This window comes from Ascidiella aspersa, chromosome 3 (assembly GCF_963924565.1).
Source record: "Ascidiella aspersa chromosome 3, kaAscAspe10.2, whole genome shotgun sequence".
NCBI lineage: Eukaryota > Metazoa > Chordata > Ascidiacea > Phlebobranchia > Ascidiidae > Ascidiella > Ascidiella aspersa.
In genome coordinates this window covers 11,244,551-11,348,273 of record NC_139449.1, presented here as the reverse complement: position 1 = coordinate 11,348,273, position 103,723 = coordinate 11,244,551, and the positions used below count along the sequence as shown (strand labels likewise).

The following is a 103,723-nucleotide window of genomic DNA, read 5'->3' as shown; positions in this document are numbered from 1 at the left end:
ACACACAAATCAATAAAGTTCAAATGCAATTTAATTTGTTTGCAAGTGGTCTTACGTTTAATGTTGAATATTTCTATCATCTGAGATGTATAGGAAACACGGTTCGATTAGTAAACCATACAATTGTTAACAAAAATATGGATAGAGTTGATATGATATATTAATTTGTAAATGTGACATTCCAAATCTCAGAAGCTTTTTTTTTCTTTCTTATTATTCAAAACGCGAAATAACACCAGCCAATATAGGTATGCTACCCTGTCACGTCTTCCTCGTTAGTATAGTGGTCAGTATCCCCGCCTGTCACGCGGGAGACCGGGGTTCGATTTCCCGACGGGGAGATCTTTTTCAAAGGCTGAAGTTATTCATTTGCTTTTTCTACTCTTATGTTATTTCGATTCCGCTCAAATTGTAAACCTTAACATAATTCTAGATATAACTGATTGGAAGTTGGTAGTTGAAACATGAATGAAATACACGAACTTTGCTGTATATTTGGAACCATGAAATTACATGAATAACATTTGAAAACTGAAACATAACAGAGTAATACGTGCGCATATATAAAGACAAAACAATAAAGAAAAGCTGAATAATATTTTTTTTAATACAAAAGGTTGGAACAAACATATACTTAATATAGAAAATGAAAATAATAAAATGATGCAACATTTTATGCAACAGCACACGTGCGCAAGTTTTGCTGACAACGCCGACCATGTTGACCTCGCAGAACACTGGTAACCAACGAAGAGCATGACAGGTTCGGGAAAGATGGACCAACATCAGATATTTTACTGAAATTGATTCTTCTTCCAATTGGCACTGTAGTTGTTTGGTGAGCGTAAGAAGGATTTTTGCAAGCAGTGATATCTGACACGTGTCTAAAACGTTTCGCTTGCTGTCGATAGTCTTTGAAAAGGCATTCTGGTTGGCATTGCAAACGATCGTTTACATGTTCATTTTCTTCGCTTCGAGCTCGTTTCCTTGTTGTACTAGTCGTTGCAGATTTGTTAATGCAAGTGGGTTTACTGTTGGTTGATTGTCTCTTCATTCTACGTCTTGGTTTCGCTGTATGAAATCGTTCAATCTTTGGAGACACGTGAAGCGTTTCACAGAAACTCATGCTCAGGAGTCCGATTGCATTGCAGTTCTCAACAGCATTGGGTGACATTTTATTACTAAAGTCGTCTTGCGATAAATTGAACTCGCTTTTATAATTGTGTCAAACGAAGTATAAGCCAAGTAGTTGATTCCGTATTTATATAGGCAGCAAAGCTGATTTTGATAATTACAAAGAAAAAAGGAGAACTGTCTAATGAAGCGCTGCTGAAATTTTCTGTTAACCTTATCAGTGTTGTTTTTTCAAATTCATTGACCACCCGCTTGCAGAACGGCTGTCCCTTTGATGTACTAATCACAATCTGTTTTACCTCTTTAATCAGTTTATCAAGTATTTTTCAGTTTCAATCTCATCAAAGCAAACGATGCACTAAAGACAAATATACAAAATAAGTTTTTCAGTACCTTGAATAAGTACTCAACTGAATATAAATCTTCACTTAGTTAAACTAGAGATATCTAAAGCTTGTTGATAAATATACACGTATAATGACGAGCCAATTAAAATAATATTTCCAATTATCACTGATGGTTTTACAACTTTACAGTATTCAACAAAAATGTGTTTAGCTATTATTTTGAAATCACCAATTCTTGTTCTTTTTGAAAGACACACAAATCAATAAAGTTCAAATGCAATTTAATTTGTTTGCAAGTGGTCTTACGTTTAATGTTGAATATTTCTATCATCTGAGATGTATAGGAAACACGGTTCGATTAGTAAACCATACAATTGTTAACAAAAATATGGATAGAGTTGATATGATATATTAATTTGTAAATGTGACATTCCAAATCTCAGAAGCTTTTTTTTTCTTTCTTATTATTCAAAACGCGAAATAACACCAGCCAATATAGGTATGCTACCCTGTCACGTCTTCCTCGTTAGTATAGTGGTCAGTATCCCCGCCTGTCACGCGGGAGACCGGTGTTCGATTCCCCGACGGGGAGATCTTTTTCAAAGGCTGAAGTTATTCATTTGCTTTTTCTACTCTTATGTTATTTCGATTCCGCTCAAATTGTAAATCTTAACATAATTCTAGATATAACTGATTGGAAGTTGGTAGTTGAAACATGAATGAAATACACGAACTTTGCTGTATATTTGGAACCATGAAATTACATGAATAACATTTGAAAACTGAAACATAACAGATAAATACGTGCGCATATATAAAGACAAAACAATAAAGAAAAGCTGAATAATATTTTTTTTAATACAAAAGGTTGGAACAAACATATACTTAATATAGAAAATGAAAATAATAAAATGATGCAACATTTTATGCAACAGCACACGTGCGCAAGTTTTGCTGACAACGCCGACCATGTTGACCTCGCAGAACACTGGTAACCAACGAAGAGCATGACAGGTTCGGGAAAGATGGACCAACATCAGATATTTTACTGAAATTGATTCTTCTTCCAATTGGCACTGTAGTTGTTTGGTGAGCGTAAGAAGCATTTTTGCAAGCAGTGATATCTGACACGTGTCTAAAACGTTTCGCTTGCTGTCGATAGTCTTTGAAAAGGCATTCTGGTTGGCATTGCAAACGATCGTTTACATGTTCATTTTCTTCGCTTCGAGCTCGTTTCCTTGTTGTACTAGTCGTTGCAGATTTGTTAATGCAAGTGGGTTTACTGTTGGTTGATTGTCTCTTCATTCTACGTCTTGGTTTCGCTGTATGAAATATTTCAATCTTTGGAGACACGTGAAGCGTTTCACAGAAACTCATGCTCAGGAGTCCGATTGCATTGCAGTTCTCAACAGCATTGGGTGACATTTTATTACTAAAGTCGTCTTGCGATAAATTGAACTCGCTTTTATAATTTTGTCAAACGAAGTATAAGCCAAGTAGTTGATTCCGTATTTATATAGGCAGCAAAGCTGATTTTGATAATTACAAAGGAAAAAGGAGAACTGTCTAATGAAGCGCTGCTGAAATTTTCTGTTAACCTTATCAGTGTTGTTTTTTCAAATTCATTGACCACCCGCTTGCAGAACGGCTGTCCCTTTGATGTACTAATCACAATCTGTATTACCTCTTTAATCAGTTTATCAAGTATTTTTCGGTTTCAATCTCATCAAAGCAAACGATGCACTAAAGACAAATATACAAAATAAGTTTTTCAGTACCTTGAATAAGTACTCAACTGAATATAAATCTTCACTTAGTTAAACTAGAGATATCTAAAGCTTGTTGATAAATATACACGTATAATGACCAGCCAATTAAAATAATATTTCCAATTATCACTGATGGTTTTACAACTTTACAGTATTCAACAAAAATGTGTTTAGCTATTATTTTGAAATCACCAAATTCTTGTTCTTTTTGAAAGACACACAAATCAATAAAGTTCAAATGCAATTTAATTTGTTTGCAAGTGGTCTTACGTTTAATGTTGAATATTTCTATCATCTGAGATGTATAGGAAACACGGTTCGATTAGTAAACCATACAATTGTTAACAAAAATATGGATAGAGTTGATATGATATATTAATTTGTAAATGTGACATTCCAAATCTCAGAAGCTTTTTTTTTCTTTCTTATTATTCAAAACGCGAAATAACACCAGCCAATATAGGTATGCTACCCTGTCACGTCTTCCTCGTTAGTATAGTGGTCAGTATCCCCGCCTGTCACGCGGGAGACCGGGGTTCGATTTCCCGACGGGGAGATCTTTTTCAAAGGCTGAAGTTATTCATTTGCTTTTTCTACTCTTATGTTATTTCGATTCCGCTCAAATTGTAAACCTTAACATAATTCTAGATATAACTGATTGGAAGTTGGTAGTTGAAACATGAATGAAATACACGAACTTTGCTGTATATTTGGAACCATGAAATTACATGAATAACATTTGAAAACTGAAACATAACAGATAAATACGTGCGCATATATAAAGACAAAACAATAAAGAAAAGCTGAATAATATTTTTTTTAATACAAAAGGTTGGAACAAACATATACTTAATATAGAAAATGAAAATAATAAAATGATGCAACATTTTATGCAACAGCACACGTGCGCAAGTTTTGCTGACAACGCCGACCATGTTGACCTCGCAGAACACTGGTAACCAACGAAGAGCATGACAGGTTCGGGAAAGATGGACCAACATCAGATATTTTACTGAAATTGATTCTTCTTCCAATTGGCACTGTAGTTGTTTGGTGAGCGTAAGAAGGATTTTTGCAAGCAGTGATATCTGACACGTGTCTAAAACGTTTCGCTTGCTGTCGATAGTCTTTGAAAAGGCATTCTGGTTGGCATTGCAAACGATCGTTTACATGTTCATTTTCTTCGCTTCGAGCTCGTTTCCTTGTTGTACTAGTCGTTGCAGATTTGTTAATGCAAGTGGGTTTACTGTTGGTTGATTGTCTCTTCATTCTACGTCTTGGTTTCGCTGTATGAAATCGTTCAATCTTTGGAGACACGTGAAGCGTTTCACAGAAACTCATGCTCAGGAGTCCGATTGCATTGCAGTTCTCAACAGCATTGGGTGACATTTTATTACTAAAGTCGTCTTGCGATAAATTGAACTCGCTTTTATAATTGTGTCAAACGAAGTATAAGCCAAGTAGTTGATTCCGTATTTATATAGGCAGCAAAGCTGATTTTGATAATTACAAAGAAAAAAGGAGAACTGTCTAATGAAGCGCTGCTGAAATTTTCTGTTAACCTTATCAGTGTTGTTTTTTCAAATTCATTGACCACCCGCTTGCAGAACGGCTGTCCCTTTGATGTACTAATCACAATCTGTATTACCTCTTTAATCAGTTTATCAAGTATTTTTCGGTTTCAATCTCATCAAAGCAAACGATGCACTAAAGACAAATATACAAAATAAGTTTTTCAGTACCTTGAATAAGTACTCAACTGAATATAAATCTTCACTTAGTTAAACTAGAGATATCTAAAGCTTGTTGATAAATATACACGTATAATGACCAGCCAATTAAAATAATATTTCCAATTATCACTGATGGTTTTACAACTTTACAGTATTCAACAAAAATGTGTTTAGCTATTATTTTGAAATCACCAAATTCTTGTTCTTTCTGAAAGACACACAAATCAATAAAGTTCAAATGCAATTTAATTTGTTTGCAAGTGGTCTTACGTTTAATGTTGAATATTTCTATCATCTGAGATGTATAGGAAACACGGTTCGATTAGTAAACCATACAATTGTTAACAAAAATATGGATAGAGTTGATATGATATATTAATTTGTAAATGTGACATTCCAAATCTCAGAAGCTTTTTTTTTCTTTCTTATTATTCAAAACGCGAAATAACACCAGCCAATATAGGTATGCTACCCTGTCACGTCTTCCTCGTTAGTATAGTGGTCAGTATCCCCGCCTGTCACGCGGGAGACCGGGGTTCGATTTCCCGACGGGGAGATCTTTTTCAAAGGCTGAAGTTATTCATTTGCTTTTTCTACTCTTATGTTATTTCGATTCCGCTCAAATTGTAAACCTTAACATAATTCTAGATATAACTGATTGGAAGTTGGTAGTTGAAACATGAATGAAATACACGAACTTTGCTGTATATTTGGAACCATGAAATTACATGAATAACATTTGAAAACTGAAACATAACAGAGTAATACGTGCGCATATATAAAGACAAAACAATAAAGAAAAGCTGAATAATATTTTTTTTAATACAAAAGGTTGGAACAAACATATACTTAATATAGAAAATGAAAATAATAAAATGATGCAACATTTTATGCAACAGCACACGTGCGCAAGTTTTGCTGACAACGCCGACCATGTTGACCTCGCAGAACACTGGTAACCAACGAAGAGCATGACAGGTTCGGGAAAGATGGACCAACATCAGATATTTTACTGAAATTGATTCTTCTTCCAATTGGCACTGTAGTTGTTTGGTGAGCGTAAGAAGGATTTTTGCAAGCAGTGATATCTGACACGTGTCTAAAACGTTTCGCTTGCTGTCGATAGTCTTTGAAAAGGCATTCTGGTTGGCATTGCAAACGATCGTTTACATGTTCATTTTCTTCGCTTCGAGCTCGTTTCCTTGTTGTACTAGTCGTTGCAGATTTGTTAATGCAAGTGGGTTTACTGTTGGTTGATTGTCTCTTCATTCTACGTCTTGGTTTCGCTGTATGAAATCGTTCAATCTTTGGAGACACGTGAAGCGTTTCACAGAAACTCATGCTCAGGAGTCCGATTGCATTGCAGTTCTCAACAGCATTGGGTGACATTTTATTACTAAAGTCGTCTTGCGATAAATTGAACTCGCTTTTATAATTGTGTCAAACGAAGTATAAGCCAAGTAGTTGATTCCGTATTTATATAGGCAGCAAAGCTGATTTTGATAATTACAAAGAAAAAAGGAGAACTGTCTAATGAAGCGCTGCTGAAATTTTCTGTTAACCTTATCAGTGTTGTTTTTTCAAATTCATTGACCACCCGCTTGCAGAACGGCTGTCCCTTTGATGTACTAATCACAATCTGTTTTACCTCTTTAATCAGTTTATCAAGTATTTTTCGGTTTCAATCTCATCAAAGCAAACGATGCACTAAAGACAAATATACAAAATAAGTTTTTCAGTACCTTGAATAAGTACTCAACTGAATATAAATCTTCACTTAGTTAAACTAGAGATATCTAAAGCTTGTTGATAAATATACACGTATAATGACGAGCCAATTAAAATAATATTTCCAATTACCACTGATGGTTTTACAACTTTACAGTATTCAACAAAAATGTGTTTAGCTATTATTTTGAAATCACCAATTCTTGTTCTTTTTGAAAGACACACAAATCAATAAAGTTCAAATGCAATTTAATTTGTTTGCAAGTGGTCTTACGTTTAATGTTGAATATTTCTATCATCTGAGATGTATAGGAAACACGGTTCGATTAGTAAACCATACAATTGTTAACAAAAATATGGATAGAGTTGATATGATATATTAATTTGTAAATGTGACATTCCAAATCTCAGAAGCTTTTTTTTTCTTTCTTATTATTCAAAACGCGAAATAACACCAGCCAATATAGGTATGCTACCCTGTCACGTCTTCCTCGTTAGTATAGTGGTCAGTATCCCCGCCTGTCACGCGGGAGACCGGTGTTCGATTCCCCGACGGGGAGATCTTTTTCAAAGGCTGAAGTTATTCATTTGCTTTTTCTACTCTTATGTTATTTCGATTCCGCTCAAATTGTAAACCTTAACATAATTCTAGATATAACTGATTGGAAGTTGGTAGTTGAAACATGAATGAAATACACGAACTTTGCTGTATATTTGGAACCATGAAATTACATGAATAACATTTGAAAACTGAAACATAACAGATAAATACGTGCGCATATATAAAGACAAAACAATAAAGAAAAGCTGAATAATATTTTTTTTAATACAAAAGGTTGGAACAAACATATACTTAATATAGAAAATGAAAATAATAAAATGATGCAACATTTTATGCAACAGCACACGTGCGCAAGTTTTGCTGACAACGCCGACCATGTTGACCTCGCAGAACACTGGTAACCAACGAAGAGCATGACAGGTTCGGGAAAGATGGACCAACATCAGATATTTCACTGAAATTGATTCTTCTTCCAATTGGCACTGTAGTTTTTTGGTGAGCGTAAGAAGCATTTTTGCAAGCAGTGATATCTGACACGTGTCTAAAACGTTTCGCTTGCTGTCGATAGTCTTTGAAAAGGCATTCTGGTTGGCATTGCAAACGATCGTTTACATGTTCATTTTCTTCGCTTCGAGCTCGTTTCCTTGTTGTACTAGTCGTTGCAGATTTGTTAATGCAAGTGGGTTTACTGTTGGTTGATTGTCTCTTCATTCTACGTCTTGGTTTCGCTGTATGAAATATTTCAATCTTTGGAGACACGTGAAGCGTTTCACAGAAACTCATGCTCAGGAGTCCGATTGCATTGCAGTTCTCAACAGCATTGGGTGACATTTTATTACTAAAGTCGTCTTGCGATAAATCGAACTCGCTTTTATAATTGTGTCAAACGAAGTATAAGCCAAGTAGTTGATTCCGTATTTATATAGGCAGCAAAGCTGATTTTGATAATTACAAAGAAAAAAGGAGAACTGTCTAATGAAGCGCTGCTGAAATTTTCTGTTAACCTTATCAGTGTTGTTTTTTCAAATTCATTGACCACCCGCTTGCAGAACGGCTGTCCCTTTGATGTACTAATCACAATCTGTATTACCTCTTTAATCAGTTATCAAGTATTTTTCGGTTTCAATCTCATCAAAGCAAACGATGCACTAAAGACAAATATACAAAATAAGTTTTTCAGTACCTTGAATAAGTACTCAACTGAATATAAATCTTCACTTAGTTAAACTAGAGATATCTAAAGCTTGTTGATAAATATACACGTATAATGACCAGCCAATTAAAATAATATTTCCAATTATCACTGATGGTTTTACAACTTTACAGTATTCAACAAAAATGTGTTTAGCTATTATTTTGAAATCACCAAATTCTTGTTCTTTTTGAAAGACACACAAATCAATAAAGTTCAAATGCAATTTAATTTGTTTGCAAGTGGTCTTACGTTTAATGTTGAATATTTCTATCATCTGAGATGTATAGGAAACACGGTTCGATTAGTAAACCATACAATTGTTAACAAAAATATGGATAGAGTTGATATGATATATTAATTTGTAAATGTGACATTCCAAATCTCAGAAGCTTTTTTTTTCTTTCTTATTATTCAAAACGCGAAATAACACCAGCCAATATAGGTATGCTACCCTGTCACGTCTTCCTCGTTAGTATAGTGGTCAGTATCCCCGCCTGTCACGCGGGAGACCGGGGTTCGATTTCCCGACGGGGAGATCTTTTTCAAAGGCTGAAGTTATTCATTTGCTTTTTCTACTCTTATGTTATTTCGATTCCGCTCAAATTGTAAACCTTAACATAATTCTAGATATAACTGATTGGAAGTTGGTAGTTGAAACATGAATGAAATACACGAACTTTGCTGTATATTTGGAACCATGAAATTACATGAATAACATTTGAAAACTGAAACATAACAGATAAATACGTGCGCATATATAAAGACAAAACAATAAAGAAAAGCTGAATAATATTTTTTTTAATACAAAAGGTTGGAACAAACATATACTTAATATAGAAAATGAAAATAATAAAATGATGCAACATTTTATGCAACAGCACACGTGCGCAAGTTTTGCTGACAACGCCGACCATGTTGACCTCGCAGAACACTGGTAACCAACGAAGAGCATGACAGGTTCGGGAAAGATGGACCAACATCAGATATTTTACTGAAATTGATTCTTCTTCCAATTGGCACTGTAGTTGTTTGGTGAGCGTAAGAAGGATTTTTGCAAGCAGTGATATCTGACACGTGTCTAAAACGTGTCGCTTGCTGTCGATAGTCTTTGAAAAGGCATTCTGGTTGGCATTGCAAACGATCGTTTACATGTTCATTTTCTTCGCTTCGAGCTCGTTTCCTTGTTGTACTAGTCGTTGCAGATTTGTTAATGCAAGTGGGTTTACTGTTGGTTGATTGTCTCTTCATTCTACGTCTTGGTTTCGCTGTATGAAATCGTTCAATCTTTGGAGACACGTGAAGCGTTTCACAGAAACTCATGCTCAGGAGTCCGATTGCATTGCAGTTCTCAACAGCATTGGGTGACATTTTATTACTAAAGTCGTCTTGCGATAAATTGAACTCGCTTTTATAATTGTGTCAAACGAAGTATAAGCCAAGTAGTTGATTCCGTATTTATATAGGCAGCAAAGCTGATTTTGATAATTACAAAGAAAAAAGGAGAACTGTCTAATGAAGCGCTGCTGAAATTTTCTGTTAACCTTATCAGTGTTGTTTTTTCAAATTCATTGACCACCCGCTTGCAGAACGGCTGTCCCTTTGATGTACTAATCACAATCTGTATTACCTCTTTAATCAGTTTATCAAGTATTTTTCGGTTTCAATCTCATCAAAGCAAACGATGCACTAAAGACAAATATACAAAATAAGTTTTTCAGTACCTTGAATAAGTACTCAACTGAATATAAATCTTCACTTAGTTAAACTAGAGATATCTAAAGCTTGTTGATAAATATACACGTATAATGACGAGCCAATTAAAATAATATTTCCAATTATCACTGATGGTTTTACAACTTTACAGTATTCAACAAAAATGTGTTTAGCTATTATTTTGAAATCACAAATTCTTGTTCTTTTTGAAAGACACACAAATCAATAAAGTTCAAATGCAATTTAATTTGTTTGCAAGTGGTCTTACGTTTAATGTTGAATATTTCTATCATCTGAGATGTATAGGAAACACGGTTCGATTAGTAAACCATACAATTGTTAACAAAAATATGGATAGAGTTGATATGATATATTAATTTGTAAATGTGACATTCCAAATCTCAGAAGCTTTTTTTTTCTTTCTTATTATTCAAAACGCGAAATAACACCAGCCAATATAGGTATGCTACCCTGTCACGTCTTCCTCGTTAGTATAGTGGTCAGTATCCCCGCCTGTCACGCGGGACACCGGGGTTCGATTCCCCGACGGGGAGATCTTTTTCAAAGGCTGAAGTTATTCATTTGCTTTTTCTACTCTTATGTTATTTCGATTCCGCTCAAATTGTAAACCTTAACATAATTCTAGATATAACTGATTGGAAGTTGGTAGTTGAAACATGAATGAAATACACGAACTTTGCTGTATATTTGGAACCATGAAATTACATGAATAACATTTGAAAACTGAAACATAACAGATAAATACGTGCGCATATATAAAGACAAAACAATAAAGAAAAGCTGAATAATATTTTTTTTAATACAAAAGGTTGGAACAAACATATACTTAATATAGAAAATGAAAATAATAAAATGATGCAACATTTTATGCAACAGCACACGTGCGCAAGTTTTGCTGACAACGCCGACCATGTTGACCTCGCAGAACACTGGTAACCAACGAAGAGCATGACAGGTTCGGGAAAGATGGACCAACATCAGATATTTTACTGAAATTGATTCTTCTTCCAATTGGCACTGTAGTTGTTTGGTGAGCGTAAGAAGGATTTTTGCAAGCAGTGATATCTGACACGTGTCTAAAACGTTTCGCTTGCTGTCGATAGTCTTTGAAAAGGCATTCTGGTTGGCATTGCAAACGATCGTTTACATGTTCATTTTCTTCGCTTCGAGCTCTTTCCTTGTTGTACTAGTCGTTGCATATTTGTTAATGCAAGTGGGTTTACTGTTGGTTGATTGTCTCTTCATTCTACGTCTTGGTTTCGCTGTATGAAATCTTTCAATCTTTGGAGACACGTGAAGCGTTTCACAGAAACTCATGCTCAGGAGTCCGATTGCATTGCAGTTCTCAACAGCATTGGGTGACATTTTATTACTAAAGTCGTCTTGCGATAAATTGAACTCGCTTTTATAATTGTGTCAAACGAAGTATAAGCCAAGTAGTTGATTCCGTATTTATATAGGCAGCAAAGCTGATTTTGATAATTACAAAGAAAAAAGGAGAACTGTCTAATGAAGCGCTGCTGAAATTTTCTGTTAACCTTATCAGTGTTGTTTTTTCAAATTCATTGACCACCCGCTTGCAGAACGGCTGTCCCTTTGATGTACTAATCACAATTTGTATTACCTCTTTAATCAGTTTATCAAGTATTTTTCGGTTTCAATCTCATCAAAGCAAACGATGCACTAAAGACAAATATACAAAATAAGTTTTTCAGTACCTTGAATAAGTACTCAACTGAATATAAATCTTCACTTAGTTAAACTAGAGATATCTAAAGCTTGTTGATAAATATACACGTATAATGACGAGCCAATTAAAATAATATTTCCAATTATCACTGATGGTTTTACAACTTTACAGTATTCAACAAAAATGTGTTTAGCTATTATTTTGAAATCACCAATTCTTGTTCTTTTTGAAAGACACACAAATCAATAAAGTTCAAATGCAATTTAATTTGTTTGCAAGTGGTCTTACGTTTAATGTTGAATATTTCTATCATCTGAGATGTATAGGAAACACGGTTCGATTAGTAAACCATACAATTGTTAACAAAAATATGGATAGAGTTGATATGATATATTAATTTGTAAATGTGACATTCCAAATCTCAGAAGCTTTTTTTTTCTTTCTTATTATTCAAAACGCGAAATAACACCAGCCAATATAGGTATGCTACCCTGTCACGTCTTCCTCGTTAGTATAGTGGTCAGTATCCCCGCCTGTCACGCGGGAGACCGGTGTTCGATTCCCCGACGGGGAGATCTTTTTCAAAGCCTGAAGTTATTCATTTGCTTTTTCTACTCTTATGTTATTTCGATTCCGCTCAAATTGTAATCCTTAACATAATTCTAGATATAACTGATTGGAAGTTGGTAGTTGAAACATGAATGAAATACACGAACTTTGCTGTATATTTGGAACCATGAAATTACATGAATAACATTTGAAAACTGAAACATAACAGATAAATACGTGCGCATATATAAAGACAAAACAATAAAGAAAAGCTGAATAATATTTTTTTTAATACAAAAGGTTGGAACAAACATATACTTAATATAGAAAATGAAAATAATAAAATGATGCAACATTTTATGCAACAGCACACGTGCGCAAGTTTTGCTGACAACGCCGACCATGTTGACCTCGCAGAACACTGGTAACCAACGAAGAGCATGACAGGTTCGGGAAAGATGGACCAACATCAGATATTTCACTGAAATTGATTCTTCTTCCAATTGGCACTGTAGTTGTTTGGTGAGCGTAAGAAGCATTTTTGCAAGCAGTGATATCTGACACGTGTCTAAAACGTTTCGCTTGCTGTCGATAGTCTTTGAAAAGGCATTCTGGTTGGCATTGCAAACGATCGTTTACATGTTCATTTTCTTCGCTTCGAGCTCGTTTCCTTGTTGTACTAGTCGTTGCAGATTTGTTAATGCAAGTGGGTTTACTGTTGGTTGATTGTCTCTTCATTCTACGTCTTGGTTTCGCTGTATGAAATATTTCAATCTTTGGAGACACGTGAAGCGTTTCACAGAAACTCATGCTCAGGAGTCCGATTGCATTGCAGTTCTCAACAGCATTGGGTGACATTTTATTACTAAAGTCGTCATGCGATAAATTGAACTCGCTTTTATAATTGTGTCAAACGAAGTATAAGCCAAGTAGTTGATTCCGTATTTATATAGGCAGCAAAGCTGATTTTGATAATTACAAAGGAAAAAGGAGAACTGTCTAATCAAGCGCTGCTGAAATTTTCTGTTAACCTTATCAGTGTTGTTTTTTCAAATTCATTGACCACCCGCTTGCAGAACGGCTGTCCCTTTGATGTACTAATCACAATCTGTATTACCTCTTTAATCAGTTTATCAAGTATTTTTCGGTTTCAATCTCATCAAAGCAAACGATGCACTAAAGACAAATATACAAAATAAGTTTTTCAGTACCTTGAATAAGTACTCAACTGAATATAAATCTTCACTTAGTTAAACTAGAGATATCTAAAGCTTGTTGATAAATATACACGTATAATGACCAGCCAATTAAAATAATATTTCCAATTATCACTGATGGTTTTACAACTTTACAGTATTCAACAAAAATGTGTTTAGCTATTATTTTGAAATCACAAATTCTTGTTCTTTTTGAAAGACACACAAATCAATAAAGTTCAAATGCAATTTAATTTGTTTGCAAGTGGTCTTACGTTTAATGTTGAATATTTCTATCATCTGAGATGTATAGGAAACACGGTTCGATTAGTAAACCATACAATTGTTAACAAAAATATGGATAGAGTTGATATGATATATTAATTTGTAAATGTGACATTCCAAATCTCAGAAGCTTTTTTTTTCTTTCTTATTATTCAAAACGCGAAATAACACCAGCCAATATAGGTATGCTACCCTGTCACGTCTTCCTCGTTAGTATAGTGGTCAGTATCCCCGCCTGTCACGCGGGACACCGGGGTTCGATTCCCCGACGGGGAGATCTTTTTCAAAGGCTGAAGTTATTCATTTGCTTTTTCTACTCTTATGTTATTTCGATTCCGCTCAAATTGTAAACCTTAACATAATTCTAGATATAACTGATTGGAAGTTGGTAGTTGAAACATGAATGAAATACACGAACTTTGCTGTATATTTGGAACCATGAAATTACATGAATAACATTTGAAAACTGAAACATAACAGATAAATACGTGCGCATATATAAAGACAAAACAATAAAGAAAAGCTGAATAATATTTTTTTTAATACAAAAGGTTGGAACAAACATATACTTAATATAGAAAATGAAAATAATAAAATGATGCAACATTTTATGCAACAGCACACGTGCGCAAGTTTTGCTGACAACGCCGACCATGTTGACCTCGCAGAACACTGGTAACCAACGAAGAGCATGACAGGTTCGGGAAAGATGGACCAACATCAGATATTTTACTGAAATTGATTCTTCTTCCAATTGGCACTGTAGTTGTTTGGTGAGCGTAAGAAGGATTTTTGCAAGCAGTGATATCTGACACGTGTCTAAAACGTTTCGCTTGCTGTCGATAGTCTTTGAAAAGGCATTCTGGTTGGCATTGCAAACGATCGTTTACATGTTCATTTTCTTCGCTTCGAGCTCTTTCCTTGTTGTACTAGTCGTTGCATATTTGTTAATGCAAGTGGGTTTACTGTTGGTTGATTGTCTCTTCATTCTACGTCTTGGTTTCGCTGTATGAAATCTTTCAATCTTTGGAGACACGTGAAGCGTTTCACAGAAACTCATGCTCAGGAGTCCGATTGCATTGCAGTTCTCAACAGCATTGGGTGACATTTTATTACTAAAGTCGTCTTGCGATAAATTGAACTCGCTTTTATAATTGTGTCAAACGAAGTATAAGCCAAGTAGTTGATTCCGTATTTATATAGGCAGCAAAGCTGATTTTGATAATTACAAAGAAAAAAAGAGAACTGTCTAATGAAGCGCTGCTGAAATTTTCTGTTAACCTTATCAGTGTTGTTTTTTCAAATTCATTGACCACCCGCTTGCAGAACGGCTGTCCCTTTGATGTACTAATCACAATTTGTATTACCTCTTTAATCAGTTTATCAAGTATTTTTCGGTTTCAATCTCATCAAAGCAAACGATGCACTAAAGACAAATATACAAAATAAGTTTTTCAGTACCTTGAATAAGTACTCAACTGAATATAAATCTTCACTTAGTTAAACTAGAGATATCTAAAGCTTGTTGATAAATATACACGTATAATGACGAGCCAATTAAAATAATATTTCCAATTATCACTGATGGTTTTACAACTTTACAGTATTCAACAAAAATGTGTTTAGCTATTATTTTGAAATCACCAATTCTTGTTCTTTTTGAAAGACACACAAATCAATAAAGTTCAAATGCAATTTAATTTGTTTGCAAGTGGTCTTACGTTTAATGTTGAATATTTCTATCATCTGAGATGTATAGGAAACACGGTTCGATTAGTAAACCATACAATTGTTAACAAAAATATGGATAGAGTTGATATGATATATTAATTTGTAAATGTGACATTCCAAATCTCAGAAGCTTTTTTTTTCTTTCTTATTATTCAAAACGCGAAATAACACCAGCCAATATAGGTATGCTACCCTGTCACGTCTTCCTCGTTAGTATAGTGGTCAGTATCCCCGCCTGTCACGCGGGAGACCGGGGTTCGATTCCCCGACGGGGAGATCTTTTTCAAAGGCTGAAGTTATTCATTTGCTTTTTCTACTCTTATGTTATTTCGATTCCGCTCAAATTGTAAACCTTAACATAATTCTAGAGATAACTGATTGGAAGTTGGTAGTTGAAACATGAATGAAATACACGAACTTTGCTGTATATTTGGAACCATGAAATTACATGAATAACATTTGAAAACTGAAACATAACAGATAAATACGTGCGCATATATAAAGACAAAACAATAAAGAAAAGCTGAATAATATTTTTTTTAATACAAAAGGTTGGAACAAACATATACTTAATATAGAAAATGAAAATAATAAAATGATGCAACATTTTATGCAACAGCACACGTGCGCAAGTTTTGCTGACAACGCCGACCATGTTGACCTCGCAGAACACTGGTAACCAACGAAGAGCATGACAGGTTCGGGAAAGATGGACCAACATCAGATGTTTTACTGAAATTGATTCTTCTTCCAATTGGCTCTGTAGTTGTTTGGTGAGCGTAAGAAGGATTTTTGCAAGCAGTGATATCTGACACGTGTCTAAAACGTTTCGCTTGCTGTCGATAGTCTTTGAAAAGGCATTCTGGTTGGCATTGCAAACGATCGTTTACATGTTCATTTTCTTCGCTTCGAGCTCGTTTCCTTGTTGTACTAGTCGTTGCAGATTTGTTAATGCAAGTGGGTTTACTGTTGGTTGATTGTCTCTTCATTCTACGTCTTGGTTTCGCTGTATGAAATCTTTCAATCTTTGGAGACACGTGAAGCGTTTCACAGAAACTCATGCTCAGGAGTCCGATTGCATTGCAGTTCTCAACAGCATTGGGTGACATTTTATTACTAAAGTCGTCTTGCGATAAATTGAACTCGCTTTTATAATTGTGTCAAACGAAGTATAAGCCAAGTAGTTGATTCCATATTTTTATAGGCAGCAAAGTTGATTTTGATAATTACAAACAAAAAAGGAGAACTGTCTAATAAAGCGCTGCTGAAATTTTCTGTTAACCTTATCAGTGTTGTTTTTTCAAATTCATTGACCACCCGCTTGCAGAACGGCTGTCCCTTTGATGTACTAATCACAATCTGTATTACCTTTTTGATCAGTTTATCAAGTATTTTTCGGTTTCAATCTCATCAAAGCAAACGATGCACTAAAGACAAATATACAAAATAAGTTTTTCAGTACCTTGAATAAGTACTCAACTGAATATAAATCTTCACTTAGTTAAACTAGAGATATCTAAAGCTTGTTGATAAATATACACGTATAATGACGAGCCAATTAAAATAATATTTCCAATTATCACTGATGGTTTTACAACTTTACAGTATTCAACAAAAATGTGTTTAGCTATTATTTTGAAATCACCAATTCTTGTTCTTTTTGAAAGACACACAAATCAATAAAGTTCAAATGCAATTTAATTTGTTTGCAAGTGGTCTTACGTTTAATGTTGAATATTTTCATCATCTGAGATGTATAGGAAACACGGTTCGATTAGTAAACCATACAATTGTTAACAAAAATATGGATAGAGTTGATATGATATATTAATTTGTAAATGTGACATTCCAAATCTCAGAAGCTTTTTTTTTCTTTTTTATTATTCAAAACGCGAAATAACACCAGCCAATATAGGTATGCTACCCTGTCACGTCTTCCTCGTTAGTATAGTGGTCAGTATCCCCGCCTGTCACGCGGGAGACCGGGGTTCGATTCCCCGACGGGGAGATCTTTTTCAAAGGCTGAAGTTATTCATTTGCTTTTTCTACTCTTATGTTATTTCGATTCCGCTCAAATTGTAAACCTTAACATAATTCTAGATATAACTGATTGGAAGTTGGTAGTTGAAACATGAATAAAATACACGAACTTTGCTGTATATTTGGAACCATGAAATTACATGAATAACATTTGAAAACTGAAACATAACAGATTAATACGTGCGCATATATAAAGACAAAACAATAAAGAAAAGCTGAATAATATTTTTTTTAATACAAAAGGTTGGAACAAACATATACTTAATATAGAAAATGAAAATAATAAAATGATGCAACATTTTATGCAACAGCACACGTGCGCAAGTTTTGCTGACAACGCCGACCATGTTGACCTCGCAGAACACTGGTAACCAACGAAGAGCATGACAGGTTCGGGAAAGATGGACCAACATCAGATATTTTACTGAAATTGATTCTTCTTCCAATTGACACTGTAGTTGTTTGGTGAGCGTAAGAAGGATTTTTGCAAGCAGTGATATCTGACACGTGTCTAAAACGTTTCGCTTGCTGTCGATAGTCTTTGAAAAGGCATTCTGGTTGGCATTGCAAACGATCGTTTACATGTTAATAGTCCTCGCTTCGAGCTCGTTTCCTTGTTGTACTAGTCGTTGCAGATTTGTTAATGCAAGTGGGTTTACTGTTGGTTGATTGTCTCTTCATTCTACGTCTTGGTTTCGCTGTATGAAATCTTTCAATCTTTGGAGACACGTGAAGCGTTTCACAGAAACTCATGCTCAGGAGTCCGATTGCATTGCAGTTCTCAACAGCATTGGGTGACATTTTATTACTAAAGTCGTCTTGCGATAAATTGAACTCGCTTTTATAATTGTGTCAAACGAAGTATAAGCCAAGTAGTTGATTCCGTATTTATATAGGCAGCAAAGCTGATTTTGATAATTACAAAGAAAAAAAGAGAACTGTCTAATGAAGCGCTGCTGAAATTTTCTGTTAACCTTATCAGTGTTGTTTTTTCAAATTCATTGACCACCCGCTTGCAGAACGGCTGTCCCTTTGATGTACTAATCACAATTTGTATTACCTCTTTAATCAGTTTATCAAGTATTTTTCGGTTTCAATCTCATCAAAGCAAACGATGCACTAAAGACAAATATACAAAATAAGTTTTTCAGTACCTTGAATAAGTACTCAACTGAATATAAATCTTCACTTAGTTAAACTAGAGATATCTAAAGCTTGTTGATAAATATACACGTATAATGACGAGCCAATTAAAATAATATTTCCAATTATCACTGATGGTTTTACAACTTTACAGTATTCAACAAAAATGTGTTTAGCTATTATTTTGAAATCACCAATTCTTGTTCTTTTTGAAAGACACACAAATCAATAAAGTTCAAATGCAATTTAATTTGTTTGCAAGTGGTCTTACGTTTAATGTTGAATATTTCTATCATCTGAGATGTATAGGAAACACGGTTCGATTAGTAAACCATACAATTGTTAACAAAAATATGGATAGAGTTGATATGATATATTAATTTGTAAATGTGACATTCCAAATCTCAGAAGCTTTTTTTTTCTTTCTTATTATTCAAAACGCGAAATAACACCAGCCAATATAGGTATGCTACCCTGTCACGTCTTCCTCGTTAGTATAGTGGTCAGTATCCCCGCCTGTCACGCGGGAGACCGGGGTTCGATTCCCCGACGGGGAGATCTTTTTCAAAGGCTGAAGTTATTCATTTGCTTTTTCTACTCTTATGTTATTTCGATTCCGCTCAAATTGTAAACCTTAACATAATTCTAGATATAACTGATTGGAAGTTGGTAGTTGAAACATGAATGAAATACACGAACTTTGCTGTATATTTGGAACCATGAAATTACATGAATAACATTTGAAAACTGAAACATAACAGATAAATACGTGCGCATATATAAAGACAAAACAATAAAGAAAAGCTGAATAATATTTTTTTTAATACAAAAGGTTGGAACAAACATATACTTAATATAGAAAATGAAAATAATAAAATGATGCAACATTTTATGCAACAGCACACGTGCGCAAGTTTTGCTGACAACGCCGACCATGTTGACCTCGCAGAACACTGGTAACCAACGAAGAGCATGACAGGTTCGGGAAAGATGGACCAACATCAGATGTTTTACTGAAATTGATTCTTCTTCCAATTGGCTCTGTAGTTGTTTGGTGAGCGTAAGAAGGATTTTTGCAAGCAGTGATATCTGACACGTGTCTAAAACGTTTCGCTTGCTGTCGATAGTCTTTGAAAAGGCATTCTGGTTGGCATTGCAAACGATCGTTTACATGTTCATTTTCTTCGCTTCGAGCTCGTTTCCTTGTTGTACTAGTCGTTGCAGATTTGTTAATGCAAGTGGGTTTACTGTTGGTTGATTGTCTCTTCATTCTACGTCTTGGTTTCGCTGTATGAAATCTTTCAATCTTTGGAGACACGTGAAGCGTTTCACAGAAACTCATGCTCAGGAGTCCGATTGCATTGCAGTTCTCAACAGCATTGGGTGACATTTTATTACTAAAGTCGTCTTGCGATAAATTGAACTCGCTTTTATAATTGTGTCAAACGAAGTATAAGCCAAGTAGTTGATTCCATATTTTTATAGGCAGCAAAGTTGATTTTGATAATTACAAACAAAAAAGGAGAACTGTCTAATAAAGCGCTGCTGAAATTTTCTGTTAACCTTATCAGTGTTGTTTTTTCAAATTCATTGACCACCCGCTTGCAGAACGGCTGTCCCTTTGATGTACTAATCACAATCTGTATTACCTTTTTGATCAGTTTATCAAGTATTTTTCGGTTTCAATCTCATCAAAGCAAACGATGCACTAAAGACAAATATACAAAATAAGTTTTTCAGTACCTTGAATAAGTACTCAACTGAATATAAATCTTCACTTAGTTAAACTAGAGATATCTAAAGCTTGTTGATAAATATACACGTATAATGACGAGCCAATTAAAATAATATTTCCAATTATCACTGATGGTTTTACAACTTTACAGTATTCAACAAAAATGTGTTTAGCTATTATTTTGAAATCACCAATTCTTGTTCTTTTTGAAAGACACACCAATCAATAAAGTTCAAATGCAATTTAATTTGTTTGCAAGTGGTCTTACGTTTAATGTTGAATATTTTCATCATCTGAGATGTATAGGAAACACGGTTCGATTAGTAAACCATACAATTGTTAACAAAAATATGGATAGAGTTGATATGATATATTAATTTGTAAATGTGACATTCCAAATCTCAGAAGCTTTTTTTTTCTTTTTTATTATTCAAAACGCGAAATAACACCAGCCAATATAGGTATGCTACCCTGTCACGTCTTCCTCGTTAGTATAGTGGTCAGTATCCCCGCCTGTCACGCGGGAGACCGGGGTTCGATTCCCCGACGGGGAGATCTTTTTCAAAGGCTGAAGTTATTCATTTGCTTTTTCTACTCTTATGTTATTTCGATTCCGCTCAAATTGTAAACCTTAACATAATTCTAGATATAACTGATTGGAAGTTGGTAGTTGAAACATGAATGAAATACACGAACTTTGCTGTATATTTGGAACCATGAAATTACATGAATAACATTTGAAAACTGAAACATAACAGATTAATACGTGCGCATATATAAAGACAAAACAATAAAGAAAAGCTGAATAATATTTTTTTTAATACAAAAGGTTGGAACAAACATATACTTAATATAGAAAATGAAAATAATAAAATGATGCAACATTTTATGCAACAGCACACGTGCGCAAGTTTTGCTGACAACGCCGACCATGTTGACCTCGCAGAACACTGGTAACCAACGAAGAGCATGACAGGTTCGGGAAAGATGGACCAACATCAGATATTTTACTGAAATTGATTCTTCTTCCAATTGACACTGTAGTTGTTTGGTGAGCGTAAGAAGGATTTTTGCAAGCAGTGATATCTGACACGTGTCTAAAACGTTTCGCTTGCTGTCGATAGTCTTTGAAAAGGCATTCTGGTTGGCATTGCAAACGATCGTTTACATGTTCATTTTCTTCGCTTCGAGCTCGTTTCCTTGTTGTACTAGTCGTTGCAGATTTGTTAATGCAAGTGGGTTTACTGTTGGTTGATTGTCTCTTCATTCTACGTCTTGGTTTCGCTGTATGAAATCTTTCAATCTTTGGAGACACGTGAAGCGTTTCACAGAAACTCATGCTCAGGAGTCCGATTGCATTGCAGTTCTCAACAGCATTGGGTGACATTTTATTACTAAAGTCGTCTTGCGATAAATTGAACTCGCTTTTATAATTGTGTCAAACGAAGTATAAGCCAAGTAGTTGATTCCGTATTTATATAGGCAGCAAAGCTGATTTTGATAATTACAAAGAAAAAAGGAGAACTGTCTAATGAAGCGCTGCTGAAATTTTCTGTTAACCTTATCAGTGTTGTTTTTTCAAATTCATTGACCACCCGCTTGCAGAACGGCTGTCCCTTTGATGTACTAATCACAATCTGTATTACCTCTTTAATCAGTTTATCAAGTATTTTTCGGTTTCAATCTCATCAAAGCAAACGATGCACTAAAGACAAATATACAAAATAAGTTTTTCAGTACCTTGAATAAGTACTCAACTGAATATAAATCTTCACTTAGTTAAACTAGAGATATCTAAAGCTTGTTGATAAATATACACGTATAATGACCAGCCAATTAAAATAATATTTCCAATTATCACTGATGGTTTTACAACTTTACAGTATTCAACAAAAATGTGTTTAGCTATTATTTTGAAATCACAAATTCTTGTTCTTTTTGAAAGACACACAAATCAATAAAGTTCAAATGCAATTTAATTTGTTTGCAAGTGGTCTTACGTTTAATGTTGAATATTTCTATCATCTGAGATGTATAGGAAACACGGTTCGATTAGTAAACCATACAATTGTTAACAAAAATATGGATAGAGTTGATATGATATATTAATTTGTAAATGTGACATTCCAAATCTCAGAAGCTTTTTTTTTCTTTCTTATTATTCAAAACGCGAAATAACACCAGCCAATATAGGTATGCTACCCTGTAACGTCTTCCTCGTTAGTATAGTGGCCAGTATCCCCGTCTGTCACGCGGGAGACCGGGGTTCGATTCCCCGACGGGGAGATCTTTTTCAAAGGCTGAAGTTATTCATTTGCTTTTTCTACTCTTATGTTATTTCGATTCCGCTCAAATTGTAAACCTTAACATAATTCTAGATATAACTGATTGGAAGTTGGTAGTTGAAACATGAATGAAATACACGAACTTTGCTGTATATTTGGAACCATGAAATTACATGAATAACATTTGAAAACTGAAACATAACAGATAAATACGTGCGCATATATAAAGACAAAACAATAAAGAAAAGCTGAATAATATTTTTTTTAATACAAAAGGTTGGAACAAACATATACTTAATATAGAAAATGAAAATAATAAAATGATGCAACATTTTATGCAACAGCACACGTGCGCAAGTTTTGCTGACAACGCCGACCATGTTGACCTCGCAGAACACTGGTAACCAACGAAGAGCATGACAGGTTCGGGAAAGATGGACCAACATCAGATATTTTACTGAAATTGATTCTTCTTCCAATTGGCACTGTAGTTGTTTGGTGAGCGTAAGAAGGATTTTTGCAAGCAGTGATATCTGACACGTGTCTAAAACGTTTCGCTTGCTGTCGATAGTCTTTGAAAAGGCATTCTGGTTGGCATTGCAAACGATCGTTTACATGTTCATTTTCTTCGCTTCGAGCTCGTTTCCTTGTTGTACTAGTCGTTGCAGATTTGTTAATGCAAGTGGGTTTACTGTTGGTTGATTGTCTCTTCATTCTACGTCTTGGTTTCGCTGTATGAAATCGTTCAATCTTTGGAGACACGTGAAGCGTTTCACAGAAACTCATGCTCAGGAGTCCGATTGCATTGCAGTTCTCAACAGCATTGGGTGACATTTTATTACTAAAGTCGTCTTGCGATAAATTGAACTCGCTTTTATAATTGTGTCAAACGAAGTATAAGCCAAGTAGTTGATTCCGTATTTATATAGGCAGCAAAGCTGATTTTGATAATTACAAAGAAAAAAGGAGAACTGTCTAATGAAGCGCTGCTGAAATTTTCTGTTAACCTTATCAGTGTTGTTTTTTCAAATTCATTGACCACCCGCTTGCAGAACGGCTGTCCCTTTGATGTACTAATCACAATCTGTATTACCTCTTTAATCAGTTTATCAAGTATTTTTCGGTTTCAATCTCATCAAAGCAAACGATGCACTAAAGACAAATATACAAAATAAGTTTTTCATTACCTTGAATAAGTACTCAACTGAATATAAATCTTCACTTAGTTAAACTAGAGATATCTAAAGCTTGTTGATAAATATACACGTATAATGACGAGCCAATTAAAATAATATTTCCAATTATCACTGATGGTTTTACAACTTTACAGTATTCAACAAAAATGTGTTTAGCTATTATTTTGAAATCACAAATTCTTGTTCTTTTTGAAAGACACACAAATCAATAAAGTTCAAATGCAATTTAATTTGTTTGCAAGTGGTCTTACGTTTAATGTTGAATATTTCTATCATCTGAGATGTATAGGAAACACGGTTCGATTAGTAAACCATACAATTGTTAACAAAAATATGGATAGAGTTGATATGATATACTAATTTGTAAATGTGACATTCCAAATCTCAGAAGCTTTTTTTTTCTTTCTTATTATTCAAAACGCGAAATAACACCAGCCAATATAGGTATGCTACCCTGTAACGTCTTCCTCGTTAGTATAGTGGTCAGTATCCCCGCCTGTCACGCGGGAGACCGGGGTTCGATTCCCCGACGGGGAGATCTTTTTCAAAGGCTGAAGTTATTCATTTGCTTTTTCTACTCTTATGTTATTTCGATTCCGCTCAAATTGTAAACCTTAACATAATTCTAGATATAACTGATTGGAAGTTGGTAGTTGAAACATGAATGAAATACACGAACTTTGCTGTATATTTGGAACCATGAAATTACATGAATAACATTTGAAAACTGAAACATAACAGATAAATACGTGCGCATATATAAAGACAAAACAATAAAGAAAAGCTGAATAATATTTTTTTTAATACAAAAGGTTGGAACAAACATATACTTAATATAGAAAATGAAAATAATAAAATGATGCAACATTTTATGCAACAGCACACGTGCGCAAGTTTTGCTGACAACGCCGACCATGTTGACCTCGCAGAACACTGGTAACCAACGAAGAGCATGACAGGTTCGGGAAAGATGGACCAACATCAGATATTTTACTGAAATTGATTCTTCTTCCAATTGGCACTGTAGTTGTTTGGTGAGCGTAAGAAGGATTTTTGCAAGCAGTGATATCTGACACGTGTCTAAAACGTTGCGCTTGCTGTCGATAGTCTTTGAAAAGGCATTCTGGTTGGCATTGCAAACGATCGTTTACATGTTCATTTTCTTCGCTTCGAGCTCGTTTCCTTGTTGTACTAGTCGTTGCAGATTTGTTAATGCAAGTGGGTTTACTGTTGGTTGATTGTCTCTTCATTCTACGTCTTGGTTTCGCTGTATGAAATCGTTCAATCTTTGGAGACACGTGAAGCGTTTCACAGAAACTCATGCTCAGGAGTCCGATTGCATTGCAGTTCTCAACAGCATTGGGTGACATTTTATTACTAAAGTCGTCTTGCGATAAATTGAACTCGCTTTTATAATTGTGTCAAACGAAGTATAAGCCAAGTAGTTGATTCCGTATTTATATAGGCAGCAAAGCTGATTTTGATAATTACAAAGAAAAAAGGAGAACTGTCTAATGAAGCGCTGCTGAAATTTTCTGTTAACCTTATCAGTGTTGTTTTTTCAAATTCATTGACCACCCGCTTGCAGAACGGCTGTCCCTTTGATGTGCTAATCACAATCTGTATTACCTCTTTAATCAGTTTATCAAGTATTTTTCGGTTTCAATCTCATCAAAGCAAACGATGCACTAAAGACAAATATACAAAATAAGTTTTTCAGTACCTTGAATAAGTACTCAACTGAATATAAATCTTCACTTAGTTAAACTAGAGATATCTAAAGCTTGTTGATAAATATACACGTATAATGACGAGCCAATTAAAATAATATTTCCAATTATCACTGATGGTTTTACAACTTTACAGTATTCAACAAAAATGTGTTTAGCTATTATTTTGAAATCACAAATTCTTGTTCTTTTTGAAAGACACACAAATCAATAAAGTTCAAATGCAATTTAATTTGTTTGCAAGTGGTCTTACGTTTAATGTTGAATATGTCTATCATCTGAGATGTATAGGAAACACGGTTCGATTAGTAAACCATACAATTGTTAACAAAAATATGGATAGAGTTGATATGATATACTAATTTGTAAATGTGACATTCCAAATCTCAGAAGCTTTTTTTTTCTTTCTTATTATTCAAAACGCGAAATAACACCAGCCAATATAGGTATGCTACCCTGTAACGTCTTCCTCGTTAGTATAGTGGTCAGTATCCCCGCCTGTCACGCGGGATACCGGGGTTCGATTCCCCGACGGGGAGATCTTTTTCAAAGGCTGAAGTTATTCATTTGCTTTTTCTACTCTTATGTTATTTCGATTCCGCTCAAATTGTAAACCTTAACATAATTCTAGATATAACTGATTGGAAGTTGGTAGTTGAAACATGAATGAAATACACGAACTTTGCTGTATATTTGGAACTATGAAATTACATGAATAACATTTGAAAACTGAAACATAACAGATAAATACGTGCGCATATATAAAGACAAAACAATAAAGAAAAGCTGAATAATATTTTTTTTAATACAAAAGGTTGGAACAAACATATACTTAATATAGAAAATGAAAATAATAAAATGATGCAACATTTTATGCAACAGCACACGTGCGCAAGTTTTGCTGACAACGCCGACCATGTTGACCTCGCAGAACACTGGTAACCAACGAAGAGCATGACAGGTTCGGGAAAGATGGACCAACATCAGATATTTTACTGAAATTGATTCTTCTTCCAATTGGCACTGTAGTTGTTTGGTGAGCGTAAGAAGGATTTTTGCAAGCAGTGATATCTGACACGTGTCTAAAACGTTTCGCTTGCTGTCGATAGTCTTTGAAAAGGCATTCTGGTTGGCATTGCAAACGATCGTTTACATGTTCATTTTCTTCGCTTCGAGCTCGTTTCCTTGTTGTACTAGTCGTTGCAGATTTGTTAATGCAAGTGGGTTTACTGTTGGTTGATTGTCTCTTCATTCTACGTCTTGGTTTCGCTGTATGAAATCGTTCAATCTTTGGAGACACGTGAAGCGTTTCACAGAAACTCATGCTCAGGAGTCCGATTGCATTGCAGTTCTCAACAGCATTGGGTGACATTTTATTACTAAAGTCGTCTTGCGATAAATTGAACTCGCTTTTATAATTGTGTCAAACGAAGTATAAGCCAAGTAGTTGATTCCGTATTTATATAGGCAGCAAAGCTGATTTTGATAATTACAAAGAAAAAAGGAGAACTGTCTAATGAAGCGCTGCTGAAATTTTCTGTTAACCTTATCAGTGTTGTTTTTTCAAATTCATTGACCACCCGCTTGCAGAACGGCTGTCCCTTTGATGTACTAATCACAATCTGTATTACCTCTTTAATCAGTTTATCAAGTATTTTTCGGTTTCAATCTCATCAAAGCAAACGATGCACTAAAGACAAATATACAAAATAAGTTTTTCAGTACCTTGAATAAGTACTCAACTGAATATAAATCTTCAATTAGTTAAACTAGAGATATCTAAAGCTTGTTGATAAATATACACGTATAATGACGAGCCAATTAAAATAATATTTCCAATTATCACTGATGGTTTTACAACTTTACAGTGTTCAACAAAAATGTGTTTAGCTATTATTTTGAAATCACAAATTCTTGTTCTTTTTGAAAGACACACAAATCAATAAAGTTCAAATGCAATTTAATTTGTTTGCAAGTGGTCTTACGTTTAATGTTGAATATTTCTATCATCTGAGATGTATAGGAAACACGGTTCGATTAGTAAACCATACAATTGTTAACAAAAATATGGATAGAGTTGATATGATATACTAATTTGTAAATGTGACATTCCAAATCTCAGAAGCTTTTTTTTTCTTTCTTATTATTCAAAACGCGAAATAACACCAGCCAATATAGGTATGCTACCCTGTAACGTCTTCCTCGTTAGTATAGTGGTCAGTATCCCCGCCTGTCACGCGGGAGACCGGGGTTCGATTCCCCGACGGGGAGATCTTTTTCAAAGGCTGAAGTTATTCATTTGCTTTTTCTACTCTTATGTTATTTCGATTCCGCTCAAATTGTAAACCTTAACATAATTCTAGATATAACTGATTGGAAGTTGGTAGTTGAAACATGAATGAAATACACGAACTTTGCTGTATATTTGGAACCATGAAATTACATGAATAACATTTGAAAACTGAAACATAACAGATAAATACGTGCGCATATATAAAGACAAAACAATAAAGAAAAGCTGAATAATATTTTTTTTAATACAAAAGGTTGGAACAAACATATACTTAATATAGAAAATGAAAATAATAAAATGATGCAACATTTTATGCAACAGCACACGTGCGCAAGTTTTGCTGACAACGCCGACCATGTTGACCTCGCAGAACACTGGTAACCAACGAAGAGCATGACAGGTTCGGGAAAGATGGACCAACATCAGATATTTTACTGAAATTGATTCTTCTTCCAATTGGCACTGTAGTTGTTTGGTGAGCGTAAGAAGGATTTTTGCAAGCAGTGATATCTGACACGTGTCTAAAACGTTTCGCTTGCTGTCGATAGTCTTTGAAAAGGCATTCTGGTTGGCATTGCAAACGATCGTTTACATTTTCATTTTCTTCGCTTCGAGCTCGTTTCCTTGTTGTACTAGTCGTTGCAGATTTGTTAATGCAAGTGGGTTTACTGTTGGTTGATTGTCTCTTCATTCTACGTCTTGGTTTCGCTGTATGAAATATTTCAATCTTTGGAGACACGTGAAGCGTTTCACAGAAACTCATGCTCAGGAGTCCGATTGCATTGCAGTTCTCAACAGCATTGGGTGACATTTTATTACTAAAGTCGTCTTGCGATAAATTGAACTCGCTTTTATAATTGTGTCAAACGAAGTATAAGCCAAGTAGTTGATTCCGTATTTATATAGGCAGCAAAGCTGATTTTGATAATTACAAAGAAAAAAGGAGAACTGTCTAATGAAGCGCTGCTGAAATTTTCTGTTAACCTTATCAGTGTTGTTTTTTCAAATTCATTGACCACCCGCTTGCAGAACGGCTGTCCCTTTGATGTACTAATCACAATCTGTATTACCTCTTTAATCAGTTTATCAAGTATTTTTCGGTTTCAATCTCATCAAAGCAAACGATGCACTAAAGACAAATATACAAAATAAGTTTTTCAGTACCTTGAATAAGTACTCAACTGAATATAAATCTTCACTTAGTTAAACTAGAGATATCTAAAGCTTGTTGATAAATATACACGTATAATGACGAGCCAATTAAAATAATATTTCCAATTATCACTGATGGTTTTACAACTTTACAGTATTCAACAAAAATGTGTTTAGCTATTATTTTGAAATCACAAATTCTTGTTCTTTTTGAAAGACACACAAATCAATAAAGTTCAAATGCAATTTAATTTGTTTGCAAGTGGTCTTACGTTTAATGTTGAATATTTCTATCATCTGAGATGTATAGGAAACACGGTTCGATTAGTAAACCATACAATTGTTAACAAAAATATGGATAGAGTTGATATGATATACTAATTTGTAAATGTGACATTCCAAATCTCAGAAGCTTTTTTTTTCTTTCTTATTATTCAAAACGCGAAATAACACCAGCCAATATAGGTATGCTACCCTGTAACGTCTTCCTCGTTAGTATAGTGGTCAGTATCCCCGCCTGTCACGCGGGAGACCGGGGATCGATTCCCCGACGGGGAGATCTTTTTCAAAGGCTGAAGTTATTCATTTGCTTTTTCTACTCTTATGTTATTTCGATTCCGCTCAAATTGTAAACCTTAACATAATTCTAGATATAACTGATTGGAAGTTGGTAGTTGAAACATGAATGAAATACACGAACTTTGCTGTATATTTGGAACCATGAAATTACATGAATAACATTTGAAAACTGAAACATAACAGATAAATACGTGCGCATATATAAAGACAAAACAATAAAGAAAAGCTGAATAATATTTTTTTTAATACAAAAGGTTGGAACAAACATATACTTAATATAGAAAATGAAAATAATAAAATGATGCAACATTTTATGCAACAGCACACGTGCGCAAGTTTTGCTGACAACGCCGACCATGTTGACCTCGCAGAACACTGGTAACCAACGAAGAGCATGACAGGTTCGGGAAAGATGGACCAACATCAGATATTTTACTGAAATTGATTCTTCTTCCAATTGGCACTGTAGTTGTTTGGTGAGCGTAAGAAGGATTTTTGCAAGCAGTGATATCTGACACGTGTCTAAAACGTTTCGCTTGCTGTCGATAGTCTTTGAAAAGGCATTCTGGTTGGCATTGCAAACGATCGTTTACATGTTCATTTTCTTCGCTTCGAGCTCGTTTCCTTGTTGTACTAGTCGTTGCAGATTTGTTAATGCAAGTGGTTTACTGTTGGTTGATTGTCTCTTCATTCTACGTCTTGGTTTCGCTGTATGAAATATTTCAATCTTTGGAGACACGTGAAGCGTTTCACAGAAACTCATGCTCAGGAGTCCGATTGCATTGCAGTTCTCAACAGCATTGGGTGACATTTTATTACTAAAGTCGTCTTGCGATAAATTGAACTCGCTTTTATAATTGTGTCAAACGAAGTATAAGCCAAGTAGTTGATTCCGTATTTATATAGGCAGCAAAGCTGATTTTGATAATTACAAAGAAAAAAGGAGAACTGTCTAATGAAGCGCTGCTGAAATTTTCTGTTAACCTTATCAGTGTTGTTTTTTCAAATTCATTGACCACCCGCTTGCAGAACGGCTGTCCATTTGATGTACTAATCACAATCTGTATTACCTCTTTAATCAGTTTATCAAGTACTTTTCGGTTTCAATCTCATCAAAGCAAACGATGCACTAAAGACAAATATACAAAATAAGTTTTTCAGTACCTTGAATAAGTACTCAACTGAATATAAATCTTCACTTAGTTAAACTAGAGATATCTAAAGCTTGTTGATAAATATACACGTATAATGACGAGCCAATTAAAATAATATTTCCAATTATCACTGATGGTTTTACAACTTTACAGTATTCAACAAAAATGTGTTTAGCTATTATTTTGAAATCACAAATTCTTGTTCTTTTTGAAAGACACACAAATCAATAAAGTTCAAATGCAATTTAATTTGTTTGCAAGTGGTCTTACGTTTAATGTTGAATATTTCTATCATCTGAGATGTATAGGAAACACGGTTCGATTAGTAAACCATACAATTGTTAACAAAAATATGGATAGAGTTGATATGATATACTAATTTGTAAATGTGACATTCCAAATCTCAGAAGCTTTTTTTTTCTTTCTTATTATTCAAAACGCGAAATAACACTAGCCAATATAGGTATGCTACCCTGTAACGTCTTCCTCGTTAGTATAGTGGTCAGTATCCCCGCCTGTCACGCGGGAGACCGGGGATCGATTCCCCGACGGGGAGATCTTTTTCAAAGGCTGAAGTTATTCATTTGCTTTTTCTACTCTTATGTTATTTCGATTCCGCTCAAATTGTAAACCTTAACATAATTCTAGATATAACTGATTGGAAGTTGGTAGTTGAAACATGAATGAAATACACGAACTTTGCTGTATATTTGGAACCATGAAATTACATGAATAACATTTGAAAACTGAAACATAACAGATAAATACGTGCGCATATATAAAGACAAAACAATAAAGAAAAGCTGAATAATATTTTTTTTAATACAAAAGGTTGGAACAAACATATACTTAATATAGAAAATGAAAATAATAAAATGATGCAACATTTTATGCAACAGCACACGTGCGCAAGTTTTGCTGACAACGCCGACCATGTTGACCTCGCAGAACACTGGTAACCAACGAAGAGCATGACAGGTTCGGAAAAGATGGACCAACATCAGATATTTTACTGAAATTGATTCTTCTTCCAATTGGCACTGTAGTTGTTTGGTGAGCGTAAGAAGAATTTTTGCAAGCAGTGATATCTGACACGTGTCTAAAACGTTTCGCTTGCTGTCGATAGTCTTTGAAAAGGCATTCTGGTTGGCATTGCAAACGATCGTTTACATGTTCATTTTCTTCGCTTCGAGCTCGTTTCCTTGTTGTACTAGTCGTTGCAGATTTGTTAATGCAAGTGGGTTTACTGTTGGTTGATTGTCTCTTCATTCTACGTCTTGGTTTCGCTGTATGAAATCGTTCAATCTTTGGAGACACGTGAAGCGTTTCACAGAAACTCATGCTCAGGAGTCCGATTGCATTGCAGTTCTCAACAGCATTGGGTGACATTTTTTTACTAAAGTCGTCTTGCGATAAATTGAACTCGCTTTTATAATTGTGTCAAACGAAGTATAAGCCAAGTAGTTGATTCCGTATTTATATAGGCAGCAAAGCTGATTTTGATAATTACAAACAAAAAAGGAGAACTGTCTAATGAAGCGGTGCTGAAATTTTCTGTTAACCTTATCAGTGTTGTTTTTTCAAATTCATTGACCACCCGCTTGCAGAACGGCTGTCCCTTTGATGTACTAATCACAATCTGTATTACCTCTTTAATCAGTTTATCAAGTATTTTTCGGTTTCAATCTCATCAAAGCAAACGATGCACTAAAGACAAATATACAAAATAAGTTTTTCAGTACCTTGAATAAGTACTCAACTGAATATAAATCTTCACTTAGTTAAACTAGAGATATCTAAAGCTTGTTGATAAATATACACGTATAATGACGAGCCAATTAAAATAATATTTCCAATTATCACTGATGGTTTTACAACTTTACAGTATTCAACAAAAATGTGTTTAGCTATTATTTTGAAATCACAAATTCTTGTTCTTTTTGAAAGACACACAAATCAATAAAGTTCAAATGCAATTTAATTTGTTTGCAAGTGGTCTTACGTTTAATGTTGAATATTTCTATCATCTGAGATGTATAGGAAACACGGTTCGATTAGTAAACCATACAATTGTTAACAAAAATATGGATAGAGTTGATATGATATATTAATTTGTAAATGTGACATTCCAAATCTCAGAAGCTTTTTTTTTCTTTCTTATTATTCAAAACGCGAAATAACACCAGCCAATATAGGTATGCTACCCTGTCACGTCTTCCTCGTTAGTATAGTGGTCAGTATCCCCGCCTGTCACGCGGGAGACCGGGGTTCGATTCCCCGACGGGGAGATCTTTTTCAAAGGCTGAAGTTATTCATTTGCTTTTTCTACTCTTATGTTATTTCGATTCCGCTCAAATTGTAAACCTTAACATAATTCTAGATATAACTGATTGGAAGTTGGTAGTTGAAACATGAATGAAATACACGAACTTTGCTGTATATTTGGAACCATGAAATTACATGAATAACATTTGAAAACTGAAACATAACAGATAAATACGTGCGCATATATAAAGACAAAACAATAAAGAAAAGCTGAATAATATTTTTTTTAATACAAAAGGTTGGAACAAACATATACTTAATATAGAAAATGAAAATAATAAAATGATGCAACATTTTATGCAACAGCACACGTGCGCAAGTTTTGCTGACAACGCCGACCATGTTGACCTCGCAGAACACTGGTAACCAACGAAGAGCATGACAGGTTCGGGAAAGATGGACCAACATCAGATATTTTACTGAAATTGATTCTTCTTCCAATTGGCACTGTAGTTGTTTGGTGAGCGTAAGAAGGATTTTTGCAAGCAGTGATATCTGACACGTGTCTAAAACGTTTCGCTTGCTGTCGATAGTCTTTGAAAAGGCATTCTGGTTGGCATTGCAAACGATCGTTTACATGTTCATTTTCTTCGCTTCGAGCTCGTTTCCTTGTTGTACTAGTCGTTGCAGATTTGTTAATGCAAGTGGTTTACTGTTGGTTGATTGTCTCTTCATTCTACGTCTTGGTTTCGCTGTATGAAATATTTCAATCTTTGGAGACACGTGAAGCGTTTCACAGAAACTCATGCTCAGGAGTCCGATTGCATTGCAGTTCTCAACAGCATTGGGTGACATTTTATTACTAAAGTCGTCTTGCGATAAATTGAACTCGCTTTTATAATTGTGTCAAACGAAGTATAAGCCAAGTAGTTGATTCCGTATTTATATAGGCAGCAAAGCTGATTTTGATAATTACAAAGAAAAAAGGAGAACTGTCTAATGAAGCGCTGCTGAAATTTTCTGTTAACCTTATCAGTGTTGTTTTTTCAAATTCATTGACCACCCGCTTGCAGAACGGCTGTCCATTTGATGTACTAATCACAATCTGTATTACCTCTTTAATCAGTTTATCAAGTATTTTTCGGTTTCAATCTCATCAAAGCAAACGATGCACTAAAGACAAATATACAAAATAAGTTTTTCAGTACCTTGAATAAGTACTCAACTGAATATAAATCTTCACTTAGTTAAACTAGAGATATCTAAAGCTTGTTGATAAATATACACGTATAATGACGAGCCAATTAAAATAATATTTCCAATTATCACTGATGGTTTTACAACTTTACAGTATTCAACAAAAATGTGTTTAGCTATTATTTTGAAATCACAAATTCTTGTTCTTTTTGAAAGACACACAAATCAATAAAGTTCAAATGCAATTTAATTTGTTTGCAAGTGGTCTTACGTTTAATGTTGAATATTTCTATCATCTGAGATGTATAGGAAACACGGTTCGATTAGTAAACCATACAATTGTTAACAAAAATATGGATAGAATTGATATGATACACTAATTTGTAAATGTGACATTCCAAATCTCAGAAGCATTTTTTTTCTTTCTTATTATTCAAAACGCGAAATAACACCAGCCAATATAGGTATGCTACCCTGTAACGTCTTCCTCGTTAGTATAGTGGTCAGTATCCCCGCCTGTCACGCGGGAGACCGGGGATCGATTCCCCGACGGGGAGATCTTTTTCAAAGGCTGAAGTTATTCATTTGCTTTTTCTACTCTTATGTTATTTCGATTCCGCTCAAATTGTAAACCTTAACATAATTCTAGATATAACTGATTGGAAGTTGGTAGTTGAAACATGAATGAAATACACGAACTTTGCTGTATATTTGGAACCATGAAATTACATGAATAACATTTGAAAACTGAAACATAACAGATAAATACGTGCGCATATATAAAGACAAAACAATAAAGAAAAGCTGAATAATATTTTTTTTAATACAAAAGGTTGGAACAAACATATACTTAATATAGAAAATGAAAATAATAAAATGATGCAACATTTTATGCAACAGCACACGTGCGCAAGTTTTGCTGACAACGCCGACCATGTTGACCTCGCAGAACACTGGTAACCAACGAAGAGCATGACAGGTTCGGGAAAGATGGACCAACATCAGATATTTTACTGAAATTGATTCTTCTTCCAATTGGCACTGTAGTTGTTTGGTGAGCGTAAGAAGAATTTTTGCAAGCAGTGATATCTGACACGTGTCTAAAACGTTTCGCTTGCTGTCGATAGTCTTTGAAAAGGCATTCTGGTTGGCATTGCAAACGATCGTTTACATGTTCATTTTCTTCGCTTCGAGCTCGTTTCCTTGTTGTACTAGTCGTTGCAGATTTGTTAATGCAAGTGGGTTTACTGTTGGTTGATTGTCTCTTCATTCTACGTCTTGGTTTCGCTGTATGAAATATTTCAATCTTTGGAGACACGTGAAGCGTTTCACAGAAACTCATGCTCAGGAGTCCGATTGCATTGCAGTTCTCAACAGCATTGGGTGACATTTTATTACTAAAGTCGTCTTGCGATAAATTGAACTCGCTTTTATAATTGTGTCAAACGAAGTATAAGCCAAGTAGTTGATTCCGTATTTATATAGGCAGCAAAGCTGATTTTGATAATTACAAAGAAAAAAGGAGAACTGTCTAATGAAGCGCTGCTGAAATTTTCTGTTAACCTTATCAGTGTTGTTTTTTCAAATTCATTGACCACCCGCTTGCAGAACGGCTGTCCCTTTGATGTACTAATCACAATCTGTATTACCTCTTTAATCAGTTTATCAAGTATTTTTCGGTTTCAATCTCATCAAAGCAAACGATGCACTAAAGACAAATATACAAAATAAGTTTTTCAGTACCTTGAATAAGTACTCAACTGAATATAAATCTTCACTTAGTTAAACTAGAGATATCTAAAGCTTGTTGATAAATATACACGTATAATGACGAGCCAATTAAAATAATATTTCCAATTATCACTGATGGTTTTACAACTTTACAGTATTCAACAAAAATGTGTTTAGCTATTATTTTGAAATCACAAATTCTTGTTCTTTTTGAAAGACACACAAATCAATAAAGTTCAAATGCAATTTAATTTGTTTGCAAGTGGTCTTACGTTTAATGTTGAATATTTCTATCATCTGAGATGTATAGGAAACACGGTTCGATTAGTAAACCATACAATTGTTAACAAAAATATGGATAGAGTTGATATGATATACTAATTTGTAAATGTGACATTCCAAATCTCAGAAGCTTTTTTTTTCTTTCTTATTATTCAAAACGCGAAATAACACCAGCCAATATAGGTATGCTACCCTGTAACGTCTTCCTCGTTAGTATAGTGGTCAGTATCCCCGCCTGTCACGCGGGAGACCGGGGATCGATTCCCCGACGGGGAGATCTTTTTCAAAGGCTGAAGTTATTCATTTGCTTTTTCTACTCTTATGTTATTTCGATTCCGCTCAAATTGTAAACCTTAACATAATTCTAGATATAACTGATTGGAAGTTGGTAGTTGAAACATGAATGAAATACACGAACTTTGCTGTATATTTGGAACCATGAAATTACATGAATAACATTTGAAAACTGAAACATAACAGATAAATACGTGCGCATATATAAAGACAAAACAATAAAGAAAAGCTGAATAATATTTTTTTTAATACAAAAGGTTGGAACAAACATATACTTAATATAGAAAATGAAAATAATAAAATGATGCAACATTTTATGCAACAGCACACGTGCGCAAGTTTTGCTGACAACGCCGACCATGTTGACCTCGCAGAACACTGGTAACCAACGAAGAGCATGACAGGTTCGGAAAAGATGGACCAACATCAGATATTTTACTGAAATTGATTCTTCTTCCAATTGGCACTGTAGTTGTTTGGTGAGCGTAAGAAGAATTTTTGCAAGCAGTGATATCTGACACGTGTCTAAAACGTTTCGCTTGCTGTCGATAGTCTTTGAAAAGGCATTCTGGTTGGCATTGCAAACGATCGTTTACATGTTCATTTTCTTCGCTTCGAGCTCGTTTCCTTGTTGTACTAGTCGTTGCAGATTTGTTAATGCAAGTGGGTTTACTGTTGGTTGATTGTCTCTTCATTCTACGTCTTGGTTTCGCTGTATGAAATCGTTCAATCTTTGGAGACACGTGAAGCGTTTCACAGAAACTCATGCTCAGGAGTCCGATTGCATTGCAGTTCTCAACAGCATTGGGTGACATTTTTTTACTAAAGTCGTCTTGCGATAAATTGAACTCGCTTTTATAATTGTGTCAAACGAAGTATAAGCCAAGTAGTTGATTCCGTATTTATATAGGCAGCAAAGCTGATTTTGATAATTACAAACAAAAAAGGAGAACTGTCTAATGAAGCGGTGCTGAAATTTTCTGTTAACCTTATCAGTGTTGTTTTTTCAAATTCATTGACCACCCGCTTGCAGAACGGCTGTCCCTTTGATGTACTAATCACAATCTGTATTACCTCTTTAATCAGTTTATCAAGTATTTTTCGGTTTCAATCTCATCAAAGCAAACGATGCACTAAAGACAAATATACAAAATAAGTTTTTCAGTACCTTGAATAAGTACTCAACTGAATATAAATCTTCACTTAGTTAAACTAGAGATATCTAAAGCTTGTTGATAAATATACACGTATAATGACGAGCCAATTAAAATAATATTTCCAATTATCACTGATGGTTTTACAACTTTACAGTATTCAACAAAAATGTGTTTAGCTATTATTTTGAAATCACAAATTCTTGTTCTTTTTGAAAGACACACAAATCAATAAAGTTCAAATGCAATTTAATTTGTTTGCAAGTGGTCTTACGTTTAATGTTGAATATTTCTATCATCTGAGATGTATAGGAAACACGGTTCGATTAGTAAACCATACAATTGTTAACAAAAATATGGATAGAGTTGATATGATATATTAATTTGTAAATGTGACATTCCAAATCTCAGAAGCTTTTTTTTTCTTTCTTATTATTCAAAACGCGAAATAACACCAGCCAATATAGGTATGCTACCCTGTCACGTCTTCCTCGTTAGTATAGTGGTCAGTATCCCCGCCTGTCACGCGGGAGACCGGGGTTCGATTCCCCGACGGGGAGATCTTTTTCAAAGGCTGAAGTTATTCATTTGCTTTTTCTACTCTTATGTTATTTCGATTCCGCTCAAATTGTAAACCTTAACATAATTCTAGATATAACTGATTGGAAGTTGGTAGTTGAAACATGAATGAAATACACGAACTTTGCTGTATATTTGGAACCATGAAATTACATGAATAACATTTGAAAACTGAAACATAACAGATAAATACGTGCGCATATATAAAGACAAAACAATAAAGAAAAGCTGAATAATATTTTTTTTAATACAAAAGGTTGGAACAAACATATACTTAATATAGAAAATGAAAATAATAAAATGATGCAACATTTTATGCAACAGCACACGTGCGCAAGTTTTGCTGACAACGCCGACCATGTTGACCTCGCAGAACACTGGTAACCAACGAAGAGCATGACAGGTTCGGGAAAGATGGACCAACATCAGATATTTTACTGAAATTGATTCTTCTTCCAATTGGCACTGTAGTTGTTTGGTGAGCGTAAGAAGGATTTTTGCAAGCAGTGATATCTGACACGTGTCTAAAACGTTTCGCTTGCTGTCGATAGTCTTTGAAAAGGCATTCTGGTTGGCATTGCAAACGATCGTTTACATGTTCATTTTCTTCGCTTCGAGCTCGTTTCCTTGTTGTACTAGTCGTTGCAGATTTGTTAATGCAAGTGGGTTTACTGTTGGTTGATTGTCTCTTCATTCTACGTCTTGGTTTCGCTGTATGAAATCGTTCAATCTTTGGAGACACGTGAAGCGTTTCACAGAAACTCATGCTCAGGAGTCCGATTGCATTGCAGTTCTCAACAGCATTGGGTGACATTTTTTTACTAAAGTCGTCTTGCGATAAATTGAACTCGCTTTTATAATTGTGTCAAACGAAGTATAAGCCAAGTAGTTGATTCCGTATTTATATAGGCAGCAAAGCTGATTTTGATAATTACAAACAAAAAAGGAGAACTGTCTAATGAAGCGCTGCTGAAATTTTCTGTTAACCTTATCAGTGTTGTTTTTTCAAATTCATTGACCACCCGCTTGCAGAACGGCTGTCCCTTTGATGTACTAATCACAATCTGTATTACCTCTTTAATCAGTTTATCAAGTATTTTTCGGTTTCAATCTCATCAAAGCAAACGATGCACTAAAGACAAATATACAAAATAAGTTTTTCAGTACCTTGAATAAGTACTCAACTGAATATAAATCTTCACTTAGTTAAACTAGAGATATCTAAAGCTTGTTGATAAATATACACGTATAATGACCAGCCAATTAAAATAATATTTCCAATTATCACTGATGGTTTTACAACTTTACAGTATTCAACAAAAATGTGTTTAGTTATTATTTTGAAATCACAAATTCTTGTTCTTTTTGAAAGACACACAAATCAATAAAGTTCAAATGCAATTTAATTTGTTTGCAAGTGGTCTTACGTTTAATGTTGAATATTTCTATCATCTGAGATGTATAGGAAACACGGTTCGATTAGTAAACCATACAATTGTTAACAAAAATATGGATAGAGTTGATATGATATATTAATTTGTAAATGTGACATTCCAAATCTCAGAAGCTTTTTTTTTCTTTCTTATTATTCAAAACGCGAAATAACACCAGCCAATATAGGTATGCTACCCTGTAACGTCTTCCTCGTTAGTATAGTGGTCAGTATCCCCGCCTGTCACGCGGGAGACCGGGGTTCGATTCCCCGACGGGGAGATCTTTTTCAAAGGCTGAAGTTATTCATTTGCTTTTTCTACTCTTATGTTATTTCGATTCCGCTCAAATTGTAAACCTTAACATAATTCTAGATATAACTGATTGGAAGTTGGTAGTTGAAACATGAATGAAATACACGAACTTTGCTGTATATTTGGAACCATGAAATTACATGAATAACATTTGAAAACTGAAACATAACAGATAAATACGTGCGCATATATAAAGACAAAACAATAAAGAAAAGCTGAATAATATTTTTTTTAATACAAAAGGTTGGAACAAACATATACTTAATATAGAAAATGAAAATAATAAAATGATGCAACATTTTATGCAACAGCACACGTGCGCAAGTTTTGCTGACAACGCCGACCATGTTGACCTCGCAGAACACTGGTAACCAACGAAGAGCATGACAGGTTCGGGAAAGATGGACCAACATCAGATATTTTACTGAAATTGATTCTTCTTCCAATTGGCACTGTAGTTGTTTGGTGAGCGTAAGAAGAATTTTTGCAAGCAGTGATATCTGACACGTGTCTAAAACGTTTCGCTTGCTGTCGATAGTCTTTGAAAAGGCATTCTGGTTGGCATTGCAAACGATCGTTTACATGTTCATTTTCTTCGCTTCGAGCTCGTTTCCTTGTTGTACTAGTCGTTGCAGATTTGTTAATGCAAGTGGGTTTACTGTTGGTTGATTGTCTCTTCATTCTACGTCTTGGTTTCGCTGTATGAAATATTTCAATCTTTGGAGACACGTGAAGCGTTTCACAGAAACTCATGCTCAGGAGTCCGATTGCATTGCAGTTCTCAACAGCATTGGGTGACATTTTATTACTAAAGTCGTCTTGCGATAAATTGAACTCGCTTTTATAATTGTGTCAAACGAAGTATAAGCCAAGTAGTTGATTCCGTATTTATATAGGCAGCAAAGCTGATTTTGATAATTACAAAGAAAAAAGGAGAACTGTCTAATGAAGCGCTGCTGAAATTTTCTGTTAACCTTATCAGTGTTGTTTTTTCAAATTCATTGACCACCCGCTTGCAGAACGGCTGTCCCTTTGATGTACTAATCACAATCTGTATTACCTCTTTAATCAGTTTATCAAGTATTTTTCGGTTTCAATCTCATCAAAGCAAACGATGCACTAAAGACAAATATACAAAATAAGTTTTTCAGTACCTTGAATAAGTACTCAACTGAATATAAATCTTCACTTAGTTAAACTAGAGATATCTAAAGCTTGTTGATAAATATACACGTATAATGACGAGCCAATTAAAATAATATTTCCAATTATCACTGATGGTTTTACAACTTTACAGTATTCAACAAAAATGTGTTTAGCTATTATTTTGAAATCACAAATTCTTGTTCTTTTTGAAAGACACACAAATCAATAAAGTTCAAATGCAATTTAATTTGTTTGCAAGTGGTCTTACGTTTAATGTTGAATATTTCTATCATCTGAGATGTATAGGAAACACGGTTCGATTAGTAAACCATACAATTGTTAACAAAAATATGGATAGAGTTGATATGATATACTAATTTGTAAATGTGACATTCCAAATCTCAGAAGCTTTTTTTTTCTTTCTTATTATTCAAAACGCGAAATAACACCAGCCAATATAGGTATGCTACCCTGTAACGTCTTCCTCGTTAGTATAGTGGTCAGTATCCCCGCCTGTCACGCGGGAGACCGGGGATCGATTCCCCGACGGGGAGATCTTTTTCAAAGGCTGAAGTTATTCATTTGCTTTTTCTACTCTTATGTTATTTCGATTCCGCTCAAATTGTAAACCTTAACATAATTCTAGATATAACTGATTGGAAGTTGGTAGTTGAAACATGAATGAAATACACGAACTTTGCTGTATATTTGGAACCATAAAATTACATGAATAACATTTGAAAACTGAAACATAACAGATAAATACGTGCGCATATATAAAGACAAAACAATAAAGAAAAGCTGAATAATATTTTTTTTAATACAAAAGGTTGGAACAAACATATACTTAATATAGAAAATGAAAATAATAAAATGATGCAACATTTTATGCAACAGCACACGTGCGCAAGTTTTGCTGACAACGCCGACCATGTTGACCTCGCAGAACACTGGTAACCAACGAAGAGCATGACAGGTTCGGAAAAGATGGACCAACATCAGATATTTTACTGAAATTGATTCTTCTTCCAATTGGCACTGTAGTTGTTTGGTGAGCGTAAGAAGAATTTTTGCAAGCAGTGATATCTGACACGTGTCTAAAACGTTTCGCTTGCTGTCGATAGTCTTTGAAAAGGCATTCTGGTTGGCATTGCAAACGATCGTTTACATGTTCATTTTCTTCGCTTCGAGCTCGTTTCCTTGTTGTACTAGTCGTTGCAGATTTGTTAATGCAAGTGGGTTTACTGTTGGTTGATTGTCTCTTCATTCTACGTCTTGGTTTCGCTGTATGAAATCGTTCAATCTTTGGAGACACGTGAAGCGTTTCACAGAAACTCATGCTCAGGAGTCCGATTGCATTGCAGTTCTCAACAGCATTGGGTGACATTTTTTTACTAAAGTCGTCTTGCGATAAATTGAACTCGCTTTTATAATTGTGTCAAACGAAGTATAAGCCAAGTAGTTGATTCCGTATTTATATAGGCAGCAAAGCTGATTTTGATAATTACAAACAAAAAAGGAGAACTGTCTAATGAAGCGGTGCTGAAATTTTCTGTTAACCTTATCAGTGTTGTTTTTTCAAATTCATTGACCACCCGCTTGCAGAACGGCTGTCCCTTTGATGTACTAATCACAATCTGTATTACCTCTTTAATCAGTTTATCAAGTATTTTTCGGTTTCAATCTCATCAAAGCAAACGATGCACTAAAGACAAATATACAAAATAAGTTTTTCAGTACCTTGAATAAGTACTCAACTGAATATAAATCTTCACTTAGTTAAACTAGAGATATCTAAAGCTTGTTGATAAATATACACGTATAATGACGAGCCAATTAAAATAATATTTCCAATTATCACTGATGGTTTTACAACTTTACAGTATTCAACAAAAATGTGTTTAGCTATTATTTTGAAATCACAAATTCTTGTTCTTTTTGAAAGACACACAAATCAATAAAGTTCAAATGCAATTTAATTTGTTTGCAAGTGGTCTTACGTTTAATGTTGAATATTTCTATCATCTGAGATGTATAGGAAACACGGTTCGATTAGTAAACCATACAATTGTTAACAAAAATATGGATAGAGTTGATATGATATATTAATTTGTAAATGTGACATTCCAAATCTCAGAAGCTTTTTTTTTCTTTCTTATTATTCAAAACGCGAAATAACACCAGCCAATATAGGTATGCTACCCTGTCACGTCTTCCTCGTTAGTATAGTGGTCAGTATCCCCGCCTGTCACGCGGGAGACCGGGGTTCGATTCCCCGACGGGGAGATCTTTTTCAAAGGCTGAAGTTATTCATTTGCTTTTTCTACTCTTATGTTATTTCGATTCCGCTCAAATTGTAAACCTTAACATAATTCTAGATATAACTGATTGGAAGTTGGTAGTTGAAACATGAATGAAATACACGAACTTTGCTGTATATTTGGAACCATGAAATTACATGAATAACATTTGAAAACTGAAACATAACAGATAAATACGTGCGCATATATAAAGACAAAACAATAAAGAAAAGCTGAATAATATTTTTTTTAATACAAAAGGTTGGAACAAACATATACTTAATATAGAAAATGAAAATAATAAAATGATGCAACATTTTATGCAACAGCACACGTGCGCAAGTTTTGCTGACAACGCCGACCATGTTGACCTCGCAGAACACTGGTAACCAACGAAGAGCATGACAGGTTCGGGAAAGATGGACCAACATCAGATATTTTACTGAAATTGATTCTTCTTCCAATTGGCACTGTAGTTGTTTGGTGAGCGTAAGAAGGATTTTTGCAAGCAGTGATATCTGACACGTGTCTAAAACGTTTCGCTTGCTGTCGATAGTCTTTGAAAAGGCATTCTGGTTGGCATTGCAAACGATCGTTTACATGTTCATTTTCTTCGCTTCGAGCTCGTTTCCTTGTTGTACTAGTCGTTGCAGATTTGTTAATGCAAGTGGGTTTACTGTTGGTTGATTGTCTCTTCATTCTACGTCTTGGTTTCGCTGTATGAAATCGTTCAATCTTTGGAGACACGTGAAGCGTTTCACAGAAACTCATGCTCAGGAGTCCGATTGCATTGCAGTTCTCAACAGCATTGGGTGACATTTTTTTACTAAAGTCGTCTTGCGATAAATTGAACTCGCTTTTATAATTGTGTCAAACGAAGTATAAGCCAAGTAGTTGATTCCGTATTTATATAGGCAGCAAAGCTGATTTTGATAATTACAAACAAAAAAGGAGAACTGTCTAATGAAGCGCTGCTGAAATTTTCTGTTAACCTTATCAGTGTTGTTTTTTCAAATTCATTGACCACCCGCTTGCAGAACGGCTGTCCCTTTGATGTACTAATCACAATCTGTATTACCTCTTTAATCAGTTTATCAAGTATTTTTCGGTTTCAATCTCATCAAAGCAAACGATGCACTAAAGACAAATATACAAAATAAGTTTTTCAGTACCTTGAATAAGTACTCAACTGAATATAAATCTTCACTTAGTTAAACTAGAGATATCTAAAGCTTGTTGATAAATATACACGTATAATGACCAGCCAATTAAAATAATATTTCCAATTATCACTGATGGTTTTACAACTTTACAGTATTCAACAAAAATGTGTTTAGCTATTATTTTGAAATCACAAATTCTTGTTCTTTTTGAAAGACACACAAATCAATAAAGTTCAAATGCAATTTAATTTGTTTGCAAGTGGTCTTACGTTTAATGTTGAATATTTCTATCATCTGAGATGTATAGGAAACACGGTTCGATTAGTAAACCATACAATTGTTAACAAAAATATGGATAGAGTTGATATGATATATTAATTGGTAAATGTGACATTCCAAATCTCAGAAGCTTTTTTTTTCTTTCTTATTATTCAAAACGCGAAATAACACCAGCCAATATAGGTATGCTACCCTGTAACGTCTTCCTCGTTAGTATAGTGGTCAGTATCCCCGCCTGTCACGCGGGAGACCGGGGTTCGATTCCCCGACGGGGAGATCTTTTTCAAAGGCTGAAGTTATTCATTTGCTTTTTCTACTCTTATGTTATTTCGATTCCGCTCAAATTGTAAACCTTAACATAATTCTAGATATAACTGATTGGAAGTTGGTAGTTGAAACATGAATGAAATACACGAACTTTGCTGTATATTTGGAACCATGAAATTACATGAATAACATTTGAAAACTGAAACATAACAGATAAATACGTGCGCATATATAAAGACAAAACAATAAAGAAAAGCTGAATAATATTTTTTTTAATACAAAAGGTTGGAACAAACATATACTTAATATAGAAAATGAAAATAATAAAATGATGCAACATTTTATGCAACAGCACACGTGCGCAAGTTTTGCTGACAACGCCGACCATGTTGACCTCGCAGAACACTGGTAACCAACGAAGAGCATGACAGGTTCGGGAAAGATGGACCAACATCAGATATTTTACTGAAATTGATTCTTCTTCCAATTGGCACTGTAGTTGTTTGGTGAGCGTAAGAAGGATTTTTGCAAGCAGTGATATCTGACACGTGTCTAAAACGTTTCGCTTGCTGTCGATAGTCTTTGAAAAGGCATTCTGGTTGGCATTGCAAACGATCGTTTACATGTTCATTTTCTTCGCTTCGAGCTCGTTTCCTTGTTGTACTAGTCGTTGCAGATTTGTTAATGCAAGTGGGTTTACTGTTGGTTGATTGTCTCTTCATTCTACGTCTTGGTTTCGCTGTATGAAATCTTTCAATCTTTGGAGACACGTGAAGCGTTTCACAGAAACTCATGCTCAGGAGTCCGATTGCATTGCAGTTCTCAACAGCATTGGGTGACATTTTATTACTAAAGTCGTCTTGCGATAAATTGAACTCGCTTTTATAATTGTGTCAAACGAAGTATAAGCCAAGTAGTTGATTCCGTATTTATATAGGCAGCAAAGCTGATTTTGATAATTACAAAGAAAAAAGGAGAACTGTCTAATGAAGCGCTGCTGAAATTTTCTGTTAACCTTATCAGTGTTGTTTTTTCAAATTCATTGACCACCCGCTTGCAGAACGGCTGTCCCTTTGATGTACTAATCACAATCTGTATTACCTCTTTAATCAGTTTATCAAGTATTTTTCGGTTTCAATCTCATCAAAGCAAACGATGAACTAAAGACAAATATACAAAATAAGTTTTTCAGTACCTTGAATAAGTACTCAACTGAATATAAATCTTCACTTAGTTAAACTAGAGATATCTAAAGCTTGTTGATAAATATACACGTATAATGACGAGCCAATTAAAATAATATTTCCAATTATCACTGATGGTTTTACAACTTTGCAGTATTCAACAAAAATGTGTTTTGCTATTATTTTGAAATCACCAATTCTTGTTCTTTTTGAAAGACACACAAATCAATAAAGTTCAAATGCAATTTAATTTGTTTGCAAGTGGTCTTACGTTTAATGTTGAATATTTCTATCATCTGAGATGTATAGGAAACACGGTTCGATTAGTAAACCATACAATTGTTAACAAAAATATGGATAGAGTTGATATGATATATTAATTTGTAAATGTGACATTCCAAATCTCAGAAGCTTTTTTTTTCTTTCTTATTATTCAAAACGCGAAATAACACCAGCCAATATAGGTATGCTACCCTGTCACGTCTTCCTCGTTAGTATAGTGGTCAGTATCCCCGCCTGTCACGCGGGAGACCGGTGTTCGATTCCCCGACGGGGAGATCTTTTTCAAAGGCTGAAGTTATTCATTTGCTTTTTCTACTCTTATGTTATTTCGATTCCGCTCAAATTGTAAACCTTAACATAATTCTAGATATAACTGATTGGAAGTTGGTAGTTGAAACATGAATGAAATACACGAACTTTGCTGTATATTTGGAACCATGAAATTACATGAATAACATTTGAAAACTGAAACATAACAGATAAATACGTGCGCATATATAAAGACAAAACAATAAAGAAAAGCTGAATAATATTTTTTTTAATACAAAAGGTTGGAACAAACATATACTTAATATAGAAAATGAAAATAATAAAATGATGCAACATTTTATGCAACAGCACACGTGCGCAAGTTTTGCTGACAACGCCGACCATGTTGACCTCGCAGAACACTGGTAACCAACGAAGAGCATGACAGGTTCGGGAAAGATGGACCAACATCAGATATTTTACTGAAATTGATTCTTCTTCCAATTGGCACTGTAGTTGTTTGGTGAGCGTAAGAAGGATTTTTGCAAGCAGTGATATCTGACACGTGTCTGAAACGTTTCGCTTGCTGTCGATAGTCTTTGAAAAGGCATTCTGGTTGGCATTGCAAACGATCGTTTACATGTTCATTTTCTTCGCTTCGAGCTCGTTTCCTTGTTGTACTAGTCGTTGCAGATTTGTTAATGCAAGTGGGTTTACTGTTGGTTGATTGTCTCTTCATTCTACGTCTTGGTTTCGCTGTATGAAATATTTCAATCTTTGGAGACACGTGAAGCGTTTCACAGAAACTCATGCTCAGGAGTCCGATTGCATTGCAGTTCTCAACAGCATTGGGTGACATTTTATTACTAAAGTCGTCTTGCGATAAATTGAACTCGCTTTTATAATTGTGTCAAACGAAGTATAAGCCAAGTAGTTGATTCCGTATTTATATAGGCAGCAAAGCTGATTTTGATAATTACAAAGAAAAAAGGAGAACTGTCTAATGAAGCGCTGCTGAAATTTTCTGTTAACCTTATCAGTGTTGTTTTTTCAAATTCATTGACCACCCGCTTGCAGAACGGCTGTCCCTTTGATGTACTAATCACAATCTGTATTACCTCTTTAATCAGTTTATCAAGTATTTTTCGGTTTCAATCTCATCAAAGCAAACGATGCACTAAAGACAAATATACAAAATAAGTTTTTCAGTACCTTGAATAAGTACTCAACTGAATATAAATCTTCACTTAGTTAAACTAGAGATATCTAAAGCTTGTTGATAAATATACACGTATAATGACGAGCCAATTAAAATAATATTTCCAATTATCACTGATGGTTTTACAACTTTACAGTATTCAACAAAAATGTGTTTAGCTATTATTTTGAAATCACAAATTCTTGTTCTTTTTGAAAGACACACAAATCAATAAAGTTCAAATGCAATTTAATTTGTTTGCAAGTGGTCTTACGTTTAATGTTGAATATTTCTATCATCTGAGATGTATAGGAAACACGGTTCGATTAGTAAACCATACAATTGTTAACAAAAATATGGATAGAGTTGATATGATATATTAATTTGTAAATGTGACATTCCAAATCTCAGAAGCTTTTTTTTTCTTTCTTATTATTCAAAACGCGAAATAACACCAGCCAATATAGGTATGCTACCCTGTCACGTCTTCCTCGTTAGTATAGTGGTCAGTATCCCCGCCTGTCACGCGGGAGACCGGGGTTCGATTCCCCGACGGGGAGATCTTTTTCAAAGGCTGAAGTTATTCATTTGCTTTTTCTACTCTTATGTTATTTCGATTCCGCTCAAATTGTAAACCTTAACATAATTCTAGATATAACTGATTGGAAGTTGGTAGTTGAAACATGAATGAAATACACGAACTTTGCTGTATATTTGGAACCATGAAATTACATGAATAACATTTGAAAACTGAAACATAACAGATAAATACGTGCGCATATATAAAGACAAAACAATAAAGAAAAGCTGAATAATATTTTTTTTAATACAAAAGGTTGGAACAAACATATACTTAATATAGAAAATGAAAATAATAAAATGATGCAACATTTTATGCAACAGCACACGTGCGCAAGTTTTGCTGACAACGCCGACCATGTTGACCTCGCAGAACACTGGTAACCAACGAAGAGCATGACAGGTTCGGGAAAGATGGACCAACATCAGATATTTTACTGAAATTGATTCTTCTTCCAATTGGCACTGTAGTTGTTTGGTGAGCGTAAGAAGGATTTTTGCAAGCAGTGATATCTGACACGTGTCTAAAACGTTTCGCTTGCTGTCGATAGTCTTTGAAAAGGCATTCTGGTTGGCATTGCAAACGATCGTTTACATGTTCATTTTCTTCGCTTCGAGCTCGTTTCCTTGTTGTACTAGTCGTTGCAGATTTGTTAATGCAAGTGGGTTTACTGTTGGTTGATTGTCTCTTCATTCTACGTCTTGGTTTCGCTGTATGAAATCGTTCAATCTTTGGAGACACGTGAAGCGTTTCACAGAAACTCATGCTCAGGAGTCCGATTGCATTGCAGTTCTCAACAGCATTGGGTGACATTTTTTTACTAAAGTCGTCTTGCGATAAATTGAACTCGCTTTTATAATTGTGTCAAACGAAGTATAAGCCAAGTAGTTGATTCCGTATTTATATAGGCAGCAAAGCTGATTTTGATAATTACAAACAAAAAAGGAGAACTGTCTAATGAAGCGCTGCTGAAATTTTCTGTTAACCTTATCAGTGTTGTTTTTTCAAATTCATTGACCACCCGCTTGCAGAACGGCTGTCCCTTTGATGTACTAATCACAATCTGTATTACCTCTTTAATCAGTTTATCAAGTATTTTTCGGTTTCAATCTCATCAAAGCAAACGATGCACTAAAGACAAATATACAAAATAAGTTTTTCAGTACCTTGAATAAGTACTCAACTGAATATAAATCTTCACTTAGTTAAACTAGAGATATCTAAAGCTTGTTGATAAATATACACGTATAATGACCAGCCAATTAAAATAATATTTCCAATTATCACTGATGGTTTTACAACTTTACAGTATTCAACAAAAATGTGTTTAGCTATTATTTTGAAATCACAAATTCTTGTTCTTTTTGAAAGACACACAAATCAATAAAGTTCAAATGCAATTTAATTTGTTTGCAAGTGGTCTTACGTTTAATGTTGAATATTTCTATCATCTGAGATGTATAGGAAACACGGTTCGATTAGTAAACCATACAATTGTTAACAAAAATATGGATAGAGTTGATATGATATATTAATTGGTAAATGTGACATTCCAAATCTCAGAAGCTTTTTTTTTCTTTCTTATTATTCAAAACGCGAAATAACACCAGCCAATATAGGTATGCTACCCTGTAACGTCTTCCTCGTTAGTATAGTGGTCAGTATCCCCGCCTGTCACGCGGGAGACCGGGGTTCGATTCCCCGACGGGGAGATCTTTTTCAAAGGCTGAAGTTATTCATTTGCTTTTTCTACTCTTATGTTATTTCGATTCCGCTCAAATTGTAAACCTTAACATAATTCTAGATATAACTGATTGGAAGTTGGTAGTTGAAACATGAATGAAATACACGAACTTTGCTGTATATTTGGAACCATGAAATTACATGAATAACATTTGAAAACTGAAACATAACAGATAAATACGTGCGCATATATAAAGACAAAACAATAAAGAAAAGCTGAATAATATTTTTTTTAATACAAAAGGTTGGAACAAACATATACTTAATATAGAAAATGAAAATAATAAAATGATGCAACATTTTATGCAACAGCACACGTGCGCAAGTTTTGCTGACAACGCCGACCATGTTGACCTCGCAGAACACTGGTAACCAACGAAGAGCATGACAGGTTCGGGAAAGATGGACCAACATCAGATATTTTACTGAAATTGATTCTTCTTCCAATTGGCACTGTAGTTGTTTGGTGAGCGTAAGAAGGATTTTTGCAAGCAGTGATATCTGACACGTGTCTAAAACGTTTCGCTTGCTGTCGATAGTCTTTGAAAAGGCATTCTGGTTGGCATTGCAAACGATCGTTTACATGTTCATTTTCTTCGCTTCGAGCTCGTTTCCTTGTTGTACTAGTCGTTGCAGATTTGTTAATGCAAGTGGGTTTACTGTTGGTTGATTGTCTCTTCATTCTACGTCTTGGTTTCGCTGTATGAAATCTTTCAATCTTTGGAGACACGTGAAGCGTTTCACAGAAACTCATGCTCAGGAGTCCGATTGCATTGCAGTTCTCAACAGCATTGGGTGACATTTTATTACTAAAGTCGTCTTGCGATAAATTGAACTCGCTTTTATAATTGTGTCAAACGAAGTATAAGCCAAGTAGTTGATTCCGTATTTATATAGGCAGCAAAGCTGATTTTGATAATTACAAAGAAAAAAGGAGAACTGTCTAATGAAGCGCTGCTGAAATTTTCTGTTAACCTTATCAGTGTTGTTTTTTCAAATTCATTGACCACCCGCTTGCAGAACGGCTGTCCCTTTGATGTACTAATCACAATCTGTATTACCTCTTTAATCAGTTTATCAAGTATTTTTCGGTTTCAATCTCATCAAAGCAAACGATGAACTAAAGACAAATATACAAAATAAGTTTTTCAGTACCTTGAATAAGTACTCAACTGAATATAAATCTTCACTTAGTTAAACTAGAGATATCTAAAGCTTGTTGATAAATATACACGTATAATGACGAGCCAATTAAAATAATATTTCCAATTATCACTGATGGTTTTACAACTTTGCAGTATTCAACAAAAATGTGTTTTGCTATTATTTTGAAATCACCAATTCTTGTTCTTTTTGAAAGACACACAAATCAATAAAGTTCAAATGCAATTTAATTTGTTTGCAAGTGGTCTTACGTTTAATGTTGAATATTTCTATCATCTGAGATGTATAGGAAACACGGTTCGATTAGTAAACCATACAATTGTTAACAAAAATATGGATAGAGTTGATATGATATATTAATTTGTAAATGTGACATTCCAAATCTCAGAAGCTTTTTTTTTCTTTCTTATTATTCAAAACGCGAAATAACACCAGCCAATATAGGTATGCTACCCTGTCACGTCTTCCTCGTTAGTATAGTGGTCAGTATCCCCGCCTGTCACGCGGGAGACCGGTGTTCGATTCCCCGACGGGGAGATCTTTTTCAAAGGCTGAAGTTATTCATTTGCTTTTTCTACTCTTATGTTATTTCGATTCCGCTCAAATTGTAAACCTTAACATAATTCTAGATATAACTGATTGGAAGTTGGTAGTTGAAACATGAATGAAATACACGAACTTTGCTGTATATTTGGAACCATGAAATTACATGAATAACATTTGAAAACTGAAACATAACAGATAAATACGTGCGCATATATAAAGACAAAACAATAAAGAAAAGCTGAATAATATTTTTTTTAATACAAAAGGTTGGAACAAACATATACTTAATATAGAAAATGAAAATAATAAAATGATGCAACATTTTATGCAACAGCACACGTGCGCAAGTTTTGCTGACAACGCCGACCATGTTGACCTCGCAGAACACTGGTAACCAACGAAGAGCATGACAGGTTCGGGAAAGATGGACCAACATCAGATATTTTACTGAAATTGATTCTTCTTCCAATTGGCACTGTAGTTGTTTGGTGAGCGTAAGAAGGATTTTTGCAAGCAGTGATATCTGACACGTGTCTGAAACGTTTCGCTTGCTGTCGATAGTCTTTGAAAAGGCATTCTGGTTGGCATTGCAAACGATCGTTTACATGTTCATTTTCTTCGCTTCGAGCTCGTTTCCTTGTTGTACTAGTCGTTGCAGATTTGTTAATGCAAGTGGGTTTACTGTTGGTTGATTGTCTCTTCATTCTACGTCTTGGTTTCGCTGTATGAAATATTTCAATCTTTGGAGACACGTGAAGCGTTTCACAGAAACTCATGCTCAGGAGTCCGATTGCATTGCAGTTCTCAACAGCATTGGGTGACATTTTATTACTAAAGTCGTCTTGCGATAAATTGAACTCGCTTTTATAATTGTGTCAAACGAAGTATAAGCCAAGTAGTTGATTCCGTATTTATATAGGCAGCAAAGCTGATTTTGATAATTACAAACAAAAAAGGAGAACTGTCTAATGAAGCGCTGCTGAAATTTTCTGTTAACCTTATCAGTGTTGTTTTTTCAAATTCATTGACCACCCGCTTGCAGAACGGCTGTCCCTTTGATGTACTAATCACAATCTGTATTACCTCTTTAATCAGTTTATCAAGTATTTTTCGGTTTCAATCTCATCAAAGCAAACGATGCACTAAAGACAAATATACAAAATAAGTTTTTCAGTACCTTGAATAAGTACTCAACTGAATATAAATCTTCACTTAGTTAAACTAGAGATATCTAAAGCTTGTTGATAAATATACACGTATAATGACCAGCCAATTAAAATAATATTTCCAATTATCACTGATGGTTTTACAACTTTACAGTATTCAACAAAAATGTGTTTAGCTATTATTTTGAAATCACAAATTCTTGTTCTTTTTGAAAGACACACAAATCAATAAAGTTCAAATGCAATTTAATTTGTTTGCAAGTGGTCTTACGTTTAATGTTGAATATTTCTATCATCTGAGATGTATAGGAAACACGGTTCGATTAGTAAACCATACAATTGTTAACAAAAATATGGATAGAGTTGATATGATATATTAATTGGTAAATGTGACATTCCAAATCTCAGAAGCTTTTTTTTTCTTTCTTATTATTCAAAACGCGAAATAACACCAGCCAATATAGGTATGCTACCCTGTAACGTCTTCCTCGTTAGTATAGTGGTCAGTATCCCCGCCTGTCACGCGGGAGACCGGGGTTCGATTCCCCGACGGGGAGATCTTTTTCAAAGGCTGAAGTTATTCATTTGCTTTTTCTACTCTTATGTTATTTCGATTCCGCTCAAATTGTAAACCTTAACATAATTCTAGATATAACTGATTGGAAGTTGGTAGTTGAAACATGAATGAAATACACGAACTTTGCTGTATATTTGGAACCATGAAATTACATGAATAACATTTGAAAACTGAAACATAACAGATAAATACGTGCGCATATATAAAGACAAAACAATAAAGAAAAGCTGAATAATATTTTTTTTAATACAAAAGGTTGGAACAAACATATACTTAATATAGAAAATGAAAATAATAAAATGATGCAACATTTTATGCAACAGCACACGTGCGCAAGTTTTGCTGACAACGCCGACCATGTTGACCTCGCAGAACACTGGTAACCAACGAAGAGCATGACAGGTTCGGGAAAGATGGACCAACATCAGATATTTTACTGAAATTGATTCTTCTTCCAATTGGCACTGTAGTTGTTTGGTGAGCGTAAGAAGGATTTTTGCAAGCAGTGATATCTGACACGTGTCTAAAACGTTTCGCTTGCTGTCGATAGTCTTTGAAAAGGCATTCTGGTTGGCATTGCAAACGATCGTTTACATGTTCATTTTCTTCGCTTCGAGCTCGTTTCCTTGTTGTACTAGTCGTTGCAGATTTGTTAATGCAAGTGGGTTTACTGTTGGTTGATTGTCTCTTCATTCTACGTCTTGGTTTCGCTGTATGAAATCTTTCAATCTTTGGAGACACGTGAAGCGTTTCACAGAAACTCATGCTCAGGAGTCCGATTGCATTGCAGTTCTCAACAGCATTGGGTGACATTTTATTACTAAAGTCGTCTTGCGATAAATTGAACTCGCTTTTATAATTGTGTCAAACGAAGTATAAGCCAAGTAGTTGATTCCGTATTTATATAGGCAGCAAAGCTGATTTTGATAATTACAAAGAAAAAAGGAGAACTGTCTAATGAAGCGCTGCTGAAATTTTCTGTTAACCTTATCAGTGTTGTTTTTTCAAATTCATTGACCACCCGCTTGCAGAACGGCTGTCCCTTTGATGTACTAATCACAATCTGTATTACCTCTTTAATCAGTTTATCAAGTATTTTTCGGTTTCAATCTCATCAAAGCAAACGATGAACTAAAGACAAATATACAAAATAAGTTTTTCAGTACCTTGAATAAGTACTCAACTGAATATAAATCTTCACTTAGTTAAACTAGAGATATCTAAAGCTTGTTGATAAATATACACGTATAATGACGAGCCAATTAAAATAATATTTCCAATTATCACTGATGGTTTTACAACTTTGCAGTATTCAACAAAAATGTGTTTTGCTATTATTTTGAAATCACCAATTCTTGTTCTTTTTGAAAGACACACAAATCAATAAAGTTCAAATGCAATTTAATTTGTTTGCAAGTGGTCTTACGTTTAATGTTGAATATTTCTATCATCTGAGATGTATAGGAAACACGGTTCGATTAGTAAACCATACAATTGTTAACAAAAATATGGATAGAGTTGATATGATATATTAATTTGTAAATGTGACATTCCAAATCTCAGAAGCTTTTTTTTTCTTTCTTATTATTCAAAACGCGAAATAACACCAGCCAATATAGGTATGCTACCCTGTCACGTCTTCCTCGTTAGTATAGTGGTCAGTATCCCCGCCTGTCACGCGGGAGACCGGTGTTCGATTCCCCGACGGGGAGATCTTTTTCAAAGGCTGAAGTTATTCATTTGCTTTTTCTACTCTTATGTTATTTCGATTCCGCTCAAATTGTAAACCTTAACATAATTCTAGATATAACTGATTGGAAGTTGGTAGTTGAAACATGAATGAAATACACGAACTTTGCTGTATATTTGGAACCATGAAATTACATGAATAACATTTGAAAACTGAAACATAACAGATAAATACGTGCGCATATATAAAGACAAAACAATAAAGAAAAGCTGAATAATATTTTTTTTAATACAAAAGGTTGGAACAAACATATACTTAATATAGAAAATGAAAATAATAAAATGATGCAACATTTTATGCAACAGCACACGTGCGCAAGTTTTGCTGACAACGCCGACCATGTTGACCTCGCAGAACACTGGTAACCAACGAAGAGCATGACAGGTTCGGGAAAGATGGACCAACATCAGATATTTTACTGAAATTGATTCTTCTTCCAATTGGCACTGTAGTTGTTTGGTGAGCGTAAGAAGGATTTTTGCAAGCAGTGATATCTGACACGTGTCTGAAACGTTTCGCTTGCTGTCGATAGTCTTTGAAAAGGCATTCTGGTTGGCATTGCAAACGATCGTTTACATGTTCATTTTCTTCGCTTCGAGCTCGTTTCCTTGTTGTACTAGTCGTTGCAGATTTGTTAATGCAAGTGGGTTTACTGTTGGTTGATTGTCTCTTCATTCTACGTCTTGGTTTCGCTGTATGAAATATTTCAATCTTTGGAGACACGTGAAGCGTTTCACAGAAACTCATGCTCAGGAGTCCGATTGCATTGCAGTTCTCAACAGCATTGGGTGACATTTTATTACTAAAGTCGTCTTGCGATAAATTGAACTCGCTTTTATAATTGTGTCAAACGAAGTATAAGCCAAGTAGTTGATTCCGTATTTATATAGGCAGCAAAGCTGATTTTGATAATTACAAAGAAAAAAGGAGAACTGTCTAATGAAGCGCTGCTGAAATTTTCTGTTAACCTTATCAGTGTTGTTTTTTCAAATTCATTGACCACCCGCTTGCAGAACGGCTGTCCCTTTGATGTACTAATCACAATCTGTATTACCTCTTTAATCAGTTTATCAAGTATTTTTCGGTTTCAATCTCATCAAAGCAAACGATGCACTAAAGACAAATATACAAAATAAGTTTTTCAGTACCTTGAATAAGTGCTCAACTGAATATAAATCTTCACTTAGTTAAACTAGAGATATCTAAAGCTTGTTGATAAATATACACGTATAATGACCAGCCAATTAAAATAATATTTCCAATTATCACTGATGGTTTTACAACTTTACAGTGTTCAACAAAAATGTGTTTAGCTATTATTTTGAAATCACAAATTCTTGTTCTTTTTGAAAGACACACAAATCAATAAAGTTCAAATGCAATTTAATTTGTTTGCAAGTGGTCTTACGTTTAATGTTGAATATTTCTATCATCTGAGATGTATAGGAAACACGGTTCGATTAGTAAACCATACAATTGTTAACAAAAATATGGATAGAGTTGATATGATATATTAATTTGTAAATGTGACATTCCAAATCTCAGAAGCTTTTTTTTTCTTTCTTATTATTCAAAACGCGAAATAACACCAGCCAATATAGGTATGCTACCCTGTAACGTCTTCCTCGTTAGTATAGTGGTCAGTATCCCCGCCTGTCACGCGGGAGACCGGGGTTCGATTCCCCGACGGGGAGATCTTTTTCAAAGGCTGAAGTTATTCATTTGCTTTTTCTACTCTTATGTTATTTCGATTCCGCTCAAATTGTAAACCTTAACATAATTCTAGATATAACTGATTGGAAGTTGGTAGTTGAAACATGAATGAAATACACGAACTTTGCTGTATATTTGGAACCATGAAATTACATGAATAACATTTGAAAACTGAAACATAACAGATAAATACGTGCGCATATATAAAGACAAAACAATAAAGAAAAGCTGAATAATATTTTTTTTAATACAAAAGGTTGGAACAAACATATACTTAATATAGAAAATGAAAATAATAAAATGATGCAACATTTTATGCAACAGCACACGTGCGCAAGTTTTGCTGACAACGCCGACCATGTTGACCTCGCAGAACACTGGTAACCAACGAAGAGCATGACAGGTTCGGGAAAGATGGACCAACATCAGATATTTTACTGAAATTGATTCTTCTTCCAATTGGCACTGTAGTTGTTTGGTGAGCGTAAGAAGGATTTTTGCAAGCAGTGATATCTGACACGTGTCTAAAACGTTTCGCTTGCTGTCGATAGTCTTTGAAAAGGCATTCTGGTTGGCATTGCAAACGATCGTTTACATGTTCATTTTCTTCGCTTCGAGCTCGTTTCCTTGTTGTACTAGTCGTTGCAGATTTGTTAATGCAAGTGGGTTTACTGTTGGTTGATTGTCTCTTCATTCTACGTCTTGGTTTCGCTGTATGAAATCTTTCAATCTTTGGAGACACGTGAAGCGTTTCACAGAAACTCATGCTCAGGAGTCCGATTGCATTGCAGTTCTCAACAGCATTGGGTGACATTTTATTACTAAAGTCGTCTTGCGATAAATTGAACTCGCTTTTATAATTGTGTCAAACGAAGTATAAGCCAAGTAGTTGATTCCGTATTTATATAGGCAGCAAAGCTGATTTTGATAATTACAAAGAAAAAAGGAGAACTGTCTAATGAAGCGCTGCTGAAATTTTCTGTTAACCTTATCAGTGTTGTTTTTTCAAATTCATTGACCACCCGCTTGCAGAACGGCTGTCCCTTTGATGTACTAATCACAATCTGTATTACCTCTTTAATCAGTTTATCAAGTATTTTTCGGTTTCAATCTCATCAAAGCAAACGATGCACTAAAGACAAATATACAAAATAAGTTTTTCAGTACCTTGAATAAGTACTCAACTGAATATAAATCTTCACTTAGTTAAACTAGAGATATCTAAAGCTTGTTGATAAATATACACGTATAATGACGAGCCAATTAAAATAATATTTCCAATTATCACTGATGGTTTTACAACTTTACAGTATTCAACAAAAATGTGTTTAGCTATTATTTTGAAATCACAAATTCTTGTTCTTTTTGAAAGACACACAAATCAATAAAGTTCAAATGCAATTTAATTTGTTTGCAAGTGGTCTTACGTTTAATGTTGAATATTTCTATCATCTGAGATGTATAGGAAACACGGTTCGATTAGTAAACCATACAATTGTTAACAAAAATATGGATAGAGTTGATATGATATACTAATTTGTAAATCTGACATTCCAAATCTCAGAAGCTTTTTTTTTCTTTCTTATTATTCAAAACGCGAAATAACACCAGCCAATATAGGTATGCTACCCTGTAACGTCTTCCTCGTTAGTATAGTGGTCAGTATCCCCGCCTGTCACGCGGGAGACCGGGGATCGATTCCCCGACGGGGAGATCTTTTTCAAAGGCTGAAGTTATTCATTTGCTTTTTCTACTCTTATGTTATTTCGATTCCGCTCAAATTGTAAACCTTAACATAATTCTAGATATAACTGATTGGAAGTTGGTAGTTGAAACATGAATGAAATACACGAACTTTGCTGTATATTTGGAACCATGAAATTACATGAATAACATTTGAAAACTGAAACATAACAGATAAATACGTGCGCATATATAAAGACAAAACAATAAAGAAAAGCTGAATAATATTTTTTTTAATACAAAAGGTTGGAACAAACATATACTTAATATAGAAAATGAAAATAATAAAATGATGCAACATTTTATGCAACAGCACACGTGCGCAAGTTTTGCTGACAACGCCGACCATGTTGACCTCGCAGAACACTGGTAACCAACGAAGAGCATGACAGGTTCGGGAAAGATGGACCAACATCAGATATTTTACTGAAATTGATTCTTCTTCCAATTGGCACTGTAGTTGTTTGGTGAGCGTAAGAAGAATTTTTGCAAGCAGTGATATCTGACACGTGTCTAAAACGTTTCGCTTGCTGTCGATAGTCTTTGAAAAGGCATTCTGGTTGGCATTGCAAACGATCGTTTACATGTTCATTTTCTTCGCTTCGAGCTCGTTTCCTTGTTGTACTAGTCGTTGCAGATTTGTTAATGCAAGTGGGTTTACTGTTGGTTGATTGTCTCTTCATTCTACGTCTTGGTTTCGCTGTATGAAATCTTTCAATCTTTGGAGACACGTGAAGCGTTTCACAGAAACTCATGCTCAGGAGTCCGATTGCATTGCAGTTCTCAACAGCATTGGGTGACATTTTATTACTAAAGTCGTCTTGCGATAAATTGAACTCGCTTTTATAATTGTGTCAAACGAAGTATAAGCCAAGTAGTTGATTCCGTATTTATATAGGCAGCAAAGCTGATTTTGATAATTACAAAGAAAAAAGGAGAACTGTCTAATGAAGCGCTGCTGAAATTTTCTGTTAACCTTATCAGTGTTGTTTTTTCAAATTCATTGACCACCCGCTTGCAGAACGGCTGTCCCTTTGATGTACTAATCACAATCTGTATTACCTCTTTAATCAGTTTATCAAGTATTTTTCGGTTTCAATCTCATCAAAGCAAACGATGCACTAAAGACAAATATACACAATAAGTTTTTCAGTACCTTGAATAAGTACTCAACTGAATATAAATCTTCACTTAGTTAAACTAGAGATATCTAAAGCTTGTTGATAAATATACACGTATAATGACCAGCCAATTAAAATAATATTTCCAATTATCACTGATGGTTTTACAACTTTACAGTATTCAACAAAAATGTGTTTAGCTATTATTTTGAAATCACAAATTCTTGTTCTTTTTGAAAGACACACAAATCAATAAAGTTCAAATGCAATTTAATTTGTTTGCAAGTGGTCTTACGTTTAATGTTGAATATTTCTATCATCTGAGATGTATAGGAAACACGGTTCGATTAGTAAACCATACAATTGTTAACAAAAATATGGATAGAGTTGATATGATATACTAATTTGTAAATGTGACATTCCAAATCTCAGAAGCTTTTTTTTTCTTTCTTATTATTCAAAACGCGAAATAACACCAGCCAATATAGGTATGCTACCCTGTAACGTCTTCCTCGTTAGTATAGTGGTCAGTATCCCCGCCTGTCACGCGGGAGACCGGGGATCGATTCCCCGACGGGGAGATCTTTTTCAAAGGCTGAAGTTATTCATTTGCTTTTTCTACTCTTATGTTATTTCGATTCCGCTCAAATTGTAAACCTTAACATAATTCTAGATATAACTGATTGGAAGTTGGTAGTTGAAACATGAATGAAATACACGAACTTTGCTGTATATTTGGAACCATGAAATTACATGAATAACATTTGAAAACTGAAACATAACAGATAAATACGTGCGCATATATAAAGACAAAACAATAAAGAAAAGCTGAATAATATTTTTTTTAATACAAAAGGTTGGAACAAACATATACTTAATATAGAAAATGAAAATAATAAAATGATGCAACATTTTATGCAACAGCACACGTGCGCAAGTTTTGCTGACAACGCCGACCATGTTGACCTCGCAGAACACTGGTAACCAACGAAGAGCATGACAGGTTCGGAAAAGATGGACCAACATCAGATATTTTACTGAAATTGATTCTTCTTCCAATTGGCACTGTAGTTGTTTGGTGAGCGTAAGAAGGATTTTTGCAAGCAGTGATATCTGACACGTGTCTAAAACGTTTCGCTTGCTGTCGATAGTCTTTGAAAAGGCATTCTGGTTGGCATTGCAAACGATCGTTTACATGTTCATTTTCTTCGCTTCGAGCTCGTTTCCTTGTTGTACTAGTCGTTGCAGATTTGTTAATGCAAGTGGGTTTACTGTTGGTTGATTGTCTCTTCATTCTACGTCTTGGTTTCGCTGTATGAAATCTTTCAATCTTTGGAGACACGTGAAGCGTTTCACAGAAACTCATGCTCAGGAGTCCGATTGCATTGCAGTTCTCAACAGCATTGGGTGACATTTTATTACTAAAGTCGTCTTGCGATAAATTGAACTCGCTTTTATAATTGTGTCAAACGAAGTATAAGCCAAGTAGTTGATTCCGTATTTATATAGGCAGCAAAGCTGATTTTGATAATTACAAAGAAAAAAGGAGAACTGTCTAATGAAGCGCTGCTGAAATTTTCTGTTAACCTTATCAGTGTTGTTTTTTCAAATTCATTGACCACCCGCTTGCAGAACGGCTGTCCCTTTGATGTACTAATCACAATCTGTATTACCTCTTTAATCAGTTTATCAAGTATTTTTCGGTTTCAATCTCATCAAAGCAAACGATGCACTAAAGACAAATATACAAAATAAGTTTTTCAGTACCTTGAATAAGTACTCAACTGAATATAAATCTTCACTTAGTTAAACTAGAGATATCTAAAGCTTGTTGATAAATATACACGTATAATGACGAGCCAATTAAAATAATATTTCCAATTATCACTGATGGTTTTACAACTTTACAGTATTCAACAAAAATGTGTTTAGCTATTATTTTGAAATCACAAATTCTTGTTCTTTTTGAAAGACACACAAATCAATAAAGTTCAAATGCAATTTAATTTGTTTGCAAGTGGTCTTACGTTTAATGTTGAATATTTCTATCATCTGAGATGTATAGGAAACACGGTTCGATTAGTAAACCATACAATTGTTAACAAAAATATGGATAGAGTTGATGTGATATATTAATTTGTAAATGTGACATTCCAAACTCAGAAGCTTTTTTTTTTCTTTCTTATTATTCAAAACGCGAAATAACACCAGCCAATATAGGTATGCTACCCTGTCACGTCTTCCTCGTTAGTATAGTGGTCAGTATCCCCGCCTGTCACGCGGGAGACCGGGGTTCGATTCCCCGACGGGGAGATCTTTTTCAAAGGCTGAAGTTATTCATTTGCTTTTTCTACTCTTATGTTATTTCGATTCCGCTCAAATTGTAAACCTTAACATAATTCTAGATATAACTGATTGGAAGTTGGTAGTTGAAACATGAATGAAATACACGAACTTTGCTGTATATTTGGAACCATGAAATTACATGAATAACATTTGAAAACTGAAACATAACAGATAAATACGTGCGCATATATAAAGACAAAACAATAAAGAAAAGCTGAATAATATTTTTTTTAATACAAAAGGTTGGAACAAACATATACTTAATATAGAAAATGAAAATAATAAAATGATGCAACATTTTATGCAACAGCACACGTGCGCAAGTTTTGCTGACAACGCCGACCATGTTGACCTCGCAGAACACTGGTAACCAACGAAGAGCATGACAGGTTCGGGAAAGATGGACCAACATCAGATATTTTACTGAAATTGATTCTTCTTCCAATTGGCACTGTAGTTGTTTGGTGAGCGTAAGAAGGATTTTTGCAAGCAGTGATATCTGACACGTGTCTAAAACGTTTCGCTTGCTGTCGATAGTCTTTGAAAAGGCATTCTGGTTGGCATTGCAAACGATCGTTTACATGTTCATTTTCTTCGCTTCGAGCTCGTTTCCTTGTTGTACTAGTCGTTGCAGATTTGTTAATGCAAGTGGGTTTACTGTTGGTTGATTGTCTCTTCATTCTACGTCTTGGTTTCGCTGTATGAAATCTTTCAATCTTTGGAGACACGTGAAGCGTTTCACAGAAACTCATGCTCAGGAGTCCGATTGCATTGCAGTTCTCAACAGCATTGGGTGACATTTTATTACTAAAGTCGTCTTGCGATAAATTGAACTCGCTTTTATAATTGTGTCAAACGAAGTATAAGCCAAGTAGTTGATTCCGTATTTATATAGGCAGCAAAGCTGATTTTGATAATTACAAAGAAAAAAGGAGAACTGTCTAATGAAGCGCTGCTGAAATTTTCTGTTAACCTTATCAGTGTTGTTTTTTCAAATTCATTGACCACCCGCTTGCAGAACGGCTGTCCCTTTGATGTACTAATCACAATCTGTATTACCTCTTTAATCAGTTTATCAAGTATTTTTCGGTTTCAATCTCATCAAAGCAAACGATGCACTAAAGACAAATATACAAAATAAGTTTTTCAGTACCTTGAATAAGTACTCAACTGAATATAAATCTTCACTTAGTTAAACTAGAGATATCTAAAGCTTGTTGATAAATATACACGTATAATGACGAGCCAATTAAAATAATATTTCCAATTATCACTGATGGTTTTACAACTTTACAGTATTCAACAAAAATGTGTTTAGCTATTATTTTGAAATCACAAATTCTTGTTCTTTTTGAAAGACACACAAATCAATAAAGTTCAAATGCAATTTAATTTGTTTGCAAGTGGTCTTACGTTTAATGTTGAATATTTCTATCATCTGAGATGTATAGGAAACACGGTTCGATTAGTAAACCATACAATTGTTAACAAAAATATGGATAGAGTTGATATGATATACTAATTTGTAAATGTGACATTCCAAATCTCAGAAGCTTTTTTTTTCTTTCTTATTATTCAAAACGCGAAATAACACCAGCCAATATAGGTATGCTACGCTGTAACGTCTTCCTCGTTAGTATAGTGGTCAGTATCCCCGCCTGTCACGCGGGAGACCGGGGATCGATTCCCCGACGGGGAGATCTTTTTCAAAGGCTGAAGTTATTCATTTGCTTTTTCTACTCTTATGTTATTTCGATTCCGCTCAAATTGTAAACCTTAACATAATTCTAGATATAACTGATTGGAAGTTGGTAGTTGAAACATGAATGAAATACACGAACTTTGCTGTATATTTGGAACCATGAAATTACATGAATAACATTTGAAAACTGAAACATAACAGATAAATACGTGCGCATATATAAAGACAAAACAATAAAGAAAAGCTGAATAATATTTTTTTTAATACAAAAGGTTGGAACAAACATATACTTAATATAGAAAATGAAAATAATAAAATGATGCAACATTTTATGCAACAGCACACGTGCGCAAGTTTTGCTGACAACGCCGACCATGTTGACCTCGCAGAACACTGGTAACCAACGAAGAGCATGACAGGTTCGGGAAAGATGGACCAACATCAGATATTTTACTGAAATTGATTCTTCTTCCAATTGGCACTGTAGTTGTTTGGTGAGCGTAAGAAGAATTTTTGCAAGCAGTGATATCTGACACGTGTCTAAAACGTTTCGCTTGCTGTCGATAGTCTTTGAAAAGGCATTCTGGTTGGCATTGCAAACGATCGTTTACATGTTCATTTTCTTCGCTTCGAGCTCGTTTCCTTGTTGTACTAGTCGTTGCAGATTTGTTAATGCAAGTGGGTTTACTGTTGGTTGATTGTCTCTTCATTCTACGTCTTGGTTTCGCTGTATGAAATATTTCAATCTTTGGAGACACGTGAAGCGTTTCACAGAAACTCATGCTCAGGAGTCCGATTGCATTGCAGTTCTCAACAGCATTGGGTGACATTTTATTACTAAAGTCGTCTTGCGATAAATTGAACTCGCTTTTATAATTGTGTCAAACGAAGTATAAGCCAAGTAGTTGATTCCGTATTTATATAGGCAGCAAAGCTGATTTTGATAATTACAAAGAAAAAAGGAGAACTGTCTAATGAAGCGCTGCTGAAATTTTCTGTTAACCTTATCAGTGTTGTTTTTTCAAATTCATTGACCACCCGCTTGCAGAACGGCTGTCCCTTTGATGTACTAATCACAATCTGTATTACCTCTTTAATCAGTTTATCAAGTATTTTTCGGTTTCAATCTCATCAAAGCAAACGATGCACTAAAGACAAATATACACAATAAGTTGTTCAGTACCTTGAATAAGTACTCAACTGAATATAAATCTTCACTTAGTTAAACTAGAGATATCTAAAGCTTGTTGATAAATATACACGTATAATGACCAGCCAATTAAAATAATATTTCCAATTATCACTGATGGTTTTACAACTTTACAGTATTCAACAAAAATGTGTTTAGCTATTATTTTGAAATCACAAATTCTTGTTCTTTTTGAAAGACACACAAATCAATAAAGTTCAAATGCAATTTAATTTGTTTGCAAGTGGTCTTACGTTTAATGTTGAATATTTCTATCATCTGAGATGTATAGGAAACACGGTTCGATTAGTAAACCATACAATTGTTAACAAAAATATGGATAGAGTTGATATGATATATTAATTTGTAAATGTGACATTCCAAACTCAGAAGCTTTTTTTTTCTTTCTTATTATTCAAAACGCGAAATAACACCAGCCAATATAGGTATGCTACCCTGTCACGTCTTCCTCGTTAGTATAGTGGTCAGTATCCCCGCCTGTCACGCGGGAGACCGGGGTTCGATTCCCCGACGGGGAGATCTTTTTCAAAGACTGAAGTTATTCATTTGCTTTTTCTACTCTTATGTTATTTTGATTCCGCTCAAATTGTAAACCTTAACATAATTCTAGATATAACTGATTGGAAGTTGGTAGTTGAAACATGAATGAAATACACGAACTTTGCTGTATATTTGGAACCATGAAATTACATGAATAACATTTGAAAACTGAAACATAACAGATAAATACGTGCGCATATATAAAGACAAAACAATAAAGAAAAGCTGAATAATATTTTTTTTAATACAAAAGGTTGGAACAAACATATACTTAATATAGAAAATGAAAATAATAAAATGATGCAACATTTTATGCAACAGCACACGTGCGCAAGTTTTGCTGACAACGCCGACCATGTTGACCTCGCAGAACACTGGTAACCAACGAAGAGCATGACAGGTTCGGGAAAGATGGACCAACATCAGATATTTTACTGAAATTGATTCTTCTTCCAATTGGCACTGTAGTTGTTTGGTGAGCGTAAGAAGGATTTTTGCAAGCAGTGATATCTGACACGTGTCTAAAACGTTTCGCTTGCTGTCGATAGTCTTTGAAAAGGCATTCTGGTTGGCATTGCAAACGATCGTTTACATGTTCATTTTCTTCGCTTCGAGCTCGTTTCCTTGTTGTACTAGTCGTTGCAGATTTGTTAATGCAAGTGGGTTTACTGTTGGTTGATTGTCTCTTCATTCTACGTCTTGGTTTCGCTGTATGAAATCTTTCAATCTTTGGAGACACGTGAAGCGTTTCACAGAAACTCATGCTCAGGAGTCCGATTGCATTGCAGTTCTCAACAGCATTGGGTGACATTTTATTACTAAAGTCGTCTTGCGATAAATTGAACTCGCTTTTATAATTGTGTCAAACGAAGTATAAGCCAAGTAGTTGATTCCGTATTTATATAGGCAGCAAAGCTGATTTTGATAATTACAAAGAAAAAAGGAGAACTGTCTAATGAAGCGCTGCTGAAATTTTCTGTTAACCTTATCAGTGTTGTTTTTTCAAATTCATTGACCACCCGCTTGCAGAACGGCTGTCCCTTTGATGTACTAATCACAATCTGTATTACCTCTTTAATCAGTTTATCAAGTATTTTTCGGTTTCAATCTCATCAAAGCAAACGATGAACTAAAGACAAATATGCAAAATAAGTTTTTCAGTACCTTGAATAAGTACTCAACTGAATATAAATCTTCACTTAGTTAAACTAGAGATATCTAAAGCTTGTTGATAAATATACACGTATAATGACGAGCCAATTAAAACAATATTTCCAATTATCACTGATGGTTTTACAACTTTACAGTATTCAACAAAAATGTGTTTAGCTATTATTTTGAAATCACCAATTCTTGTTCTTTTTGAAAGACACACAAATCAATAAAGTTCAAATGCAATTTAATTTGTTTGCAAGTGGTCTTACGTTTAATGTTGAATATTTCTATCATCTGAGATGTATAGGAAACACGGTTCGATTAGTAAACCATACAATTGTTAACAAAAATATGGATAGAGTTGATATGATATATTAATTTGTAAATGTGACATTCCAAATCTCAGAAGCTTTTTTTTTTCTTTCTTATTATTCAAAACGCGAAATAACACCAGCCAATATAGGTATGCTACCCTGTCACGTCTTCCTCGTTAGTATAGTGGTCAGTATCCCCGCCTTTCACGCGGGATACCGGGGTTCGATTCCCCGACGGGGAGATCTTTTTCAAAGGCTGAAGTTATTCATTTGCGTTTTCTACTCTTATGTTATTTCGATTCCGCTCAAATTGTAAACCTTAACATAATTCTAGATATAACTGATTGGAAGTTGGTAGTTGAAACATGAATGAAATACACGAACTTTGCTGTATATTTGGAACCATGAAATTACATGAATAACATTTGAAAACTGAAACATAACAGATAAATACGTGCGCATATATAAAGACAAAACAATAAACAAAAGCTGAATAATATTTTTTTTAATACAAAAGGTTGGAACAAACATATACTTAATATAGAAAATGAAAATAATAAAATGATGCAACATTTTATGCAACAGCACACGTGCGCAAGTTTTGCTGACAACGCCGACCATGTTGACCTCGCAGAACACTGGTAACCAACGAAGAGCATGACAGGTTCGGGAAAGATGGACCAACATCAGATATTTTACTGAAATTGATTCTTCTTCCAATTGGCACTGTAGTTGTTTGATGAGCGTAAGAAGGATTTTTGCAAGCAGTGATATCTGACACGTGTCTAAAACGTTTCGCTTGCTGTCGATAGTCTTTGAAAAGGCATTCTGGTTGGCATTGCAAACGATCGTTTACATGTTCATTTTCTTCGCTTCGAGCTCGTTTCCTTGTTGTACTAGTCGTTGCAGATTTGTTAATGCAAGTGGGTTTACTGTTGGTTGATTGTCTCTTCATTCTACGTCTTGGTTTCGCTGTATGAAATATTTCAATCTTTGGAGACACGTGAAGCGTTTCACAGAAACTCATGCTCAGGAGTCCGATTGCATTGCAGTTCTCAACAGCATTGGGTGACATTTTATTACTAAAGTCGTCTTGCGATAAATTGAACTCGCTTTTATAATTGTGTCAAACGAAGTATAAGCCAAGTAGTTGATTCCATATTTTTATAGGCAGCAAAGCTGATTTTGATAATTCCAAACAAAAAAGGAGAACTGTCTAATGAAGCGCTGCTGAAATTTTCTGTTAACCTTATCAGTGTTGTTTTTTCAAATTCATTGACCACCCGCTTGCAGAACGGCTGTCCCTTTGATGTACTAATCACAATCTGTATTACCTCTTTAATCAGTTTATCAAGTATTTTTCGGTTTCAATCTCATCAAAGCAAACGATGCACTAAAGACAAATATACAAAATAAGTTTTTCAGTACCTTGAATAAGTACTCAACTGAATATAAATCTTCACTTAGTTAAACTAGAGATATCTAAAGCTTGTTGATAAATATACACGTATAATGACGAGCCAATTAAAATAATATTTCCAATTATCACTGATGGTTTTACAACTTTGCAGTATTCAACAAAAATGTGTTTAGCTATTATTTTGAAATCACCAATTCTTGTGCTTTTTGAAAGACACACAAATCAATAAAGTTCAAATGCAATTTAATTTGTTTGCAAGTGGTCTTACGTTTAATGTTGAATATTTCTATCATCTGAGATGTATAGGAAACACGGTTCGATTAGTAAACCATACAATTGTTAACAAAAATATGGATAGAGTTGATATGATATATTAATTTGTAAATGTGACATTCCAAATCTCAGAAGCTTTTTTTTTCTTTCTTATTATTCAAAACGCGAAATAACACCAGCCAATATAGGTATGCTACCCTGTCACGTCTTCCTCGTTAGTATAGTGGTCAGTATCCCCGCCTGTCACGCGGGAGACCGGTGTTCGATTCCCCGACGGGGAGATCTTTTTCAAAGGCTGAAGTTATTCATTTGCTTTTTCTACTCTTATGTTATTTCGATTCCGCTCAAATTGTAAACCTTAACATAATTCTAGATATAACTGATTGGAAGTTGGTAGTTGAAACATTAATGAAATACACGAACTTTGCTGTATATTTGGAACCATGAAATTACATGAATAACATTTGAAAACTGAAACATAACAGATAAATACGTGCGCATATATAAAGACAAAACAATAAAGAAAAGCTGAATAATATTTTTTTTAATACAAAAGGTTGGAACAAACATATACTTAATATAGAAAATGAAAATAATAAAATGATGCAACATTTTATGCAACAGCACACGTGCGCAAGTTTTGCTGACAACGCCGACCATGTTGACCTCGCAGAACACTGGTAACCAACGAAGAGCATGACAGGTTCGGGAAAGATGGACCAACATCAGATGTTTTTTTGCTGAAATTGATTCTTCTTCCAATTGGCACTGTAGTTGTTTGATGAGCGTAAGAAGGATTTTTGCAAGCAGTGATATCTGACACGTGTCTAAAACGTTTCGCTTGCTGTCGATAGTCTTTGAAAAGGCATTCTGGTTGGCATTGCAAACGATCGTTTACATGTTCATTTTCTTCGCTTCGAGCTCGTTTCCTTGTTGTACTAGTCGTTGCAGATTTGTTAATGCAAGTGGGTTTACTGTTGGTTGATTGTCTCTTCATTCTACGTCTTGGTTTCGCTGTATGAAATCTTTCAATCTTTGGAGACACGTGAAGCGTTTCACAGAAACTCATGCTCAGGAGTCCGATTGCATTGCAGTTCTCAACAGCATTGGGTGACATTTTATTACTAAAGTCGTCTTGCGATAAATTGAACTCGCTTTTATAATTGTGTCAAACGAAGTATAAGCCAAGTAGTTGATTCCGTATTTATATAGGCAGCAAAGCTGATTTTGATAATTACAAAGAAAAAAGGAGAACTGTCTAATGAAGCGCTGCTGAAATTTTCTGTTAACCTTATCAGTGTTGTTTTTTCAAATTCATTGACCACCCGCTTGCAGAACGGCTGTCCCTTTGATGTACTAATCACAATCTGTATTACCTCTTTAATCAGTTTATCAAGTATTTTTCGGTTTCAATCTCATCAAAGCAAACGATGCACTAAAGACAAATATACAAAATAAGTTTTTCAGTACCTTGAATAAGTACTCAACTGAATATAAATCTTCACTTAATTAAACTAGAGATATCTAAAGCTTGTTGATAAATATACACGTATAATGACGAGCCAATTAAAATAATATTTCCAATTATCACTGATGGTTTTACAACTTTGCAGTATTCAACAAAAATGTGTTTAGCTATTATTTTGAAATCACCAATTCTTATGCTTTTTGAAAGACACACAAATCAATAAAGTTCAAATGCAATTTAATTTGTTTGCAAGTGGTCTTACGTTTAATGTTGAATATTTCTATCATCTGAGATGTATAGGAAACACGGTTCGATTAGTAAACCATACAATTGTTAACAAAAATATGGATAGAGTTGATATGATATATTAATTTGTAAATGTGACATTCCAAATCTCAGAAGCTTTTTTTTTCTTTCTTATTATTCAAAACGCGAAATAACACCAGCCAATATAGGTATGCTACCCTTTCACGTCTTCCTCGTTAGTATAGTGGTCAGTATCCCCGCCTGTCACGCGGGAGACCGGTGTTCGATTCCCCGACGGGGAGATCTTTTTCAAAGGCTGAAGTTATTCATTTGCTTTTTCTACTCTTATGTTATTTCGATTCCGCTCAAATTGTAAACCTTAACATAATTCTAGATATAACTGATTGGAAGTTGGTAGTTGAAACATTAATGAAATACACGAACTTTGCTGTATATTTGGAACCATGAAATTACATGAATAACATTTGAAAACTGAAACATAACAGATAAATACGTGCGCATATATAAAGACAAAACAATAAAGAAAAGCTGAATAATATTTTTTTTAATACAAAAGGTTGGAACAAACATATACTTAATAAAGAAAATGAAAATAATAAAATGATGCAACATTTTATGCAACAGCACACGTGCGCAAGTTTTGCTGACAACGCCGACCATGTTGACCTCGCAGAACACTGGTAACCAACGAAGAGCATGACAGGTTCGGGAAAGATGGACCAACATCAGATGTTTTTTTGCTGAAATTGATTCTTCTTCCAATTGGCACTGTAGTTGTTTGATGAGCTTAAGAAGGATTTTTGCAAGCAGTGATATCTGACACGTGTCTAAAACGTTTCGCTTGCTGTCGATAGTCTTTGAAAAGGCATTCTGGTTGGCATTGCAAACGATCGTTTACATGTTCATTTTCTTCGCTTCGAGCTCGTTTCCTTGTTGTACTAGTCGTTGCAGATTTGTTAATGCAAGTGGGTTTACTGTTGGTTGATTGTCTCTTCATTCTACGTCTTGGTTTCGCTGTATGAAATATTTCAATCTTTGGAGACACGTGAAGCGTTTCACAGAAACTCATGCTCAGGAGTCCGATTGCATTGCAGTTCTCAACAGCATTGGGTGACATTTTATTACTAAAGTCGTCTTGCGATAAATTGAACTCGCTTTTATAATTGTGTCAAACGAAGTATAAGCCAAGTAGTTGATTCCGTATTTATATAGGCAGCAAAGCTGATTTTGATAATTACAAAGAAAAAAGGAGAACTGTCTAATGAAGCGCTGCTGAAATTTTCTGTTAACCTTATCAGTGTTGTTTTTTCAAATTCATTGACCACCCGCTTGCAGAACGGCTGTCCCTTTGATGTACTAATCACAATCTGTATTACCTCTTTAATCAGTTTATCAAGTATTTTTCGGTTTCAATCTCATCAAAGCAAACGATGCACTAAAGACAAATATACACAATAAGTTGTTCAGTACCTTGAATAAGTACTCAACTGAATATAAATCTTCACTTAGTTAAACTAGAGATATCTAAAGCTTGTTGATAAATATACACGTATAATGACCAGCCAATTAAAATAATATTTCCAATTATCACTGATGGTTTTACAACTTTACAGTATTCAACAAAAATGTGTTTAGCTATTATTTTGAAATCACAAATTCTTGTTCTTTTTGAAAGACACACAAATCAATAAAGTTCAAATGCAATTTAATTTGTTTGCAAGTGGTCTTACGTTTAATGTTGAATATTTCTATCATCTGAGATGTATAGGAAACACGGTTCGATTAGTAAACCATACAATTGTTAACAAAAATATGGATAGAGTTGATATGATATATTAATTTGTAAATGTGACATTCCAAACTCAGAAGCTTTTTTTTTCTTTCTTATTATTCAAAACGCGAAATAACACCAGCCAATATAGGTATGCTACCCTGTCACGTCTTCCTCGTTAGTATAGTGGTCAGTATCCCCGCCTGTCACGCGGGAGACCGGGGATCGATTCCCCGACGGGGAGATCTTTTTCAAAGGCTGAAGTTATTCATTTGCTTTTTCTACTCTTATGTTATTTCGATTCCGCTCAAATTGTAAACCTTAACATAATTCTAGATATAACTGATTGGAAGTTGGTAGTTGAAACATGAATGAAATACACGAACTTTGCTGTATATTTGGAACCATGAAATTACATGAATAACATTTGAAAACTGAAACATAACAGATAAATACGTGCGCATATATAAAGACAAAACAATAAAGAAAAGCTGAATAATATTTTTTTTAATACAAAAGGTTGGAACAAACATATACTTAATATAGAAAATGAAAATAATAAAATGATGCAACATTTTATGCAACAGCACACGTGCGCAAGTTTTGCTGACAACGCCGACCATGTTGACCTCGCAGAACACTGGTAACCAACGAAGAGCATGACAGGTTCGGGAAAGATGGACCAACATCAGATATTTTACTGAAATTGATTCTTCTTCCAATTGGCACTGTAGTTGTTTGGTGAGCGTAAGAAGAATTTTTGCAAGCAGTGATATCTGACACGTGTCTAAAACGTTTCGCTTGCTGTCGATAGTCTTTGAAAAGGCATTCTGGTTGGCATTGCAAACGATCGTTTACATGTTCATTTTCTTCGCTTCGAGCTCGTTTCCTTGTTGTACTAGTCGTTGCAGATTTGTTAATGCAAGTGGGTTTACTGTTGGTTGATTGTCTCTTCATTCTACGTCTTGGTTTCGCTGTATGAAATATTTCAATCTTTGGAGACACGTGAAGCGTTTCACAGAAACTCATGCTCAGGAGTCCGATTGCATTGCAGTTCTCAACAGCATTGGGTGACATTTTATTACTAAAGTCGTCTTGCGATAAATTGAACTCGCTTTTATAATTGTGTCAAACGAAGTATAAGCCAAGTAGTTGATTCCGTATTTATATAGGCAGCAAAGCTGATTTTGATAATTACAAAGAAAAAAGGAGAACTGTCTAATGAAGCGCTGCTGAAATTTTCTGTTAACCTTATCAGTGTTGTTTTTTCAAATTCATTGACCACCCGCTTGCAGAACGGCTGTCCCTTTGATGTACTAATCACAATCTGTATTACCTCTTTAATCAGTTTATCAAGTATTTTTCGGTTTCAATCTCATCAAAGCAAACGACTAAAGACAAATATACACAATAAGTTGTTCAGTACCTTGAATAAGTACTCAACTGAATATAAATCTTCACTTAGTTAAACTAGAGATATCTAAAGCTTGTTGATAAATATACACGTATAATGACCAGCCAATTAAAATAATATTTCCAATTATCACTGATGGTTTTACAACTTTACAGTATTCAACAAAAATGTGTTTAGCTATTATTTTGAAATCACAAATTCTTGTTCTTTTTGAAAGACACACAAATCAATAAAGTTCAAATGCAATTTAATTTGTTTGCAAGTGGTCTTACGTTTAATGTTGAATATTTCTATCATCTGAGATGTATAGGAAACACGGTTCGATTAGTAAACCATACAATTGTTAACAAAAATATGGATAGAGTTGATATGATATATTAATTTGTAAATGTGACATTCCAAACTCAGAAGCTTTTTTTTTCTTTCTTATTATTCAAAACGCGAAATAACACCAGCCAATATAGGTATGCTACCCTGTCACGTCTTCCTCGTTAGTATAGTGGTCAGTATCCCCGCCTGTCACGCGGGAGACCGGGGTTCGATTCCCCGACGGGGAGATCTTTTTCAAAGGCTGAAGTTATTCATTTGCTTTTTCTACTCTTATGTTATTTCGATTCCGCTCAAATTGTAAACCTTAACATAATTCTAGATATAACTGATTGGAAGTTGGTAGTTGAAACATGAATGAAATACACGAACTTTGCTGTATATTTGGAACCATGAAATTACATGAATAACATTTGAAAACTGAAACATAACAGATAAATACGTGCGCATATATAAAGACAAAACAATAAAGAAAAGCTGAATAATATTTTTTTTAATACAAAAGGTTGGAACAAACATATACTTAATATAGAAAATGAAAATAATAAAATGATGCAACATTTTATGCAACAGCACACGTGCGCAAGTTTTGCTGACAACGCCGACCATGTTGACCTCGCAGAACACTGGTAACCAACGAAGAGCATGACAGGTTCGGGAAAGATGGACCAACATCAGATATTTTACTGAAATTGATTCTTCTTCCAATTGGCACTGTAGTTGTTTGGTGAGCGTAAGAAGAATTTTTGCAAGCAGTGATATCTGACACGTGTCTAAAACGTTTCGCTTGCTGTCGATAGTCTTTGAAAAGGCATTCTGGTTGGCATTGCAAACGATCGTTTACATGTTCATTTTCTTCGCTTCGAGCTCGTTTCCTTGTTGTACTAGTCGTTGCAGATTTGTTAATGCAAGTGGGTTTACTGTTGGTTGATTGTCTCTTCATTCTACGTCTTGGTTTCGCTGTATGAAATATTTCAATCTTTGGAGACACGTGAAGCGTTTCACAGAAACTCATGCTCAGGAGTCCGATTGCATTGCAGTTCTCAACAGCATTGGGTGACATTTTATTACTAAAGTCGTCTTGCGATAAATTGAACTCGCTTTTATAATTGTGTCAAACGAAGTATAAGCCAAGTAGTTGATTCCGTATTTATATAGGCAGCAAAGCTGATTTTGATAATTACAAAGAAAAAAGGAGAACTGTCTAATGAAGCGCTGCTGAAATTTTCTGTTAACCTTATCAGTGTTGTTTTTTCAAATTCATTGACCACCCGCTTGCAGAACGGCTGTCCCTTTGATGTACTAATCACAATCTGTATTACCTCTTTAATCAGTTTATCAAGTATTTTTCGGTTTCAATCTCATCAAAGCAAACGACTAAAGACAAATATACACAATAAGTTGTTCAGTACCTTGAATAAGTACTCAACTGAATATAAATCTTCACTTAGTTAAACTAGAGATATCTAAAGCTTGTTGATAAATATACACGTATAATGACCAGCCAATTAAAATAATATTTCCAATTATCACTGATGGTTTTACAACTTTACAGTATTCAACAAAAATGTGTTTAGCTATTATTTTGAAATCACAAATTCTTGTTCTTTTTGAAAGACACACAAATCAATAAAGTTCAAATGCAATTTAATTTGTTTGCAAGTGGTCTTACGTTTAATGTTGAATATTTCTATCATCTGAGATGTATAGGAAACACGGTTCGATTAGTAAACCATACAATTGTTAACAAAAATATGGATAGAGTTGATATGATATATTAATTTGTAAATGTGACATTCCAAACTCAGAAGCTTTTTTTTTCTTTCTTATTATTCAAAACGCGAAATAACACCAGCCAATATAGGTATGCTACCCTGTCACGTCTTCCTCGTTAGTATAGTGGTCAGTATCCCCGCCTGTCACGCGGGAGACCGGGGTTCGATTCCCCGACGGGGAGATCTTTTTCAAAGGCTGAAGTTATTCATTTGCTTTTTCTACTCTTATGTTATTTCGATTCCGCTCAAATTGTAAACCTTAACATAATTCTAGATATAACTGATTGGAAGTTGGTAGTTGAAACATGAATGAAATACACGAACTTTGCTGTATATTTGGAACCATGAAATTACATGAATAACATTTGAAAACTGAAACATAACAGATAAATACGTGCGCATATATAAAGACAAAACAATAAAGAAAAGCTGAATAATATTTTTTTTAATACAAAAGGTTGGAACAAACATATACTTAATATAGAAAATGAAAATAATAAAATGATGCAACATTTTATGCAACAGCACACGTGCGCAAGTTTTGCTGACAACGCCGACCATGTTGACCTCGCAGAACACTGGTAACCAACGAAGAGCATGACAGGTTCGGGAAAGATGGACCAACATCAGATATTTTACTGAAATTGATTCTTCTTCCAATTGGCACTGTAGTTGTTTGGTGAGCGTAAGAAGGATTTTTGCAAGCAGTGATATCTGACACGTGTCTAAAACGTTTCGCTTGCTGTCGATAGTCTTTGAAAAGGCATTCTGGTTGGCATTGCAAACGATCGTTTACATGTTCATTTTCTTCGCTTCGAGCTCGTTTCCTTGTTGTACTAGTCGTTGCAGATTTGTTAATGCAAGTGGGTTTACTGTTGGTTGATTGTCTCTTCATTCTACGTCTTGGTTTCGCTGTATGAAATCTTTCAATCTTTGGAGACACGTGAAGCGTTTCACAGAAACTCATGCTCAGGAGTCCGATTGCATTGCAGTTCTCAACAGCATTGGGTGACATTTTATTACTAAAGTCGTCTTGCGATAAATTGAACTCGCTTTTATAATTGTGTCAAACGAAGTATAAGCCAAGTAGTTGATTCCGTATTTATATAGGCAGCAAAGCTGATTTTGATAATTACAAAGAAAAAAGGAGAACTGTCTAATGAAGCGCTGCTGAAATTTTCTGTTAACCTTATCAGTGTTGTTTTTTCAAATTCATTGACCACCCGCTTGCAGAACGGCTGTCCCTTTGATGTACTAATCACAATCTGTATTACCTCTTTAATCAGTTTATCAAGTATTTTTCGGTTTCAATCTCATCAAAGCAAACGATGAACTAAAGACAAATATACAAAATAAGTTTTTCAGTACCTTGAATAAGTACTCAACTGAATATAAATCTTCACTTAGTTAAACTAGAGATATCTAAAGCTTGTTGATAAATATACACGTATAATGACGAGCCAATTAAAATAATATTTCCAATTATCACTGATGGTTTTACAACTTTACAGTATTCAACAAAAATGTGTTTAGCTATTATTTTGAAATCACCAATTCTTGTTCTTTTTGAAAGACACACAAATCAATAAAGTTCAAATGCAATTTAATTTGTTTGCAAGTGGTCTTACGTTTAATGTTGAATATTTCTATCATCTGAGATGTATAGGAAACACGGTTCGATTAGTAAACCATACAATTGTTAACAAAAATATGGATAGAGTTGATATGATATATTAATTTGTAAATGTGACATTCCAAATCTCAGAAGCTTTTTTTTTTCTTTCTTATTATTCAAAACGCGAAATAACACCAGCCAATATAGGTATGCTACCCTGTCACGTCTTCCTCGTTAGTATAGTGGTCAGTATCCCCGCCTGTCACGCGGGATACCGGGGTTCGATTCCCCGACGGGGAGATCTTTTTCAAAGGCTGAAGTTATTCATTTGCGTTTTCTACTCTTATGTTATTTCGATTCCGCTCAAATTGTAAACCTTAACATAATTCTAGATATAACTGATTGGAAGTTGGTAGTTGAAACATGAATGAAATACACGAACTTTGCTGTATATTTGGAACCATGAAATTACATGAATAACATTTGAAAACTGAAACATAACAGATAAATACGTGCGCATATATAAAGACAAAACAATAAACAAAAGCTGAATAATATTTTTTTTAATACAAAAGGTTGGAACAAACATATACTTAATATAGAAAATGAAAATAATAAAATGATGCAACATTTTATGCAACAGCACACGTGCGCAAATTTTGCTGACAACGCCGACCATGTTGACCTCGCAGAACACTGGTAACCAACGAAGAGCATGACAGGTTCGGGAAAGATGGACCAACATCAGATATTTTACTGAAATTGATTCTTCTTCCAATTGGCACTGTAGTTGTTTGGTGAGCGTAAGAAGTTTTGCAAGCAGTGATATCTGACACGTGTCTAAAACGTTTCGCTTGCTGTCGATAGTCTTTGAAAAGGCATTCTGGTTGGCATTGCAAACGATCGTTTACATGTTCATTTTCTTCGCTTCGAGCTCGTTTCCTTGTTGTACTAGTCGTTGCAGATTTGTTAATGCAAGTGGGTTTACTGTTGGTTGATTGTCTCTTCATTCTACGTCATGGTTTCGCTGTATGAAATATTTCAATCTTTGGAGACACGTGAAGCGTTTCACAGAAACTCATGCTCAGGAGTCCGATTGCGTTGCAGTTCTCAACAGCATTGGGTGACATTTTATTACTAAAGTCGTCTTGCGATAAATTGAACTCGTTTTTATAATTGTGTCAAACGAAGTATAAGCCAAGTAGTTGATTCCGTATTTATATAGGCAGCAAAGCTGATTTTGATAATTACAAAGAAAAAAGGAAAACTGTCTAATGAAGCGCTGCTGAAATTTTCTGTTAACCTTATCAGTGTTGTTTTTTCAAATTCATTGACCACCCGCTTGCAGAACGGCTGTCCCTTTGATGTACTAATCACAATCTGTATTACCTCTTTAATCAGTTTATCAAGTATTTTTCGGTTTCAATCTCATCAAAGCAAACGATGCACTAAAGACAAATATACAAAATAAGTTTTTCAGTACCTTGAATAAGTACTCAACTGAATATAAATCTTCACTTAGTTAAACTAGAGATATCTAAAGCTTGTTGATAAATATACACGTATAATGACGAGCCAATTAAAATAATATTTCCAATTATCACTGATGGTTTTACAACTTTACAGTATTCAACAAAAATGTGTTTAGCTATTATTTTGAAATCACCAATTCTTGTTCTTTTTGAAAGACACACAAATCAATAAAGTTCACTTGCAATTTAATTTGTTTGCAAGTAGTCTTACGTTTAATGTTGAATATTTTCATCATCTGAGATGTATAGGAAACACGGTTCGATTAGTAAACCATACAATTGTTAACAAAAATATGGATAGAGTTAATATGATATATTAATTTGTAAATGTGACATTCCAAATCTCAGAAGCTTTTTTTTTCATTTTTATTATTCAAAACGCGAAATAACACCAGCCAATATAGGTATGCTACCCTGTCACGTCTTCCTCGTTAGTATAGTGGTCAGTATCCCCGCCTGTCACGCGGGAGACCGGGGTTCGATTCCCCGACGGGGAGATCTTTTTCAAAGGCTGAAGTTATTCATTTGCTTTTTCTACTCTTATGTTATTTCGATTCCGCTCAAATTGTAAACCTTAACATAATTCTAGATATAACTGATTGGAAGTTGGTAGTTGAAACATGAATGAAATACACGAACTTTGCTGTATATTTGGAACCATGAAATTACATGAATAACATTTGAAAACTGAAACATAACAGATAAATACGTGCGCATATATAAAGACAAAACAATAAAGAAAAGCTGAATAATATTTTTTTTAATACAAAAGGTTGGAACAAACATATACTTAATATAGAAAATGAAAATAATAAAATGATGCAACATTTTATGCAACAGCACACGTGCGCAAGTTTTGCTGACAACGCCGACCATGTTGACCTCGCAGAACACTGGTAACCAACGAAGAGCATGACAGGTTCGGGAAAGATGGACCAACATCAGATATTTTACTGAAATTGATTCTTCTTCCAATTGGCACTGTAGTTGTTTGGTGAGCGTAAGAAGGATTTTTGCAAGCAGTGATATCTGACACGTGTCTAAAACGTTTCGCTTGCTGTCGATAGTCTTTGAAAAGGCATTCTGGTTGGCATTGCAAACGATCGTTTACATGTTCATTTTCTTCGCTTCGAGCTCGTTTCCTTGTTGTACTAGTCGTTGCAGATTTGTTAATGCAAGTGGGTTTACTGTTGGTTGATTGTCTCTTCATTCTACGTCTTGGTTTCGCTGTATGAAATCTTTCAATCTTTGGAGACACGTGAAGCGTTTCACAGAAACTCATGCTCAGGAGTCCGATTGCATTGCAGTTCTCAACAGCATTGGGTGACATTTTATTACTAAAGTCGTCTTGCGATAAATTGAACTCGCTTTTATAATTGTGTCAAACGAAGTATAAGCCAAGTAGTTGATTCCATATTTTTATAGGCAGCAAAGCTGATTTTGATAATTCCAAACAAAAAAGGAGAACTGTCTAATGAAGCGCTGCTGAAATTTTCTGTTAACCTTATCAGTGTTGTTTTTTCAAATTCATTGACCACCCGCTTGCAGAACGGCTATCCCTTTGATGTACTAATCACAATCTGTATTACCTCTTTAATCAGTTTATCAAGTATTTTTCGGTTTCAATCTCATCAAAGCAAACGATGCACTAAAGACAAATATACAAAATAAGTTTTTCAGTACCTTGAATAAGTACTCAACTGAATATAAATCTTCACTTAGTTAAACTAGAGATATCTAAAGCTTGTTGATAAATATACACGTATAATGACGAGCCAATTAAAATAATATTTCCAATTATCACTGATGGTTTTACAACTTTACAGTATTCAACAAAAATGTGTTTAGCTATTATTTTGAAATCACCAATTCTTGTTATTTTTGAAAGACACACAAATCAATAAAGTTCAAATGCAATTTAATTTGTTTGCAAGTGGTCTTACGTTTAATGTTGAATATTTCTATCATCTGAGATGTATAGGAAACACGGTTCGATTAGTAAACCATACAATTGTTAACAAAAATATGGATAGAGTTGATATGATATATTAATTTGTAAATGTGACATTCCAAACCTCAGAAGCTTTTTTTTTCTTTCTTATTATTCAAAACGCGAAATAACACCAGCCAATATAGGTATGCTACCCTGTCACGTCTTCCTCGTTAGTATAGTGGTCAGTATCCCCGCCTGTCACGCGGGAGACCGGGGTTCGATTCCCCGACGGGGAGATCTTTTTCAAAGGCTGAAGTTATTCATTTGCTTTTTCTACTCATATGTTATTTCGATTCCGCTCAAATTGTAAACCTTAACATAATTCTAGATATAACTGATCGGAAGTTGGTAGTTGAAACATGAATGAAATACACGAACTTTGCTGTATATTTGGAACCATGAAATTACATGAATAACATTTGAAAACTGAAACAAAACAGATAAATACGTGCGCATATATAAAGACAAAACAATAAAGAAAAGCTGAATAATATTTTTTTTAATACAAAACGTTGGAACAAACATATACTTAATATAGAAAATGAAAATAATAAAATTATGCAACATTTTGTGCAACAGCACACGTGCGCAAGTTTTGCTGACAACGCCGACCATGTTGACCTCGCAGAACACTGGTAACCAACGAAGAGCATGACAGGTTCGGGAAAGATTGACCAACATCAGATAATTTACTGAAATTGATTCTTCTTCCAATTGGCACTGTAGTTGTTTGGTGAGCGTAAGAAGGATTTTTGCAAGCAGTGATATCTGACACGTGTCTAAAACGTTTCGCTTGCTGTCGATAGTCTTTGAAAAGGCATTCTGGTTGGCATTGCAAACGATCGTTTACATGTTAATAGTCCTCGCTTAGAGCTCGTTTCCTTGTTGTACTAGTCGTTGCAGATTTGTTAATGCAAGTGGGTTTACTGTTGGTTGATTGTCTCTTCATTCTACGTCTTGGTTTCGCTGTATGAAATCTTTCAATCTTTGGAGACACTTGAAGCGTTTCACAGAAACTCATGCTCAGGAGTCCGATTGCATTGCAGTTCTCAACAGCATTGGGTGACATTTTATTACTAAAGTCGTCTTGCGATAAATTGAACTCGCTTTTATAATTGTGTCAAACGAAGTATAAGCCAAGTAGTTGATTCCGTATTTATATAGGCAGCAAAGCTGATTTTGATAATTACAAAGAAAAAAGGAGAACTGTCTAATGAAGCGCTGCTGAAATTTTCTGTTAACCTTATCAGTGTTGTTTTTTCAAATTCATTGACCACCCGCTTGCAGAACGGCTGTCCCTTTGATGTACTAATCACAATCTGTATTACCTCTTTAATCAGTTTATCAAGTATTTTTCGGTTTCAATCTCATCAAAGCAAACGATGCACTAAAGACAAATATACAAAATAAGTTTTTCAGTACCTTGAATAAGTACTCAACTGAATATAAATCTTCACTTAGTTAAACTAGAGATATCTAAAGCTTGTTGATAAATATACACGTATAATGACGAGCCAATTAAAATAATATTTCCAATTATCACTGATGGTTTTACAACTTTACAGTATTCAACAAAAATGTGTTTAGCTATTATTTTGAAATCACCAATTCTTGTTCTTTTTGAAAGACACACAAATCAATAAAGTTCAAATGCAATTTAATTTGTTTGCAAGTGGTCTTACGTTTAATGTTGAATATTTCTATCATCTGAGATGTATAGGAAACACGGTTCGATTAGTAAACCATACAATTGTTAACAAAAATATGGATAGAGTTGATATGATATATTAATTTGTAAATGTGACATTCCAAATCTCAGAAGCTTTTTTTTTCTTTTTTATTATTCAAAACGCGAAATAACACCAGCCAATATAGGTATGCTACCCTGTCACGTCTTCCTCGCTAGTATAGTGGTCAGTATCCCCGCCTGTCACGCGGGACACCGGGGTTCGATTCCCCGACGGGGAGATCTTTTTCAAAGGCTGAAGTTATTCATTTGCTTTTTCTACTCTTATGTTATTTCGATTCCGCTCAAATTGTAAACCTTAACATAATTCTAGATATAACCAGGGCTGGGGAGCCGGAGCCGGAGCTGGAGCCCGGAGCCCGGAGCTAAGCATTTTCTCTGGAGCCAGAGCCGGAGCCGGAGCCATTATTATTATTTTTGTGGAGCTGGAGCCGGAGCCGGAGCCATTTTTATTATTTTTTTGGAGCCGGAGCCGGAGCCATTTTTATTATTTTTGTGGAGCTGGAGCCGAAGCCGGAGTCCTTTTTATTATTTTTTTGGAGCTGGAGCCATTTTTCTGGTGCTAAAAATTTGTGGTGCTAAAGCTAAGAAATTATATTTTGTTCCATCTCCAACGTTAGTTAGCCAAAAGCAATTTTTAAAACTTGGCATTGAATAAGTGACTGGTGGCCCCGGAGCTGGAGCCGGAGTCATTGGGTGTGTGTTTGATGGCACCGGAGCTGGAGCCGGAGCCAAAGGATATGAGTTTTTCTACTCCGGAGCTGGAGCCGGAGCCAAAGGATTGAGTTTTACGACTCCGGATCTGGAGCCGGAGCCATTTAATAATTGCCTGATGGCTCCGGAGCTGGAGCCGGAGCTAATGCTATTTTACGGTGGCTCCCCAGCCCTGGATATAACTGATTGGAAGTTGGTAGTTGAAACATGAATGAAATACACGAACTTTGCTGTATATTTGGAACCATGAAATTACATGAATAACATTTGAAAACTGAAACATAACAGATAAATACGTGCGCATATATAAAGACAAAACAATAAAGAAAAGCTGAATAATATTTTTTTTAATACAAAAGGTTGGAACAAACATATACTTAATATAGAAAATGAAAATAATAAAATGATGCAACATTTTATGCAACAGCACACGTGCGCAAGTTTTGCTGACAACGCCGACCATGTTGACCTCGCAGAACACTGGTAACCAACGAAGAGCATGACAGGTTCGGGAAAGATGGACCAACATCAGATATTTTACTGAAATTGATTCTTCTTCCAATTGGCACTGTAGTTGTTTGGTGAGCGTAAGAAGAATTTTTGCAAGCAGTGATATCTGACACGTGTCTAAAACGTTTCGCTTGCTGTCGATAGTCTTTGAAAAGGCATTCTGGTTGGCATTGCAAACGATCGTTTACATGTTCATTTTCTTCGCTTCGAGCTCGTTTCCTTGTTGTACTAGTCGTTGCAGATTTGTTAATGCAAGTGGGTTTACTGTTGGTTGATTGTCTCTTCATTCTACGTCATGGTTTCGCTGTATGAAATATTTCAATCTTTGGAGACACGTGAAGCGTTTCACAGAAACTCATGCTCAGGAGTCCGATTGCGTTGCAGTTCTCAACAGCATTGGGTGACATTTTATTACTAAAGTCGTCTTGCGATAAATTGAACTCGCTTTTATAATTGTGTCAAACGAAGTATAAGCCAAGTAGTTGATTCCGTATTTATATAGGCAGCAAAGCTGATTTTGATAATTACAAAGAAAAAAGGAGAACTGTCTAATGAAGCGCTGCTGAAATTTTCTGTTAACCTTATCAGTGTTGTTTTTTCAAATTCATTGACCACCCGCTTGCAGAACGGCTGTCCCTTTGATGTACTAATCACAATCTGTATTACCTCTTTAATCAGTTTATCAAGTATTTTTCGGTTTCAATCTCATCAAAGCAAACGATGCACTAAAGACAAATATACAAAATAAGTTTTCAGTACCTTGAATAAGTACTCAACTGAATATAAATCTTCACTTAGTTAAACTAGAGATATCTAAAGCTTGTTGATAAATATACACGTATAATGACCAGCCAATTAAAATAATATTTCCAATTATCACTGATGGTTTTACAACTTTACAGTATTCAACAAAAATGTGTTTAGCTATTATTTTGAAATCACAAATTCTTGTTCTTTTTGAAAGACACACAAATCAATAAAGTTCAAATGCAATTTAATTTGTTTGCAAGTGGTCTTACGTTTAATGTTGAATATTTCTATCATCTGAGATGTATAGGAAACACGGTTCGATTAGTAAACCATACAATTGTTAACAAAAATATGGATAGAGTTGATATGATATATTAATTTGTAAATGTGACATTCCAAATCTCAGAAGCTTTTTTTTTCTTTTTTATTATTCAAAACGCGAAATAACACCAGCCAATATAGGTATGCTACCACGTCACGTCTTCCTCGCTAGTATAGTGGTCATTATCCCCGCCTGTCACGCGGGAGACCGGGGTTCGATTCCCCGACGGGGAGATCTTTTTCAAAGGCTGAAGTTATTCATTTGCTTTTTCTACTCTTATGTTATTTCGATTCCGCTCAAATTGTAAACCTTAACATAATTCTAGATATAACCAGGGCTGGGGAGCCGGAGCCGGAGCTGGAGCCCGGAGCCCGGAGCTAAGCATTTTCTCTGGAGCCAGAGCCGGAGCCGGAGCCATTATTATTATTTTTGTGGAGCTGGAGCCGGAGCCGGAGCCATTTTTATTATTTTTGTGGAGCTGGAGCCGAAGCCGGAGTCCTTTTTATTATTTTTTTGGAGCTGGAGCCATTTTTCTGGTGCTAAAAATTTGTGGTGCTAAAGCTAAGAAATTATATTTTGTTCCATCTCCAACGTTAGTTAGCCAAAAGCAATTTTTAAAACTTGGCATTGAATAAGTGACTGGTGGCCCCGGAGCTGGAGCCGGAGTCATTGGGTGTGTGTTTGATGGCACCGGAGCTGGAGCCGGAGCCAAAGGATATGAGTTTTTCTACTCCGGATCTGGAGCCGGAGCCATTTAATAATTGCCTGATGGCTCCGGAGCTGGAGCCGGAGCTAATGCTATTTTACGGTGGCTCCCCAGCCCTGGATATAACTGATTGGAAGTTGGTAGTTGAAACATGAATGAAATACACGAACTTTGCTGTATATTTGGAACCATGAAATTACATGAATAACATTTGAAAACTGAAACATAACAGATAAATACGTGCGCATATATAAAGACAAAACAATAAAGAAAAGCTGAATAATATTTTTTTTAATACAAAAGGTTGGAACAAACATATACTTAATATAGAAAATGAAAATAATAAAATGATGCAACATTTTATGCAACAGCACACGTGCGCAAGTTTTGCTGACAACGCCGACCATGTTGACCTCGCAGAACACTGGTAACCAACGAAGAGCATGACAGGTTCGGGAAAGATGGACCAACATCAGATATTTTACTGAAATTGATTCTTCTTCCAATTGGCACTGTAGTTGTTTGGTGAGCGTAAGAAGGATTTTTGCAAGCAGTGATATCTGACACGTGTCTAAAACGTTTCGCTTGCTGTCGATAGTCTTTGAAAAGGCATTCTGGTTGGCATTGCAAACGATCGTTTACATGTTCATTTTCTTCGCTTCGACATCGCTTCCTCGTTGTACTGGTCGTTGCAGATTTGTTAATGAAAGTGGGTTTACTGTTGGTTGATTGTCTCTTCATTCTACGTCTTGGTTTCGCTGTATGAAATCTTTCAATCTTTGGAGACACGTGAAGCGTTTCACAGAAACTCATGCTCAGGAGTCCGATTGCATTGCAGTTCTCAACAGCATTGGGTGACATTTTATTACTAAAGTCGTGTTGCGATAAATTGAACTCACTTTTATAATTGTGTCAAACGAAGTATAAACCAAGTAGTTGATTCCATATTTATATAGGCAGCAAAGCTGATTTTGATAATTACAAAGAAAAAAGGAGAACTGTCTAATGAAGCGCTGCTGAAATTTTCTGTTAACCTTATCAGTGTTGTTTTTTCAAATACATTGACCACCCGCTTGCAGAACGGCTGTCCCTTTGATGTACTAATCACAATCTGTATTACCTCTTTAATCAGTTTATCAAGTATTTTTCGGTTTCAATCTCATCAAAGCAAACGATGCACTAAAGACAAATATACAAAATAAGTTTTCAGTACCTTGAATAAGTACTCAACTGAATATAAATCTTCACTTAGTTAAACTAGAGATATCTAAAGCTTGTTGATAAATATACACGTATAATGACGAGCCAATTAAAATAATATTTCCAATTATCACTGATGGTTTTACAACTTTACAGTATTCAACAAAAATGTGTTTAGCTATTATTTTGAAATCACCAATTCTTGTTCTTTTTGAAAGACACACAAATCAATAAAGTTCAAATGCAATTTAATTTGTTTGCAAGTGGTCTTACGTTTAATGTTGAATATTTCTATCATCTGAGATGTATAGGAAACACGGTTCGATTAGTAAACCATACAATTGTTAACAAAAATATGGATAGAGTTGATATGATATATTAATTTGTAAATGTGACATTCCAAATCACAGAAGCTTTTTTTTTCTTTCTTATTATTCAAAACGCGAAATAACACCAGCAAATATAGGTATGCTACCCTGTCACGTCTTCCTCGTTAGTATAGTGGTCAGTATCCCCGCCTGTCACGCGGGAGACCGGGGTTCGATTCCCCGACGGGGAGATCTTTTTCAAAGGCTGAAGTTATTCATTTGCTTTTTCTACTCTTATGTTAATTCGATTCCGCTCAAATTGTAAAACTTAACATAATTCTAGATATAACTGATTGGAAGTTGGTAGTTGAAACATGAATGAAATACACGAACTTTGCTGTATATTTGGAACCATGAAATTACATGAATAACATTTGAAAACTGAAACATAACAGATAAATACGTGCGCATATATAAAGACAAAACAATAAAGAAAAGCTGAATAATATTTTTTTCAATACAGAAGATTGGAACAAACATATACTTAATATAGAAAATGAAAATAATAAAATGATGCAACATTTTATGCAACAGCACACGTGCGCAAGTTTTGCTGACAACGCCGACCATGTTGACCTCGCAGAACACTGGTAACCAACGAAGAGCATGACAGGTTCGGGAAAGATGGACCAACATCAGATATTTTACTGAAATTGATTCTTCTTCCAATTGGCACTGTAGTTGTTTGGTGAGCGTAAGAAGGATTTTTGCAAGCAGTGATATCTGACACGTGTCTAAAACGTTTCGCTTGCTGTCGATAGTCTTTGAAAAGGCATTCTGGTTGGCATTGCAAACGATCGTTTACATGTTCATTTTCTTCGCTTCGAGCTCGTTTCCTTGTTGTACTAGTCGTTGCAGATTTGTTAATGCAAGTGGGTTTACTGTTGGTTGATTGTCTCTTCATTCTACGTCTTGGTTTCGCTGTATGAAATCTTTCAATCTTTGGAGACACGTGAAGCGTTTCACAGAAACTCATGCTCAGGAGTCCGATTGCATTGCAGTTCTCAACAGCATTGGGTGACATTTTATTACTAAAGTCGTCTTGCGATAAATTGAACTCGCTTTTATAATTGTGTCAAACGAAGTATAAGCCAAGTAGTTGATTCCATATTTTTATAGGCAGCAAAGCTGATTTTGATAATTCCAAACAAAAAAGGAGAACTGTCTAATGAAGCGCTGCTGAAATTTTCTGTTAACCTTATCAGTGTTGTTTTTTCAAATTCATTGACCACCCGCTTGCAGAACGGCTGTCCCTTTGATGTACTAATCACAATCTGTATTACCTCTTTAATCAGTTTATCAAGTATTTTTCGGTTTCAATCTCATCAAAGCAAACGATGCACTAAAGACAAATATACAAAATAAGTTTTTCAGTACCTTGAATAAGTACTCAACTGAATATAAATCTTCACTTAGTTAAACTAGAGATATCTAAAGCTTGTTGATAAATATACACGTATAATGACGAGCCAATTAAAATAATATTTCCAATTATCACTGATGGTTTTACAACTTTGCAGTATTCAACAAAAATGTGTTTAGCTATTATTTTGAAATCACCAATTCTTGTGCTTTTTGAAAGACACACAAATCAATAAAGTTCAAATGCAATTTAATTTGTTTGCAAGTGGTCTTACGTTTAATGTTGAATATTTCTATCATCTGAGATGTATAGGAAACACGGTTCGATTAGTAAACCATACAATTGTTAACACAATTGTTAACAAAAATATGGATAGAGTTGATATGATATATTAATTTGTAAATGTGACATTCCAAATCTCAGAAGCTTTTTTTTTCTTTCTTATTATTCAAAACGCGAAATAACACCAGCCAATATAGGTATGCTACCCTGTCACGTCTTCCTCGTTAGTATAGTGGTCAGTATCCCCGCCAGTCACGCGGGAGACCGGTGTTCGATTCCCCGACGGGGAGATCTTTTTTAAAGGCTGAAGTTATTCATTTGCTTTTTCTACTCTTATGTTATTTCGATTCCGCTCAAATTGTAAACCTTAACATAATTCTAGATATAACTGATTGGAAGTTGGTAGTTGAAACATTAATGAAATACACGAACTTTGCTGTATATTTGGAACCATGAAATTACATGAATAACATTTGAAAACTGAAACATAACAGATAAATACGTGCGCATATATAAAGACAAAACAATAAAGAAAAGCTGAATAATATTTTTTTTAATACAAAAGGTTGGAACAAACATATACTTAATATAGAAAATGAAAATAATAAAATGATGCAACATTTTATGCAACAGCACACGTGCGCAAGTTTTGCTGACAACGCCGACCATGTTGACCTCGCAGAACACTGGTAACCAACGAAGAGCATGACAGGTTCGGGAAAGATGGACCAACATCAGATGTTTTTTTGCTGAAATTGATTCTTCTTCCAATTGGCACTGTAGTTGTTTGATGAGCGTAAGAAGGATTTTTGCAAGCAGTGATATCTGACACGTGTCTAAAACGTTTCGCTTGCTGTCGATAGTCTTTGAAAAGGCATTCTGGTTGGCATTGCAAACGATCGTTTACATGTTCATTTTCTTCGCTTCGAGCTCGTTTCCTTGTTGTACTAGTCGTTGCAGATTTGTTAATGCAAGTGGGTTTACTGTTGGTTGATTGTCTCTTCATTCTACGTCTTGGTTTCGCTGTATGAAATCTTTCAATCTTTGGAGACACGTGAAGCGTTTCACAGAAACTCATGCTCAGGAGTCCGATTGCATTGCAGTTCTCAACAGCATTGGGTGACATTTTATTACTAAAGTCGTCTTGCGATAAATTGAACTCGCTTTTATAATTGTGTCAAACGAAGTATAAGCCAAGTAGTTGATTCCGTATTTATATAGGCAGCAAAGCTGATTTTGATAATTACAAAGAAAAAAGGAGAACTGTCTAATGAAGCGCTGCTGAAATTTTCTGTTAACCTTATCAGTGTTGTTTTTTCAAATTCATTGACCACCCGCTTGCAGAACGGCTGTCCCTTTGATGTACTAATCACAATCTGTATTACCTCTTTAATCAGTTTATCAAGTATTTTTCGGTTTCAATCTCATCAAAGCAAACGATGCACTAAAGACAAATATACAAAATAAGTTTTTCAGTACCTTGAATAAGTACTCAACTGAATATAAATCTTCACTTAATTAAACTAGAGATATCTAAAGCTTGTTGATAAATATACACGTATAATGACGAGCCAATTAAAATAATATTTCCAATTATCACTGATGGTTTTACAACTTTGCAGTATTCAACAAAAATGTGTTTAGCTATTATTTTGAAATCACCAATTCTTATGCTTTTTGAAAGACACACAAATCAATAAAGTTCAAATGCAATTTAATTTGTTTGCAAGTGGTCTTACGTTTAATGTTGAATATTTCTATCATCTGAGATGTATAGGAAACACGGTTCGATTAGTAAACCATACAATTGTTAACAAAAATATGGATAGAGTTGATATGATATATTAATTTGTAAATGTGACATTCCAAATCTCAGAAGCTTTTTTTTTCTTTCTTATTATTCAAAACGCGAAATAACACCAGCCAATATAGGTATGCTACCCTTTCACGTCTTCCTCGTTAGTATAGTGGTCAGTATCCCCGCCTGTCACGCGGGAGACCGGTGTTCGATTCCCCGACGGGGAGATCTTTTTCAAAGGCTGAAGTTATTCATTTGCTTTTTCTACTCTTATGTTATTTCGATTCCGCTCAAATTGTAAACCTTAACATAATTCTAGATATAACTGATTGGAAGTTGGTAGTTGAAACATTAATGAAATACACGAACTTTGCTGTATATTTGGAACCATGAAATTACATGAATAACATTTGAAAACTGAAACATAACAGATAAATACGTGCGCATATATAAAGACAAAACAATAAAGAAAAGCTGAATAATATTTTTTTTAATACAAAAGGTTGGAACAAACATATACTTAATAAAGAAAATGAAAATAATAAAATGATGCAACATTTTATGCAACAGCACACGTGCGCAAGTTTTGCTGACAACGCCGACCATGTTGACCTCGCAGAACACTGGTAACCAACGAAGAGCATGACAGGTTCGGGAAAGATGGACCAACATCAGATGTTTTTTTGCTGAAATTGATTCTTCTTCCAATTGGCACTGTAGTTGTTTGATGAGCTTAAGAAGGATTTTTGCAAGCAGTGATATCTGACACGTGTCTAAAACGTTTCGCTTGCTGTCGATAGTCTTTGAAAAGGCATTCTGGTTGGCATTGCAAACGATCGTTTACATGTTCATTTTCTTCGCTTCGAGCTCGTTTCCTTGTTGTACTAGTCGTTGCAGATTTGTTAATGCAAGTGGGTTTACTGTTGGTTGATTGTCTCTTCATTCTACGTCTTGGTTTCGCTGTATGAAATATTTCAATCTTTGGAGACACGTGAAGCGTTTCACAGAAACTCATGCTCAGGAGTCCGATTGCATTGCAGTTCTCAACAGCATTGGGTGACATTTTATTACTAAAGTCGTCTTGCGATAAATTGAACTCGCTTTTATAATTGTGTCAAACGAAGTATAAGCCAAGTAGTTGATTCCGTATTTATATAGGCAGCAAAGCTGATTTTGATAATTACAAAGAAAAAAGGAGAACTGTCTAATGAAGCGCTGCTGAAATTTTCTGTTAACCTTATCAGTGTTGTTTTTTCAAATTCATTGACCACCCGCTTGCAGAACGGCTGTCCCTTTGATGTACTAATCACAATCTGTATTACCTCTTTAATCAGTTTATCAAGTATTTTTCGGTTTCAATCTCATCAAAGCAAACGATGCACTAAAGACAAATATACACAATAAGTTGTTCAGTACCTTGAATAAGTACTCAACTGAATATAAATCTTCACTTAGTTAAACTAGAGATATCTAAAGCTTGTTGATAAATATACACGTATAATGACCAGCCAATTAAAATAATATTTCCAATTATCACTGATGGTTTTACAACTTTACAGTATTCAACAAAAATGTGTTTAGCTATTATTTTGAAATCACAAATTCTTGTTCTTTTTGAAAGACACACAAATCAATAAAGTTCAAATGCAATTTAATTTGTTTGCAAGTGGTCTTACGTTTAATGTTGAATATTTCTATCATCTGAGATGTATAGGAAACACGGTTCGATTAGTAAACCATACAATTGTTAACAAAAATATGGATAGAGTTGATATGATATATTAATTTGTAAATGTGACATTCCAAACTCAGAAGCTTTTTTTTTCTTTCTTATTATTCAAAACGCGAAATAACACCAGCCAATATAGGTATGCTACCCTGTCACGTCTTCCTCGTTAGTATAGTGGTCAGTATCCCCGCCTGTCACGCGGGAGACCGGGGATCGATTCCCCGACGGGGAGATCTTTTTCAAAGGCTGAAGTTATTCATTTGCTTTTTCTACTCTTATGTTATTTCGATTCCGCTCAAATTGTAAACCTTAACATAATTCTAGATATAACTGATTGGAAGTTGGTAGTTGAAACATGAATGAAATACACGAACTTTGCTGTATATTTGGAACCATGAAATTACATGAATAACATTTGAAAACTGAAACATAACAGATAAATACGTGCGCATATATAAAGACAAAACAATAAAGAAAAGCTGAATAATATTTTTTTTAATACAAAAGGTTGGAACAAACATATACTTAATATAGAAAATGAAAATAATAAAATGATGCAACATTTTATGCAACAGCACACGTGCGCAAGTTTTGCTGACAACGCCGACCATGTTGACCTCGCAGAACACTGGTAACCAACGAAGAGCATGACAGGTTCGGGAAAGATGGACCAACATCAGATATTTTACTGAAATTGATTCTTCTTCCAATTGGCACTGTAGTTGTTTGGTGAGCGTAAGAAGAATTTTTGCAAGCAGTGATATCTGACACGTGTCTAAAACGTTTCGCTTGCTGTCGATAGTCTTTGAAAAGGCATTCTGGTTGGCATTGCAAACGATCGTTTACATGTTCATTTTCTTCGCTTCGAGCTCGTTTCCTTGTTGTACTAGTCGTTGCAGATTTGTTAATGCAAGTGGGTTTACTGTTGGTTGATTGTCTCTTCATTCTACGTCTTGGTTTCGCTGTATGAAATATTTCAATCTTTGGAGACACGTGAAGCGTTTCACAGAAACTCATGCTCAGGAGTCCGATTGCATTGCAGTTCTCAACAGCATTGGGTGACATTTTATTACTAAAGTCGTCTTGCGATAAATTGAACTCGCTTTTATAATTGTGTCAAACGAAGTATAAGCCAAGTAGTTGATTCCGTATTTATATAGGCAGCAAAGCTGATTTTGATAATTACAAAGAAAAAAGGAGAACTGTCTAATGAAGCGCTGCTGAAATTTTCTGTTAACCTTATCAGTGTTGTTTTTTCAAATTCATTGACCACCCGCTTGCAGAACGGCTGTCCCTTTGATGTACTAATCACAATCTGTATTACCTCTTTAATCAGTTTATCAAGTATTTTTCGGTTTCAATCTCATCAAAGCAAACGACTAAAGACAAATATACACAATAAGTTGTTCAGTACCTTGAATAAGTACTCAACTGAATATAAATCTTCACTTAGTTAAACTAGAGATATCTAAAGCTTGTTGATAAATATACACGTATAATGACCAGCCAATTAAAATAATATTTCCAATTATCACTGATGGTTTTACAACTTTACAGTATTCAACAAAAATGTGTTTAGCTATTATTTTGAAATCACAAATTCTTGTTCTTTTTGAAAGACACACAAATCAATAAAGTTCAAATGCAATTTAATTTGTTTGCAAGTGGTCTTACGTTTAATGTTGAATATTTCTATCATCTGAGATGTATAGGAAACACGGTTCGATTAGTAAACCATACAATTGTTAACAAAAATATGGATAGAGTTGATATGATATATTAATTTGTAAATGTGACATTCCAAACTCAGAAGCTTTTTTTTTCTTTCTTATTATTCAAAACGCGAAATAACACCAGCCAATATAGGTATGCTACCCTGTCACGTCTTCCTCGTTAGTATAGTGGTCAGTATCCCCGCCTGTCACGCGGGAGACCGGGGTTCGATTCCCCGACGGGGAGATCTTTTTCAAAGGCTGAAGTTATTCATTTGCTTTTTCTACTCTTATGTTATTTCGATTCCGCTCAAATTGTAAACCTTAACATAATTCTAGATATAACTGATTGGAAGTTGGTAGTTGAAACATGAATGAAATACACGAACTTTGCTGTATATTTGGAACCATGAAATTACATGAATAACATTTGAAAACTGAAACATAACAGATAAATACGTGCGCATATATAAAGACAAAACAATAAAGAAAAGCTGAATAATATTTTTTTTAATACAAAAGGTTGGAACAAACATATACTTAATATAGAAAATGAAAATAATAAAATGATGCAACATTTTATGCAACAGCACACGTGCGCAAGTTTTGCTGACAACGCCGACCATGTTGACCTCGCAGAACACTGGTAACCAACGAAGAGCATGACAGGTTCGGGAAAGATGGACCAACATCAGATATTTTACTGAAATTGATTCTTCTTCCAATTGGCACTGTAGTTGTTTGGTGAGCGTAAGAAGGATTTTTGCAAGCAGTGATATCTGACACGTGTCTAAAACGTTTCGCTTGCTGTCGATAGTCTTTGAAAAGGCATTCTGGTTGGCATTGCAAACGATCGTTTACATGTTCATTTTCTTCGCTTCGAGCTCGTTTCCTTGTTGTACTAGTCGTTGCAGATTTGTTAATGCAAGTGGGTTTACTGTTGGTTGATTGTCTCTTCATTCTACGTCTTGGTTTCGCTGTATGAAATCTTTCAATCTTTGGAGACACGTGAAGCGTTTCACAGAAACTCATGCTCAGGAGTCCGATTGCATTGCAGTTCTCAACAGCATTGGGTGACATTTTATTACTAAAGTCGTCTTGCGATAAATTGAACTCGCTTTTATAATTGTGTCAAACGAAGTATAAGCCAAGTAGTTGATTCCGTATTTATATAGGCAGCAAAGCTGATTTTGATAATTACAAAGAAAAAAGGAGAACTGTCTAATGAAGCGCTGCTGAAATTTTCTGTTAACCTTATCAGTGTTGTTTTTTCAAATTCATTGACCACCCGCTTGCAGAACGGCTGTCCCTTTGATGTACTAATCACAATCTGTATTACCTCTTTAATCAGTTTATCAAGTATTTTTCGGTTTCAATCTCATCAAAGCAAACGATGAACTAAAGACAAATATACAAAATAAGTTTTTCAGTACCTTGAATAAGTACTCAACTGAATATAAATCTTCACTTAGTTAAACTAGAGATATCTAAAGCTTGTTGATAAATATACACGTATAATGACGAGCCAATTAAAATAATATTTCCAATTATCACTGATGGTTTTACAACTTTACAGTATTCAACAAAAATGTGTTTAGCTATTATTTTGAAATCACCAATTCTTGTTCTTTTTGAAAGACACACAAATCAATAAAGTTCAAATGCAATTTAATTTGTTTGCAAGTGGTCTTACGTTTAATGTTGAATATTTCTATCATCTGAGATGTATAGGAAACACGGTTCGATTAGTAAACCATACAATTGTTAACAAAAATATGGATAGAGTTGATATGATATATTAATTTGTAAATGTGACATTCCAAATCTCAGAAGCTTTTTTTTTTCTTTCTTATTATTCAAAACGCGAAATAACACCAGCCAATATAGGTATGCTACCCTGTCACGTCTTCCTCGTTAGTATAGTGGTCAGTATCCCCGCCTGTCACGCGGGATACCGGGGTTCGATTCCCCGACGGGGAGATCTTTTTCAAAGGCTGAAGTTATTCATTTGCGTTTTCTACTCTTATGTTATTTCGATTCCGCTCAAATTGTAAACCTTAACATAATTCTAGATATAACTGATTGGAAGTTGGTAGTTGAAACATGAATGAAATACACGAACTTTGCTGTATATTTGGAACCATGAAATTACATGAATAACATTTGAAAACTGAAACATAACAGATAAATACGTGCGCATATATAAAGACAAAACAATAAACAAAAGCTGAATAATATTTTTTTTAATACAAAAGGTTGGAACAAACATATACTTAATATAGAAAATGAAAATAATAAAATGATGCAACATTTTATGCAACAGCACACGTGCGCAAGTTTTGCTGACAACGCCGACCATGTTGACCTCGCAGAACACTGGTAACCAACGAAGAGCATGACAGGTTCGGGAAAGATGGACCAACATCAGATATTTTACTGAAATTGATTCTTCTTCCAATTGGCACTGTAGTTGTTTGGTGAGCGTAAGAAGTTTTGCAAGCAGTGATATCTGACACGTGTCTAAAACGTTTCGCTTGCTGTCGATAGTCTTTGAAAAGGCATTCTGGTTGGCATTGCAAACGATCGTTTACATGTTCATTTTCTTCGCTTCGAGCTCGTTTCCTTGTTGTACTAGTCGTTGCAGATTTGTTAATGCAAGTGGGTTTACTGTTGGTTGATTGTCTCTTCATTCTACGTCATGGTTTCGCTGTATGAAATATTTCAATCTTTGGAGACACGTGAAGCGTTTCACAGAAACTCATGCTCAGGAGTCCGATTGCGTTGCAGTTCTCAACAGCATTGGGTGACATTTTATTACTAAAGTCGTCTTGCGATAAATTGAACTCGTTTTTATAATTGTGTCAAACGAAGTATAAGCCAAGTAGTTGATTCCGTATTTATATAGGCAGCAAAGCTGATTTTGATAATTACAAAGAAAAAAGGAAAACTGTCTAATGAAGCGCTGCTGAAATTTTCTGTTAACCTTATCAGTGTTGTTTTTTCAAATTCATTGACCACCCGCTTGCAGAACGGCTGTCCCTTTGATGTACTAATCACAATCTGTATTACCTCTTTAATCAGTTTATCAAGTATTTTTCGGTTTCAATCTCATCAAAGCAAACGATGCACTAAAGACAAATATACAAAATAAGTTTTCAGTACCTTGAATAAGTACTCAACTGAATATAAATCTTCACTTAGTTAAACTAGAGATATCTAAAGCTTGTTGATAAATATACACGTATAATGACGAGCCAATTAAAGTAATATTTCCAATTATCACTGATGGTTTTACAACTTTACAGTATTCAACAAAAATGTGTTTAGCTATTATTTTGAAATCACAAATTCTTGTTCTTTTTGAAAGACACACAAATCAATAAAGTTCAAATGCAATTTAATTTGTTTGCAAGTGGTCTTACGTTTAATGTTGAATATTTCTATCATCTGAGATGTATAGGAAACACGGTTCGATTAGTAAACCATACAATTGTTAACAAAAATATGGATAGAGTTGATATGATATATTAATTTGTAAATGTGACATTCCAAATCTCAGAAGCTTTTTTTTTCTTTCTTATTATTCAAAACGCGAAATAACACCAGCCAATATAGGTATGCTACCATGTCACGTCTTCCTCGTTAGTATAGTGGTCAGTATCCCCGCCTGTCACGCGGGAGACCGGGGTTCGATTCCCCGACGGGGAGATCTTTTTCAAAGGCTGAAGTTATTCATTTGCTTTTTCTACTCTTATGTTATTTCGATTCCGCTCAAATTGTAAACCTTAACATAATTCTAGATATAACTGATTGGAAGTTGGTAGTTGAAACATGAATGAAATACACGAACTTTGCTGTATATTTGGAACCATGAAATTACATGAATAACATTTGAAAACTGAAACATAACAGATAAATACGTGCGCATATATAAAGACAAAACAATAAAGAAAAGCTGAATAATATTTTTTTTAATACAAAAGGTTGGAACAAACATATACTTAATATAGAAAATGAAAATTATAAAATGATGCAACATTTTATGCAACAGCACACGTGCGCAAGTTTTGCTGACAACGCCGACCATGTTGACCTCGCAGAACACTGGTAACCAACAAAGAGCATGACAGGTTCGGGAAAGATAGACCAACATCAGATATTTTACTGAAATTGATTCTTCTTCCAATTGGCACTGTAGTTGTTTGGTGAGCGTAAGAAGGATTTTTGCAAGCAGTGATATCTGACACGTGTCTAAAACGTTTCGCTTGCTGTCGATAGTCTTTGAAAAGGCATTCTGGTTGGCATTGCAAACGATCGTTTACATGTTCATTTTCTTCGCTTCGAGCTCGTTTCCTTGTTGTACTAGTCGTTGCAGATTTGTTAATGCAAGTGGGTTTACTGTTGGTTGATTGTCTCTTCATTCTACGTCTTGGTTTCGCTGTATGAAATCTTTCAATCTTTGGAGACACGTGAAGAGTTTCACAGAAACTCATGCTCAGGAGTCCGATTGCATTGCAGTTCTCAACAGCATTGGGTGACATTTTATTACTAAAGTCGTCTTGCGATAAATTGAACTCGCTTTTATAATTGTGTCAAACGAAGTATAAGCCAAGTAGTTGATTCCATATTTTTATAGGCAGCAAAGTTGATTTTGATAATTACAGAGAAAAAAGGAGAACTGTCTAATGAAGCGCTGCTGAAATTTTCTGTTAACCTTATCAGTGTTGTTTTTTCAAATTCATTGACCACCCGCTTGCAGAACGGCTGTCCCTTTGATGTACTAATCACAATCTGTATTACCTCTTTGATCAGTTTATCAAGTATTTTTCGGTTTCAATCTCATCACAGCAAACGATGCACTAAAGACAAATATACAAAATAAGTTTTTCAGTACCTTGAATAAGTACTCAACTGAATATAAATCTTCACTTAGTTAAACTAGAGATATCTAAAGCTTGTTGATAAATATACACGTATAATGACGAGCCAATTAAAATAATATTTCCAATTATCACTGATGGTTTTACAACTTTACAGTATTCAACAAAAATGTGTTTAGCTATTATTTTGAAATCACCAATTCTTGTTCTTTTTGAAAGACACACAAATCAATAAAGTTCACTTGCAATTTAATTTGTTTGCAAGTAGTCTTACGTTTAATGTTGAATATTTTCATCATCTGAGATGTATAGGAAACACGGTTCGATTAGTAAACCATACAATTGTTAACAAAAATATGGATAGAGTTAATATGATATATTAATTTGTAAATGTGACATTCCAAATCTCAGAAGCTTTTTTTTTCATTTTTATTATTCAAAACGCGAAATAACACCAGCCAATATAGGTATGCTACCCTGTCACGTCTTCCTCGTTAGTATAGTGGTCAGTATCCCCGCCTGTCACGCGGGAGACCGGGGTTCGATTCCCCGACGGGGAGATCTTTTTCAAAGGCTGAAGTTATTCATTTGCTTTTTCTACTCTTATGTTATTTCGATTCCGCTCAAATTGTAAACCTTAACATAATTCTAGATATAACTGATTGGAAGTTGGTAGTTGAAACATGAATGAAATACACGAACTTTGCTGTATATTTGGAACCATGAAATTACATGAATAACATTTGAAAACTGAAACATAACAGATAAATACGTGCGCATATATAAAGACAAAACAATAAAGAAAAGCTGAATAATATTTTTTTTAATACAAAAGGTTGGAACAAACATATACTTAATATAGAAAATGAAAATAATAAAATGATGCAACATTTTATGCAACAGCACACGTGCGCAAGTTTTGCTGACAACGCCGACCATGTTGACCTCGCAGAACACTGGTAACCAACGAAGAGCATGACAGGTTCGGGAAAGATGGACCAACATCAGATATTTTACTGAAATTGATTCTTCTTCCAATTGGCACTGTAGTTGTTTGGTGAGCGTAAGAAGGATTTTTGCAAGCAGTGATATCTGACACGTGTCTAAAACGTTTCGCTTGCTGTCGATAGTCTTTGAAAAGGCATTCTGGTTGGCATTGCAAACGATCGTTTACATGTTCATTTTCTTCGCTTCGAGCTCGTTTCCTTGTTGTACTAGTCGTTGCAGATTTGTTAATGCAAGTGGGTTTACTGTTGGTTGATTGTCTCTTCATTCTACGTCTTGGTTTCGCTGTATGAAATCTTTCAATCTTTGGAGACACGTGAAGCGTTTCACAGAAACTCATGCTCAGGAGTCCGATTGCATTGCAGTTCTCAACAGCATTGGGTGACATTTTATTACTAAAGTCGTCTTGCGATAAATTGAACTCGCTTTTATAATTGTGTCAAACGAAGTATAAGCCAAGTAGTTGATTCCATATTTTTATAGGCAGCAAAGCTGATTTTGATAATTCCAAACAAAAAAGGAGAACTGTCTAATGAAGCGCTGCTGAAATTTTCTGTTAACCTTATCAGTGTTGTTTTTTCAAATTCATTGACCACCCGCTTGCAGAACGGCTATCCCTTTGATGTACTAATCACAATCTGTATTACCTCTTTAATCAGTTTATCAAGTATTTTTCGGTTTCAATCTCATCAAAGCAAACGATGCACTAAAGACAAATATACAAAATAAGTTTTTCAGTACCTTGAATAAGTACTCAACTGAATATAAATCTTCACTTAGTTAAACTAGAGATATCTAAAGCTTGTTGATAAATATACACGTATAATGACGAGCCAATTAAAATAATATTTCCAATTATCACTGATGGTTTTACAACTTTACAGTATTCAACAAAAATGTGTTTAGCTATTATTTTGAAATCACCAATTCTTGTTATTTTTGAAAGACACACAAATCAATAAAGTTCAAATGCAATTTAATTTGTTTGCAAGTGGTCTTACGTTTAATGTTGAATATTTCTATCATCTGAGATGTATAGGAAACACGGTTCGATTAGTAAACCATACAATTGTTAACAAAAATATGGATAGAGTTGATATGATATATTAATTTGTAAATGTGACATTCCAAACCTCAGAAGCTTTTTTTTTCTTTCTTATTATTCAAAACGCGAAATAACACCAGCCAATATAGGTATGCTACCCTGTCACGTCTTCCTCGTTAGTATAGTGGTCAGTATCCCCGCCTGTCACGCGGGAGACCGGGGTTCGATTCCCCGACGGGGAGATCTTTTTCAAAGGCTGAAGTTATTCATTTGCTTTTTCTACTCTTATGTTATTTCGATTCCGCTCAAATTGTAAACCTTAACATAATTCTAGATATAACTGATCGGAAGTTGGTAGTTGAAACATGAATGAAATACACGAACTTTGCTGTATATTTGGAACCATGAAATTACATGAATAACATTTGAAAACTGAAACAAAACAGATAAATACGTGCGCATATATAAAGACAAAACAATAAAGAAAAGCTGAATAATATTTTTTTTAATACAAAACGTTGGAACAAACATATACTTAATATAGAAAATGAAAATAATAAAATTATGCAACATTTTATGCAACAGCACACGTGCGCAAGTTTTGCTGACAACGCCGACCATGTTGACCTCGCAGAACACTGGTAACCAACGAAGAGCATGACAGGTTCGGGAAAGATTGACCAACATCAGATAATTTACTGAAATTGATTCTTCTTCCAATTGGCACTGTAGTTGTTTGGTGAGCGTAAGAAGGATTTTTGCAAGCAGTGATATCTGACACGTGTCTAAAACGTTTCGCTTGCTGTCGATAGTCTTTGAAAAGGCATTCTGGTTGGCATTGCAAACGATCGTTTACATGTTAATAGTCCTCGCTTAGAGCTCGTTTCCTTGTTGTACTAGTCGTTGCAGATTTGTTAATGCAAGTGGGTTTACTGTTGGTTGATTGTCTCTTCATTCTACGTCTTGGTTTCGCTGTATGAAATCTTTCAATCTTTGGAGACACTTGAAGCGTTTCACAGAAACTCATGCTCAGGAGTCCGATTGCATTGCAGTTCTCAACAGCATTGGGTGACATTTTATTACTAAAGTCGTCTTGCGATAAATTGAACTCGCTTTTATAATTGTGTCAAACGAAGTATAAGCCAAGTAGTTGATTCCGTATTTATATAGGCAGCAAAGCTGATTTTGATAATTACAAAGAAAAAAGGAGAACTGTCTAATGAAGCGCTGCTGAAATTTTCTGTTAACCTTATCAGTGTTGTTTTTTCAAATTCATTGACCACCCGCTTGCAGAACGGCTGTCCCTTTGATGTACTAATCACAATCTGTATTACCTCTTTAATCAGTTTATCAAGTATTTTTCGGTTTCAATCTCATCAAAGCAAACGATGCACTAAAGACAAATATACAAAATAAGTTTTTCAGTACCTTGAATAAGTACTCAACTGAATATAAATCTTCACTTAGTTAAACTAGAGATATCTAAAGCTTGTTGATAAATATACACGTATAATGACGAGCCAATTAAAATAATATTTCCAATTATCACTGATGGTTTTACAACTTTACAGTATTCAACAAAAATGTGTTTAGCTATTATTTTGAAATCACCAATTCTTGTTCTTTTTGAAAGACACACAAATCAATAAAGTTCAAATGCAATTTAATTTGTTTGCAAGTGGTCTTACGTTTAATGTTGAATATTTCTATCATCTGAGATGTATAGGAAACACGGTTCGATTAGTAAACCATACAATTGTTAACAAAAATATGGATAGAGTTGATATGATATATTAATTTGTAAATGTGACATTCCAAATCTCAGAAGCTTTTTTTTTCTTTTTTATTATTCAAAACGCGAAATAACACCAGCCAATATAGGTATGCTACCCTGTCACGTCTTCCTCGCTAGTATAGTGGTCAGTATCCCCGCCTGTCACGCGGGACACCGGGGTTCGATTCCCCGACGGGGAGATCTTTTTCAAAGGCTGAAGTTATTCATTTGCTTTTTCTACTCTTATGTTATTTCGATTCCGCTCAAATTGTAAACCTTAACATAATTCTAGATATAACCAGGGCTGGGGAGCCGGAG

General features: G+C 34.7%; 42 non-coding genes across 42 annotated transcripts; all 42 read left to right on the top strand.

The window, feature by feature from the left end:
• Positions 1–10,663: 10,663 nt before the first annotated feature.
• Trnad-guc (transfer RNA aspartic acid (anticodon GUC)) lies at positions 10,664–10,735 on the top strand. Its single transcript has one exon. It is a non-coding gene; the product is annotated as a tRNA-Asp (tRNA).
• Positions 10,736–14,126: 3,391 nt separating this feature from the next.
• On the top strand, positions 14,127–14,198 carry Trnad-guc (transfer RNA aspartic acid (anticodon GUC)). The gene has a single exon. It is a non-coding gene; the product is annotated as a tRNA-Asp (tRNA).
• A 1,659-nt stretch (positions 14,199–15,857) lies between these two features.
• Trnad-guc (transfer RNA aspartic acid (anticodon GUC)) lies at positions 15,858–15,929 on the top strand. The gene has a single exon. It is a non-coding gene; the product is annotated as a tRNA-Asp (tRNA).
• A 1,660-nt stretch (positions 15,930–17,589) lies between these two features.
• On the top strand, positions 17,590–17,661 carry Trnad-guc (transfer RNA aspartic acid (anticodon GUC)). The gene has a single exon. It is a non-coding gene; the product is annotated as a tRNA-Asp (tRNA).
• Positions 17,662–19,321: 1,660 nt separating this feature from the next.
• On the top strand, positions 19,322–19,393 carry Trnad-guc (transfer RNA aspartic acid (anticodon GUC)). Its single transcript has one exon. It is a non-coding gene; the product is annotated as a tRNA-Asp (tRNA).
• A 1,660-nt stretch (positions 19,394–21,053) lies between these two features.
• Trnad-guc (transfer RNA aspartic acid (anticodon GUC)) lies at positions 21,054–21,125 on the top strand. Its single transcript has one exon. It is a non-coding gene; the product is annotated as a tRNA-Asp (tRNA).
• Positions 21,126–24,517: 3,392 nt separating this feature from the next.
• On the top strand, positions 24,518–24,589 carry Trnad-guc (transfer RNA aspartic acid (anticodon GUC)). Its single transcript has one exon. It is a non-coding gene; the product is annotated as a tRNA-Asp (tRNA).
• A 1,660-nt stretch (positions 24,590–26,249) lies between these two features.
• Trnad-guc (transfer RNA aspartic acid (anticodon GUC)) lies at positions 26,250–26,321 on the top strand. The gene has a single exon. It is a non-coding gene; the product is annotated as a tRNA-Asp (tRNA).
• Positions 26,322–27,981: 1,660 nt separating this feature from the next.
• Trnad-guc (transfer RNA aspartic acid (anticodon GUC)) lies at positions 27,982–28,053 on the top strand. Its single transcript has one exon. It is a non-coding gene; the product is annotated as a tRNA-Asp (tRNA).
• A 1,660-nt stretch (positions 28,054–29,713) lies between these two features.
• Trnad-guc (transfer RNA aspartic acid (anticodon GUC)) lies at positions 29,714–29,785 on the top strand. Its single transcript has one exon. It is a non-coding gene; the product is annotated as a tRNA-Asp (tRNA).
• Positions 29,786–31,444: 1,659 nt separating this feature from the next.
• Trnad-guc (transfer RNA aspartic acid (anticodon GUC)) lies at positions 31,445–31,516 on the top strand. The gene has a single exon. It is a non-coding gene; the product is annotated as a tRNA-Asp (tRNA).
• A 1,660-nt stretch (positions 31,517–33,176) lies between these two features.
• Positions 33,177–33,248, top strand: Trnad-guc (transfer RNA aspartic acid (anticodon GUC)). The gene has a single exon. It is a non-coding gene; the product is annotated as a tRNA-Asp (tRNA).
• Positions 33,249–34,907: 1,659 nt separating this feature from the next.
• On the top strand, positions 34,908–34,979 carry Trnad-guc (transfer RNA aspartic acid (anticodon GUC)). The gene has a single exon. It is a non-coding gene; the product is annotated as a tRNA-Asp (tRNA).
• A 1,660-nt stretch (positions 34,980–36,639) lies between these two features.
• Positions 36,640–36,711, top strand: Trnad-guc (transfer RNA aspartic acid (anticodon GUC)). Its single transcript has one exon. It is a non-coding gene; the product is annotated as a tRNA-Asp (tRNA).
• A 1,660-nt stretch (positions 36,712–38,371) lies between these two features.
• On the top strand, positions 38,372–38,443 carry Trnad-guc (transfer RNA aspartic acid (anticodon GUC)). The gene has a single exon. It is a non-coding gene; the product is annotated as a tRNA-Asp (tRNA).
• A 1,660-nt stretch (positions 38,444–40,103) lies between these two features.
• Trnad-guc (transfer RNA aspartic acid (anticodon GUC)) lies at positions 40,104–40,175 on the top strand. Its single transcript has one exon. It is a non-coding gene; the product is annotated as a tRNA-Asp (tRNA).
• Positions 40,176–41,835: 1,660 nt separating this feature from the next.
• Trnad-guc (transfer RNA aspartic acid (anticodon GUC)) lies at positions 41,836–41,907 on the top strand. The gene has a single exon. It is a non-coding gene; the product is annotated as a tRNA-Asp (tRNA).
• A 1,660-nt stretch (positions 41,908–43,567) lies between these two features.
• On the top strand, positions 43,568–43,639 carry Trnad-guc (transfer RNA aspartic acid (anticodon GUC)). The gene has a single exon. It is a non-coding gene; the product is annotated as a tRNA-Asp (tRNA).
• Positions 43,640–45,299: 1,660 nt separating this feature from the next.
• On the top strand, positions 45,300–45,371 carry Trnad-guc (transfer RNA aspartic acid (anticodon GUC)). Its single transcript has one exon. It is a non-coding gene; the product is annotated as a tRNA-Asp (tRNA).
• Positions 45,372–48,763: 3,392 nt separating this feature from the next.
• Trnad-guc (transfer RNA aspartic acid (anticodon GUC)) lies at positions 48,764–48,835 on the top strand. The gene has a single exon. It is a non-coding gene; the product is annotated as a tRNA-Asp (tRNA).
• A 1,660-nt stretch (positions 48,836–50,495) lies between these two features.
• Trnad-guc (transfer RNA aspartic acid (anticodon GUC)) lies at positions 50,496–50,567 on the top strand. Its single transcript has one exon. It is a non-coding gene; the product is annotated as a tRNA-Asp (tRNA).
• A 3,392-nt stretch (positions 50,568–53,959) lies between these two features.
• Trnad-guc (transfer RNA aspartic acid (anticodon GUC)) lies at positions 53,960–54,031 on the top strand. The gene has a single exon. It is a non-coding gene; the product is annotated as a tRNA-Asp (tRNA).
• Positions 54,032–57,423: 3,392 nt separating this feature from the next.
• On the top strand, positions 57,424–57,495 carry Trnad-guc (transfer RNA aspartic acid (anticodon GUC)). Its single transcript has one exon. It is a non-coding gene; the product is annotated as a tRNA-Asp (tRNA).
• Positions 57,496–59,155: 1,660 nt separating this feature from the next.
• On the top strand, positions 59,156–59,227 carry Trnad-guc (transfer RNA aspartic acid (anticodon GUC)). The gene has a single exon. It is a non-coding gene; the product is annotated as a tRNA-Asp (tRNA).
• A 1,660-nt stretch (positions 59,228–60,887) lies between these two features.
• On the top strand, positions 60,888–60,959 carry Trnad-guc (transfer RNA aspartic acid (anticodon GUC)). The gene has a single exon. It is a non-coding gene; the product is annotated as a tRNA-Asp (tRNA).
• A 1,660-nt stretch (positions 60,960–62,619) lies between these two features.
• On the top strand, positions 62,620–62,691 carry Trnad-guc (transfer RNA aspartic acid (anticodon GUC)). Its single transcript has one exon. It is a non-coding gene; the product is annotated as a tRNA-Asp (tRNA).
• A 1,660-nt stretch (positions 62,692–64,351) lies between these two features.
• Trnad-guc (transfer RNA aspartic acid (anticodon GUC)) lies at positions 64,352–64,423 on the top strand. Its single transcript has one exon. It is a non-coding gene; the product is annotated as a tRNA-Asp (tRNA).
• A 1,659-nt stretch (positions 64,424–66,082) lies between these two features.
• On the top strand, positions 66,083–66,154 carry Trnad-guc (transfer RNA aspartic acid (anticodon GUC)). The gene has a single exon. It is a non-coding gene; the product is annotated as a tRNA-Asp (tRNA).
• Positions 66,155–73,016: 6,862 nt separating this feature from the next.
• Positions 73,017–73,088, top strand: Trnad-guc (transfer RNA aspartic acid (anticodon GUC)). Its single transcript has one exon. It is a non-coding gene; the product is annotated as a tRNA-Asp (tRNA).
• A 1,655-nt stretch (positions 73,089–74,743) lies between these two features.
• On the top strand, positions 74,744–74,815 carry Trnad-guc (transfer RNA aspartic acid (anticodon GUC)). Its single transcript has one exon. It is a non-coding gene; the product is annotated as a tRNA-Asp (tRNA).
• A 1,655-nt stretch (positions 74,816–76,470) lies between these two features.
• On the top strand, positions 76,471–76,542 carry Trnad-guc (transfer RNA aspartic acid (anticodon GUC)). Its single transcript has one exon. It is a non-coding gene; the product is annotated as a tRNA-Asp (tRNA).
• Positions 76,543–78,203: 1,661 nt separating this feature from the next.
• On the top strand, positions 78,204–78,275 carry Trnad-guc (transfer RNA aspartic acid (anticodon GUC)). The gene has a single exon. It is a non-coding gene; the product is annotated as a tRNA-Asp (tRNA).
• A 1,657-nt stretch (positions 78,276–79,932) lies between these two features.
• Trnad-guc (transfer RNA aspartic acid (anticodon GUC)) lies at positions 79,933–80,004 on the top strand. The gene has a single exon. It is a non-coding gene; the product is annotated as a tRNA-Asp (tRNA).
• Positions 80,005–81,664: 1,660 nt separating this feature from the next.
• On the top strand, positions 81,665–81,736 carry Trnad-guc (transfer RNA aspartic acid (anticodon GUC)). Its single transcript has one exon. It is a non-coding gene; the product is annotated as a tRNA-Asp (tRNA).
• Positions 81,737–85,704: 3,968 nt separating this feature from the next.
• Trnad-guc (transfer RNA aspartic acid (anticodon GUC)) lies at positions 85,705–85,776 on the top strand. The gene has a single exon. It is a non-coding gene; the product is annotated as a tRNA-Asp (tRNA).
• A 2,160-nt stretch (positions 85,777–87,936) lies between these two features.
• Trnad-guc (transfer RNA aspartic acid (anticodon GUC)) lies at positions 87,937–88,008 on the top strand. Its single transcript has one exon. It is a non-coding gene; the product is annotated as a tRNA-Asp (tRNA).
• A 5,141-nt stretch (positions 88,009–93,149) lies between these two features.
• Trnad-guc (transfer RNA aspartic acid (anticodon GUC)) lies at positions 93,150–93,221 on the top strand. The gene has a single exon. It is a non-coding gene; the product is annotated as a tRNA-Asp (tRNA).
• A 1,655-nt stretch (positions 93,222–94,876) lies between these two features.
• Trnad-guc (transfer RNA aspartic acid (anticodon GUC)) lies at positions 94,877–94,948 on the top strand. The gene has a single exon. It is a non-coding gene; the product is annotated as a tRNA-Asp (tRNA).
• Positions 94,949–96,609: 1,661 nt separating this feature from the next.
• Positions 96,610–96,681, top strand: Trnad-guc (transfer RNA aspartic acid (anticodon GUC)). Its single transcript has one exon. It is a non-coding gene; the product is annotated as a tRNA-Asp (tRNA).
• Positions 96,682–98,337: 1,656 nt separating this feature from the next.
• Positions 98,338–98,409, top strand: Trnad-guc (transfer RNA aspartic acid (anticodon GUC)). The gene has a single exon. It is a non-coding gene; the product is annotated as a tRNA-Asp (tRNA).
• Positions 98,410–100,069: 1,660 nt separating this feature from the next.
• On the top strand, positions 100,070–100,141 carry Trnad-guc (transfer RNA aspartic acid (anticodon GUC)). Its single transcript has one exon. It is a non-coding gene; the product is annotated as a tRNA-Asp (tRNA).
• A 1,660-nt stretch (positions 100,142–101,801) lies between these two features.
• On the top strand, positions 101,802–101,873 carry Trnad-guc (transfer RNA aspartic acid (anticodon GUC)). Its single transcript has one exon. It is a non-coding gene; the product is annotated as a tRNA-Asp (tRNA).
• The last annotated feature ends 1,850 nt before the right edge of the window (positions 101,874–103,723 follow it).